This window comes from Kogia breviceps, chromosome 3 (assembly GCF_026419965.1).
Source record: "Kogia breviceps isolate mKogBre1 chromosome 3, mKogBre1 haplotype 1, whole genome shotgun sequence".
In the NCBI taxonomy this organism is placed as follows: domain Eukaryota; kingdom Metazoa; phylum Chordata; class Mammalia; order Artiodactyla; family Physeteridae; genus Kogia; species Kogia breviceps.
This window is the reverse complement of record NC_081312.1, coordinates 63,029,785-63,173,963: the sequence shown is the minus strand read 5'-3', so window position 1 is coordinate 63,173,963 and position 144,179 is coordinate 63,029,785. Positions and strand designations below refer to the sequence as shown.

At 38.0% G+C, this 144,179-nt stretch overlaps 1 protein-coding gene across 9 annotated transcripts; it reads right to left on the bottom strand.

Annotated features, from left to right (window-relative positions):
• Positions 1–64,065: 64,065 nt before the first annotated feature.
• On the bottom strand, positions 64,066–130,969 carry MBIP (MAP3K12 binding inhibitory protein 1). 9 transcript variants are annotated; one of them, XM_059055653.2, is made up of 9 exons: positions 130,716–130,969; positions 126,951–127,070; positions 124,978–125,202; positions 124,786–124,882; positions 122,232–122,297; positions 121,843–121,995; positions 118,197–118,294; positions 111,801–111,839; positions 92,316–95,290 (listed from the first exon to the last, which is right to left on the bottom strand). In XM_059055653.2, the coding sequence occupies exons 1-9, from the start codon at positions 130,842–130,844 to the stop codon at positions 95,183–95,185; spliced, it is 1,035 nt and encodes a 344-aa protein (XP_058911636.1). In that variant the 5' UTR covers positions 130,845–130,969; the 3' UTR covers positions 92,316–95,182. The 9 variants fall into 9 exon arrangements, with proteins under 9 accessions (XP_066884676.1, XP_066884675.1, XP_058911636.1 ...); XM_059055656.2 differs by having other exon boundaries at positions 124,978–125,076; positions 130,716–130,921; XM_059055654.2 differs by having other exon boundaries at positions 93,568–95,287.
• Between the last annotated feature and the right edge of the window lie 13,210 nt (positions 130,970–144,179).

Sequence of the window (144,179 nt, the reverse complement as noted above, 5' to 3'; positions counted from 1 at the left end):
CCATGGGAGAAAAAGAGGAATGAGATTTTAAAAGGGAAAAAACACCTGCTGATGAAACATGATCTCAAAGACTGGGAGGAAATTAACTCCAAAATGCTAACAGAAGTTACCTCTGGGTAATAGGAATATGGGTGATTTTTATTTTATTTGTTATACTTTCTTCTATTCTCCAAGTTTAACAATATGCCTTATTACTTATGTAGCCAGAGGAAATAAAAATAATAATGTCAGGGACTTTAAGATAAACTAGTTGCTAACTCATAATGATGTACATTTTTTAAGTGTCAGATATACTTGTTGGCCAAGCTTATTGAGAAGCCATTAGTTGGAACTTTTTGTACACTACTTTTATGGCAACCATCATTTCTTTCCTATACTGATTTACTCCTTACGTTTCATAAAATATGCTTATTAAGACCATGTTATAATAAATTTCATTTTTATTTGAAAATGTTATTTGGTTGATGTCCAAAAGAACTTCACATCAATATATTTAAAAGCATTCTCCTTTGCTTTCTATCCTGTATAAAGAATAAAAATAGAGGTACTAGGTAACAGGTAATAGAAGGTACTAGTATTCAACTTAATAAAGATAGAATCAGTTGACACTCCCATTTATGTCAAAGGCATAACTTTGATATACAGACTGACTTCATTTGGCAGGGAAGTAATTATGCTTTTATTTCTAATCTCAGCTTTAGAATTAATGTTGTGAGCATGATATGTTGAACTAGATATTAAAGTTCTGATTAGTCTGTCATCAGAGAATCATAGATTTTAATATCAAAATTTTGTCATACACATTGCTCTATTTAAACTGTTTCCAGCAGATGAAAACTCACCCTGTTGAACACCAACAATGAAGGTTGTTCTACCTTCTTGGGTAATTTATTTCTATTCCAGTTATGAAAATTACTTCTTTAATTTCTTATTCCACTGTTTCAACTTATTTCATTTTGATCTAGCTTTAATATTGATGGAGAATAATGATCTAAATGTAGTTTTTAATATTTAAAATTTATGTTTCAATTACTCTTTGATCTTCCATACCCCAGGCTAGGAAACCTCAGTTTCTATCACTCTTTTTGTTACTGACTCTCTTGGATCCAGTGGACTCCAACTGGGTCCTTCCCTTGCCTGGTGCTGTTAAGGTCAATTGAATAAGACCAGGTTCAGCAAAGCAGAGGAGAAACTTTATTCGTTGATCAAGGAATGGAGAAGGGAGAGCTTGTGCTCTAAAGACAGCTTTTCCCCAAAGGAAGGAAAGTGGGGGACTCTTAAGGGGTAAGAGGCAGGTGCATCATCAGAAACTGGGGAAAGGTATGGAGATTTCCAAGAACAGCTGGGGCATGCGCAGTCCCTCAGGCTCCTTTGCACACGGTACTATTGTGCCTAGCAAGGTGCAAGTCCCCATTTCGGGTGGAGATCTTAGCATGGTAATGTAGAAAAGGCAACTTTTGGACACTTCTAGGTTTCCTCTTCCAGGCGCTGCTCTTGCAGTTAGGCTGGAACTGGTGCAGGGCGGTTGACTGTCGCATTTCCTTTGAGGTATAACTGAAAAACATCTTCAACAAACATCAAGTGTTTTGGAATAAGAATAGAAATAGGTTAAAGCAGAGATCTTACACCTCCTTGGGGTACTTATGGGTGATATTTTCACATTTTTTCCCCATTGTTTTCACAGTCTGTGGGGCATGCCCCTATTGTATCCAGTCCCCAACAGAAAAATACATGAAGGTATGAAGGACCAGGTTCCTTCTATCAGTCAGTGCTCTGCCAGGACATGACAAAATACCCTTGAACTCTTTGTGGATCAGAAGAGGAGGAATAGGTGCTGGAGCCCTTTCTTTGTTTCCTCCTTGGATGTGAAATGGGGGAGGGATATGATAAGGGAGAAAGTAAGATTTCCAAGTAGACCAGAAAAAGAGCTATCTTTGACAGGCTAGAAGAGAGGAAAAGAAACCAAGTCAGCTATGTAGATCCATAGCTAAACCATGGTTATTGTGGGTTCAGAAATGTGTGCCTTGTGAATATGCCCAGTACCACAGTTTTCTGTTCTCCATAGTGGAGGCTTGACTCCTAGGATTTAAAATGATGGCATATTTTGAGGCAGTTTTGCTGAGAGTGGGGACCTCGCTGCTGCCATCTTTCTCCCTGGAAAGATTCCTCACAGATTCTTGGATGTTGGTCTCCTGCAGGCCTTTACCAAGTCTGGGAACACTTTGCTAATAGGTGCCAATAAATCTGACTACAAAGGAGGGAGAAGGCATGTTGCTTGGGATAATCAAGGGAGGTTTCATGGAAAAGAAGGGTTTGAGTTGGGCTCCAAGCAAATGGGTATGATTTGACCGTTGAATACTGGGGAAGATGGTGACTTGCATGAGCAAGTCAGTTATATTCTCCACACTGGCAATGATCTGCTAATGATCAGCTAATAACGATAGAGACAGACTCTAGGTCATGTCTTCCTAAACAGGTGAAGGAAGGCCCCTTCTATGTGAAGGTCCCACCAGTTTATTGGTGAAGGGTCTTAATCATATCTTTAATAGGTTAATTAAATTGTCAACTTCTTTTAATTTTCAAATATAAATTTTAGAAAATCTCATTTTGTTAATACAAAGAGAATAACACTTTTAAACTGTAGAAATTCAGTTCTATAATTTTATTGGCTTATCTCTAAAATCCTACTGTTCTCCTATACTCTTTTCTCAAAACAAGATAGTCTGCTATGAATCATGATCTGACTAAATGCCTTAGTGTTGTTAATAAAGAAATGAGCAAACTGAGATGGTGAAATGAAGGTGAAATCCATCCCTTAAAGAATAATGAGACAAGAGGAACAAATACAGCTGAAGCTGCCATGTGTCAAGCAATGGTTCTGCAACACACCACATGGTGATGAGAGTAAGCACTGGCTGCCAGTTTTTACAGGAGAAAGCATGAAATGGATGTCAGATAAAGACTAATCTATGAATTTGGAAGGGGTAAAAAAACCATGAGCTTAATTCAAAGCTCATGGTCTGGATTATAAATACCCCCTCACAGAATTATGTGGTAACTAAATACGGAGACTGGCTTTTCTTACATAATCTTTAACCCTCTTATTTCCAACAAGAGTTAGTGTAGCATACCCTTCTGGAATTTTGCTATTAATTTCAGAGCAAATTTGTCAGAAGAGTTCAGAAATTGAGACAGGAGGGAAATGTCACCTCTCCAATGTGTTTTCTGAAATTCATGAACCTTAAGTTATCTGGACTGTGGTTTCTGTTTTTTATGGGAAGGCACATCAGTGTTTTGGGCAACACTGGTGATTTGCGGTGACAGCTAAAAATACAGCTGAAAAAAGTAGATAGGAAAAGTACTTAATGTTTGTGGTAAATGGAATCTAAATCATCCTTTCAATGAAACCACCACAGTTTCGTGTTTTTGAAGGAACAAAGACAATGTACTCTAAGCTTAGACAAATGAGTTTACCTAGGGAAAATCACAAGCAAGCAGTCAAAGCCTGATATTGTTTGTTTCTTGTAGACTGAGCAAACTATTCTCTAAAAACAAGTTAAACTTGCCCTTAACAAGAACGTAGAGTACTTGGGGTCTATACCAGGTCAATATCAGGTGTCCCTCCAAACATCCCTTGGTGCCACTGTCAGAGTCAGAATTGGGGGCTGGATAGACTATTATTTCTGACTAACAAGAATGGTCTCATGAGTCCTTGTTTGAATGAGGGAAATCCAGCAGGAGAATCTGGTCAAAATGTGGAAAGGACAGACATGATACACATCACTGTTGGAGTTCTGTCATCATTCCTGCCCGAGGATGCTAGCAGCAGAATCCCACTATATCCTCTCTGAAGTTGCAGGTATGTGCCCTCCATGTAGCACCAGGTATCTCTGTTCTCTTTCTTTCACAGTTAAGGAGAAAGGATGAGAACCCACCAGAGAGTACATGTTATTGCAACAGATCTGGATTTCAGTTCTGCAAATGCTTTCTTTTATAATATTCTATCTACTGTTCTACTCACCGCCTCCCTACGCCCCCAAACTTCTCATATAGAACTGAAGTTGCATTTACAAACATGGTGACAGAAGGGCTGGACCAAAAAACTTAGGAATCCACCATCTGTAAGACTAGTACCTCACATATAGGTGATGCTCAAGAAACAGTTATTCAATGAATGAACGAATGGACCCTATTTGCAAGATACATGAAATGTGCCCCTGAGGAGCCAGAGACCAGGCTTCTGAGTTTCTGTAGTTCATGTAACTCTGTTACTTTCTGGTGGGGACTGGCAGCGTCACATTCCTTAGAGTAGCTTTGCTACTTTGCAGGCAGCACACAACTACTTTGAGGAAGAATTTCATTTGGGGCAGTAAACACCAACTATTAATATAGCCCGGTGCAGAACTCCACAGAAACAGATTTATCTGATTTTTTTTTAACCAGTCTATCATCTAAATATTGGCCAGCCAGGGCACCATTTTTTAGGTTTGGGTACACTACATATATTCTTTGGCAAGGATGGTTTATTTACATTTTGTCTTCTTATCATTATGCTTTATGGTTTGTGAGACAGTGAATTAAAATTATAAATGAGCAAAATAAGCGAAACATGTATAAGTGAATAACATTCTGGTTCTCCAACTCCTGAGTGAAATGTTAAATGCAGTGTCCAGGGCCCTATATCTCCTTGCCCCCGACCCAAGATTCTTATTCAGCCTGGGGTTAAGGCCCAGGAATCTGTGTTTTAATGAATGCAAGTGCTTGATGCAAAAGGTCCATTGATCTTACTTTTAGAAGCATTGGGTGCTTGAGTCTTGTAAAACATGTGAAAAAGAAAATTTTAATTGTTAGTAAAGTTTGCATAGTAATAGCTGACAGTTATTGAGCAGCTTCTGCTCCAGACTCATGATTTAGGTCACCTTATTACCCCACTTTCCAGATGAGGAAACTGAGACATGGAGAGATGAGTTGATAGCAGAGCCAGGACTCAGCACATAGTGGTCTGATCCACTGTCCACTCTCTTGACCATACGTTATCCTGCCTCTCCCGTTTCTACACAGCTTTCAGTAGATACTCACGAAGTGATAACTTGATGCTTCCAGGAATTCTACCTAGCACTGTCGTCTCTGTTATTGTTCAGGTTTAAATACAGATGGAAAGTCCTCAAAGAATGTGAAATGGAGTTGTGGTGTTAGAGCCCTGTGGGGCACCAACAGGCAGGTCCGTAACATAGCACACACTTCTAGATTATAAGTTGACCCCCAGCAGGTGGAAACATGGGTATGATCCAGTCTACTGCTTTTCCATTTTTTGATTTATACATTGATTAAAGTTTTAGCCAATTCAGGAGGAAAAAAATCACTTGGCTGGGGTGTTATCCTTCAAACTGTTTGGAATTAGTTGGCTTTGAACATTAGTGCTGCTGAAACAAATATAGATGAAACTTTGGTTGATTGGCAGAATTCTGACTACATTAATCAGACATTTGAGCATTATGAAAACAGTCATTTTCCTTTAACAGTTACTTATTGCCCTTCAAATGGGTAAACTAATATGAAAGTAACAACTGAGACTTCACAAGAGGCTGTGATAGGTAACATAAATACATATGCTATTATGGTATAGACAAAAAGAATGACCGATTCACACATTAAAAAGGATTTTACCAATTTATTTATAGTTCACTTTTTAAAAATTAAAGCATGTGGATTACTTTAAAAAACTCTCAGACTTTTCCCTTATTTCCTGATGTGGTTTTTTTTCCCCCTCTTTCTCCCTTCTCTCTTTTCTTTCTGTGTAACTGCTGGCATTTTAATGTAGAAAATAGACTCATTCATCTTATCTTCTAACGAGCTTTGATTGTACAGTGTAAGAAAACCTATAGTCTGGAGAGGGGTGTTAATGTTGAATTCTAAGAGCCCCAGCATTTGTACTTTTGACTCTATCATCTTTTATCATGTAACAAAAGAGATAAAAACCAACGGAACGCACTATCTACAGAAAATACCTATAATTGTTTTTTTAACCCAAGAGTTGACCCCTTTACATGTAATTTCAGGCTTAAAATAAGATCAAAGGCCACAGTTTGGATTGTGTCTGCACAGTGACCTCCCCCACCGTCTGAGTTCCCTAAGGAAAGCACCAGTGTTTTTCATTACCATCTCCTCATGCCCAGAAAGCTGCTGGCACAGAGTATCTGAGGATGAATTGTTTGTACTATGAGGAACTTGGGAGATTTGGGCAGTAATGTCTTAAGTTGTTGAAATGGCACTTTTGCACCTGTGATGTGCTATCTTTTTAGAGTCAGTGTGGTTTGCTGAAAGGATACTGGATGGGGAGTCAGGAGATAGGAGTTTTTCCATTGCTTCTGGGATCTTATGTTCTCCTCAGCACTTTAGGCTACAATTCCCTAATAGATAAAGTAAAATGCTTGGGCTAAATGGTTTTCTTCAGTCTCTTCAGGCTTTAAATTTTATGCTTTAAAATGTACCTGGCATTATTTCTTTTTTTACTTTTTAATTTTGAAATAATTTAAAATTTACAGAAAAGTTGCAAGAATAGTACCAGATGACTCCTGTTTACCCTTCACTCAGATTCTCCAATTGTTAACATTTTGCCTCATTTGCTTCACCATTCATACATCTATATATATATATAGATATGTGTATATATTTATAATTGTTTTGAAATATTTGCATTAGTTGAGAATTTCCTTCAGAAATAATTTCCAAGTACAATGATGTTTTCTTACATAACCACAATAGAGTTATCAAATTCAAGAGAGTTAGCTTTTATTCAATACTATGATCTAATAAATAGCCCATATTTAAATTTTACCGATTGTCCAATAATATTTTCTATGTTGATTTTTCCCCTCCTCCAGGACCTAATCCAGGATCACACATTGCACTTAGTTATCATGTCCTTTAGACTCTTTGAACCTAGAACAGTCCTTTCTTTGCCTTGTATGGCTTTGACATTTTCAAAAATTACAGGACAAATTTTTTTGTATGAAGTCTTTTAATCTATTTTTTCTGATGTTTCCTCATGATTAGATTCAGGCTATGCCTCTTTGGGAGGAATACTACACTCAGTAATATTGTGTTCTTCTCAGTGCATCACACCAGGAGGTACATGATGCCATGAAGTTCAAAAAATTTTTAAGATGTAAATTTAATAGAATGGAGTAGTTTGTCCATTCTCATTGGGTTTGGGATCTATCTACAGGACTATAAACAAATAGAAATATTTACTAAATTACCCAGATACTGGAGTTCTCTAGATTAAATAAGTTGGTTGCCTTTATATTTTAGTTTTCATCAAAATAATTTTATTTGCATGTTAGAGAGCCTTAAAATAACCATTTCTATTCTCAAGTAAAGAAATCTCAGTAAGTTTGAAAAGTATTTGGAAAGTGTTTTGAAGAAGATTCAGATGCCTTCATGCAGGAGCCCACATGATGTATTTATTTTCCTGAAGGAAAGGAATCCTCAAGATCACCTCGCTAACATTATTCCAGGCAGGATTGTGAAGGCTAACCAGAAAATAAAGTCATACAATGGTGGAACAAGAAGAAGAACAAGAACTGAGCTCTCCTGACCTTTACTGTAATATTTTTTTCACTACACTGTTGTTCCCATTAATCACTATTTGGAAGCACATCTAGCTTTAAAAGAAGGAAAGAAAGAGCTTCCCAGGTGGCACAGTGGTTGAGAGTCCGCCTGCCGAAGCAGGGGACACGGGTTCATGCCCCAGTCCAGGAGGATCCCACATGCCGCGGAGCAGCTGGGCCCATCGGCCACGGCCGCTGAGCCTGCGCATCCGGAGCCTGTGCTTCGTAACGGGAGAGGCCACAACAGTGAGAGGCCCGCGTACCTCAAAAAAAAAAAAAAAAGAAGAAGAAAAGAAAGAAAGAAAGTGGTTAGTCAATGACTATATAACATATTACATAGTGCACTCAGAATATCACCACGAACCAGTTCCAATTATGATGTCCTTGATGAAAATTAAAATAACTACCTTGGATTCATTGGGTCACTTTGGGGCACTGTAGTGTTACTGCCAAGCAGTAGATGGCACTGTTAATATACATTGATTTCATTATAAAATCTGGAAAAGGGAAGTAGTATTCCAGAGATTTACTATGTGGTTGTTCCAACTAAAGTTAGTGACACTTCACTTACTTGGTAAAGTTCCAGCAATTCTATGATCTCTCTAATGTTTATTTTATTCTTCTCTAACATGATCTAACTGTGGAGGTTTTGATTTTTTTTGTTTGTTTTTTGTCTCATTTTGTTTTGGCACCACAAATAATGTAATTTTTAAACTTTGCTCCAAGAGTTTAGTAATCCATTTGGCATTGGGGAGGCTTTTACTATTTACCTCACACTTGATACTGGCGACTTGGGAATATATATATCTCTGTAATAACCTTTATATATTTCTTAGCTAAAGAAATATACTTTAGAGCATTTCATACCTTTGACCTGTTTATATGATGCTTACATAGAAAAACATTTAAATGTATTCAGTTTTCCTGATGTTTTATTTAGTTTAAATATTTGATTTTTAGTTTAAGATAACTAGATAGTTGGTAGTTTTCATTTAGATAAAAAATATCATGAAGATATGTGTTTTATATTTCATGACACCATTTTTTGTTTTTTTTAGAGTGAGTGGGTAAGATAATTTATAAATCACACACCTAAGAAACCTCAGAAAAATCTGGAAATAACATCATCTCCATAATCCTTGATGAATTCGGGCCTTGATTATTTGCATTGAATGCAAACTTTACTGGCTCATCATAATACCTTTTAAACACCTCACTTAAATTATGCAGATAAAAATTATATTCTCTCCCTTTATAAAAAAGCCTTAAAGAAATAATTAAAACTATGTTTAACCAAATGCTACAGATGAGGAAAATCATAAATAGGAAATGGAATTCATCTTTGCTTCTTTTAAAAAATAAAATAATTTAAGTTTCCATCTCGGGACAGGAGAAGTTTATACCTTGTAGAACCATGACATCACATGAAATGTTGACATCTGTTATCAACCTAATTAACTATTTGCTGTTCGAATTGTGGTGAAAGTACATTGAGACTCCTTTTGTACTCTTATCGCTTGTTTAATACCAAATTGCTTGGCATCTGTGTATCAGGGCTTTGATCTACTACTCTATCAGTTGTTGGCTCAGGCACAAGAGACTACAGAGTACACAAAGCTGTCGCTGCAGACTCCAGGGAAAAAAGAGGCTGTGGATATACAGCCCTGATTAGCTAAGTCAGTCAATATTTGCATGATGCAATGATAATGCCTTCTTTATGTTAGATTGTTATTTCACTGAAGCAAGTAGGAAACTTCCTTTTTAAGAACTTAGTGTAGTTTTTAGAAATTCTCCACTCCCCCCTTCAGGTACATATATGGCATATTTTCTTTCATCTCTCTCCATTTTTCCTTCCTGCCTTCAACATTTCACCATACACAAATGCAACATGATACATATTCTTGAGGAGTCCACATTATTTTTCAAGATTTATATGTAAAGGAATTTTGATGAAGTTGGGATCTTGCCTGCAATATGTCAAAATCTTTGAATCAGATTTATTTTTATACCTTAAATACAGAAGCTGCTTGTTTTATTCCTCTTTTCTGTTCTCTAATCTTCAATTAGTTGATTTGTAAACTCAAAACACTGGTGTCTTGATTCTACTTTCTAGTATGGGCCTCAAGCTCATACATATTTTAACATTACTCAAAGGATATGAGAAATAAATCTTATAAAATTAATATTTGAATGAAGGCAAGAGAAAGTTATGTTGAGCTCCCAGCAAAAGTTGAAAATTTCTGTATCATCTCCTTTGTTTCACATTGTTTTAGAATTCTTGGCCTTTGCAAGGAGGTTTTGATATTATAAGATTCTGTTTATACCTAGCAAATTTTTCCAGTCACATTCTACTGATTTTATCTGAGATGTTCTTTCTCTTTCCATCCCTCTTTCCATTTTTTTTAATATACATGAAAGGGCGTCAATGGTGATAAAACATCCAGACTGGTATTCCCTTTAAAGTCATTCAATTAACAGTTATGGAGTAGCCTGAGGGGCCAAGCACTGTGCCATTTGCTGGAAGAGACCAAAACAAGATGCTGTCCCTGCCCTCAGAGAATACACAGTTCAGAACATGAGTTGACCTGTAAACTCAAATAAGTAGCATGAAGGAATATAGGGATTATGATAAAGTTCTGTATAATGTACTATGGTTGTTGAGGAAGAAGTGATCAATTCTCCCTGGGCTGGATGGTCTAATGGGCTTGGAGGCAAAGGGAACACACAGGAAAGGCTTTGTGAAGAAGAGCATCCAGGCAAAGAAAGCAATATGATCAAAGGTAAAGAAATAGAACAACAGGACATTAGGGACAATATAAGTATTAAAATTTTATCATGAGTTGGAGTTGGGATGTAAGGAGGAAAGAAAATTGGTATACAAAAGGCTGCAGAAGTCAGCAGGAACCAGATCATGAAAGGTCTTGCAAATTAGTTTGTGTTTTATCTTAAAATGGTAAGATATTATAATATTTGTATAACAGGGCCATTATTGGATTTATACACTGGAAAGACATTATGGAAGCAGGATGGAGGATAGGCCAGAAGGGTGAGACTAGAAGCAGGAAGAATAACTAGGAGATTATAACAGCAACTAGACTGAGCTTATTGTTCTTAACCTTTCTGGGGCCTGAGACCCCTTTTTAGAATCATATATGTATACACACACCTACACTTTACATACAACATCAGTGGCTCACAGATCTCTTGAAATCCATCCATGGATTCATGTGAGTCCGTGAATTCCATGTTAGGAACTTCTTGAATAGATAATGAAGGAATAAACTAATGCAGTAGCATGAAGATAGAGAGAAGCAAGTGGATGGGAGAGGTATAACTATGAATTTATAGAACTTGTTTGACAGATTGAATATGAGAGTAAGAGACAGCAAAGAGTTTCACATGACTCCCAGGATTCTAGCTGTGGTGACTTGATGGACAGTAGAGCTTTGATGGAAACAAATAATATACAGCAGAGAGAGGAGTATGTTTTTGAGATTATTGAAATACTTGTGGAATATCCTGGTGGAGATGTTAGAAGATGGGTATAAATAAGGAGCTAGAGTTTAGTAAGGGGTTTAGACTAAAGATACTGATTATTTTAGAATCTCAGATCTGTAAATAGAAATTAAACCCATAAGTTGAGCTCAACCAAGGAGATCACGTAGCATAAGGAAGAGGAGGCCGGGTAATAATCCTTGGGGAATACCAACTTTGAAGGATCAGTCAAAGAAAGAGGAGTGAGTAAAGGAGATTGAGAGGTAGAAGGAGAAGTGAAAGTGAAGAGTCTTAGAAGCCAAAGGAATAAATAATATAAAGGAAAGAATGGTCCACATCATCAAATATTTCAAGGACAAAGAGGACAAGTGTTTAAAAGATTTCATTGTAGATGACAATTAGGTATTTATGACTCCCGCTAGAAGAGTTCCAATAGAACTGGGGGTGGGTGAAGGTAATAAGCCACACTACTGAAAGACAGAGTGGATGGGAATGAGAAAGTGGCTATGGACTGTTCCTCCAAGGACATTGACTGTGACGGTAAGATGAGTGATAGAGAATATATGGTTTAGCTGGGTCAAAACACATGTCTATTTTTGGTATAGAAAGATATAGCTGATTGCCTCCCCCCAAAAGGTTACATCATTCACTTCTACAATTGTGTATGAGAGTAAGCAATTTTCTAACCCTTCACAACTATATATTAGCATGCTTTCTAACTTTTGCTCATCTGGTGGCAAAAACTAACTCTTTTAATTTGCAATTTCCTGTTTATTAATGAAGTTAAACATCTCTCCATATATAAATTTTAGCCATTTGTATTTCTTCATTCTTGTTTATAATCTTTTTCCATTCTATTGAGTTTGTCACTTCATTAATTTGTAAGAATTTTTTATGCTTATTCATATTGATCCTTTTTCTGCCATATATGTTGAAAACACTTTCTTCCTGGCTGTATGTGTTTTAACTTTGTTTATGGTGCCTTTATGACTATTGTATGTGTCAATCTTTTTTTTTTTTAAATGTTTATTTATTTATTTACTTAGGTTGCACTGGGTCTTAGTGGCGGCGCGAGGGATATTTGTTGTGGAATGAGGGATCTTTAGTTGCGGCATATGAACTTCTTAGTCACAGCATGTGAACTCTTAGTTGCGGCATGCATGCAGGATTTAGTTCCCCGACCAAGAATCGAACCCAGACCTCCTGCATTGGGAGCACAGAGTCTTACCCACTGTTCCACCAGGGAAGTCCCTCAGTCTTTACCTTTACAGAATTTTTTAAATGTTCTCATTTATTTTGATCCAATATTTTAAAGATTTTATTTATTACATATGGTCTTTATTCCATCTGGAATTTATTTATATATGTGACATAATATAGTGCACAAGCTTTATTCTTGTAAAATGGATACTAAAGTATCCAGTATCATTATTAAATGTTCCTTCTTTTTCTAATGGTTTGAAACGCCAACTTTTTTATATACCAAATTACATATATACAAGAGTCTGTTTTCAGGTTTTTTTGTTTCATTACTATATTTGCCTGTTCCTGCACTAAGTTTACACTTTTAAATAACAGAACATCATAGTATGCTTGATATCTGATAGAATAAATATTCATTTTTACTTTGCTTTTCAAAATTGTTAAAGGTCTATTTTTTGCTCATTTTCTCCTTCACATGAGTTTTAGAATTAGCTGGTCAAGTTCCATTAAAGATCCTACTGGAATTTCAACTGATAGTACATTAGCTCATAGATTAAAATCTTTATCCTAGGAAGTCTTTCCAATCAGAAACTGTTCTATCCATTTTCTTGAAGCTTTTTAAAAAATAGTTTTCTTCATATGGGTCTTGGAAATTTCTTGTATTTATTTCTGTATAAAACTATATAGTTTTTTATTTCTATATAAAGCTATATATTATAGTTTTTGCTTCTTCTGTGTATGAAAATCTTTTTTCATTGCACTGATTGTTATGAATGTACCAGTTAGGAATACGTTTGGCCACAAACAACAGAAAACCAGCTACGGCTTAAAGAAACAGGAATTTATTTTAGTCACATAACAAAAAGGCCAAAGGTAAGCAGTCGCCAGTGTTGGTTTAGCAGCTTGATGATAGCAGGGGATCTGTCTCTTTTGCATCTTGTGCCCTTATCTTCAAAAGATGCCCATTGCAGCGCTAGCCCCCTGTCAGCATTCTGACAAGAAGGAGAAGGGAGGGAAAGTTGTGACGTCTGTATCAGGAATGCATAAGCTCCTCTAGAGACACGGCTCAGCTCTCACTGGCCAGGTGTGTCACTCCACCACCTCCAGGTGGCAAGGGAGGCTATAGGGGCCAAGGGGGGTAAGAATGAGGGTTAGGTTGGCCAAACAACAGTGTCTCCACACCTGGCTTGTACTATAGCTATTGATTTGTGTTTGTTGATCTTATATCAGCAGCTGTACTAAACATTATTGTTAATTTTAAGAACATTTCAATTGACTCCCTTGCATTGTCTAGGTAGAAGATTGTATGTCTACTGACAGTCTGTCACTTCCTTTCAGGAGCTGTACCTCATTTTTAAAAATACTTTTCTTTTTTTTGTATTAAAAAAATTTGTTTTATTGGAGTGTAGTTGATTTACAATGTTGTGTTAAAAATATTTTTCTTTTTGCTCTAATTGTTCTGGGTGGTATCCGATTTTTGTCTTATGGGTGCAGTCGCCTTTTAAATCTTTTTGAAGATTTTCATCAGAATGATTTTTTTTCTGTTTTTTTTTCATTCCTTTAATTGTCTTTAATCCTCAGGGACTCTCTTCATCATTGTTTCTGTTGTTAAATGCTATTAGTTTTCCTTCAGTATCTGGTAAATCTCAGTTGTTTATTTAACATAAATAATGATGGAAAGACTAGGTTCATTAATATAGGCAGCTAATACAGGTCTCCTCTGAAGAAGTATCCACCTGTTTCCCCTGCTTGGGGGGGCTGACCAAGACTGGCAAGCTTTGTTTGAAGTGCACAGGCTTGGAGCAGCACGCTATGGGCGGCCCCTTCAACCACTCCCCGTGGCCAAAATGAGGAGGGCCAAGTTCTGATGCTGAGGCAAGTGATGCATTTACCTCCCCATCACACCTTCCCCTTCCCTTTCCCCTTCCCCGCCTGTTCTAAAGGTCTGGAGGTACTTACATTCCACCTTCCTCCTTTTTCAGTGCCTTGCACCCACACAGGAAGCCCACAGTCAGGATATTTCTTAAGAGAGATGTTTGGAGGGTTTAGCCAGGGGTTAAAAGCAGCTCCTGCCAACCGCTCTGCATAAACAAGGAGAAAAGGGACACCTGCCAGCCTCTGCTGTTCCAAGGGCAGTTCTTCAGTGAACCCTCAAGTCCCCTCCAGGGCCTCCTCTTAAGAGTGAGACTTCTCTGAATTTGTACTTCTCTCCTACTCCTGGTTTGGGCTGTGGTTCTTTCCCTCAGATCCTGTTCTTAGTCAATACCATCCATCTCCTTTGCTTTTCTATTTTCTAGGATTCTTCAGAATTTCTTGTCTGCTGACAAAAATTTCTTTTATATTTTAGAATGCTAATGAATGTATTCTGTTAAAATATCTGTTTTTTAGATATTTCAGGGTTTGTGGCCAGGAGTAGATGCATGTATTTGGTCTGCCATCTTGAGCCACACTTCTCTGGAGAGATCCTTAGGAAATCATTTACATGTGGCAAATTGGCTCTCCTTCACAAAGCAAACAAAATACAGCTGTGTGGTGATTAATTGTTAAGTAACCGTTCTGTACTTTGTAAATCTTTCAATAATAAAACAATGTCATTTGGGATTAACATATACATAGTACTATACATAAAATAGATAACCAACAAGGACCTACTGTATAGCACAGGGAACTATACTCAATATTTTGTAATAACCTATAAGGGAAGAGAATCTGAAAAAAATAGATATACATGTATGTATAGCTGAATTGCTTTGCTGTACACCTGAAACTAACACAGCATTGTAAGTCAACTGTACTTCAATTTTAAAAAATAATCTAACTTCATCTTCAATATTCTATATCTAGATCTCACGCACCTCTAAAATTCAGCTTTTAGCCAATTTTCTTAAAAAACAACACAAAGAAACAAAAACAACCCCCAAACCACTGTCAGCTTGATGTATAATGATGCATTTTTAAGCTTTATTTTGAAGAAATAAATGTTGATACTTTAAAGCACCAATTCAATATTTCTCAGTGTTTTCCCCCACCCCAAATTGGTGTTTGTCTGCATTTTGTGTGCTTGTCCCCCCTTGGGGACAATTTCTTTAAAAAAATTTTTTTAAATAGGCATTTTCTGACAATACAAAATTTCCTAAACGTGATGTTTAAATAACATTGATGCCCAGGAATCATCAAAAGAAGTTCAAGTTACTGTATTTTGTTGTTCTTTATTTTCTTTTCTTTCGGATGGGGGTAGAAGAATTTTTTCTGTTTTCTTCAGCAATGAAATTGTCCATTAAAGGAAGCTATTATATTATCATGGCAATGTATTTTATTTTATGTTCAGCTTACTTCCAGAGGTGACTGCCTGTCCAGCAAGAAAGCCCTGGAAGCTCATCTAATCACTAGATTGATAAATTTCACTGCAAAATGAGGACTAACTTCCTTGTTGACTATGGAATGTTGGATCAAGTTGTCATCACCATAAACTCATGGCAGAATGTGTAGAGTTATATTTGAAAATAAAAATGGATGAAACATGCTTGTTTCAATGGTGGGCTCTGGTTTCTCATCCTCAAAAACTTGATGCTCATCATATTAAAATGCTAAAAAATTGTGCCACATGAAACAAGCATCCAAAGGTTCTAAGCAAAACACCATGCCCCGAAATTAGTGAAGTTAAATGGCATCTATAATTCAAAGCTTTTCTAATATAGTATTGCCAAAGATTCCACAAATGAGAACACCTTCTTAATTCTCTCTACTTATTTTATTCATCTACTTATTTTGTTTGGAAGGGACAGTAGTATTATAACCTATGGTGCAGATGAGAATGAGAAAATAGGCTAGAAATGATTGAATAACTCAGTACAACAGACTTAAAAATAATTGCAAATATCCCTTAGCTTTTAGTTCCAGGACCTATTAGTTTACTATTACTGACCTAAAAATATATTTCTAGCACTTTCCTTAGAGGAAAGGAAGTTATTAAATACATGAATATGACTCAGTCCACATTGGCCTAGACTGTAAGATAGAGTTTGGAGGGAGAATAAGTTGAATTATTTGCTAAATGGGGTTTTAGGATTATGCTTGAGGAAATAACACTTTCACATATGGATTTCACTCTGGTTAGTTTTTGATTATGGTTTCTACATTTATTACCAAGTGTTCAGTATACTTAGAACTGGGCATCCCAATGACCAAGAGAAAATGTAAGAGTCTTTGGACAAACACTCTTGTTGGGCCACAAATGCTGTCAGAATTTCCTCAAAAAAGCAATCTGAATGTTTGTCTTTATTCTAATTTAAACCACATGGTGATTTGCTAAGGCTTTAAAAATGCAGTTTAATCCTGTTCAGTTTCCAAAGAGGGGTGAACATACAATGGTATGAATTAACTAGGCCAGTCATAATCAAACACTGCAGAAAACTAGGCAGACTCACCATACGCCAAGGGTTTTGCAAACAGATCTCGTCCTGCCTGACACTGTGTGTGTGTGTGTGTGTGTGTGTGTGTGTGTGTGTGTGTGTGTATGTGTGTGTGTGTGGAAACTGAGGGCGGTAAGATATCCCTTAAGGAAGGATCATTACTCCTTTCAGAAGATCTGTTCATATGACTTTCAACAAAGCATCACCAAAGTTGTCATTGTATTGTGTGAGTAGCTAAATTCTTCTGGGAGCTGAGGACAAAGTTTGAAGCTAAAATGAAGACAGCCTCTTCTCGTCTCATACTTGACTAAAGATGACACTCTTATTCTCTCTGAGGAGAATTTGTTCATCTGAAAAAATGTCCTTGTATCTGGAACAATCACTGAGTATTCTCTAAACTCAAGCTAAGAAATGCTGCTTTGAAGCAGGGCAGTAGGATAGCAACAAGAAGAGAAGATCCAGAGTAAGACAATATAGGCCTAAAGGCTGGCTTTGCTACTAATTACCTGTGTGACCTTGGGCTTAAGTGAAGTTATGAGTGACTCAAAGAGCTTTGGTTTTTCTCATCTGTAAAATGGGGATAATAACCTCATGATGTTGATGTTAGGATTAAGTGAGATCATATAAGTGCTTAGCACACTGCATGACACATTGTAAATGCTCGATGAACATTAATAATCGTTAGTACTATTATTATTAAAACAGTCAAAAACACTAAAACTTTTCTTCATGCAACAAATACTAATTGTGCATTTACTAAATGTGAAACCTTACTAGAAACTGGGAATCAAGACTGCATCTCTGTTGGCCACAGATGTCAATTTCTGCTTCCTGATCTTACTTTAAAGGCAATACTTTATGGTGCACCATCCACTTTTACAGATCAACCCATTGCCACATTAAAAAATGTTGAGACTCGTGTATTTTAGTTATGCTTAATGAACAGCTACAGCAACAACAAAGAAATTCAAGTACACTTCAACTGACTTGTCTCAAATAAAACATGGGTAGTAGTGTTGCAATCAGGATTATAGAAGAAAGAAAGGGGCCGGTATCACATGCCTCTGTGATGCTTTTGCACAGATTATGATTTTTATTTTTTGTTCCCCTCTGTCTTTTAAATCTGACACACGCTAAGATTTTCACATCCGTAGCTACCACCTTTTAAGATGCGGGCTTGCGTCTGTATGAGCATGGAATCCCCTTGACAGTTATGTTTGCTTATGCATCTCTAGCAAGTGGAGAAAGAATCACATCAGGCTGTGGGGTGTGAGCCGCGTCTCACTCATGCCCCCCCCACCCCGAGTGAGTGCACTTTGAGGTCCACCTTTCCGGATAATGTGCTTTGCAGCACAGTGACTGTGGGCTGGGGACTTGTCTGGGCTTCCCATTAATCTCTGAAGATGGAAGGGTAATCCCTTCACAAATATAGGAATGGGGGCTGCTCTGAGGCTGGCAAATAATAAACAATGAAGGTTTTTTTTTTTTTTTTTTGTCCTGGATTCCTCCAGCCCTCTTCTCTGCAGTCCTCAGCAATAACTTAGCCCTTGTCTTCCTCTCTGAAGGATTTAAATGGAATGACCTTAATTCTCGCTTTGTTTGCACTCTATCTTTTAAGGAGCTGCAATGAAGACCAAGACAAACAGTAGATTAACAGTGGTACCTTTTATAAAGCTGATTAGTTCCTGAAATATGCTGAAAGGAAACAAAACCAAAAAGAAAAAAAAAAAGAGTGGAATGGGGGCTGAGACAGAAGCCTTTGTCGGTGAGTTTGAAATAGCTCCGTTCCTTTCAGTGGTTGCAGATATTGACCTTCCAGTGAAATATTTCCTTTGTGTGTGAAGGCTTTGACAGGATAGCATTTATAGTATTAAGCAGGTGCCTGGTAAGTGTTTCTAAACAAATATTACTTCACTGCCTAATTTTGATTTAAGGGGAGAGTTGTACTAAGGATGAATTCAGAAAACATTTGATGATGGCTCATCTCCTGCTCCTTGTAGCACGGCCTATCAAGTGGCTGACGATGTCAAAATCAGAATTCCAAAGATGCTGTTCCATGTGGAGTCATTAAGAGGAGTACAGCCTCCTAAAATCTCCTTTAGCTTCTCCGGATTTGAAGGAATTTACAGAGAAACTTCCAGACACCTCAGCTATATCCAAATGAAAGCCAAAGCATTAGAGCGTGGCACTGAAAGTGTGTCTCTGGAAAGAAAAAATATATAAAGCTACACAGAAAATATTTGGGGGCATCAGCTTTTGTTTCCTTTAAGAGATGGGAGAATGTTACTGAAATCATTCAATTTAATTTAAAGTTAAATAAAACTGTGAAAGGCGAGGGTGCATTAATAAGATGATCTGTCTGCTAATAATAATAGGATAATTCACATCTTCACTGTCAGAGCAGAAAGCCTCTGATAAGGTCAATCATTAAACTCAATATGTTTCATTCTTTGGTGCCGTCTCACTTAGATTCTCAGCACCACTTGTCTGCCCTTCTTTTCCAGTATGCACCTATATTGCAAATTTAGTTCCTTTAGGTAGTTGCCTGCACCATTATGAAGCCTGATTCCATCATTTTCAAAGTGCCAAGCCATTTAAATACAGTTCAGTCTTTGGTCATATTTAATCCAAACATTTACACACATCCAGCTCCTTCTTATCTTTTAAAATAGAATGCAGGGCTTATTTTTAAATTACATCCTCATTCATGCTCTATGAAAGCATCAAGAGAAACCATCCGTGGGATTTAAATTCTGGTCCACAGGTGCTGCTTCCAATTCCTGGCATGACCATTAAATCCTGGCCCCAGCATAACTCTCAGCATATGACCCTCTTGTGATGAAGCAGAAAAGATACAATAGAAACAGCTGTTTATTTTTTCTCTACCAGAAATTATACTACACTTAAGTATAATGTAGCTTTTGTTTTCTTCTGTATTTATACCTAATTTGAAGAGCGTTTTAAAATAAGGGTCCCCAGAGAAAGGATATCATTGGGAAGTTAAGATGCTTGAAATGGGGCAAGCGCTTACCCAAAACTGAGGTGTGCCTGATTTCTTTCACCACGTGGGGTCACTGAGATGTGCATCTATCTGCAGGAGGTTTCTGTTACTACGCTGAGTCTATGACTTGGGTGCTGTGACTAATAACCAGACTGTCCAACAGTCCTGAATCATCCAGGGTTCTCTTAAACCCTTGAGATTATCTTTTCCACCAATTTCCTCTCCTGTTGGTTTCCAGCATCCGCTATTCAGTTCAGCCCTGTAACCAATGCACAGATGCCCTGAATGTCTAGACACTCTAGCTTTTTTCATCTATTGCTCTGCAGCTACTGGTTCAGTAGGAGATCTCTCTTGCCAATTTGGAAAACAGTTGGACCGAACAACTTTTTGCTTAAACAAACAAACAAATAACTTGGTCTCAACCTACTCTCTCGTTCTGTACTTAAAAAAAAAAAAAAAAAAAAAAAAAAAAAAAAAAATCCCTAACAGTGCAGTGAGATCCTGAAATGATCAAAATGGTGTGATTGTCCTGGGTGCATGTCTTGGATAGGCTGCCGTTTGTTCCTAGAGAGCTCCTGGATAGCCTGAGAGGTTGGTGTGTGTGTGTGCACATTTTAACAAATTTTCAAAAGTTGCCATGAGGAGAGAATAGAAAGAAAGCCCTTCAAAAAGAAGGTTATTTCCACAGCATCATCACCAGGAAAACACCCCCACAATGGATATCTTTGAAGGTCAGTCACCATCTGAACTAACTGGGGAGGAGACAGGGAGTGCTTTGAGATCTGCTCACCTTTTATAGTGGGCCTCGGAGAAGTGACCGGTAGCCAAACGCTTCCTGCCATGAGTGTGGTTTGGGCACCTTCTAAGAAAAGGAAAAGGCCCCTCCAGTTTCTTCTTGTTCATGTCACTGAGAGAGGTCACCACCTCCCCTCTTTCACTTGCCACTTCTGATTATTGGGTAGGTTCTGCTCCAAAAGTCATCTTTTGTTGTGAAGACATTAATCTTCTCCCCAGTGGTGAAATGCTCGGTAAGAAGGAGGGGTGGAAGCAGGAAAACTGATCTCAAAAGGCTCAAGATCACAGCCAAAGAGCATTATTTATAGACCTTTACTGAAAATCAACTTCAGTCTGCTGTGTGAATGCACTACATTAAACCAATAACAGACAACAAGCTTGTGAATATTTGGCACGATGATGAAATCGGCTGCAGCCCTCATGCTGTGGCGGGCGGAGAAGCACAGTCTGGGAAGGGCTGGTACTCCTCCTTGGAGTGTGTCTGTTGTGATTGCTAGCTGGTTTCCACAGATCCTTGCTGAATGTTATATCATTAAACAGTATGAAAGAAAATCAAAATATATGTTTACAGGGTACTAAATAGTAAGTGCCCTTTCAAATGCTCTTTAATGGCTAGGCTTTAAAGTCGTCATGGAGCACCCTTAGAAAGCAAGAGCAGCATGTTTTGCAGATTTCTGTGGCTGTAAACCACCATGAGGTGCTGAATGAAAGTGCGCTGAGATTTATGAACACCCCGCACTCTACAGAATATGCCTTAAAGGCATATTAACAAAGGGAAAACAGCCCTCTGCTACATCTATACTTTTTTTTATTATTATTATTGAAATATAGTTGATTTACAATGTTGTGTTAGTGTCAGGTGTACAGCAAAGTGATTCAGTTATACACAAACATATTTTTTTCCAGATTCTTTTCCCTTATAGGTTATTACAAATATTGAGTAGACTTCCCTGTGCTCTACAGTAGGTCCTTGTTGGTTATCCATTCTATATACAGTAGTGTGTTTGCCACACATCTATTCTTGAATTTTAGTTTTTGTTGAAAAACTGATGATGTTTCAGCTGTATTTTCCCAGAACATGAGCGACAATCAAAGTTTGGTACAACATAGTAATGGATTTACTTCCTGGTGCAATCAAGGAAGGAATTTATGTTTAAATAGTGAGTTTGAGCAGTTTCTAAATACAGAAATACATTTTGCAGTGTAAAAATACAGATATAATTAAAAGCATTTACAGACTAAGTACAGTTCTTGTAGTATATTTTTGACTATATATTTGGTATGTTAAATGTGCTAGGGCTCCGTGTATGAACAGACACATAGACCAAGGTAACAGAAAAGGAAGTCCAGAAATAAACCAAAAACCCAATATACTTAAACATCTGGTAAAGGAAGCATCTCAAATCAGTGTGTGTTGGCGGGCGGGGGGAGGAGATTTATTGTTGATAACTGGATAGCCATCTGAAAAAAATCTAAAGTTGGATGTGTCTCTCATACCATGATCAAGGATAAAGTTAGAAAGGGTGAAGATTTAAAAAAAAAAAAGAAAAGAAAAAAGGAAAGAGACCAGACAAGTACTACAAAAATACATGGGAAGGTTTCTTTACAGCCTTGACGTGGGAATGGGAGAGAAAGACAAGCAGAAGCCATAAAAGATTTGTATGACCACATATAAACCAGAACTTCTGCATGGAAGAAACATCATATGCAGAGTCAAAAGACAACAAGTTGGGGAAAATGTTTGTAACTCATAACACAATAGAGCATAAATTTCACAAAAACATAAAGAGCTCCTAGAAATCAATAAGAAAAATATCAATACCCTAATATAAATATGGGCAAAGTATCTCAAGAGAGGATTAACAGGAAAATAAATACATTTGGTTCTGAAACATATGAAAAGATATTTGACCTCACTAATAACAGAAATTTAAATTACAACTGTAGAGTGGCACTATTTTTTGCCTGTCAGATTGGCAGAATTTCAAAAGGTAAACATTACCTTTTGTTGGGAAGCTATGAGTAAACAGGTACGTTTGTACACTGCTGTTGGGAGTGTACATTGGAACAATTCCTACAGTGGCAATTTGACAATATTCATCAAAGTTACAAATGGAAATATACTTTTTAACCTAGAAATTTCACGTCTGGGATTCTATCTTTCACATATATTTGCATACATAAAAAATACATAAGGTTATTTATTATAAAAGCAAAATATTGAGAATAACGTAAATGTCCATCAATAGAGACTGATTAAATGAATTATAGAACACCCATACAATGGAATACTATGCTCTTGTAAAAAGAAGAAAAAGAAGAAGGGGGAAGATCTCTTATGTTTTGATACAGAAAGACAGTCAGATATAGTGTTAAGTGTAAAGTGCAGAACAGAGTGAATAACAAGCTACATTTGTGTATGCAAGAGGTAAAATAAGAATCTCTGTCAGTATTTTCTAATATTTGCATAAAGAATTCTGGAAAACTACAAAAGAATCTAACAACAATAGCTGTGGAGGATTAAGAGAGAACTAGATAGATTTCAGGGGTGGGAGGGAGATTTTTCATATTAAACCTTTTAATCTTTTTTTTTTTTTTTTTTGTGGTATGCGGGCCTCTCACTGTTGTGGCCTTTCCCGTTGCGGAGCACAGGCTCCGGACGCGCAGGCCTAGCGGCCACGGCTCACGGGCTTAGGTGCTCCGCGGCATGTGGGATCTTCCCGGACCAGGGCACGAACCCGTGTCTCCTGCATCGGCAGGCGGATTCTCAACCACTGCGCCACCAGGGAAGCCCAAACCTTTTAATCTTTTTAAAATTATATTTCACAAAACATTACCTACTTAAAACTTTGTATCATTAAAAATTAAATGAAATAAATAAAAATTAAATTAGATCATTTCAAAATCAAATAAAACAAATGAAAAAGTTCACAGTGAAAAAAATTATACCAATACTAATGAAAATAGTTGCTGATTAGGGCAGATATATGTCTACCAATGCAATGATGAAAGAAGATTAAGAGCAGTTTTTTATAGGAACTATTATTAATTTGGTCATTGTCTATGATATATCCTTTCATCTATGCTATATCTCTCCATTTTCTGGTTGAAAAATCTGGAAAATTAAAAATTAAATTGAGGAACACTTATATTCATTTTGGTTAATTTCAAAAACATTTTTTACCATTTGAATTAAAAGTTCTCCTTTGTAGTCAGCTCTAATCTTTAAAAAATTATTTCCACATTCCCAAAGCAGAAATTGACCCTAACGCTATCTTACCACCAAAAGAAAATTTGCCCAACTCTTCATTTGGCTTCAGTCCTAACTTCCAACATGCTATCTTTGGGTAAAACAGAACATAAGGTTAAAGTAGCAGAGGCTTGAGAATCAAAGAGTTGATGCTACAATTGTATAGCTAAAAACTATATTTACTCTAAATTGCAAAATGGTAAGTATTGTATGTGATGTTTAAGTTGCAGCGATTGTTCTAGTAATAAATGTAATATTCAGCAGCATTTTTCACAGATTACTCAGTTCATCATTAGTGCCATTTTGCCTCTTTATAATGATGTGCACTTTCCTTTTGAAGGAGCTTGGTTATTTCTTTGGTTGGGCCTATTTGCTCCTTTTTTATGTGAGATTTTTTCAATACTATGAAATGATGCAGAGCAAAAAAGGTCCATCCACTTCACTTGTGTTGCCTCCTGTGTTACCTAAACCACAACAGAACAATGACAGACAACAGAGCCTTTCTCCTCGCTAACAATTCAGTCACCATGACAACCAGCAGAAGAACATTGGGCCAGAAAAAAGCATTGAGCTTGAGGGACTAGACTAATCAAAAAATGGAATAACATGGCAACAATTACACTGATGAGCGAGAGGGAAGCTACAGATGCATTCAGACACCTATGGCACTGCAGACTCAACGCATTCAGCATTTTGTGTTTAGTGTCTTGTGTTTCTGAGAGCAGGTAAATAGACAAGATCGAATTGTGTAACAGAATGTCAGTGCTCTAGTTAAATAGAAAATTCCTTTCCTTTGGCTGTGCTACTTCAAGCGCATTGAAGAGGGTTTAGGGGAGATGGGGTTTTGAAGTGAAATGTGTAATGGATACAATATGAGTGCCACAAGGCAATGTTATTTAGTTTTAAAAAAGTAAACTGGGGTATGTCCCCCCCCACCCCTTTTTTCAAATATGCAGCCACAAATAAAGGGAGAATGCTGCTGGGTTGGTGGAGACACTGCCTTAAATCCCGCTCTACGTCAGGAACATACATGGTTCACCTCCCCTAACGTGGTTCTGGGCTATATTGATTCCTATTGACAAAATCAAACACCATGACTTTTAAAAATTGTATTACTGAAGTATCATTGATTTACAATGTTGTGCTAATTTCTGCTGTACAGAAAAGTGATTCAGTTATACATATATATACATTCTTTTTCATGTTCTTTTCCATTACAGTTTATCACAGGAAATTGAACATAGTTCCCTGTGCTATACAGTAGACCCTTATTGTTTATCCATTCTATGTATAATAGTTTGCACCTGCTAATCCCAAACTCCCAGTCCATCCCTCCCCCACACCTTGGCAACCACAAGTCTGTTCTCCCTGTCTGTGAGTTCAAGCACCATGATTTTAACTTTGTCAGTTCTAATGTCTGGAGGAAGTTAAGCTGAAAGGGGCAGGATGGTTCTGTGGGTCAGATAACAGGAGTAGAAGAGTGTATCCTACTCATCTACTGCCTCCAAAACTGCCTCAGTTTACCTACTTCAGAACTCCCCCCATCCCTGAGGAGGTTAGTATAATGTATATGTGTATTTCTTTTAAATGGTATTTACACTGGCAACACTTATGGATTGCAGATGCAGTCATTGGGTTGTAAATTGATTTTGCATATGCTGACCTCTGCCCTGATTTCTCTGATTAAACTTTTTCACACTGTTTGTACTTCTTTATGTGTTGAACTTAATTAATTTGCTGGATATTTTTAGTGAATCACATTATCTGGTTTTGATTTATCAAAAGCAAATTTTCTTCCCCTCCCCTAAGCAGAAAAGTTCTAATTAGGATTATTGTATTAAATCATAAACAAGAACATATATCCTCCTCTCCCAAAAAATGTAAAAGATTTGAAAATTTTTTTTTTTCTTTTTTTTTGCTACACACGGGCCTCCCACTGCTGTGGCCCCTCCTGTTGCGGAGCACAGGCTCCGGACGCGCAGACCCAGCGGCCATGGCTCACGGGCCCAGCTGCTCCGCGGCGTGTGGGACCCTCCCGGACCGGGGCATGAACCCGCATCCCCTGCATCGGCAGGCGGACCCTCAACCGCTGCGCCACCAGGGAAGCCCAGAAATATTGTCATTTTTATAGAGAAATCCCTATAGAGGAGGAATGAGACCTAACTTTGTAAGTCGTCCAGTTTAAATTATTTGTGTTGGGTGTGGTTGTAAGGCTCCAGGCTGCAGACTTTGAGCTAGTTTTGTCTCCACAGATTTCATAGACTATAGCATCTCCGGTTGTTACCTGTCCTATAACTTAGTATATTTTCTTAGTCTGATTATTTTGACTTCTGTGACTCTGTTTACCCATCTGAAATGGGCTGCTTTTTTACTCTCCACTATTTTTTTAAATGGGAGGGGGCAGGGAAGGAGAGGAGGCAGCGTAATGAATTTTTTTTGAGCCTATAAATAAATGGGTATTAATGATGAGAACTTTTCTATATGAATGGATGAGTTATCCTCTTTATTTTGGTCTCGGTGAGGCCAAAAGTTCTAGGTAGAAATCGCTCATTGGGAAGATGATTCTAAATTATTTTTCCTGGGTTACTTTTCCTGTTGCTCAGGTGAGGGGACCAGCATGATTAGAATGATGACAGCCACTTTTAAAATGTTCATTTATTCATAGTTCACCTGCTTCTCGAAAAGAAATGAGGCAAGTTACACTAGAAATGGAGTTCTAATAAAGCAGAGACTCATTAATAGAATCTAGAAGACAACAAACAAACATGAAGTGGTAGTTGAAGAAAAATTTATATCAAGAAATCCTGGCCAAAAACAAGTACAATTTCCAGCTCTGAGCTTTCCAGCAGCCAGACAAAGAGAGAAACCCTATGAAGTACACAGCCCTCCTTGGCTAATCATAAACATTGTTTTGGTTCTTTAAGAGAAATAACCTTTTTGTCCCTAAGTCCTCCAGGTGGAATTTGTCCTGGGGAGTGGCGTGTGGAAACAGCCAATGAATTGCCACAAGAAGTGGGCTTTCCGCAGAGTTGGGGACAGCCCCTCTGGAGGAGGATTTGGCCTTCTGACTTTGGCTGATGGGCATTCTGAGTGAGGAGTAGAGGGGGGCCATTCTTTTCCTCTATGTGATCAGGCAGGGATGAGGAAAGAGGAAGGAGAAAAGAACAAACTCTCCTGGGCATAAAGAAGAGATTCAGGTCCTCTGAAAGTGACTTAACAGCAGCTTACTTGGAAACCACCATGTAGAGGAGGACTTGAATTTGGCTACAGTGGTACTTGTTTATACCAATGACCTTGTTTTAAAGGTAAAGCAGCCGATGACTGGATATCAGAAGGGGCTCATAGGCCAGGGAGGGCCTCCGCCCTGAAGTCCAGTTGAGCTGCTGCCAGATTTCATGCCAAATTCGAATGAAAAATGAGGGTTTTCTATGAGATTATTGTGAAAAGGTGAGAAAACCACTAAGTCAGCCTTGTAGGAGATAAACAGTGATATCTTGAGTAGACCACACTTTACAAAAGCCAGATCTTATTTTAGACAACATAAGTGTGCTCATTCTTTCTATACAGTCTCTGATATTTTATTGAACTGCAAAGAAATCTGTTTATCAGCGTTAACACCCTTCTCTGAGTTGCCAGATAAAAGACCACAGCAATCAGAAGAAATTTATCTTTAAAATGTTTCTATTATGCTTGGTGAAAATGCGGTTTTCACTGAGGATTTCTCTAGCATGTATTTTTTTTTCCTTTCCTATGAATGAAGCAAGAATCAAAAAGGTCGTTCTCTCTGCCTCAGGAGAACAAAACGGGCAAGCAAACACTGAGCCTGGCATTGCATGAAGCTCTGAAAATGCTTTAGGGAACTAGTGACACTGTGCACGTGCATCAAAGCAAGAGTCTTTATAGTCTAGGAAATTCATCACAGCATGATAATTTATCAGGCTCCCAAACGGAGTTTGTTCCTATCTAGTTCTTTTTCTTTTATTTCTGTCAGTGGCTTACACATTCGGGAATATGTCTTAAAGGGAGGAATTCACTGAGGTTTCAGATTAAGGGGAGAAGCAGCCCACTGGTTCCGTTCTCCCTCCCCCAAGCCAAGCCTTCATTGTAGGATAACAAGGCCAACACTGATAGGGTATTTACACTGAGCAGGCGCCAGGTGAGTTCCTTCATACGCATCATGCACTCCTCACTGCAGCCCTATGAAAATAAGTATTCTTGTCCTGCCTGAGTTCCTGCGTTAACCTGGCATTCATTCAACACGGTTTTGGAGGACATATGCTACAGGGCAGCTAACATAGTGCTAGATATTGAGGTCCCATGATAAATAAGATATGGCCCTCTGCACAGAAATGGGAAAACTAACCCACAAAGAGGCTAGGGGATCACCCCAAGGAAGGAGCAGAATCTGAATGTGAAGTCGTTTGTATAATTCTGTAGCTCCTGCTGTTTCCTCCACACTGTGCTGCTTCCCTTGAGTGGCTTCCGGCTTCAGATTTGTGAGTTTCCTGAGGTTAAGAGCACTGATTTGGGACTCAAGGCAAAGTTTGCCAAATCTTAGCTGGATGATCTTGGGAAAATTATTTAACCTCTCTAGCCTCAGCAATTTTATCTAAGCAAGAATTCTAATAACAACCCCATCCTTACCTTCTGAAGCTTAAATGAGATTTTGTGTCAAAAGCCTTTAGCACTGCACCCAGCACATAGTAAATGCTCAGTAGGTGTAAAATTTGATTATCATCTTCTCTAAGGCTTTCTTTTACACTGAAGGACCTCTGGGGCTGTTTGCTTTCACCTAAAATTAAAGTCTCTTCCCCTCCTTCCCTGGCTGGCTTTGACCCATGGCTCGTCAGGGTTTTTGCTCTGCCTTAAGCTAACATTTGTCATAATTTAGCTGTTCACACTAGGAGTGTGCAGGAACAGAGGTGGAGTAATGTCCTGTGCTCAGGAGCATGGGTATGACCTCATAGAATGTTATCAGGAAAAGAGGACCCTAGAAAAGAACTCTGAAGACTTGAGTTTTAGCATCTCTGATTCCTGAGACTCACATAGGAGTCCATCACCCTCTGTCCATGTCCGTCTTGCTCTTTATTATTTTTTTTAATTTATTTTATTTATTTATTTTTGGCTGCATTGGGTCTTTGTTGCTGCACACGGGCTTTCTCTAGTTGCGGCGAGTGGGAGCTACTCTTCATTGCGGTGCGTGGGCTTCTCATCGCAGTGGCTTCTCTTGTTGCGGAGCGTGGGCTCTAGGCATGCGGGCTTCAGTAGTTGTGGCTCACGGGCTCTAGAGAGCAGGCTCAGTAGTTGTGGCACATGGGCTTAGTTGCTCTGCGGCATGGGGGATCTTCCGGACCAGGGATCGAACCCGTGTCCCCTGCATTAGCAGGCGGATTCTTAACCACTGCACCACCAAGGAAGCCCCCATCTTTCTCTTTAGACTGGGGAATACATCAAGGAAATGACACGGTTTTACTCATTTTTGTCGTCTTAGTGTCTTTTATGGTTAGCATACAGTAAGTGCTCATTAAGCATCGTGAAATGAATGAAAGAATGAAAAGTGACCCCAAATTTCCATTTATTTGTTTGTTGCTTTGAAATGGATACATTTCTGCTTTTCAAAGGAGCAGAAAAACATCTGCCAAAACGTAATGTGGAACAATGGTTTTCTCTGGGTGCTGGGATTTGGAGGTGATATTTTTTTCTTTGTGTTTTTAGAATTTTGTGGATTAATACCATTAACAGCAATTAATGGAAGAGCTTGGTATTCCTTGACCAAAGAGTGACATGATCAGAGCTGGAGTCCCCGGAAATTCAACACGATGGTGGAGTGCAGCATCGTCCCTGCCCTACACTCTCCAGGCACTAAGCAGACCGCAGTTAATATGCCTTTGTAGTTCAAAATATGTCAGTCTTTCATGGAGCTCTCAGCTCATTGAAGCCATTATTGCATTCAGCCTTCCATTTAGGGGGATGGCATGACCAGTCCCATTGGACTGAGATCAAAAAGATTATGCTCTTGACCCACGTTTAAGGTCCCACACTCTGCTCTCCTGTAATCTAACCTTCTGTACCATCACTCAGAGTGGTGACTTATTTCCCTTGCCCCCCACCCCTGGTGCAAATGCTTACTGGTATGCACAATCTACAGGAGCCAAGACACCTAATTATACTTAGTTTACAAGCAATGTCATTCATAAAGGTTTGAAAGTTTCATTCTTTCTCCTTTCCTCTGTGGCAACTAACTGTCCCATAACTGGTGTTTTCAGCAATGATCTGCATACTCTTATCTCTTCTTCACAATTAGATGTGGCATGGAGGTGTGTTTTGTAGACCTGAACTTTGTTGCTTCCAGACTGGGCTGTGATGTTGCCGTAAAGGTTATGAGTCACTGAAGAACAAGTTCAGGCCAATTCTTCTCCCTCTGACCCCACAGGTTATTTTGAAAGCTGCCTGCTAAGTCATCATGCTGTCAGTTGGGTCTACACAGGATGACAGGTGTGCCCCGAGTGCAGGTTCAATGGCAGGCCAGTAGGTAATTTGGCTTCTCAGGGATCACAGGCATAGGCTCACCCTATGAGCCTATGCTCATAGCGGGGATCATAGGCCCACCCCTTCAGGCCACCACAAGGCTCTTTCTCTGGCCAGAACTAATTGTTGGGGAGACAGCACTGTAGGAAGAAGTGAGTGGGTCTCAAAGGCATGAGAAATTTATAAATGGAGTTAGTCTTGACTAGATTTTATATCTCATTAAAAAATTATTAGTGATAGCATGAACTAGATTGTCCCAAATGTATAGTTTATTATTTGGTAGTAAGTTAACTGATTTGGGGAGATAAATTAATCAATTAAATTAATCTCCACTAATGCATTAGCCAACTAAAGTATCATCTTTCACAAGCATGTATTTTTGCAGGCTTAGTTAGTCTGTGCCTGTTTCTAAGGAGACGCTCAAGGGGTGATGCTAATGGTGGGCTTCCAAGTCCCTGAAGATATCTTTGATCAGAAGGCCCCTTGGGAGGCACCAGATCCCACTCTTGAAGGGAATTCCTACGATAGCTCCTTACCTGACATCAGAAAATTATCTTTTCAGGTAGGTCTTTCAGAAAGTCCAGAGTCAAGCTCCCTGTTAATTTAGATAATTTTTTTCTTGTCCTTTATGGTTTATTACAGGATATTGAATATAGTTCCCTGTGCTATGCAGTAGCACCTTGTTGTTTATCCATTCTCTGTATAATAGTTTGCATCTGCTAATCCGAAACTCCCAATCCATTCCTCTCCCACCTCCCTCCCCCTTGGCAGCCTCAAGTCTGTTCTCTATATCTATGAGTCTGTTTCTGTTTCATAGATAAGTTCATTTGTGTCATATTTTAGATTCCACATATAAGTGATATCATGTGGTATTTGTCTCTCTCTCTCTGACTTTCTTCACTTAGTATGATAATCTCTAGGTCCATCCATGTTGCTGAAAATGGCATTATTTCATTCTTTTTTAAGGGCTGAATAGTATTCTATTGTGTATCTATACCACATCTTCTTTATCCAGTCATCTGTTGTTGGACATTTAGGTTGTTTCCATGTCTTGTCTTGGCTATTGCGAACAGTACTTCTATTAACATATGGGTGCATGTATCTTTTCAAATTATAGTTTTGTCCGGATATGTGCCCAGGAGTGGGATGGCTGGATTATTACTCTAGATAATTTTAAACTACATTCTGGAAAGCCTGTTTTTTTTCCTTCAATATGCAAATAACTGAGCTTGCTTACTTCATGGGCTCTTAGGAAGTTTTAGTGGTGTCGTGAGTTGAATGGTAAACCCTCCCCCCCAGAACCTCAGAATGTGATCTTACTTGGCATAAAGGTCTTCACAGATGGGATCTCCAGATGAGATCATCATGGATTATCCAGGCAGGCCCTAAACCCAGTGACAAGTGACCTTATAAAAAACAGAAAAGAAGACACAGAGGAGAATGCCATGTGAAGACAGAGACAGAGATCAGAATTTTGCTGCCACAAGCCAAAGAACACCTGGAGCCACTAGAAGCTGGAAGAGGCAGGGAAGGATTCTCCCCTAGATCCTTCAGAGGAAGCTCAGTCCTCTTCATACTCATCAAGCTCAGTTCTTGATTTCAGATTTCTGGACTCCGCAATTGTTGAGTAAATACATTTCTGTTGTGTTAAGCCACACAGTGTGTGGTAATTGATTACAGCAGCCCTAGGAAACTAATGGAAGCACATTCTTTGAGGTCCATGACCACAAGTGCTCTAAAGGGTGGCATAATGATTTGGGAGCGTGTGTTACCTAGGGTTGTTTTCTGAGGTGTCTGGATTTAGTTGGTTTGTTAGGATTATATCATTCAGTTGGCATCTGATGAGGCATCAGTATATTTTAACCCAAAATCCAGTACGCAGCTGGTAGTTTTTGGTAAAGAACCGATTAGGAATGCAGTACGTTCTTTATGCATTTTTTGAATAAGTAAACAAATAGTCCCTGACATCTTTTCCACTGGGAGTTCACCTTTTGAAAAACCTGAGCCTAGGAGCACCAAAGCCATGGACAATAATTAACTCCTGATTGCAATGTACTGCCAAAAACTCCCGTTTTGTTATCAGTTCTCAAATCTCCAAGAGATTAAACATTTGATTAAACATATTTCAGCAACAGAAACTACTGAAATGGCTTTTGAACTATTTTAGTCACGTAGCTGTATGTTTACTTTCTAAGAAATGAAACAGTATCCTGTACTCTGCTCATTTGTTTATGTGTTTGAAGGAACTGGGTTCATCTATTCATTCCACCCTTTCATGAACAAGGTAATAATTCAATTCGGGAAATATTTGGCCAGCGCCTACTATGTGCCCTGGACACTATTAGAACTGGGTGGGTTACAACAAAAATGAAAGACGAAGACTACAAGTGCTTCCAGGTTAATCAAGGAGGGAGAATGGATAAGTAGTCTTCTTGGTTTATTTACCAGGTCTCTCCATCAGTTTATTAACTGGAGGAGTCCCTCCAGGTTTGAGTAGAGGCCCCTTTTCTTCTTCCTTTATCTCTCTCCCTGGGCAAGAAAGTTCATATCCACTAATGCGTTAGTTACTAAGGAGATCCCCAATATGTCTCTTCTGGCCAGATCTTTTCTCTGAGCTCTGAACTACTACATACAACCACTTGATATCTTTTTTATGTCTCAGACTCAACATACCCAAACAAAAATCATGATCTTTGACCCCAAATTTCAGATCTGACCATCTTGCAATGTTACCCATGTGCTCAAGAATGACCAACACAAAAACCAAAGAATTATTTTGGCTGCTTCCCTCTTCCATACCCTCCTCTCTAAACCTTCACATAGTCCTATCAGTTTTGCCTTCTGAATGTTTTTCAGATTCATGTTTCTCTTTATTTTCACTGCTACCTCTCTAATATATGCTTCAACTTAATCACAGGACTAACTTCCCATCACCTTTGCCATATTCCATTGGTTATAAGCGAGTCATAGGTACTGCCCACTCTGAAGGGGAGGAGTTTATGAAAGCACAACACCAGGGAGCCAAGGTCCTGGACCCATCTTTGAATCCTGACTATCCTAGATCTCAACTCTAACTCACTTCCTCAGGAAAACCTTCCCCATCCCAAGAATTGGGTCTAATCCCAATTACAGGCTCTCATAATACCATACATCTCTTCTTCACAGAATTTATCACAGTTCTAATTTTAACCTAGTTATATGACTATTTGATTAATGTCTCTCTCCCCCTCTTGTCAGTCTCATGAGGGGCTGTTTTGTTCACCATAGCACCAGGCCTGGAACATTGTAGAAGCTCGAAACTATTTGCTGAATAAATGGACCAAGAAGCCACAGAAGCTGTCTATACTTTGTTGCCTTGATCCCTCATGCAGAAACCAGAGGAACCAGGGTTGCCTTCAACTCTTCCTGCAGGAATTCTGTCCACAATGGACTAAAGAAAGTTTTATTGAAAAAAAAAAAAAAGAGAGAGAGAGAGAAGCTAAGCTTTTACCCACCATCATGGAAACAGGCAAATCAAGGTTTCTCAAAGTCCTAACCATAATAAGCAACCCAAATTGACAATAGATGTTAGAGGAGGTCAAGGATAGAGTGGTGACCTGGAATCACTAGTGAAAGGCAGTGTAACTGATTTATTTTAATTTTGTTTTCTGGAATTTCGAATTAGCTTGTGTTCAGAGAACATGCTAAACCATCAACAGACATAAGTTGATATGACTGTGTCTCATACAGAAGTTATGGCCAGATTCATGTTTGAGTAATTTTAGAAAACAATCAAGCATTTGCTTGGTTACCTGTGAGGTGCCTGGATAAGTGTTCCCTTTTCCGAGAACAGTGTTCCCACTGGTGGCCCAGCGTCAAAGGACCTTCTTAACCTGCATTGTGAAGGTGGTTACCACTACCACCTCCGTGATCATCTCTGGCAATGATGGAGTACTTAATCTATGCCAAGCCTGCATCAAACACTTTAGGTGTGTTACCGTGTTTACTTATTACAACCGCTTTAAGTATGTAATGACTACCCTATCATAGTTCTCAATTTTTCACTAGCAGCAGAATCACCTGGAGGGCTATTAAAATACAGATTGCTGGACCCTGCCTGCAGGGGTTCTGATTTGGTAAATTTGGTGTGTGGCCTGAGAGTCTGCATTTCTAACAAGTTCCCAGGTGTAGATATACTGCTGCTGGCCTGGGGACCACCCTTGAAGAACTACTGCCCCATTAGGTGAATATTATTATTCTCTATTTTACTGACCAAGAAACTGAGGCTTAGAGAGGTGAGTAAGGTCACAGGGCCAGTAGGTGGTGCAGCCAGGATTCAAGTCCAAGTTCGTTGACCTCAAACTACTAAGTAACACTGCCAGAATCAAACATTATTACAAGCCCATAATCAAAGATAACTTCAAACATTTCTGATCACACTGGTTTGGTTTAAGTAACTACTCATACAGTCTTGTTCTAAATGGTTATTTCAGTAAGTTTCAGTTAAAATCTAAAATTATCTGAGTTTATTAAAATGACAGTTTGAAAATCTTGATCAAGAAACAGAAAGAAAAAAAAGAAAAAGAAGGGATTCCAAAAAGAATTTGTATAGGTTGACTCCAAAAGGAAACTTCTCATGCAAGATGAAAGTGGATTGGTTAAAATCAGACACAAGTCTATGCAAGTCCTTTTCTTGACGGGTTGAGAAAAGTCTGTCAAGCAGAGAGAAAAACTCCACATCGCTGTGTCTATTCTCCTGGAAGCTTCAAGTTTTAAAGTGATGGAAACTAGAGGTCAGAGGTAATTTTCAGGCCTGGTTTAAATAAACCCCAGCCCGTGCTGTCTGTCTTCAGTGATTAGAAGTGGAACCTCCTTTCCATTCTCAGCTCCGTTTCTTTCCTTTGGACCCTCCCCCCCTGCTGCTCACCTTATCCCAGAGGCTGCCAGCTGGTTTTCCAGCCCTGGGCTTGCCTCTTTACTGTAAACCAACACAATAGCAACTTTTTCTTTCCTCAGACAATGTTTTCACAAGATTCTCCCCAACTTATGAGCTGTCAGAGGCATATTCAAGATTTTTCATGATATACATCATTTTTCCTTCTGTCACTCATCTTGCCACCCTCACTTTTCATTATTCCTTAATGAAATTTTTGCTCCGGTAAGCAAATCTGTTCTTCCTAAGCCTTTGAACATTTTACTCCTGCTTTCTTTTATTCCTCTTTTTCTGCTCACCAATGATTATAACTCTCCACCTTCAAACCCAACTCAAAATCCCCTTCCCCTAGGCCATCTTTCATGACTGAATTCATCTAACTCTGGTATTGCTCACTGGCCTTACTGGACCAAGTTGTTACTAAATTAGTTTATATGTGTTGGAAAGAAAGTTATTCTGTATAAGTATTCTTCAGCCATTCAGTTAGTGTTTTCTATCGCCCCAAACAGACCATAAGCCCTTTGATAGCAGACAGAGATCGTCTATGTTTCTTTTTTAAGTGCCCAGTGGCTCTCATTTATTCATTCATTCATTCCTCATATTCTCATTGAGCTCTTCATCTATTCCAGGCAGTGAGCCCATCCTGCTGCTTTCAGTAGAAGCTTGGTTGCTTTTATAAGCCCTGCACTGCCCAGGAACCTTCTAGAGCTTTGGGCTTGGGTGTGGGGAGGTGTGAGTTCCTTCCAATGACTTGTCAGGAAGTCTGAAATAGAGGGCAGAAAAGGAGATAGGAGAAGGCTTGCTGGGAAGGCAAGGTGTTTTTGCAGCGGGGACTGGGTTGGAGATGGTGAGCTAAGGCGAGCCTTGTTGAGCTCTGTGTAACATTTCCTATCATGGATCATTTTGGCAAATATCAAAGGAAAGTGTTCATTTTCAATGGTTGTGCCTCAGGCAGGGGCAGATGCATTGTATTTTCAATAGGCAGAGGCTGAGTAAGTGGTGGAAATCCAAGAGAGTGGGTTTCTGAATTTGTCTGGCTTGGGAGTTTCATGACTTCGAGTAACATCTCTGTTCCTGAGTCTCTCTCATCTTTGAAAAAGTAGAAATTAGAATTGGCACATGAATGAGCCTAAGCAATTTATAAATAAAGAATAAGTTCCTTGAAGAGTTATACCATTGTATATTCAGATGTTGACATGTTCTATGAGCATCTGTATTCATGGTGTTGTCTATACAGAATGGTTACAAAGGCAAACAATTCAAATCTCAGTTAGAAATTGCTTATCTACATTAGAACTTGTATACGTGTTACAGCTAAGTTATAGAAAATGGGGGTATAAGAGAATTCTATATTTTTGCTCATTCTAAGCAACTTTTCCTGCAACCATAAAGGCAAGCCATTCTAGTATTAGAGTGCCAAGCACTGGTAGGAAGTTTCAGCTCCTTTGTTTATCTGTCCTGCTCTGTGTCTCAGTCAGTCAGGTCACCCCATCTCCCTGAGGGTGTCAGGAGGAGCCAAAGTTCCCAGGGTCAGTGGGTTTGTCCTGTACAAAGGGGACTAACACAGAGATCACTGGGAGGCATCTTAGGAGTCAGAGCCAAGCAGTTAGCAGTCCTCAGGGCTGAACATCATCTACTGAAAGATAACTTTGTAAAGAGAGAACTAGGAATTCTCGCCAAACGTTTTCTCAGTGTTCATCTTTTTCTTTCCCTTTTCTGCTCCTTTGCTGTGGCCAACTTCACCTTCCTCACCTTTGTTTCACCTGCCCCAAATCACGCCAAGGCACACGCTCACCTCTCCTTCCCTCATTCCATTTCAGCTAGCGAAGCTTTCTTGATGTTAGCCCTTCCCTTTCCTAGAACCCTTCATATAACCCAACCAAGAGGCAATTCTCCTTGGGTTGTCCTCTCCTTCCCTTCCAAGAATGAGGGAAGAAGGCAAAAATCCTGGTGCTGACTGAGGCACTATGGGCCATCCCAAGGAAGAACGGGATAAGGGATATGATAGCTTCACTTTCCCCTCGTGGCCCCCAAGCAATGGGAAGGTAACTATGGGAGGCCCCCAAGCAGATACACCACAAAGATCCAGGGTCAATCTTTTTTTTTTTTTTTTTTGGCTGCGCTATGCGGCTTATGGGATCTTAGATCCCGGACCAGGGATCAAACCCAGGCCCTCAGCATTGAAAGCACAAAGTCCTAACCACTGGACCACCAGGGAATTCCCTCAATCATTTTTACAAATAGTCAATAGACATGGCGCAGTATGGGGACAGTATATTCTACTTGGTAGATAATCTTGCAAAGAAAATGACAGAAAACCACTAAGCTAATCTTGTTCTTCCTTGACAAACACCACCAAAAATACCAAGTGAAACTTTAAAGTCTCTTACTTTAATAAATTCCAAGCAAGACCCATCATGTTTGATGTAAATATTTTAGGAACCTTATTATTAAGAGGAGAGGCATATATTGCTATTAAAATTACATTGAATTTCTTTTTAAACTTCATGTTGAAAACTAATCTTTAGGGATGCAGGCAGAGGTTAAGGAGGAAGGAACATGAGGGAACTTTCTGCAGGAAGGATCAGTATTTTATATCTTGATAGGGGTTTGGGTTACACAGGTGTCTGCATTTGTCAAAATTCAGTGCATGTACATTTAAGATTTGTGCATTTGATCATGTATAAATTTTAATTCAAAAGAAAAAAACATAAATATTGAACTTCAGTTAATGATATGCATGCTGAAGTATTTAGAGGCAAGTGTACTAATGCCTGCAATTTACTTTGAAATGCTTCAAAAAAGTAAAATGGATTGAGGAATGGGTAATAAATTGATATGTGATAAGGAAAGTATAGAAATATGTTAATGGTAAAATCCGGATGGTGGGTAAATGGGTGTTCATTGTAAAAATGTTAAAACTTTGTTTTATGTTTGAAAATTTTAGTAATCAAATGTTGGAAAAATTATTGTTGAGATAAATTTACACCGTCCATCAGCCAACTGCTGTCATTTTGGAATATCCCACTTATTCTGGCTAATGAACAAAACCAAAGTTATTATACAGCTCATTACTGTTTTATTTAAGAAACATTTTAAATGTTATATTTCAGAAACATCACCTGGCCCTGTAGCCTCTGGATAAAATAATTCTTTATGGAAATAATGTCTTTCTTCCACTGTACATACATTGATAGAGAACACTAGTTTTGAGGTGGGGTCGGGGGGAAGCAACATTTAATCATCCACAGTACTAATTATTTTCCTATAATCACTGTGACATTAATCATATATTAATTTTATCCTTTTAAGATATTTCTGTAATTTTCTCCTGTGTAGTATGAAAAAATTGAAAGGAGGTGACATTTGAACTGAATCCCAAAGGATGAATAGCAGTTTGCCCAGCATCAAAAAGAAGGAAGGAGAATGGCCACTTTCATTTATATGTCTCTCATAATACCGGGCAGAGTAAATGCTAGATGAATGTTCAGTTCAAGTTGCAAAAGTTCAATGGTCAAGTTCCTGAACAAATTAAAAAATGAACCAACCTGATAAGAAATAAACTTCCATTTTACTTGGTGATCAAATTTCAGTGTAAGGAATTCTGAGACAATGAAAAAACTGGGAGGTTTTTCCAAGATGTGTGACACTCCTTGGAGGAAAGAGACTCTCTACCAGGAAACCAAATATTGCGTATTGCGGTTTGCTTGATTTTCTTAAAATAAATATTCCAGACTTAACCCAGCCAAATGATTTAAAGCGGTATCCCTGGAGACCCAGGTACTGTAAATGTCGGCAAACTTTTGGAACCCCTTTCTTGAAATTGTATTCAAAGCCTATAGCACTTCCTTTTGAGTATCTTCAGAGAAATTAGAATTTATTTATAAAATAAGAAATTCATGCAGAGGCCAGCTCAGTTGAGTAAGACTAGCTTTGAAAAGGGGTACAAGCTGTAAACTGATCATGATTTTCTTGATATAAATTCATTCTCCTAATTACCAAAGAGTTTCAAAAATATGCTTAGCATCATGAGAATACATGTATAATCTTCTGGAGTGACTACTTTGAAGGGCGAAGCTCAGATAAGAATATACAGACACACCTAGAAGCATAAAAAGCATAAGCACACCTTCCCACTGGCCAGTGTGGGCTCAGAGAGAAGCAGGGCAACTACACCTAGACCGCACTGGCCCCTGAGAAGCGAGCTTCTGAGGCAGTTTGCAGTGGGCTTCATGCCTTCCTCAGTGCTGGTTTCTAAAAAAGCAGTTCCTGAAATATGTCTGCTTAACATTTTACCCTGTGGCAAAACACTGAGAGGAGGCAAGCTGAGCCCTGTGGGAACATTAGAAATGCCCCAGAACTGAGCAAGAAAGAGAAGCAATCATTCACGCCGTGGCCCTGGTATTCACCCTGAGCCAGCGGCTACCAAGGAGCAGGCAGGCGAGGGTCCTCAGGTGGTGAAAGATAAACGTGGAAAATGGAAGCAGCCTGATTTATATGTGTTAAACTGAAGCCTGAAAGAGTGCCAAGAGTGCATTGTGCAGGGAGGCTTAAGAGCAAAATGAGGTGTAGGATGAGTCCGGGCCAGTACACTGAAATTACAAGGGGGCGTGAGGGAGAGCGTGGGTGGGGAGACACGAAACTCATGTTCTGTGGGGAATAAGTTGGACAACAAAAGGATAGGAGGAAACTGGGACCTTGAGGCTTCGTGAATTCTCCCCTGCTATCTAAGACACTCCACTGTTGCAAAATAACATTTTTCAAGGTCTAATCGCTTTGTGTTTGGACAGTTACCTTTATTCTAACTTTTGGTTTATCCAAGTTGATTCTTCTTTAGTGACTGTCCCCATCTGACTCCTAGACATAGCAATTTACTTAGTGCCTCATGTTTAAGTGACGTTTTATCACCTTCTATTTTCCAGACAAATATCATAGTGTCCTAGATACCTTGAAACACCACCACCACCTTCGGCCATACTCTCTTGTAACCAAAAATTTGCAGGAAAAAAAAAAAAAATAGTATACTGTAATTCATTGTCAGCATTGCGGGAAGTGAGTTGGGGGAAGGAGGATGGCCTGTGTAAATGGGGGTGCGTGTGCACGTGCACACGTGCACTACGCATTCCACCATTCACACATAAATATAACCATTCCTCACATTACTATGATATTTGACATAAATTCTTTAATAATCAGTGTTCATTACATAGCTCTAAAGCATCCACATTTCATGTGGCATTGAATGCTTTTTCATTCCTAAGTGTAATTGCAACTCATGGACGAGACGACGTCATAGACTGTTTTGTATAGGAAGTAGGGTGATTTGTAGTAGGGCCCCAAGTTATGCATAAGGAAACTCAGGCCTAGAAGAGTTTCATAGGCTCCCAAATCCACACAGGAGGCCAACGGCAAAGGAGAAACCAGTCTCCCAGGTTCCTGCATCCCAGTGCAGTCAGCTTTGAGCAGCTCACCCCTTATGGGGGATTGTCACAGTGCTGACAGCAGGTCAGGGTCTTGGGATGAGCTCCAAGAAACAAACGCCTTATGGATTATTTCCTTCCCACACAAGAGGCTTAGTGACTTAAGGGCTGAGAAAAAAATTAATAGAGAGATAAAAAGACAACTATCAGAAATATTCTTTCTTTTAAATTGTAAATGAAGAACATTTGCCATGAGCAATGTCTGTAAAGACTACACGTATCTAAACTGTTAGGTGGGGCTTGCTTTGGTTTTTAGATTAATTAATTCGGTATACTTTGGGGTTAATTAAGGCTTCCCTTTTACTTTTTTTAAATTTTACTTTTTTTTTAACATGTTTATTGGAGTATAATTGCTCTACAATGGTGTGTTAGTTTCTGCTTTATAACAAAGTGAATCAGCTATACATATACATATATCCCCATATCTCCTCCCTCTTGCGTCTCCCTCCCTCCCTATTCCACCCCTCTAGGTGGTCACAAAGCACTGAGCTGATCTCCCTGTGCTATGCGGCTGCTTCCCACTAGCTATCTATTTTACATTTGGTAGTGTGTATATGTCCATGCCACTCTCTCACTTCGTCCCAGTTTACCCTTACCCCTCCCCATGTCCTCAGGTCCATTCTCTACATCTGCGATCTTTATTCCAGTCCTGCCCCCTAGGTTCTTGAGAACCATTCCCTTTTAATATTAAATAATCTTGGGAAGTGTCCCTCAGTCACTAGCTCACACAGGGAACAAGAATGTGGATTTAATAAACATTGGAATTTGGAATATAACTTGCAAAGGAAAATAAGTTTTTAAAAATATATTCATCAGCATGAAGAAAAAAAGCAATTGATTTCACAATTATGAGTTTCAAAGAATAACTTATTTTTAAAAACCTGCTTCTATTTTTAGGTGTAGTTACTTTTTAATAAATTCTCCCATAGGTAAACAACATTATTTTCATTTCTATTGCTGTCATAAAATATTATAGCTGACCAGTTGGTGGAGCAATTACATTTCCATAGCTCTTAATGGCTATTTTGCTTAGGTACTAGTCACTAAATTAGAATCAAGAAAGAGACTATTAATATTCTCAGGACTAACTAAACTGATCGCAAACTTTCAGGAGAAGCAACAGACAGTTTCACTTTAACAACATCCAGCCCCTTGAAGACAACCTGTAATTCCACTCATGACAACTGGAGAGTCCCCTCTTAACTCACCTTCAAGAGGCAAGCCTGCGTCCCTGCAAAGTCATAGTTACAGGTAGGTATGGGTAAAGAGTGGGAAACCATCAGCCTTAGTGCTCCAACTCCCGGAAACATGAAGTTAATGTAATTATAATATTTAATGGCAAACAAGATACCCTTTTACAAGACCATCCAGTATGGCTTTCAATGTAATTATTAGCCTCTTTGGCTTAAGCAGCTGTCCTAGAGAGACAGCTTCTGGGAAAACACTTTGCTCAATCCAGATTTCCTCCGAAAGAATGGTTAGCTGAATGTTTGCCAATCTAGTGTTTAAGTTCCTCAAAATTGTTGTAGTTACTTCACAGTACTTAGAAAATGTAACCTTCACCTGTGATATATTCAAGTGACAAATGTAAGCATTAGTTATAGGTACGATTACGTGAAAAAAAATGCTTTGGGTAGATAAACGACTATAAGGAAATATAAAATGCTAACAATGGTTGTACTTGCATAGCGGGATTGAGTGATTTTTTTTCTTATATTTTCTTTGACTTCCAAAATTTTCTAAAATAAATGTTTATTAGTTTACCTTTTTAACAAATATTTTAAGGTGTTATTCGAAAAGTAGGAAATTAGTGCCAGTGAACTTAAAAAAAGGATTATATGTATAGATGTATATAAATACAAGCAAAATAGTATATCTTAAAGCTATCTAAATACATCCTCATAACAGGGACCAGGCAGTACAAAGGCTGGGCACCTGCTTTTTGCTAAAATCAAAGACTAAGCTGCACACATTAAATAAGTTATGTTGCCTGGCAAGCTGAAGAGAAAGGGGGCTGACTGACATGGGTTAGGGTGAGGTAGGAGGTGGTTTTATTTTCTAAACTCCAACTTTCTTACAGATATGTGCTTTTAAAACAGTTATTTATTAAGTACCTGTGATATTTACATGAGACTCTTCTAGACAGTAAAGCTAGTGCAGTAAACAAAATAGAGATCCTTGCTCTCTTGGAGCTTAAATTTTGGACTGGGGAGACTGAAAATAAACACAAAAATCTGTAGTATCTTAGATGGTGATAAGAACCACAAAGGAAAATAAAGAGGAGATGAAGGATGACGAGCACCTGGAAAGGGAAGAAGAAGGTCACTTTCTCAAAAGATGGCCAGGGAAAGCCTCACTGATAAGTTAATATTAAGCTAAGATCGGGAGTAGCCATGACGGTATCCAGGGCAACAGTTCCAGGCAGAGGAAACAGCAAGTTCAAGTCTGCCTGGGGTGTCCTGGGATCATCCAGGAGGTAGGTGTGGCTGGAGCAGAGTGTGAAAAGGGGGATTTGGGAAATGAGGTTAGCAGTGTAATGGAGTACTAGACCATGTAGACCTTGCAGATCATTCAAAGAATTTTGGCTTTTACTGAGAAGGATGGAAAACCATTGAGAGGTTTGGGACAGAGGAGTGCCTTGATATGATTTTTAAAGAGTTGCTCTGGCTGTTTTATTGAGAATAGATTTTGGAGGGAGAAAGCATGGGCAGAGCCAGGCAGATTAGGTAGGAGGCTGATGAAATAGTCAAGACAAAAGATAGTGGTGGCCTGGACCAGGGAAATAGCAATGGAGGTAGTGAAAACTACAGGATTCTGAATAAATCCTGAAGGTCAGGGTCAACTGATAGTTCACATATTGACTATGATGCAGGAGGAAGAAAGGAGCCAAGGATGATGTCAAATTTTTGGTCTGAGTAACTGGAAGAATAGAGTTGACATTCACTGAAATGGGGGAGCCTGGGTGAGAGGAGGGGAGAAGGGAGAGAGTTTAGTGTGAGTTGCTTATTAGTTACCCAGGTGGACATGTCATGTCAGGAATTAGATATACAAATGTTAAATGGAGGGTAGGAGTCTAGGCTAGAGATGTAAGTTGGGAAGTTGTCAGCATGGAGGTGATATGTGAAGCCATAAAAGTTGATGTCACTAACACAGTGAGTGTGGATAGAGAAGAAGTCCAAGGACTGAGCCCTCCCACCCTGCGGTATATAGAGGTTGGAGAGATGAAAAATAATCACCAAAAGCGACAGGAGTGGGAAAGTAGAAGAAAAAACACAATAACGAACAACAATAACAACCCAGAAGAATGTAAATAAAGCAAAAGCTGTAGATTTGTTTTTTCCAGACCCTTAAGGAAATCTCTGTCCAGTCATTAGCTTGACCAGTAAACAACTGAGCAGAGACTTCAGTGGCCACACGTGATAAAGAATACAGACTTTACAAAATTAGTTCAGAAAAATCACTAAAAAAATGTTACATAAATGAGCCAAAGACGGACTCTGTATATTGGCCCCTAGGTTGTTTATTTCAAATTTTTGACCTGTTAGCTCAAAAGCCTGCTGGCACCAAGCTCAGATTTTTAAACATCCAGTTATTTTATTTTATTTTATTTTATTTTATTTTATTTTATTTTATTTTATTTTATTTTATTTTTAAATTAAAGTATAGTAGATGTACAGTAATATTATACAAGCTACAGGTGTACAGTACAGCAATTCATAACTTTTAAAGGTTACGCACCATTTTTCTTATTACAAAATATTGGCCATACTCCCTGTGCTGTACAATACTTCCTTGTAGCTTATTTTATATGTAGTAGTTTGTACCTTTTAACTCCCTACTCCTATATTGCCCCTCCCTCCTTCCCTTTCCCCATTGGCAACCACTAGTCTGTTCTCTATATCTGTGAGTCTGCTTCTGTTTTGTTATATTCCCTAGTTTTTTGTATTTTTTAGATTCGCTATATAAGTGATAACATACAGTATTTGTCTTTCTCTGTCTGACTTGTTTTATTTAGCATAATGCTCTCCAGTTATTTTAAAAATTGCCCAAACAAGCAAAAGTTAAACCATTTAGAACCTTCCTGCATACCCTACAAAGCCTCACCTGACAGTTGTTACCCATTGATAAGATAAAGCTTTGTGTTATGGGCCCCAAGCTGTTATGGCCCTTCAGAGCTCACTGACCCAGAGACTCCTCTCCGTGCTGCCAAGCAATGTCTAGACATGAATCACCCTTTTCGAAAAGTTTGCTTGAAAATGAATTACAACTAACAAAATGTGAATCAAAAATAGCTTAAAAATAGGAGAAATTGTGCTATGAAATGACAAGCAGTAAAACATCTGGACCATTTAAACAGTTAAGTTTAAATGATCAATGAAAATGTGATTTTTGAAATGAACAAAATATAGAAAATATTTTAGGAAAGAAAAATATTTCAAAAATGATTTTTAACATAAATCTGGGCCTAAAGCCACAGAAAATATTAATAACTAAAACATATATTGTACTGACAGTATGACATATCAAATTTTAATTACATGCTGCTTAAAAGATATGTATGTAAAATAAAATAGGTGACCCTCCATATGGATTCACATATCAACGTCAAAGCAAAAATCCTGACTGAAATGCCAGCAAATCAAAGCCAGCAGTATGTTTAAGAATTGTTTAATCCGGTGCTGTTTATTTTGAAAATACATGAATGGTCTCACATTAGGAAACTGATCAGTGCTACTTGTCACCTGCACAGGTTAAAGAAGAAAGCAGCATGATTGTGTCAAAAAAGAACCTGATAAAATTATCCATTCAAAAAAGGAAAATATTAGAAATATGTGAATGGAAGATTTCATATTTAACATGATAGAGAATGTCTCCGTCAAACTACGGGACAGGACAAAAATTCTAGAAGTACTTTTATAAAAGATAGGAGTCAGAAAGAATGCTTACTATTAACACTATCCACCATTTTTAATGGTCTTCAATATGTCCATAAATTCTTTGAGACTCACCTTGGAAGCAGATTCTCCAGTCCAGTCAAGCCTTCAGATGACTTGCAGCCCTAGGTGACATCCCAACTGCAAGCTCATGAGACACCTGGGGTCACAACTATCCAACTATCTGCTCCTGGATTCCTGACCCTCAGAAACTGAGATAATAAATGTTTGTTGCTTTAAGTTGCTAAGTTCTGGGGTAATTTGTTACACAGCAGTGCTTGACTAATATGCCGTTGTTTAGATAGTTCTAGTCAATCAGTATCAAATCAATTAAATAATTCATAAAATGATCTGTGACTATGGAAATGGAGAAGACAAAAACAATAATTTTTGAAGATTGTATGAAGTGGGTTGATGAATTAAAATTTTTTAAGAAACCAAAAACTAGAAGAAGATATAAGTGAATATTTCATTGATCTTGGAATTGGTAAAACAAACAAAACAAAAATGCTAAAAACTACAAAAGCAACAGAAATCATCATAAAGATATGTAACATTTATTAAGCACATACTGTATTCTAGACATTGTGTCAAGCACTATAATTCTATAACTCATTTTATCTTTACAACAATCCCATGAAGATGAGGAAATTGAGGTTCAGGGAAGTTATTTTGCTCAAGTCTGTAGCTAATTTATTGCATTTAGACTTGTCTAAATGGAAAGCCTCTGCTCACGCATTTTTAGAGTTTAAAACTCTAAAATTATGGAAATACAGTTGGCAAATGACAGGAAAAGACTTTTAACAAATGTGACAAAGTGTTCATGTTTGAAATATATAAGGATGTACAAAATGCTTATCATAATATTATTTAAAAACAAAATGAAAAAAAAATTTAAGTATACAGCAGTAGAGAAATGGTGAAATGAATTATATAAATTCATAGAATTGAATCTTTTGCAACTATTAAACAATTGTGTTTTCAACTCCATTAAGAAAATGAAGTCAGACACCAGGAAAAAATATTCACAAAATATGTATCTGACAAAAGACTGCTAGCCAGGATATACAAAGAACTCCTACTAAACTCAGCAATAAAAAGATAATTCAATTAAAAATGGGTAAAAGATTTCAGAAGACACTTCACAAAAAGAAAAATATGAACAGCCAATAAGCATGTGAAAAAATGCTCATTATCATAAGTGATCAGAGCAATACAGATTAAAATTAAAAGCATGAGGAAACACCTTAAATGCTGACAGGATGTAGAACAATTGGAACTCTCACACATCGCTACTTGAAACATAAAATGGTACAACCAGCTGGGGCAAAGTTGGGCAGTTTCTTAAAAACTAAATATATCCCCACCCTAGATGGAGAACTTCCACTCATAGGTATTTACTCCTGAGAAATAAAAACTTTTTGCAAAATGAGTTGTATAAGAATGTTTATAGCAGATTTATTCATAGTGGTCAAAAACTGGTCTCAGCCCAGGTGTCACTCAATAGGAAAATGGATAAGTGGGTATATTTGTACAATGGAACAGTGACTAACAGTAAAAAGGTACAAACAACTGATTGTTTATTTGTGTGTGTATACTTGTAGCAAAACGGGTAAATTTCAAAAGAATTATGCTGAAAGAAATGAACCTTACACAGAAGAGCACATACTGTGTGATTCCAACGATATGAAGTTCAAGACAAGGCAATAAGACTCAGCAAAACAGGGTCGGGGAGGGGTGAGGGGAGGGGGTGATTGAAAGGAACATCAAAGAACTTTCTGGGGTATGGATGATGTTCTATACCTTGATAAGGGCTTGGGTTACACAGGTGTTGCTTTTGTCAAAACTCAATGCATGTGCACTTAAGGTTTGTGTATGTCATTGTATGTAAATTTTACCTTGAAATAAAGTATTAGCTAATATTGAACTTTAGCTTTAAATATGAAGGTTGAAGTATTTTGAAGGAAGTGTATTGATACCTGCAATGTTTGAAATGTATCAAAAAGATAAAATGGATTAATGGATGGATAGAGGTGTGAATAGGTGGCTAAATATGTGATAAAGCAAACATAGTAAAGTGTTAGTGGTGGAATCTTAGTGCTGTGTATATGGCTGTCCACCATAAAGTTCTTTCAACTTTCAAATTTCCAGTGAAAATTTTTGTAGTAACGTATGGAAAAAAAATCATGTTTTCAAAGAAATTACTTAAGATACCTTGTCAAAATTTTTGAAAAGCAGGATTGAATGTTGCATATGTGAGATGATGTCATTCAGAGAGGGTGTGAAAAAGAGCACTAAGACAGAGAAAAGAATAGTGGTTATCTTGGAGTGCTGGGATAATGGGTAGTTTTAATTTTCTTTTTAATATTTTCTTTACATTTTCTAAACTTTTAAGAAGTGTGAATTATCAGAAAAAATACATTTTATCACCTAACATTCTGTTTATTTTTTTAATAAATTTTATCTATTTATTTTTGGCTGCATCAGTGCTTCCTTGCTGCATGAGGGCTTCTCATTGTGGTAGCTTCTCTTGTTGCGGAGCACGGGCTCTAGGCACGCAGGCTTCAGTAGTTGTGACTCCTCGCAGGCTCTAGAGCACAGGCTCAGTAGTTGTGGTGCACGGGCTTAGCTGCTCCGTGGCATGTGGGATCTTCCCGGACCAGGCCCCAAACCCATGTCCCCTGCATCGGCAGGCAGATTCTTAACCACTACGCCACCAGGGAAGCCCCACCTAACATTCTTAAAAATAGTTTCAAGGAGACAGGTTTTAACTTAGAGCCCAGAGGAACAATTTCTGCCAGTCAGAACTACATTTAGATGGAATGGACCTCCCAGATGGTATGATTTCCCATATTCCAAGGACCACAATCCAGGCTGGAAGACCACAACTAAGAATATTTTAGAAAGGCTGTGAACAAGGTATGGGGGATTATAGGGCATCCTCAAATTCTGAGACCTATATGTGAAACTAAAAGTACTAGAGAAATGAAAAGATGTCTTGAGTTTTCCTAATCTATTGCAAACTCAGTACTACTCCATGAAAATAAAAGTGCTAATTCAAGACTTCCTGTACCAGCACACATATATCTCGTTCAGTATATAACAGGAAAGTCATTCTAGGCACCAAATCAGAGTTGTTTTAAGATCTCAGCTGTGCTATAGGTATGGTGGAGCCATAACAATACTTCGTATTTGCAAAGTGAGAGTGAGAAGACTGCTCCAGCATATATTATTTCATCCAAGTCCATGATAACCCCGAGACATGCTGGGGAGAGATGGACTTTCCAGAGCGGAAGGCAGCCAGATGGCTCAGGGGCACCTGGGCACGAACTCTGCTTTCTTCCCTCTTTTGTGAATGTGCTGCATTTGGTTTAAGAACTAAGAGAGCCTGGTATTTCTAAACATTTCTTTAAAGAGATGCACCAAATTAGTTCAAGCATATTTTTCCAGTTAAGTAGTGTAATCACAATGTGGTTTCCTCCTTAATCCCTTTGCATACTATCTGGAAGGAGTGTTGATGTCCGCTAAATGCCCCGGGAGGAATCCAGAAAAAGAGGAAAAGCTGAGCCGAGGTGCGCTGCCTTCACCCCTGTCTGGGTGAGTCTCTCCTCCGTGGCTGCATGAGAGCAGCTGGGCATGTTGGTGTGGAGAGGCTTTTCCTGTCGATTAGGAGTTTATCTTCAGTGATGCACATTATTACTATGGTCTCTGTTTTTCTGTCTTTATATTTTTGTAGACAAAGAAACTGAAGTTCAGAGAGATAAGGTAGAAGAAGTAGAATGTGTGACACCAGTGTTGTTGGGGGAGCCTAGATGAGATCTCCACTTTCTGAGCATTACTCAAACGCCTTCCCACTCAAACCTATAAAAGCCTTTAGGTTTACCAGCATAAATAAAAAATAAACCAAAAGATTACTAATTAGCACCTTGAATTTATTTAAAACTTAAAAATTTTCTGGGACTTCCCTGGTGGCACAGTGGTTAAGAATCTGCCTGCCCATGCACAGGACACAGGTTCAAGCCCTGGTCTGAGAAGATCCCACATGCCATGGAGCAGCTAAACCCATGTGCCACAACTACTGAATCTGCGCTCTAGAGCCCATGAGCCACATATACTGAGCCTGTGCACCACAAATACTGAAGCCCACGTGCCTAGAGCCCATGCTCCAAAACAAGAGACGCCACCATGATGAGAAGCCCACACACTGCAACAAAGAGCAGCCCCCACTCACCGCAACTAGAGAAAGCCCGCACGCAGCAGTGAAGACCCAACACAGCCAAAAATAAATAAATTAATTAATTAATTAAAAAAATTTTTTTTCTGAATGCTCTAAATGCTGTCCTGAGCATTCTGAAAGCTTTTCCCTGTGAGGGCAAGACCACATGCGTCCAAGGTGATACATTAGGTGTTCTCTTTCTCCCAAATGACAGTGGAGGACCGGAAGAAAGAGCTTTGGCTGTTGCACTTTTGATTGACGCTCTGTTTAAACTGGGACGTTTTTGTCTGAGACACTCTGGCTACCTGTCTTGTTCATGAAAAGGGGCAATTACATCCAAGATAGACCAAGCAAGAGAGTTTAAAGTGAGTGTGCAAATCCATTACCACAAATTAAATAACAATATAATAACCTATATAACATTTTTGGAAACATTTTCCCAATGAAGAACCAGAATGGGATGGGGGCAACAACGTGTTTCAGGAGTCTAAAGTCTCTACTTTGAAAAGATATTCTACACCAAATCTTGGAGAACCTTTGACAAAATCTTTTAGAGCCAAGACTAGCAGACATGACTTTTTCCAATTCATACCTTCCAAGTTGAAACGAGAAAAATGAATTGAAATGAGAAAAAGAAAGCATCTGAGAGCTCTTTCTTGTTACTACCAAGCCTGTATTTTCCATGAGGAAAGGGCCATGTTTGTTTCATTTACCTCTGTATGTTGAACATGAAGGATGATTTTCAAACTATGTCACCGCTGGGATGGCACAGCAAGTCCCTGCCAGTCAGAGCCCATGATTGTCAGGATGCAGTACCAGTGGGTTCCAACTGATGATCAGCCCTGCCCAAAGCCAAGAACAGTGCGTGATGTAGGCTAAATGCTCTATCAGCAATTTTTGAATGAATAAACTAATGGTAGTATGTTTTTCATAAACAAACAAAAAAGTCCAATATAGAATACTTCTGTGTTTGACTAAGTTCTATTAAGTGAAGTAAATCCTGTCTTTACTGAGCCAACGGTCCCTTGTGTTTCAGCCTTGGAACTAAGAGGCCAAGCCCACTGCCTGTTCTGGTGTCAACAGTGATTTAAGTATTAAGTGCTTTTCCAGCTTTTCAGGTTGCCACAGCCTTCACTAAATACTGACTAGAAAAAACTCCAGAGGAGCAATGTCATCCCGTTTTTCCAAATATTGAAGCCCATTAGGTCACCCCCAAATCTGCATTTCCAGATTATCTTGAAAACTCTGCATGCAACCCTTGGCCGACTTGAAGGAAAGCCTGACGGCTGAGGGCAGAGGTGACCGGGAAGCGGATGCCCATTCCAGCATCTCAGGGCCCTCAGAAGCCACCCTGCCTCTTTGCATTCACTTGCCCTAAATACTTCTCCAACTCCAGGGTTGCCTGAAATCATTCAATTAGAGGTTTATTTCTTGAACTTGGCTTCTGTTAAAATGCAATACCCCTAGCGGAGTTAATAGCAACTTTCAACTCAGTGTGAAGATGTTTATCAGATTCCCTTATGAAGAAGGTTGTGATTGAGCAGAACAAACCTCGGTGCCCCTCTGGGAAGGCAGGGAAGCAAAGAGGAAGAAAAAACATTTCCCCAAGGGGAGGCTGGGAGTATGGGCACCCTTAGATTACACTGTTTTCTCCAGCCAGCCTTGGTCTTAAGAGGTAAAATGCTCTCCATCCCTATCATGAAATCTTACCTACTTATCCGATAAAATATTCCAATCAAAAACCACATCAAATTTGTGTGTGCCCAATTTTTCTCTATCTTGACCAAATACAGGAAATGAATCACTTTGCAAAGCACATGGAGACCAGCCAAAGCAATCTGCAAATTGTGTAACTCTGTCCCAGCTCTTGGCACTATGTATTCAGCAAGAACTTCAAGAGAAACCTCATTCCTGTTCACCCTCTCAAATGCACACGCCCAGATTTTTTGGGTGGACTTGTCGGCTTTGATTTTGCAACCTCCAGTTTGGGGAACAAGTAGAAAATAGTAACACTCCATCTGTTTTGTGCTTTTTCACGGTGTTTTGTCCTCTACTGAGATACATTGGAATAGTATTTTAACTAGGAGAATATAAAGGGTACCTCCTTTCCTTGTGTACACACCCCCCCACACACAGGCTTATAAAAGCCATGTGACCATGAATTGGTGGCCCGTGAAACCCTATTTTTAGCATAGGATGAAAAACCTTGAAGGACAGGAGAGAGAACTAATTTTCCTGAATCACTCGGCCTAGCTGTTGGCAAAGCTTGGAACTAGACTCCGGTTTCAGATATTCTGTTTTATTCTTGTTTACTGAGTTGTACCAACTGCAGAGACTCACCATACTTTCTATTTGTGAAGCTGTTTTAAAAGCCACCAAAGTAAGCAGGGATATTATCTTTGCTAAGAGATGATGTGATGTTCTCTCTAACTATACTTATCGCTGAATTCAAGTACAGCCTCTTTATAAAGTCTCTGTGCCATTATTAATCTTTTAACTTCAAAAGCATATGAGGTAGACATGATAGTAAACTGTAAATGGAATTGAAAGGCAAATTGAATTTTCTTCTTAGAGCTGTCATGAACTTCATTTCTACTGGCCATATTTCATTTATCACAGGATCTGAAACGAGTACATATTTCATGCAATTGCATAATATAGTTGTCCTAAACTTTAATACATTTACTTTTGAGTACCGTTTACAGATTGTTACTCTAACATGCACAACCTGAGTTATTAAAGTTAAAAGTGCACAAGGCCCTTATGAAGACCCTGCGTATAGTTCAAGTACAGAGCACAGGAATTCTGGCTAAATTATCCCTTTTTGCTGTCAGTCTGTTCTCCTTCATTTCAGACAGGCTACAATATCCAGAGAACTGAATGTTCCTTTTCAATGAAAAGGAGATATTCTTAAACTCTAGTGTTTAGTGAATAACTGGTGGTGAAAAACTCCATTTTTAAAGTGCCTTTCTTCTTAGAAAACATAGATACATAGATAATGTCATAGGTAAGGTCAAGATCCAACGTAGGAAGACTAGGTATTGACAAAGGAAGATGAGTAAGAGCGATAAACCAGATAATTAGGAGGCTGACCATCCCGTAGGTCAGGGGTTCCCAACTCTCAGGCCTCTGGGCCTGTTAGGAATCCGGCCATGCAGCAGGAGGTGAGTGGCAGGCAAGCGAGCAAAGCTTCATCTGTATTTACAGCTGCTCCCCATAGCTCCCATTACTGCCTGAACCTTCCCCTATCCCCCCACCCCCAGTCCATGAAAAAACTGTCTTCCATAAAACCGGTCCCTGGTGCCAAAAAAGTTAGGGACCGCTGCCATAGATGAATGCCATTCAGCAGCTACCAACTTAGACGTTTACCATTTCTTCAAGGTCCATGCAAGTGTTCATGTTTCCTGCTCCTAGTTCACAAGGATGCAGCCCTTCCTTCTCTGCATTCCTAAAGCATCTTTAGAGTGAGCTTGAAGTCAGTGAGACCTCAGAGTTCACTGGCCAGTTCACTGAAGATTTGGACCTAGAACCCATGACTGTTCTCTTTCCTCCAGATCCTGCCCTAGTCCTGGGGTAGGGGGTAGTCACATTTGTAGCATGGAGGAAAAAACAGATCTGGGGGGTGAAAAAGGAAGATTCAAAGATGTCTAAGTCTTTGAACCTGGGTTTCTTAGAAAAGATGGGGAGCTTACTTTGAAGAAAAGGTAATGGGTGTCATTTTTAAACATGTTGAGTTTGAAATGATAGAACATCACATCAATTTGGTCTGGTTGGTTCAGGATTCTTAGAATGATAAAAGCCAGAAGCTTTGTGTAAAGGCCAGGAATCTCTGTAGAATGATGGATAAAAGTTTTAACCTTGGTAATGAAGGGAGCATAAAGCTTAATTCAGTGGCCTAGGCAGGTTTGGATGATGTTCCAAAGCCCTGTTAGAGTGATGGACAGGGCAGCTCCAATGACTGTTTCCTCAGTAGCAACTATGGCCTTTTCATTTGGAGCAAGTCTTTCATGGTCAGCCATGTTCCATTGGTCAGGTCAGAGGTCCACAAGCTACAGCCTATGGGCCAGTCTTGTCCCACTGCCTCTTTTTGTGTGGCCTGTTAGCTAAGAATGGTCCTGATATCTTTAAATAGTTGAAAAAAATCAAAAGTAATATTTCGTGACAAGTGAAAATTATATGAAATTCAAATTTCAGCGTTCAGTGGAATAGTCACACCATTCATTTACATATTGTCTATGGTAACTTTCATGCTATAGCAGCAGAGTTACATGATTGCAACAGAGACCATAGAGAAAACAAAGCCTAAAATATTTACTATGTGATTCAGGAAATTTTTGCTAACCCCTGTCTTAAGTCTTTAAGAGTTCAGGCCTCTGAAGATGGCTTCTGATCCTTATTACTCCCATCCATCCATCCATATATCCAGCCAGTGAGCCAGACTACCAGCCATCTAATATTTATCAAGTCTGTATTATATGAAGTTCTGAAGAATCCCAAGACCTAATACTTGCCCTCAATACCAGTGTTATATAGCAGTGCCACTACCTGTTGAAGGACTTGGCTTTCACTTGGAACATTAAAGTACTTCACAGGGTAGCTGAGGTCTGAGTTTTCAGTATCCTTAGGTTCTTCCTTATTAGGGTCCTATTCTCAGGGCCCAGCCCTTCCTGTGGCTGAAAGAGGAATTGGTCTTGAAATAGGAGTGGGACTGACACTGCAGCTCTCAACTCAGGGAAGAGGAGGATTGCTGAGGAGCTGCAGCTTTTGCCTGGCTGACCAGGGCTTATTTCTCTAGCTTTTTTTTTTTTTTTTTTTTTGTGCTACGCGGGCCTCTCACTGCTGTGGCCTCTCCCATTGCGGAGGACAGGCTCTGGACGCGCAGGCCCAGTGGCCATGGCTCTCGGGCCCAGCCGCTCCGCGGCACGTGGGATCCTCCCGGACCGGGGCACGAACCCGCGTCCCTGCATCGGCAGGCGGGCTCTCAACCACTGCGCCACCAGGGAAGCCCATTTCCCTAGCTTTATGATGACTGTCATGGGCTTTATACACTTGTACTTTTGTGAGTAGCTTTCTCCACTAAAAAAAGTAAAAATTAAAAATGTTATGACTCCATGGGTATAAATATGAATACAAACCTATTTGGGTTTATTTATTTTTTTCTAATTTTCAAAGAAATTAGTATTTTTGCAGGTCCCTAAAGTACAGGGGGCCCAAGGCCCTACTGTGCTGCCTACTGTGCTGACTGGGTAAATCAGCCTTGGCTAGGAGCTATACAACCTTCTGGTGGAAAGGGACCCCTGCCAACCAGGCGAGAGCTCAGAAACACGGATCCAGTGTCCTGGGGCTCAACCTAAACCCTTCCCATGAAGCTTTGATTTATAAAGAGAGTTAGACTGAGCCTCCAAAGAATCCAGCTCCAGCTCCCCCAGTGGCCCCCAGCACTGGTGAACTACAGTAATGTCTCTTGCTTTCAGGTATCATGTCTAGCTTGGTTCCTCAATAGACTTTTTTTAATTAGAATTTTACAATTTTATTGGTTTTTTTAAAAATCTGTTTAATTGTTTAAGAGGAATCATGATAGAGTTCATATAGAAAGTTCTCATTGATAAAGATGATTCTAGGCATATATTATAAAGTATAATGCATGCTCATAGAATTTGAGATGTATTACTACTAGAGCAGCACTGCATTATACCACATCATACTCTCTATCAGTTTCACATATGAACAACAACTTGGTTCTCACTGAGTATAACCTACTTGGACCATAACCTTGTCCCCTCTAACTGTGTATAATTTTGGCATTTACTTTGAAGAGCAGAAATCTGAGGTTGCTCTTAATTTTTCATCTCTGTAGAATATCCTGTCTTTTTTTAAATATGAGGATGCAGACGGTAGGAAGAATGTTTTGGATATCATTCTTCATTCAAAGTAGTGGCCCTATTTTGGCCATGATACACTTACATGGCATCTTCCACCACCCTGTAGCCTGATCTGCTGACACTTCAAACCTGTGAAACCTTCAGAAATCTACACTCTGCAGCAAGTTCTGATATACCCACTTCCCCAGCTGTGCCGTAGCTTAACTGCTTATAGGTAGGGAGTGCCCTTACCAGGACCCTGTGTACCACTGCTCATCCTTTTCAAAACCCTCACTTTGTTTCTTTCTTACTGGTTTCTTGCAAAGGCACTTTCTAAATGTAAATAGTTGAGGAAATATGGGCTCAGTGCAGGACAATATTTTGGCTTCTTCCAAACGCATTGTAGTTTCAGGGAAATGAATACTCTCTTATGCTGTTAGCAGGAGTACAAATTATTCCAATGGTTTTGGAAGACCATTTCAAAATACACATTAACAGCTTAAAAATGTAAATGGTCTTTTTTGACCCCAGTAATTCTACTTTCAGGAATGTACCTTAAGAAAATAATCTTGGACAAATAATTTTGTTTTGAGTTGATGATTGTTTCATAACAAAATTTGGAAATAGTCCACATGACTAATAGTAGGATGCTGATTAAATAAATGCTAATATCCCTAGATAGTAAAATATCATATAGCCATTAAAATAATGTAATAGGTAAATATTTAAATAAATAGGAAAATTAATTATATATAGAAAAGTAGAGAAAGGTATCAAACCTACATGCACATCATTATCCCAAATTTGTTTAAAAATTTAAAAAGATATATGTGTATTTATGCATAGAAAGGAACATATATTTATGTTTTTGTCCCAAGGAATATATATATAAGCAAATGTATATTTATAATATACATATATAATCAAATGTTAAAAGCTATTTTTTAATATCTGAAATTTCAAATGATAAGATAAATTTTGGTATCAGCATACAATGAAACTCTGTACAGCCAAATATATATCCACACAGATAGATGTTTATTAGCATGGAAATACATTCAACATATATTAAAAGAAAAAATGCAATTGTATGGATTATATTCTAATGATTCCATTTTGTAAAATAACCTGTGTACATATTTGTGTATGGTTTACAAACCTGTAAGTTCATAGAGGCAAGCTAGAAATATATACTTCTAATTTTTAACAATTAAAATTAACAATTAAAAAACAATTAACAATTAAAAAATAAATATATATACTAAAATATTAAAATAACTATATATTTTTAAAATTATATAAATATAATATATAAATAATTATAATTATATAAATATTTAAAAAATAATATTATCTATAAAAATTAAAATATTACTTATCTCTAAGTGGTGAGATTTTAGATGATTTCATCTTTCCTTTGTGTATTTCTTGACTTTATATATTTTCTACAATGCACACTAATTACTTTTGTCATCAGAGAATAAAAATGATTTATTTTAAAATGCAGCATCTAGACAGTAGTGGAAAGCTGCCCAGTTATGTCTTTGTCCCAAGCCAGAGAGGAGAGAGCCATGATGAGACCATGTACTTCCTCACCATTTTCTGTTTGGTATTTGAGTTAGGAATGCTTTCAGCTGCAAGTAACAGAAAATCTAACAGCTGAATAGACTATAACAACATGTATTTACCCATCATGTTCAGAGGTAGGCAGTTTCAGGATTGTCCTGGCAGTTCAACTGTTAACAACTTTCTAACTTTCTGCTGTGCCATCCTTTGAGTGTTGGCGTTTTATCCACATGCATGTCCCCACGTGGTGTTAAGATGGCAGCTCTCTCACCTACCCATTCAAGGCATGAGGCAGGAGGAGGGGGCTGCATTGGTGTGTCTGGAAAACAAGTCTTTCTGGGGCAAGGGAGAAGGAACTTGGAAATATAGCTGTCATACAAGCTGGTCAGAAAACTTGGCCCTAGGTAGGAAGGGGCTGTTCTCTTTGTTGAGACGTATCATATGCTGATTTTTTAATTATTATTATTACAACTTTCTCAGTCTTCTAGTTAGTAAAAAAAATTTCTCCAAGATGCTGGCAATGAGTTGTTAGTTTTTCAGTCAAGTGTGAGTTTTTCTTTCTCTGTCTTTCAGGGGGTTGGGAGTAAATACATCAGAGTGTACTATGCAGAAGACAATTGAAATGGAGCTTCTTGAGTTTTCAAACACTCACATCCTTTATTTCATATAAGCATGGGAGGTAAGTATGTATGGTTAAAAAGTAAGTATGAAACTATTCTGAAAATTTTACAGATGATGATATGTAAAGAGAGCTAGAGACTAAGTGATAAAAAAGACAGATGGTCCTAAGTGAGAACATATTTATGATGCTCAAGGATAACTAATGTTGAGTTAGACACAGCACAACAGCACCTTAGTCCAGGTAAGACAAATTCATTTTTATTCAGTTTGATTCTACTATGTAGTCTAATGGTAAAAGAGCATTTCAGAAATAAAAGACACATCATCCAGAACACATTTTGGGAATTGAAGAGTTTCTTTCATCTTATTATGACTATAAACACCTGAACCCTCACCTTTCTTTTGAGTGAATATTGCTTTGAGTTGAGTAATTGTATCTTGTTCTCCTATCTGTAAAATGGAAATTATTTTATATAGAACCTGCCTTGCTAAATGTTACTTGAATTAATTTAACGTGCATAAAAAAATTGTAAGGTGAAAAGTGCTGGGCATCAATATTAGTTCTTCTGATGCTATATTTAGTGCACAATGGTTAAATCTCAAAGACAGAAACAAAAACCAAACAAAAAAAAAACCCAAAACCAATGAAATTTTAAAAACCCTGGTAAAAGGTTGCAGTTCTCTGTAATAGGTAGCACTTAGCTTATGATGTTGCTAGCTGAGTGGTTGTGAGTCTATTTTAGTATTCTCCTAAATGAAATGGATCCAGAAAATAAAAGTTAAATGAGTTTCACTTAGAAGTGAACTGAATTTAGTGATAGAGTTTAATTGATCTGCAGGCTTTGAATCTTCAAGCAGCAAGATTTTGTGCTGTGTCAGTAACACTTTTGTCACACTATTTAATTCATTCTAGCTTAATACTCCTTGTTACTGTTTTCCCATTATTTCCTACAAATAACCATTATTGAATGAATGAATTGTACTCTGTCATAGGTATTGCTTGAATTTTCAGCTAAAATGCATCCTGAGCATTTATGAGCATCCTCTCTGCACAATATAAATTCCTTGTATTCTGCATTGAAAATTTCCCCAGTGGTTTCATATATGTGTATGTTTCCTCCCTAACTACAAGAATAGAAGTTATCGCCTTTACTCTCTTTGGAAATCCTAGTGAAAATGTTATTAATATAACAAACTTAATACAACCCTTCATGTTTATGTTTATATAATACTACTTAATATCATTTTCAAGGCATTTTTCATATCTCTTGGTTCATTTGATCTTCATTGGGGTGTGTGTGTGTGTGTGTATGTATTTTTTTGTATTAAAAATATCTGCATTACACATATTTATATCACTTTTCCTTGCCAAATGAAAAAGAAATCCTAGAATCAATTCATGATTTATGAAGTCTTTAGAAAAACATAAAATTAATATTTTTGTAATAGCTTTCTTATTTTTCTCCATGCTCAAAACTTCAAGATAGGAATATTAGGAGAATTCAGGCCAGACAGGTTAAAGGATCTGCCCAAAGCTGTTTGGTCAGTGGCAGGAGATGAGAACTTTGGGAAAATCATTCTGCATTGGTAGAAATGGTCTGAGGTTGACATTTTTCTTCAGTAGCAAAGAAGCCAGGAGGAGCTGGAAAACCACTTTTTTAAGTACAAGAGATCATTCTACCAGCAACTATTGAGCACCTCCCCAGTCAATCACTCTCTGGAAAAATAACCCAGGCCTACTCCCTACCCTTTAGCTGTCCCCCAAATCCATGGAGACTGTCCTTTGGGAAATCAGATCAAACCACATTTCACTGTGCCTGGCTCAGCCTGGAGGAAGGCAGGGGCCGGTGGAGAGCTGATGGTGGGAAGAAGTAAGGAACACTTTCTATTAGAGTGAACCCTTATCAGTGAATGGAAATTAAAAGATACCAATAACTTTACATAAAATGGATTAGCACTCATTTCACTGTCTCACAGTAATTTATTTGTGTGTTTATCACTGCCACTAAACTTTGAGCTCCTCATTGCCAGAGACCATTTTGTGACAGAGGCTGCTAGTTGAACACTAAAATTCATTCTCCTCTTCTTTCTTAGCATCAAAATCCTGACTGCTAAAGAACAAGTTTCAACTGAGTAAATTCTAAAGGTCTTAATGGCTTTATTCAGTGATTCATGAATTGGGCAGTGTGCAATCTAGCACATGGAAAGGAGCTTGGAGGAGCTGTGCAAATTGAAAGGCTTTTATAGGCAGAAGGGAGCAGGAACAGGGAAATCATAGGAGACAGAGCGGATTGGTTATTGCAAGGTTGGCGCCTTACATGGAGCAAAGGGAAGTCTTGGATCTGAGCCTGGTGACTTGTGCTGAGAGGTGAGCACTGATTAGTTGACCTGAGCCCTCCTTTTCTGAGAGAGCTGAGCAAAGAAACTTAGTTAAGTTTTGGTTTGCTGACGTGGGGCTTAGCACAAGTGACTTCATCTTGGGCCTAATCCGGTTACTTTAACATGAATTTTTGGCTGAATGAGTGACACCAGAATAAAGTCTACATCTCCCAGCCTCCATGCAGTTAGCTGTGTGACTAGATTCTGGCAAAAAGATGTGAGGAGGATTGTTAAGTGGGAGTTCTGGGAAGACTCCTTAAGGGGAAGGAGTCTTTGCTTCCATTTTTCATCCTACTGCCTGCGATATAGATGTAGTAGCTAATGTTTCAGCAACTATCTTGGACCATGAGATGACCTTTAGGGTGAAAACCAAAATAGGAGAGAAAGAAAGATTCTGGGTCCCGGATGATTTTTTGGAGTTCCCATTGTCTGGGCTGCCTAAATCCCACCTTATTTTGCACAAGAGAATACATTGGAGTGCTGAGCCATGTAATCAAGTTTCCGTTAATAGCAGCTGAAATAAATACTAACCAATACTCGTCATATTTCTGTATTCACAACAGAGAGCCTGGTGCCTAAATTGATATGTGCTCAAAACCTATGAACTTTAAATTGTATTTAATTACTTATACTTGCCTTATTCCAAAAACAAAGATGTGGTGCTAAATAAATGGCTGTAAAAATTGGAAGTTATACCAGTTTACCAAGGAAGAGCATAACAGCCAAATCAGAAAGACAAATACAAGAAGGTAGAGTCAGTCCTCAAATAATAAAATCATAGACGTTATCCAGAGCAATGTGAAGGCAAATGTCACTCCTTTGCTGGGAGGAAAAGCTGGCAACATAATTTGAAAATTATTTTAAAACACGGATAATAGAATAAAAATTAGGAGTAAATAACTGGCTCTAAAGATGAGTTGATAATATATTAAAAGACCAAAATCAAATTCAAAGTGATAGTGGAGATTTGATCCATATCAGAGTAGAGAAGGTTTGAATTGCATACCTGGTGAGCATTTGAGGCAATAAAATGGACAAGCAAAATTATGATAAAAATAAGCTCGGTCAGAGAATCATGTGCTAAAGTGCTGGTAACTGATTTATTTAACGATCACTAATTTATCAGTTCTTCTGTGCCAGGCACTAGTCTAGTCACTTTACAATTATTAGTTCATTAAATCTACAAAACAATCTTATGAGATAGTTATTGATTTATACCCACGTTTCAGATGGGGAAACTGAAACCCAAAGAATTCATGTGTCTTATCCAAGATCACATGGTAAATGGAGGAGCAAGATTTTACCCAGAGACCAACATTTTAAAGATGAAAAGTAGTAGGCATTATTACTAGTTCTTCTCAAGCATACTTTACTATACAGCGTACTGATGGACAGGCCAGCTCCTTAATGCCTTTAAAGCTAGTTCACATTTTGAAATTGTGGAGAAAGGGAGTCTGGAAAGGACTCAGAGAAGGGTTAAAAGGAAAAGTCATAGGATGAAAAACTGGAGCCCTGAGGAAAAGCCAAAGGGGTTAAGTGCATTTAGAGAAGAGAAGATACCAATGAATTTCCCAGCCTCCACTGAGGGAGTATGGTCAGATGAAAGAAAAAAAGAACTAATAGGTTGTGATCGCTTAAAGGATGGTGTTGGAATCTCTGATCCTGATAGTTCTTGACATGGGGAGAGCCAATGTAAAATATAAAGATTAATTATGAAGATTTTATAAGACATTTGTATCACTTCTTCTATATATATTCTTCCAAACTAATCCTTACAATTCACATAAGTATACATAATTCTGAATGCCTTCCCTGCCTTTCATTTTCCCTTGTCTGCCTGGAAATTCTTCCTCTTCCTCCAAGATTCTGCTTCAGTGTCACTCCCCGCTGAAGCTCCCAAACCCTCACTCTGCCCCTTCCTGAGCTCAGTTGACAGGAGAGAGTTTCAAAATTCTTAGCTCTTGTTGACCCTTCTATTCGAGCTCTTTTTCCGATGAGTTTGCAATTATTTTTTCACAAGCACACATCCCTCAGACAGGCAATGAGCTTTGTAGGTCAAGAACCATCTCTTATTTGTCTTTGGAACCTTGACACCCTGCACAGTAGTGGGTACATGCTTGGCACTGATAAAAACTTGAATGAAAAAATAAATGACCGATTGACAAACTGTATTATTCACTGGTATTTGTGTGAGGATTTCCGTCATCTAGAGAGAGCAATATGGTTTCACAAGTGCTTCTCAAAATTTGCCAGTGATGTGAAGACGCAGATTCTGCTGTCCAGGAACAATATCCGAAATAGAAGGCAAAGCAAGGGGCCAAGAAAATAGTAGGTGGGGTGTTACTAAAGTTTTATTCTTTAGAGAAGTCATCTGCTGACCTTGCCATCTATGGCCAGGAGACATCATTGTTGATTCTTTGACCTTTGTCCTTCAAAAGGTAAACATCCCTAGCACAGAACTCAAAACAATAGGAAGACAAAAAGGGGGAAATTTGACTCTGCCCTTCACAATTTCCTTGAGGAATTTTAGTCGTTCTACTATACCACCTTAGTACTTTGGCTATGACCTCTGTATACCCCAAGGTCAGGTCAGCTTTGCTCATAGCTTATGGATTAAACACTTCGAACCATCCTAGAGCCTGAGCTTTAGCTGCTCTCAAGGACATATAACCACACCTGCATATTCTTTTCTTTTGCTTCTTTTGCTTTTGCTTTACAGAGGATGGGGCTCCTTTTTAAACCTAAGGTTCAAAGGACAGTAGCTAGAATTTATGCTGAAGTGGAGTAACAGGGCTTTGAAGCTGAGCAGTGTCCTAATACAGGTGAAAAGCATGTATTGATTACTTAAAGAAAGTTAAAATAAAAGCAATTTTTCTCCCCATTTCGGCACATTGCAGCTTTTGGCCTATCCACTCAGAGCTAAAAAAGCATTCTTTCCTGATAATCAAGCTTCAGCTGTCTGAATTTCAGGCCGAGCCTCTCCTCCTGAGCTCTGCTGAAGAGCTGCTTTAATTAACCATTATACCACAGATGTTATTGATTTTTTTTCAAATCTGGTTGAAACATCATTGTGCTGGATCATGGCCAAGACTAAGGCCTGAGTCTGTGCGTGTGTGCTACTTTTTCTCCTTCTGCATACCTTATTAGTCTCCGTGTCTGTTAAGTGCAATCCTTCGCATTAACTCAGAAAATATAGAATTGATTTTTAGCCTAGCAGCCGTGATCTAAGAGCTCCTAATTTGAAATCTGAAAACCTCAGTTGCCGAGGAAGTCTTTCTGCTGTTACTCTATACTTCCTTGAAGTAAGCTTTTTATTCTTTAATTTGAATGAGAAATCTCCCCCTGCCTTTTACTCCTCTCTCTCTCTCTTTCACACACACAATTGGAGGTTTCAGAGGAACATGATCCATTCTTTGCATCTTGAACATGTTCATCATGAAAGGTCCCCAAAGGCTCATTCTTATCTGTATAGAATGTGTGACCTGCAATGTGGACCATAGGAAAATTTGAAATTGAATGGTCTCCACATTTTCCATATTTTGAGGGAAATAGGGAAGAACTTGAGCCACATTCACTTTGTGCAAATTGCAGGATATTACAAACAATGGGGCATCTGCATTCCTTTTACAATCCGCCTCCCAGTAATGATAAAACTCAAGGACCAAACAATCACAGTGGGTTCCCAAATTCGGATAAGTTTTCTGTGAGTTTAGTGATAGTTCTTTAAACATAATTTGAAGCTTTTAAAATACTGTAATGGCATCTCTTGACCTTTAAAAAAAAATCACATGGAGCAAGAGGTGGTGAAAAATGTTTATTTACTCTGCATTAGCGGCTAAACTCCTGTTCCTTTCTAGAACCGGAGTTCTTTTATACTTGGGAACTCACGCATGTCACCTCCATTCTTCCAACAAGAACCAGGCAGGCCCACTTGAGCTGGAGAAACAATGGCCCGCAGTCGGTCCTATGCCTCAGTGAGAAACAACAATGCAGGCCTCTTGACAAATTCTGGCGTCAGGAGTGGAATCTTGCAGTTCAACATGTCTGCTGAACAGAAGTTGGAAAAAGAAAAGATCATCTTGTAAACAATTAATTAATGTTTGTCATGAATTATCATTTTTACTTCCTTCTCAAGAGGCTCAAAGGGAATCAAAAGGCATTTTTGCAGGTGGTGGCATTCGAAGTGAGGGCAATCAAAGGTTTGAGAGCCAGGCACAGCACTCTGCGTCTCTAAGGGTGAATGGTGCTAGGATTAGAGCACAGCGGGGGGTTGAGGGCTTCAGGTGTGAAGCTTAATGTTTGTGATCAGCAAAAAAAGTCTTGAATTTATCTAAACTGCTCTTCTGCTAACAGTACTTCTAGCACATAAATGTTCTGAAACTGACAAGTGTTCTCACTGCTCTTCTAATGCAAACATGATCTGCATTTGAAAGATGCATCTCTTTTGCCTAATTTAGAATGTGCATCACAAAGAGCATTAGATGATGACCCCACAAAGAGATAACACACACACACACACACACACACACATTCCAGACGTGCACGCTGCATGCATATACACACATGCAAACCGTGTCTTTCTTGCCTGTATCTTCTATGGAACTCCCAGCAAGGATCCTGCAGGACTGTTTTTCTCTAGATTACTAAACCAGAGGTCAAAAACTAGGAGACTCAATAGCCATCTGACCAGTGAGTCCCTCTGAATTCGCTACATGAATAATTCCTTTTCATTTGGTTTGGATAACAGCCTAGAATGTATCATGCTGCAATTTAATTTGCAGTCCTTCTCCTGCCTCCCCCTACCCCTCTAGACATAGAAAGGTATCAACACATAAAATTTGAAAACATACACATATATACAACCAACGATATTAAAATTTACTGAAAAATTTTTAAGTGTTTGCAACCCCTAGAAAGAACCAAAGACCAAGGCAGGCATTGTTGATGGTGAGAAGGTTGCTAAAGTCCGTACAAATGCATCTGATGGCTTAACGAATCCTCTCCATACTCTACTGCTGAACTCTAAATACTCATTTTCTCACTATGTCATCGATACGTGTCACCTGCTAGAAGAGCTCTAAAAAGAAAGGCTAACCGAAAGTTTGGTAAGACAGGACTGGGTGAAAGCCAGTCATAGGCAAAATCTGGAAGGACTAAGATGAACCTAAGATTCTTGAGTTAATTTTAAATCTAACCTTCCAAAATTCTCCATCATCCCATGGAAACCACACATTTTCTTTCATGCATTTAGAGTTTGTTTTCCCTTTAGTACTCCTTTACCATAATCTAATAAACACAGGTTCTTGGCACATCAAGCCTCCTCTTTCCCGCTGGAGGCTGAGGGGCTGAGACGATAAAGGGAAATGAGGCTCACAGTTGCCTTCTTTTGCCTTGGCTCCCCTGGAGCTAGCTAACAACGTTTGGCGCTGCTCTCAGCCTTGTGGTCACCATCCTTGACGGTGTCTAATGGGGTTTTCCCTTGAATACAAGTTTGGAACACAAACCTGTGGGCTTAAACTTACGACCCCCAGAAACTAGAGAAGAGCTCGGGTAGAAAGGGCCAAATTGGAATATCATTGGATAAGGGGCATAAAAGGAGTTTCAGAAAGTTTAGGAGACAAAGGGACCCAGAAGGAAAGAAAACCAGCACAACCTCTGAGACAGAGTGGAGCTTAAGGAGCCCCTTTCCTGAAATTTCTGGGAACTCTGGTTTATGTTAACTTTGAAGAGTGGGTAAAATGGCTTACCAGGAAAAGTAAATTAATTTTTAATAATTATCAGAGTTCTTCAAACTCAGAAGTCTCCCAAAGTATTGTTTGGTTCCCCACTTTGTGTGAAGATGTTAAAATCCCATTCAAAACCTAATGCCAGCTGCTTTAGAATCACAGACGAAAAGCAGTGAAAAGAAAGTAGCAACGGTTGTGATTAAACTGAAAAGGAAGAGTTCCTGACACTCAGGACCCAGTACAGAAAGGAATATCTTAGACCAGTGTCAGGTACATTAGGGTTGCTTCTAGGTCCTAGGACCTGGACCTTCGTCAGAGTCTGTGGCTCTGTCTGGTGGCTCTGCCTGGTGGCCTGCCCCATGTCCACACTGTCTTCTGAACCTACCTGATGTCCCCCCAACACCTTGCTGAACCTTGTTCTCCACGTGGTGCTGTCTCCAGGACAGATCATTGGTTTAGGGGAAAGGAAGCCCACCTTTGTTCCATGCCTGCCCCGTACCAGGCTGGAAGCCATGTGCTGCCGTTTCTTCCCACTGCTTTGGGTGACTGAGATGGCACACACTAGTGGGTGTGGAGGTGTGGTTGTGCTGAAAAGTCTCCAAAAGAGTAAAACATGGAAAGTCTGGGTGGCTTTTATTGGTATTGGTTCAACTGACCTAGCTCTAACTGGAAAATGTTTTACCGGAGGATTTGCGAAGTCAAGAGCATTTAGCTTCAAAATAAACAACATTGACTAATCCACCCATTTAAAAAATGTACAAAAATGTATCAGCCTGATGTCTCTCCCTACCAGGAATGACATAGATTGAAAAATAGATGGCAATGATTTTTTCATATTCTTTTTTTTCCCGTGTAAACAAATACATTCCCCCAAGTATTTAGCTGCAACTTGCATTAACCCAAAGTGACCAAGAATAGTTTAGGAGTGTTACTAGGAATATACCTACTTCCTCCATAGCAGAAAACAGTGTTTTTGAAATAAAGTCCTCCTATAAATTACTAATAAACGCCCCCCCAAAAAACCACCCAAGAATGAGTTGATAATGAACAAATTAAAAATTGTCACCACCCTGAACGGTTCTCCTGGTTGGATCTGTCTTTCCCAAATGGATTGATTGACCTTTCTAGGACTTCTGTCTGCATGAGAGGTCCCACCCACCCTGTTACTATTTTAAGAAGATTGTAAAAGTCTGCTGCTTTGGCTTCCCTCCCCCCGACCTCCATTATGCCAGCACTGTGTGCTAGTGCTTGAAATTAATCAAGGGCCCCTTCTGGGAAAGGGATTCCTCTTCGAGAGAAATGGACCTGGAAACTTCTCTGCCTTCCCGCGTCCCTTCCAGGACCTGCTCCCCAAATCTCCCCAGACAAAGCCCCAGGACTCTCGGGGAAGCTGCTAGAAGCCGCAGACCTGTCTTTGCCAGACAGCTGCTGTTTGAACCCAGCTCTGACCGTAAAATCAAAAGTGGGTCCGAGGGAAGCAGTAAACACTGTGCAATGAGCCTTTTGAAGGCAGCTGATGCCTCATTTGGGGTGACATGTTGTGGCTGATGCGTGTGGATGATGTGGGGTTTTTGATAAGTGCCTCATCAGTATCCTCATCATGCTCGTGTTGCTCCGCCGCGGCGTGTGCCCTGACTTGATTGTAATTGCCTGAATCTGCTCCCGCCGTTCAGGCGCTCACAGTAATATGCAATAAAACAGCAAGAAGTGAATGTTAACCATCTGAGTTCTGACACGGCGGCTCTGCAGTTCAAGATCTCCATTAAGGACCAAGAAAAAAAAAAAAAAAAAAACCTGTAAGAAAAGAAGGAATGATTCCCAGTGTCTGCTTCCCTTTTCAAAGGGAAAGCCCAGAAATGAAGGCACTGTTTAGCCTTCCTAAGGTCCTCCCAGGTAGAAACGAACAGGTAGTTTGCTGGTATTTATTTATTTATAATTTAATTTTTTTCATCCCAGGTGTCCCTGCTTTTGCTCATTAGCTCTAACAGCAATGCTGCTGCTGCCTCTTCCCAGGTGTGGATGTTGGTCCAGTTTAGGCAGGGTAGGTGAGCCTCCAGTCTGTCCGTACCCTGGCTATGCAGCGGCTTGTTTCAGATACTGAATTTCTAAGATCCAATTTTTAGCAACTCAAAGAGGCAGACACCTGAAGCAGGGCTTAAGCAAGTCACAGATGGCTGCCTGGCTTGGTTGTCAACTTCACTAACAAGCAGAGTGACAGAAGTTGTCTCTTCTGTTCTTTTTACCATCGCTACACACATATGGAAGCCTCATTCAGTACTTTGAAATTAAACCTGATAGTATCCGGGACACCTGGAAACCGCCTTCCGGGGGCGAGATGGTCCCCAGAACTGGGTACCATCTTCAGTTGTAAGGAATCCTCTGTCTGGGTAAGGAGACCTCAGTCAAGTGTGCGTGGAGTGAGCGCTTTTCCTTTCTCAGGTGAAATATTCTGAACGACGGGGGACGGGAGGGATTGTGGTTTATTTTTAAAGAATTTTCTTAAGTTTGGACTTTGTACGAATGTATCATTTTCAGCCTGAATTTCAGTATAGGTCTAGTGATAAATATGCACCCTTGAACATCTAATTTCACATTACACTTTTCTTAGCATTACTCCCTATTCTTCTACCCTGGAAGGAACCATAATTGCTTATCATTTGGAGGTAAAAGCTACTATCCAACCTATTGTCTTCCTGTATTTCTTAAAGCATCTCAAAGAAATACCATATTCTTTGCAGCTTCCTGTTAATTGAGTCCTTTGGGAGCCAGTGGCAATGGTAACTTCAGAATGAGGTTTTAATTACATATGGAAACCTTTACCATTGTTTTTCATTTTAAAGAAAGTAGGCTTTGCTGGAAAGCATTTATTCCTTTTTCTCCCTCCTCATTTCCAGTAGCAGTGTCTTTTCAGAACTTTACAAATGCTGTTTGTTTGGACTGTGGGTTTTCTCCTGGCTTTACAAAAAAAAAAAAAAGCTTCCCGTCTGAAACTAATGAATTCAGCCTGCACTCCCACTTGGAAGCCCCTATACAGATGGAGTTTCATTAACTGTGTGAATATCTGTATCAGTAACTGCTCAAGAGAAACAATTCCTGCCCACATGGATAATTAATAGAGCAGTTCGTGGGAGAAGACCATCTCTTACTGTAACTACCTGGCCCTTGCTTCGCAAACCTGTCAGGGTTCACTCTTACTGCCTGTGCCAGTCCTTCCTGAAAGCAGCCAGAAAGCTTTTCTCCCTATGGGGTGACTGATCGCTTCCCCACAACTGCTGCAGCCCACGGGGTCTTGCCTATATTCCTGTAGGTTCAGCTTGGGTCTGCACAGATGAGAATGAAATTATCCTGTGCTTGGGACCCTCAGTAATGCTATAGGAGGAAGCATTTCTCTCCAGCCCAAAGACATGCCCTAACCTGGTGCTCGGCAGACCCTCTTTTTGATTATAATGACTTTATCCATCTTTTATTATGAGGTAAGATTTAACCCTGAGTTTGGACTCAAATTCCCATGAGGGGTCATTACACTTCAGCTTTTAAAATTCTCCCCCTCACCCCTGCAAATTCAGGTAGAAAGTCTTTCCAGTTCTTGCCTGACTTAACCAGGTGTGCAATGTTAGCAAGGCTATGCTCTCTCACAGCTGTTGCTTTTTATCCAAGAAGTGGCTGAATTTCAGAGGTGGGTGATTCCAGGATGGAGTTCTGGCTCTTCCCATTAACTTGGCCTTCTATTGCAGTTTATAATAGATGTTTCCTTAACATCTTTTATAAATGTTATAAAAGATGTGATTTACACATATGATTTACACATGAAGGAGTAATAGGATTTTTAATCTCTTAAAGGCTAGATACATTGAAAGAATATGATTTTAAAGCAGAATTTTTAAAAAGCTAAAAGAATAATGATAATTGTATCAGAGAAGCAAAAATGGATAAACTGAGTAAATGCACAGTTTCTGGTGGAAGTGAGAGTACCCTAAATCAGGAGAATACTCTGTGAAGGAGGAAGTTAAACCAGGAAATGGTATCACACGTTACCTGGACGCTAGCAAACTTCTACGTAGAAACTGATGTTTGTGTCATTTCTTTTCAAAAACTGATTTTAAAGAATTTGCAAATAAGCAAATTATAAGCAATTTTTAAAATATATTGCTGCAAAAGAGGCTTTTAGGGTTCTGTCCTTAACTAATATCAATCCAGTTAGTATGATAGCTCAGAGAACTAGTAAATTGAAGTTACATAGAACTTTCTAGATGTAGAATATGTATGAGCTTTTAAATGCATATTCCTTCATGTATCGCATGTACACACACACACACACACACCACTTACTATGTATGTGTGTGTTGACTTAAATTTAAAGTGTTTGCAAAAGAGTTTCCTCTCAAAAGTAGTTCTCTGCTATAGCAATTAAGAGAAAATGGTGAAAGGAGGAAAATGAATTCTGAAATGCAAAAGGCTTTTGTTAAATGGCAGGTTTTAGATAGTATGTCTTAGTGAACCTGACTGGACTCAGGCTGGGAAGTTCCGGCTGTGAATTCTGCACAAGTTGAAGGATGTGCAAAAACTGCAGCATCAACAGTTCATTTCAAAAAGGTTCCAGAAAAAAAAAAAAAACCTGCAGTCACATTTCAGCATTAATAGATGGGGTTGCCATGGGCACCAGAGAGAAGCTGGGGATAAGGACTGCTGCCTGAAGTTCCTTGTCGGGGATGGACAAAAGCGGGAGGCGAATATGTAGGGCTGGGTGTCAGCAGCTGAAGGGGAGCTTCGTCATTCCATGGGGCCTCAACAAATGTCGCGTACTGGTTGGTGGTCAGTGGAAGAGAATGGGTCTGTATAATAGTGACACGCCTGTTAAGTGAGAACTTGCTGATACCCTGGAATTTATAGACAGAGAAACTGAAGTTTCTTGCCCAGGGAATATGACTAGGGTTAGAGAAACAGTTGGTGACTTGTTGCAGTTGCCCAGGTGCTAGTCTTGCTCCCATGTGCTGTAGTTAGGGAAGTGACTGGCCAGGTATCCTTCTGGATAACTGATTTGCTCAGGTCAGAATTAACCCCAAGCTGCAAATACAGACAGGAATTTGGTAAGCTCACGTGGCTCTGGAACGAAACCAGCAGAAAGCGTCAGGGAAGGACTTAGTTCCTTCCAGTCAAATATAGAATTTGTATTTATTCAAGGAGAAGTTTAGGATAGTCCAAATAAGCCACCTCTCCTGATGGAGGTCCCAACCTCCTGCAGCAGCCTAGACAGACCCCAAAGGGCCAGAAATAAAATGTATCCTCAGCTGAGAACCACAATCCTGGAGTTGAAGAGTTCAACTTATTATATTCCATTCCATGAACATACAGAAGGAGCTTTATTGATTAACGGTAAATTCGTAGTGTAGAGTCTGTTAGTATTAGCATCGTAAGGAGACCCTCTTAAAGAAAATGAAAACAGTAGCTGTTATGGTACAGGAGAGAAAATGAGCAAATACCCAAACATCAATGAATAACACATTCCCATCTTTCCTAAACTTGGGACAAAGAGACTAGGCAGGGATCTGATTTTTATTCCTCTCTTTTAGCCAATAAGGAGACTTTAAAAAAAAAAAAGAAATCCATGGAATAAACTAGAAATGTGGCTCAAGACAGACAAAGGGAATGCAAAATTAAATTCTTGATGTGAAAAGGAAGGCACAATGAAGCCTTCTAGATGAGATACCTTTGGAGAAAATTTCAATTTCACTGTTTCTTTTCTTGCTTGCTTGCTTTTTTTTTTTTTTTTTTCACAGATATGCTCTGTGGAATGCCTGAAAGCCTTTGTATTATTTCTTATTTTCTTTCTCTTTTTACCATGTGGTATACATTCATTATTATTTTTTTTATCTTCCTTCCGAAGTGGTTCCCATTTTTCTAGTTTTGTTTCTGACACCTAGCTGTGCCCAACAATACCTTGCATTGAAACCTTTCTTTCATCTGCTCCATTTCTCTTATTTCCTCATCTCTCCTGTCGCTTCACTTTCCCTTTACCTCTTATTAACCCTTGACATTCCAGGTATATTGTGACTCTCATAATGATACACTTCTCTCTTTTTTTTTTTTTCCAAGCCTAACCTATTTGTCTACATAAACTCTAGTTTCTAGCCATGATTCTGTCTAACTAGGTCCATGAACTCAGTCTTAGCAGACAGGGAACTCATATTAATTTATTATATGTTATATAATTTTGCCTAATTTTTGAGGTGTTTATAAGATGCTATTCTCCTTAGGAGAATAAAGCATATTTTAGTCTGGGTGTAGAACAGCTCCACAAACAACTTTATATTGCATTAATTTGCTAAGTCACTGACTTACAAGGGTCTCTGACCCTAGATTTTGACATGTCTTGGACATGACATGATGTCTTTTGTCAGTTTTTCATATCATTTTTCTTATGGAAGGGTGGTGAGTATTCCATTGAATGACATTTATGTCAGGAAAACAGATCTTTAGGAAGCTAAACTTATGAGAGATCAACTAAAATTTTAAATTACCATATTAGTTCAGTATCTTGAGCTCTTCCAGACACATAAACGCCCATGACATTTGGGTGCATTCATAATTTTTCATCATGAAAATCCCAAATTTATAAATGAGAGTTATCTCATTACAGTACCCTCCCTATTCATGAATATTTGCATTTTGCTATATTCTTCCACATGTTTATTTTTTGATGTTATATTCCCCTACATAATGCTCTGAAACATAAGGGAAAAATAATATTTTCAAAAAACAGGGATTATGTTTGCTTGTGAATGTGGAAGATGTAGGCTTTTCTTTAAATACCATCATCTAATATAAAGTCAGAGAAGATATAAAATCCAAATGTGCTTATTTATCAGACATAAGTCTTCCTTTAAATCTACTCAGAGAGGGATTTTTTTTTTTTTTTTGATCTCTAACCTTTACACAGTCCTACCTTCAGAGAGGGATTTTTTTAAACTCACACTTTGATTAAATATTCTGAGTTTACACCTCACAAGAGTCTCTGTAAGTTAAGGAACTTATTGGAAAATTGATTAATGTGACAATATATTTTGCATGAATCAACAATGAAATTTTTACAAACTTAATCAACTTGGAATTTCTTTTTTCGTGGTCTTTTCTACTTTGGAAGTAAGGCTTAAGGAAAGTACTTTTACTTTTCTTCCTTTAAAAGGAAAAGTTCTTTTTTAATACAACATAGAAATAAATTTTCACTTTTTAAAACATTTTATAGAAGTCAAGCCTTGAGCAAATAGAAACTTTGAAAAACTTAGGGAAAGACGTTTTGGCTGTACCTCGGTGATAAAGACGTGTTATTTTTGTGACAATACACTCGTGCATTCCATGGAACTTACTCTAGGTCATTAAGTAGAGCAAATTTAAAATAAATGAAATAAATCATCTCAAGGAAAAGACTATAATCAGAATTAACCTGAAATGTGAAATATTTAGGAAATCTTAGAAACTTTTTAAAGTAGTATTTAAAAAAATTTTTTTTAATACTATGCTTTCCAAATTCAGAAAGTCCATTAACTCTAACAGGCTCCTGTACCATTAAAACTCATGGGACACAGAATTGCTCCTCACCACACTATTCTAAAGTAGCCACAAAACTGAAAATAGAGTCATGCGTCCAAAATATTTGTTCACACAACACAGATGTCTTTCAATACAAGCAGTCATGTTCAATGGCAAAATGTATATTTCCAAAAGGTTATTAGAAAGTTTGACAGGAAATGGTCTTTTTGTCTTAGGAAGAGGTTCTCTTTTCACTTTTGTATTCTCTTTCTGTATTTTCTTAGTTGTCACTTGCATCATAAACTTTCATTTTCATCAGTTGGACTTAGTAATATTTTTATTTCCACTGTGTTCTAGGAGGGAGTTTTAGTGGAAGTGAATTGCAAAGCCAGTGAGCTTGGGGCATGGCTATTCTTTTGTCTTTTATTTATTTATGTATCTATTATTAATTTTTATTGGAGTATAGTTGCTTTACAATGTTGTGTTAGTTTCTGCTGTACAGCAAAGTGAATCAGCTATACATATACATACATGGTTTTTCTTTTATTCATGAATTCGAAGGTATTGTTCTAGTAAAATATGCTTTCAGGATTGCTCAGGATATTATATTCTTTTAATAGGCAACAGTAATTTTCTCCAACTACGTTATGCCTCTCTGTGTCAGTCTAATAATTATATGCTATCAGTTTTGTGTCATTTCCTTGGGGATTCCCTGTCTGTCATCCACCACTTTTGACTGTTTCACTTCATTCAACCTACTCTCTAATTGCCATATCAAAGGTTTCCTTGAACTCATTTTTAAGGATAATGCATTTGACCATAAAATCAAGCATTTACGGTTGAGTATGCATTTACGTCAAACTTATAGCTTTAAATTTCACTTAGGGGAAAAGCCTCATATTTTAATGCAGGTTTTGAATGCAGATTTACTATAAAATAAGTGAATAATAATGCCGGGTTATTTTGGAAAGTGTTCTTTTATGCAATCGCTGCATTTAATACAGTCACAAAATGGCAGCCCAACAGGTGGTCTTTTCAGAGTGTTAAGCCATAACAATCAGAACAAAAAGGACACCAGAATCTAATGTTCTTCAGAATTTAAAAAGCTGTTCACTTTCTTTTGTTAATTTTCAGATTTAGCCATGTTCATTATTGTTGAGTCCCAAATGCAGGACATTCTTTTTTGACATTTTGCCCTAAATAGACACTGACCGAGGCTGACTCTCCAACTAGCTGTTTTGTCACATGCAAGCGGAAACTAGTCGTGAACAATGAGTGGGCATTCTTGGTACTTAAATGGCTAAGGAAAGGACCAGTTTTGACACACTGCAAATCTGGCAAAGTCTGGGTTAACAAAAGTGTGTTTGACAAAAGATGAAGTTTCTTTTCCTCTATTTTCCCCAAAAGTATTTAATTATGTCCTAACACATTTTCTTCTTCGCCTGGAGGATTATATGCCCTAGTGACAGGCTTATTCACTCTCTGAGGTTATCGGGTAGAATTATGGACCGACCATGCCATTCAAAAGCCTTCTGTAGGAAGAAACTATTCTTTAACTATTAATTATTCACTTAAGGGAGAAGGGTTACAAAAATATATAATTCCATTGTAACATTATTGTTACACTGTAATAGTAGCATTTTATAAGGTAAAGCTGTTTGAGAAACTTCTCAGAAAATTGATAAATGTGGCAATATATCTTTCTAAGCAAAAGAACAGGCTACATTAAATACAAGAAGAAAAACATTTCAAAGGATTTGAGTTTATAAATGTTCAAGTAAAGAAGATAACTTCTATACTTAAATGCAAGACATAAAGTACACTTTAGAGAAAACTGTTGAATACTTACCCTTCATTGTAAAATCTGTAGCCTTTTAAATTGAGGCTTTAAATATTAATATATGTAAAACATGGCATTATTTACATTTCCATAAAGCTAAATAATCCTCTACTTAGAGAAAGAGGCTAGTGATAGGTGCTTGTGAGAAGAACATACAGATCTTATGATACAAATAAGTTAATGTATATGTAATAAAATGCCATTCATTTGCAATGAATAAATAGGGAGGTTAAAATAACTAAAACTGTTTTGTCTGGATAGTGTCATAGAAAGAAAGAAGCAATAAAAACATCTTACATTTTAGGGTTTTATTTTAAAAATACAACCTAGGGAATATTGTGGGCTGTTCCAGATTCAGCCAAGTCACCCTTACCTTCTACATCAACCATACTATTCAAAGAGCACTGATGTTCAGAAGGGTGAAACTGAAGCATTTGGACTTCTGACTTGTCTGCACAATCATCTTTCATTACATCTGGTAGAGTTTTTTAAAACCTCTTTGCATTATTGTATCTTAATTCTTGGCACTCAGTACTGTGTGTATTATAAGTGGGACTTTCAGTTTCAGAGACACACAGTCTTTAAAAAATGGAGTTTATTGTGATGCCCATAGCTTTTGTTAGACTGGCCTAAACAGCTCTCATTCTTCAAGGATTCCAAGGCTTTCTGGTTTACAGAATTTCAGCCTAAATTCTATCTGATTTGTAAGGTAGACCTAAGTTTTTCCATGTAACAGTGGACTGACCTCAAAGAAGATCTGGCAAGAAGAGACCAGGTGGGTTAGGGCCAGGCCAGAAAATGGCTTACATCATGTCTTTGGCTTATATCACTTCCACCCACATTCCATTGGCCAGAATCGGTTGCATGACCCCTATCTAACTGCAAAGGAGTCTGAGAAGTGCAGTGTTCCTTTATGTCCAGAGAAAGAAAATGGTATTGGTGAATCTCTAATAGATCTCAGCCACAGTGATCTTTACCCTGGGTTAGAGATCATTTGCTTTTTCTCCCAGTCACTCAGGTATCCAGATTTCCCAAGCTTGGCCTTCTTGTGCACACATCTGAAGTGTCTTGACCTCTCTGGTCTGTACTGTAGACTGAGTTGATCATTAGCACGTAGGAGAAAAACTGAAATGCCCTTCCAGTCCTTCCAAAGCATTTTTAACTGATCTGGATTTTAGGGAAACAGCTTTAATTAGCTTCTGGTGGCATAAAGAAAAAAAGTGTTTTGGTATTTACCTACTAAACTCTGGCCCTTAAACTTGTTTAGGTTTATCCAAATGTCAAATCTAAATACAGAAAAAACTGTGTGTGTGTGTGTATATATATATATATATATATATATATATATATATATATATATATATACACACACACACACACACACACACACACACACATATTTGCATAGTAAAGTTCTAGAAAAGAAAACTGAAAGGTTCTGAATAGACATTGTGGTTTTTCAGTGGTACTAATTCTAATTCAAAGCAAGACAATAAAGGTGTGAGGTTCAACATAGTATATTACTAAAGTGGAAAAAAATCTATTCATTGAAAAAAATTAGAATCAGTGCTGTCCATGAACTATTTGAGTGGACTATGGCACTCTGGGTTATCAAACATATATCTATTTACTTATTTTTAACAGATGATTATAATTTTTCATCCTCTGACTCAAAGTGTGAGAAGTCTTCACTGAAATTTATCATCAAGTAGCATTGAAGATGACTGTCCTTTTATTATGCTCTTGGAGAGTGTGCAGTATATTGTGAAACTAGAACACTGTGCCATAATTAATTTGGGTAGCTAGTCCAGCCACATGGACAGAAGCAATTCACTTGCACTTATGAAACTGATTGGTAGGGAGACTCTATTTTACTGCTGAGACCAAATAGATTTTTCATGATATTGTTATGCTTAGTTGAACATCACACCTTTTATGTTCTCTCCATTTGGCCTTGAATAAACATCAGTACAATAATAATCTCAATGGTTCGCAAGTGGTCATGAGCAGTTGCCTATGTGCTTTGGACAGAATTATATAAATCAATTACATGGACATAAAAGCCAAACAAATGTGGGTGAATCAACAACAGAAATGAAATGGATGAACTCTTCAGTTTTGTTCATCATATATAACCCCTTTAGTAACCAAAGATGGATAAATTACACTCATTGACCTTGAAAAATTAGATGATTTGTACATAATAGGTTTGAAACAATACCCTTCTATTCCCGGTTGTGATGAGTATTTTGTCCCACACAGGCATAGTTTAATTGGAGGTCTGCAAAGGGGATTGTTTTGATATGGTTTGTTCCTTCCTAGAGAGATTATTCCATAAAATTAGCATGTACTTGTTTTTCACTCTCGAACTCAAACTAAAAATTCCAGTTGCTCACTTATGCTTAGGTAAAAGTGAACGTTGACTATCCTAGGAGCAAACTAAGTATGTGTTTAGTTTAAAGAAATCAGTACTGAACCTGTGGGCAGGGACTTACCTTGAGAGAGGCCAAAGGAACTGTTTAAGCTTTCTAATGGGTGTTTGTCAAGAGAGTCTTAAACTAGGCATCACTACCATGAAAAACCTATCAATGAAGAAAATGTGCATGTAGGGATAAAGTTAAGGCAATATCTGAAACATTTAGTTTTTCTGAGACTGTCCTTCTCCTATAAAAGGAAGACTCATTGAGATTACTTTTCCAGCCATGAGGCTGTTGGGGATATCATTACTGGTAAGCCCTGAGAGATGGGTTTCGGGTCCTGGTTCTGTTTCTTATAAGACACTTCAACATCACTACATGTGGGTTGTCCCCTCCCTTGTCAGGGAAGCCTCCAGTTTACAGGATCGGGGTTGAAAATCCCAGTGGCATCCTCTCAGAATGGCTTTGGAGAAAGCCATTGGCCCTGAATTCTCCAAAATGAGAAAAGCCTATGCATGAATAAACAGACTTGTGTTACAGAAAGGGAGCATTATCTTGCCATAGGAATGATTTGATGGCTTGATTAAAATGCAATGGGCTGTGTAAGTGGAGAGTTATAATATGATGGTTAATTTTATGTGTCAACTTGACGGGGCTAAAGGTATCTGGTAAAACATTATTTCTGGGCTTCCCTGGTGGCGCAGTGGTTGAGAATCCGCCTGCCGATGCAGGGGACATGGGTTCGTGCCCCGGTCCGGGAAGATCCCACATGCCGCAGAGCGGCTGGGCCCGTGAGCCATGGCCGCTGAGCCTGTGCGTCCGGAGCCTGCGCTCCGCAATGGGAGATGGGAGAGGCCACAACAGTGAGAGGCCCGCGTACCACAAAAAAACAAACAAACAAACAAACAAAAAAAAAAACATTATTTCTGGGTGTGTCTGTAAGGATGTTTCTGAAAGAGATTACCATTTGAATCATTGGACTGAGTAAAGAAGTTTGTCTTCACCGTTGCACGTGGGCATCATTTGATCTGTTGAGGACCTGAATAGAACAAAAGCTGTAGGAAGGGCAAATTTGTTCTCTGTTGAACTGGAACATTCATCTTCTCCTGCCCTTGGACATGAGACTCCTGGTTTTCAGTCCTTTGGGGTTGGACTGAAGCTATACCACCACACGTCCTAGGCCTCTAACTTGCAGATGGCAGATCACTGGACTTCGGTCTACATAATCATGTGAGCCAATCTCTCATATCTCTCTGCCTGCCTCTTTGCCTGCCTATCTCTCTGTCTGTCCTATTGGCTCTGTTTCTCTGGAGAACGCTGATTAATAAGAACCTCATCAGATGTTTCCAGCCTGGACAAAAGATACCTTGAATCTCCTTTCTGTGCTGCAAAACTACTTAAAATGACTGCAGAAAAAATATTTTCTTTCCATCCCTATCTTTTGTCAATGTTTTTTATTTATTTCAGGCAACATTTTTTTTGAGGACTTACTCTGTGCTAGGCCCTCTGCTAAAAGCTCTGCATCTTTCACGTCCTTCATACCTCCCTCCTTCCCACAGCGTCTTCTGAAGTGTGATGTGATATAAATCTAACATATTTGAAGCCGTAAATTTTTAGCTTGTTCTGACAGTATGTCTGGGCTATCTTTCTAATTTCCATTTGCTATCTTTTGACTTTTTTTTTTGTTTGTTTTTACCAGCACCTACACACATCTTGATTTCTTAATCACTCTGGGTTGTTGCTTAGCATTGCTGTTTTCAAAGCTCTTCGTGCATCAGGATTAATCCAGAGGACTTAAGCTTGGCACTGGAGGAGTTAAAACACTTGAGGAGTAGTGTACATTCTTAATTAATACAGAGAGAAGAATCACTTCTACTTTACTTAAAAAAAAAAAAAAATCCAGTGCTGGTCCAAATAACATTTTGGAGTAAATGGGTATGTGGTGAACAGTCTTCTATGGTTCCTCATTCACTGATTCTTCCTGCTGGTGTGAGGGCTGTTCAGAATAGCACTTCACTTTTTGGTTTATTTATTAAGATCCTGCACTCAACTCTAAGAAATTAGCCTCCTAGAGGTGAATCACTTTCTACAGTGCAAAGAAGAAATCTGTTCCTATAGCAAAGAAGAAAACCCTGCATACATTCCTGAGGCAGACAATAAAGAAAACGTCAGATAGGTTTATTGCATAGCCTATTCCCTGTGTAAAATAGGGCAGGTGGATGTTTAAGTAATGTGGACTGTAGTGTCTGAAAGAGTGATTTCCTTACTACCCATTAGACAAGGGGGAATGCCTGAGATGGGAACGTGATGGGTTTAGGGGTGAACTTTTAAACTCAAAGCTCTTTAATAATTGAAAAATGGAATAGCTCGAAGCAAAGTGTTTCTCCCCACGTAGGATATTCTGAAAGCTAATAGCATAACTGCACAGGAAGAGACATTGAGAGAGCTCTAGTCAAGCCCTGTGCCAGGTATGTTCAAATGCCCCTGCTGTGGGTCAGTCCTCACTTTAATTATCCACAAAACGCTCTGACAGTTGGAATGTTTCTCTTCCCTCCTGTCCTCATCCAGTGTACTGGTGGCTGCTTTACTGCATCGGAATTTTCAAAGACTCCCCCACTTCCATTTCCAGGGAGAGAACACCAGTTAGACTTTAAATGTCTCAACAAAAATAAACTCCTCGATAAAGGCCACCTCCAGGACACAGGTGTACTGATTTATGGTTGGCCTGCCTGCCTAAGTGATGCTGTCTGCAAGAGGCCAGATAGGGATGAAGAGAATTACTAAGTTTGGCCTTGCCTCTCTCCCTGCCCACTCCTTTTTTCATCTTTTTTCTTTGCTGCTTTACTAGTGAATAGAAAGGCACAAAAACATCCAACCATATTTAGAAAAGCTCACACATGGCTCACACTATGCCCCGTGGAAAGGGTGTACATATATGTGTGTGTGTGTGTATTATGTGTATGTATATGTGTGTGTATATATACATACACTATATCAATATATATGAAGGATATATAAATGTGAGTATATATATATATATATATATATATATATATATATATATATAAATAATCACTTTGTCCCACTGAGCAGTTTTTAGCCTGTTCAGATATAGCTAGTGGAAAACTTGTTCAATAAGCATTAGTTTGGGGCCTGACTCCTAATCCCTACTTTTCATAACACCTCAACAATTCTTCAAGAAACACTGAGCAGTGACTGTGGTCACAAGAGTCCATGGTCTGTTGGATATGCAGCCCTGTCCCCTTTACCTAAGTAGACTCACCTGCTTCCTGGCGAGCTGGCCTTCTCTTTGAGGCAGGTTACCCTGGGCCAGCATTTTCCCCTCGCACCCACCCTGTCGAAGTTCACCAAATCTGTGTTCCACTCCTTGGAGTTTTGGTAGCTGACTGGCCAGTTCAGGAGGTGAGTGGGTCATGACGCAACCATGCAGATTAACCAAGACCTCCACAAGGTAGTAGGGAGGCTGGTTTCAGGAAGGAGACATTTCCTGTGCTCCTGGAATCTCAATATGTATGTAACCATTGGTGGCCCCCTGGCCCTGGATTAGCCTGCGACTTTGAAAAGGCATGAAGTGATTTTTTCAGAGTGACAGGATCTCCCTCCAAAGAGAGTCTGTATTCTAGAATTTTTGTCACAGACCTGGAAAGCTCCTTTTGGAGACAGGAGACCCACTGTTCTTGTAGCAAGGCATATTACCTTGCCAGGCAGCCAAATACAATAAAGCAGCTGGCTTTCAGAGGATATGAATGCTGATCAAACCTCTTTGGCCAATGACAAATATCAGTCTATATGAGAGGGGTTGTGTTAAATGATTTACTAAGTGGATTTCTTCTCTGTAGCATTTTATCTTTAATATTAGTACCTCAGCAGGAAGACCATCTCTTGAATTCTGTAATTCAATAGAAACTATACTTATGATTATACTTGTCATATTCCCCCAAATTCAAAGTTGATACTCTCCATTACTCCATATCTCTCCATTTGAGAAGAAAATTTGCCTTTCTTTGCTCTTATCAAAAGGATAATTCCTCATATTTTATTTTTCCAATTAAATGTTTGCCACTGCTTTAGCTGACCATTTTCCCCCTTTTGTTCTGTTGTTATTCAAGGTTACCTCGGCCTTTCCCCGATCCACCTGCTGCCTAACTTAGCTGTACCATAAATGTATTTGCAGCTTTTTGCAGAGAAAAAACATGGGCTTAGAGAGGGTGAGGGCAGGTTAGCCAACCCTGCCCCTTGCAGAGGGCCGTCTTCACCTTTCTGAATCTCAGATCCATTATCTGCAAAGGAGGATAATAATACAGGAACCTCTCAGCCGACTGTAAGGGTTAAACGAGATAATGCGTGAGGTCTTCATCCTCCTCTGTCTGGCTTGAGCAAATCCTCCCAATTGTTAGCTCGTGTCAGGTCTTTCTTCCTTTTTCTCCATTTTAAACTCTTCTCCCTTAGTCAAAATTCACAGAATCGAATACAATTGCAGATGTTTCCTATTTATATAATAACTTTAAAAACTACGTTTAGACAGACCGTAATAAGATATTTAAAGTAGATCTACTGTGGTTTCTTCAAAGGGGCCCTTTTCTGAAATTTTTACTTAAGGCCCAGAGGTTTAAGGTTAAGACCCTGTTTATAATAATAACTTCTTAAGTGTAATGTAGCGAACAATAGTAATCCATTCCCCATGCTCTAGCCAGAAGCCAGACTAATTTTTCTAAGGAGCAAGTCTGACAGGGCCATTCCCCTGCTCCTTCCATTGGCTTCTTAAGCTGATTTACTGGGCCCTTTGGACTTGGGCTCTTCTTCCCTCTCAAGGGTCTTTCTCCCACTCCCCCCACCTCCCGCCCCCGCCTGACACAGTGCTCCACATACAGCAGCTGAACAACAGAACAGCTGTACGTTGAATGAATAAGTACATGAAGGAATCAGCAAAGAACAAAGTGGTTAAATATTTTATAGCTTTTATTAAGCTGTAGAATTCAACAGATGGCCGTCTAGTTGCAGAAAAAAAAGTTATTTATTGATTTAAAATATATATCTGTAATTGGTGGCTCTCAAAGAAAGGTGTAATTGGGAAATTCAATCACAGTGTTTGGATTTCCTTTTTAAGGTAATTTTCCCACATGGGAATTTTCTATTTTGTCAGCTGTGTATCTGGTGTACTTTTTGGAAGACAAACCTCTTTTCTACAGTTTACAGCATCCAGTTAGCTTTAAGTGGAAATCAATTACATTCACATATGTGCATATGTATTAAATTGTGCAGATAGCAAGGATGGAGAGATAGCAGTGCCCATGTTTTTCCAAGTGTTTTCATAAAAAAAAAAAAAAAAAAGCTTTCAACCCTTCAAAACAGTGGAAAAGAAATATGCTGAAAAATAAAATTCTTCGATCACAAATTAAATTTGCTTTTACGCTGGAACAGCTCACATGGAGATGACTTTCCAGAAGAGGGAGCAGACCATAAATGTGATATTTAAGTAATTATGTAGCTTGTTAGAAGAAACTGTTAGGAGGAAAGGAACAGAAATAGGGCAGGTGAGAGGAATCTGGAATGCGAGGGTAGAGGGAAGGCAGGATGTACTTTGGGTGGGGACAGAATCCACTGCAGGGTTGCCAGATTTAGAAGAAAACAAAAACAAAACAAAAGGGCACCCAGTTAAACGTGAATTTCAGATAAACACTGACTAATTTTTCTTTTAGTATCCATGTGTTCCATGCAGTATTTGTGGGATGTAGGTGGCTATTTATTGCTTATCTGAAATGAAAATTTAAATGGTGCCCAGTGTTTTTTTTCTGGCACGTCGATGTCATTGAGAGTGAGGTTTGAGCAAAGGAGGTACAGGGCATGTGGGACAATCTGAAGAAGGCATTCCCGGCCGAGAGGTGGGCATATGGTGAGCACACTGGGGCATCAAGGCAGCCAGTGTGTCTGAGGCCGAGGAGTGGAGAGGAGACTGTCACAGAAGGACAGGGGCAGGCAGATTCTGCAGGGCCCTGTAGGCTTCTGGAAGCATTTTGTTTTTTCTCCTGGGTGAACTAAGGATCCATTGTAGGGCTCTCAGCAAAGAAGTGATGTGAACTGACTCCCGACTTTAAGGGATCACTCTGGCTGCTGGGTTAAACACAGAGACGAAGGAGCCAGGGCGGAGGGAGGGAGACCCACAGGGGATTTCGCAGTTACCCAGGGGACTGGTGTGACGGTGGCTCAGACTGGGGTGGTAGCGGAGACGTGAACAGAAATGGTTGGATCTTGAATATATTTTGAAGAGACAACAGAATTTTCTGACATTAAATGTGGGAGATAAAAGAAAGGTAAGGGTTAAAGGTGGGTTTTGATCTGAGGGCCTAGAAAGAAGGGAGTGGCCATCTCTGAGATGGGAAAGATGTGACGGGAAGGGGTCAGAGGAAAAGATCAGGAGTCTAGTTTCGGAAGTGCTGAGTTTGCTGGGACTCAGGACGGCCCAGGGGTCATCCGAGTGCGCCATGGGGAGAGGAGTCTGGTCTGAGCAGGAGATGTCAGTTTTGTGCTCTCTGTAATCTCCATGTAAATCAACATTCGCAAGGAGAAACGGCTTGTCACCATCCTCTTAAGGAAATTGTTGCTCCTTCCTTCTAGTTTTACTTAGAAAATATTTCTGTCTTTGAACCCGTTGCTGTGTTTAGTTTCCTGTCAACTATCCTTCGCTTTTGAAAAAAAGAAGTGAAGTGTGACAGATTTAAAACATCTTCACTTTTAACCCTCCTGAAGTCCAGGAAAGTGGGAAGAGTCATTTTTCCTATACAATGCTCCTTTTAGTGAGATTCTTCTCAGATTTGTCCTTGAGGATCCCATTCTAGGTAATCTTGTTCTTTTTTTAAATTTGACTTTTGGCTCTTTCTGAATCAAGATGTAAATAGGATTTAAATTCACACAAGTGTCTAGGCCAAGGCTTGCCACATTCTGAGTTCACGTGGAATATGTCACAGTTTCTAATAAGGGGAAGGTGATAGCAACATTTGAAACAGAAATATTTTGAACCTAATATATCTAAAATTCCTAGATTTCAGGGACCTAAAAGCTGGGGCTACAATGGAAAGGATAAGGTCTAAAAGAAGACGTTATATTTGAATTTATTCAGAAGAGAGATTCTGAATTACTTTTTTACTCTTTTAAAAGGTTTTAGAGGGTCAAATAATTTTAAGTTACATGAAACTTTGTTAAACTGATCCAAAAGCTTTGGATTAGGAGAAGTAATTAGGTTTTAATCCTGATTCTGTAACTACTTAGCCATGAAGCCCTTGGGCAAAGCTTTTACCTTTCAACACGTCCCAGTTCTCACATCTAAAAAAATGAGGAATCAATGCATCAGGTTACCCCTTCCTAAAGTAAGAACGTGATACAATTCAGATTACTGTATGAGAAGGTAACTTGAAAACATAAACCAAAGGGATTACTTCCCTATTGTCAGCAGTATTATTTAATACAAGAAGAATTCCTTCTACTCTGTCACTGACATAAAATATAAAATTTGGCTTGTGGCACAATATAAAACAGAGTCAGAGACATATTTTTATTTCTTGAGGGAAGAAAATGTTCGTTCAGTAATGGTGTTTCATTGATGAAATGAACAAGAGTTTAAATATTGAGCGATGCCTAATTTCTATTATTTCCCACTTGAAGTTTCAGGTTTGTAATTATTTTTCTTGAGATTAAGAAATTATGAGAAAGACTTAATGGGGAAGTAGGCATCTCCCAACATTGACCTTCTTTCCCTGTTGCAAAACATAGTCACATGGAGACATTAAAAACAAATTAGTTGATCAATTTATTTAACACAGGGATTTTAATTTCTCATTTACATCACTGTCTGTATATCCCTGAGCTTTACACAATACCTGTCCTCTATTTGGTTTGTTCATTTACTTATTTTTTCAGTTAAAAGTAAAGGACATTTGGCATGTAGGTGCTCAGTAATTTAAGCTGAACTAAATTAGTCTAAGCCAGTCATGGAAATGTAATTCCTCTGGACAGTCATTGGTTTGGGAAGGCACATGGGGTGCAGTTCTGGCCAATGAGATGTAAAAAGAGGAAGTCTCATAAAAAAGGAGACATTTGAGAAGAAGTATCAGAAGACAGCTTCTTCTGCTGTCCTACCTACATTGTTTTATCTGGATGTGATGCCTGGAAGTGTGGCAGCCATCTTGCCACCATGAAGGCTTATAAGTGAGAGCAGAAAGATGGGAAGAACCTGGGTCTTTAATGAAACTAGTGGATTAACCTATTTTGGACTTCTCTTTATGTGTAATAACAAACTTCTCATTGTTTAAGCCAGTTGAGTAAGAGTTTTCTGTAATTTGCATACAAAAGCAGCATAATATTACAGATATACAAATCCTAATGGTGAGCTTTTCTGGTTATTTTCATTCATACATTCTCTTGGTCATGTTAGTTATGCTTCTTGGCATTTCCAGATCCCCCTAGTTTTCTTGAAAAGAAGTAACTAGGGCTGTTGTCAATGCTGTGGATAAGGACATATACCCCTTAAGGCTTCTGAGGGAAGCAATTGCATCTGTTTTGCATATCATTGTATACCCAGCCCCTTTATTGTGCTTGTTATTTAATATAAGTTGAGTGAATAAATGAATTTTCCATAATTCCTTTTTTACCATAGTGTTACATTAGGATGATAGCCTTGGGCAGAAGACTAAGGTTAACAGAATGCCTTTTCAATTCCATTCTTTTTTTTCCCCAATTTTGTTTATAAAGGCAAATAAAGGTCAGAGGCCATGACTTTTCAAGCATCAGTCACATTTTTTTCTCCAGATTTGTTAACTGGCATGAGAGGTCATCTATGATTGTCTATCTATTGAGACAGAAAAATGAGATTACAGTTCCAAGAACAAGGGGGAATAAAGGATGGTGAATAGCGGCTATTTAATAGGCTGCCACGTGAAGGCTGAAGTTCTTTAGCAACAGTGAATTTTAAAGCATACTTCCCATGCTATTAAGCCTTAAATGTTTTTTTTTTTTTTCGGTATGCGGGCCTCTCACTGTTGTGGCCTCTCCCGTTGCGGAGCACAGGCTCCGGACGCACAGGCTCAGCGGCCATGGCTCACGGGCCCAGCCGCTCCGCGGCATGTGGGATCCTCCCGTACCGGGGCACGAACCCGTGTCTCCTGCATCGGCAGGCGGACTCTCAACCACTGCGCCACCAGGGAAGCCCGCCTTAAATGTTTAAATCAACTGAGATGATACAGGAAAGAAACAGAATTTTCACAGTTAAAAATTGAGCATACATTTTATGCTTGGTTAAACTTTCCGATCTACCGTTTGAAATATCTGGTTCTATCTGTATTAAATGACTGGTTAATTTGCATCCCTGTTTTAAAATTACATTCCAGAAAATCTCTAGGGTAGCTTGTTTTCCAGGGTTGGAAGCTATGTGTTTTGGAAATCTACCCACTCCAGAGGCTACCACTCGTGCTTCAGGGTACCAGCCAGCCAAGAAGTAAAAAGAGTGGAAACAACTTAGATGTCCCTCGTTTGGGAAATGAACATAGAAACTCTAGTTTATTCATACATTTGAAATACTAAGTAACAGTTAAAATAGGTAAAGTAGATATACATAAATCAATACGGTTAAAACTCAAAAACTGTGTTCAGTGAAAAGTAGCAAGTTTTAAGTAGGATACAATTAAAATAACATGTTAAGAATAAAACATGGGCTTCCCTGGTGGCGCAGTGGTTGAGAGTCCGCCTGCTGATGCAGGGGACGCGGGTTTGTGCCCCAGTCCAGGAAGATCCCACATGCCGGAGCAGCTAGGCCCGTGAGCCATGGCCGCTGAGCCTGTGCGTCCGGAGCCTGTGCTCCGCAACGGGAGAGGCCACAGCAGGGAGAGGCCCGTGCACCACAAAAAAAAAAAAAAAAAAAAGAAGAAAAAAAAAAAACAGTACTAAAAAAATGCATGAAAATGATGCATACCAACTTCAGGATTGTGGTTCCCTCTGAGAGAGGGAGATTGATTTTCACTGTGTCTTCATGGTATTCACTGTATCTCCACTTGGCCTATTTCTTTAAAAGTAAAAACTTGAAAGTAAGAATGACAAATGTTAACACCTGTTAATGCAGGATGATGGGAAATGATTGTTTGATATATTATTGTCTGTACTTTTCTGTATGTTTGAAAAAGTTCATATTTTTTAAAAAGGGGGGCTAATTTCACAGTTCTGGAATGGCAAAGATCTATTATTAACTCCTGTATGATAGTCTAAACTTATATCAATATTCAAGCTTTTAATTTTAATTGGAAAATTTTTCTATTTCCTAGTGATTTATAGCAGTGTAGATTAAGGTCATCCCAGGAAGGCCATTTAAAGACAAGAAAATAGTACTTATAATAAAATAAATTTCTCAGACAGTTCTGTGTTTACCAAGAACTATAAGTTATAAAAAATGAGTAAAGAACATTTGAAGCATTTTGTCCTACAAGGATGGGTTGTTTTTGAAAGTATACCAACTTTTTATGTAGGTAAAGCAACTTAAATGTTTACTTTTTTAAAAATCATAAGCATGTGAATATTTTGCAACCCAAGGATTTTTCTCACAATTTTATTCATTCCTCTTGACTAAAGTTTCCTAGAGAAACTGCATGGAGGAGTGACCTCATGTCTTTAAATTTCTTGAAACCATTAAAAAAAATCTTGGAAAGTGATTTTATCTTGCCTAAATACATGATAATTTTTTTTACTTTGCTACTATTATAAAATTAATATTGGCATATGCATTTTATAAAGCTCTTCATATTTTAAAAATATATCTTAATTCTCAATATACCAGGAAAAATACCATTACCATCTGTGTCCATTAATCTTAAAATTTAAAACTATATATTTTAAGTCATATTATGAATAATTTATAGAAGTATAAAGCGATAGCCTAATTTAAAACTTTAAAAAGAATTTAAACATAGTAAACACAATTTTTATTTCATTTTTTTTTGGCTTTGAAGCTATATATACTTGCAATGGGTAATGTCAGTTGAAGGTAACTAACGGCTCATTACCTGCCATGCATGAACCTGGAATATATCCATCTTGTTAACTGTGACTATATTTCAAATACATTTCTGTTAGGTTCTGGCTTATCATTACTCTGGTTCTTCTTGCATGTGCATTACCAAAATGCAATACTTTAAAAAAACTTTGACATAATTTTTTGAAGAAGGGTGGCAATGATTGGAAAACATTTTAACTTTTTTATTTAAAAGTACAAATTAGAATAAGTCCAGCAATTTTTTCATTTCTACATCATTTATTTACTTTCAATCACATTTGTGTACATACCTGTCTTCAGCATATTTCACTTAGGAACTATATCAAGTAAATTTTGGTGGCTAAACATCATAAAAGGTGAAAGAATACTGCCAAACTACCTACTTAGCAAAATTAGATGGTCCAGGTCCTTGTCGTAAAATATTGCATGATGAAGCACTTCCTGTTGAGTAAGTGGATGAGAATACCATATTTGCTTGTTGTCCTTAGAAATGTATGGTTCACTCATCCATTCTTGAGTTTGAGAAAACTCATTTAGAATATGCACCTGAAGACTCATGCTCTGAGGTTTTGCCTACATGATCAGTTTCATCAACATCATTAGGATCTAGACTGTCCTCTCTTTGCATTCACCTTCTGATTCTCTTAATAATTGTGAAAATTCCTCTGTTAATGTTCTCCTACTTGCCATTATGGTCAAAATGAAAAATTCTAAACTCTCAGCTATACTACTCATTGAAAACCTTTGAGAAAAAAAGACTCAAAAGCTGGTGTCTTTCCAGAATTTTATACCTTCTCAAAAGATGGTTAATAGTGGGGGCAATGTGATATGAAAACTAAGGATGAAGTAATAGTGATCATTTATTGTAAAATAATTACATGGGTATAATTAATTAGTAATGATTAAATAATTCCTGAGCTAATGAAATAGTAAAATATCTCAAAAGATGTAGGAAAAATTGAATAAAATTAAGTCACTGAGATCCCATAATGTATCTTAGAGTTAATGGACACGCATAGGGATTGAAAGATATAATGAATTTTATTATATTTTTTAAAAGTAGATTTTCTCTTTATCCCTGGGAGAATATTAAGAAAAAGTAAAAGTCATGAAATATCAATTCTTATAAATAGTTGCTCAAAACCAAACAAAAACTAAAATTTTGTCCAGTAGACCCAGATGGTATCTCTAGGGTTAACAATCATAAAACGTTTCCAGTTAAAGTAACAGGCAAAAAAGTACTTTTTTTTTTTTTTTTTTTTTTTTGCGTTACGCGGGCCTCTGACTGCTGTGGCCTCTCCCGTTGCGGAGCACAGGCTCCGGACACGCAGGCTCTGCAGCCATGGCTCATGGGCCCAGCCGCTCCGCGGCATGTGGGATCTTCCCGAACCAGGGCACGAACTCGTGTCCCCTGCATCGGCAGGCGGGCTCTCAACCACTGCACCGCCAGGGAAGCCCAAAAAAGTACTTCTTAAAGAACTAAAAACTTTATAAAGCGGCAGAGATCACAGGGGCAGTGTTCCCAGCCCATGCTTTCTTTCCCCATAGGGCTGGGCAAGTGTGGCTATTTTTGTTCTTCTAGATCCTAACACTCAAGCCAAAGATAACTGGCCCAAGTGTGGACAGCTGACCCAAGTTGAGAATATGAGTTCCTCTTTTTCCAGATTTTGAATCATAAGAAACAAACACGGGACACCGGAACCAAAGGGCTATGTCTAAGCTCACAACGCCATGGAGCCCAAAGTCTCGAGCAAAATCAAACTGCAAAGAGGCAGGAAAGAAGACATGTTTCAGAGAGGCCAAGCTACAAACAGAGTGAAGCAGGTATGCAGAATCCAGACAACATGCTCCAGTGGTGGCAAGAGGGTAACCAATCCTGGCTGAACTTCCTGCAATTTGAATTATTCACGTTCTTTATAACAACACCCCTTTTCTTAAGTCAGAATTGGTTTTCTGTTTCTTCGAAACAAGAAATCCCTAAAACAGAAATCAGTGCCAAGAATAGGATTGTAATAGGCTCTACGTAGAACTAGCTGTGGAGTCCAGGCAGCAGGATGGGATAAAGGCAGGGGTGAGAGAGAGAATTCCCAATTCCCTAGAAAACGGGTGGCATAGAGGTAAGAGGTGGCAAAATACCTAAACTGCCCAAAATCTCTTGGGGCCAAGCCACATGTCACTAAAGCCAAAGCTTCAGATTTAAGTAATCAAATGTTGAAATGTAGGAATGTGTTAATTCCCTTTGGACATAATTAAAAGTCAGTGGCAACGAGTTTTCTGTACCAGGTTGTCTGGCTAAAAGTAGATAGGAAAAAGGAAATTACATATCTATGTTTCATAAAGGGAATTCTTTTCTGCTGAGATTGTTGAAGGTAAGATCTGGATATTATTCATGAATTTGGAAAAGCTCAGGGCTCAGGAGCCTAGCAGTTGAAAGGATGATAGCTAGACTAGTTGGGGAAGCTCAGCCCTTTTCCACAGGATGAACATGCCTATCACCCCCAGCCCCCAATTTCCAAACCCTAGTAAAACACGTCCCTAGATTGGAATGTAACCTGTGGAGGGGAGGGATTTTTAAGGGCAGACTAGGGAAGAAGTGCTTCCTGTCTTACAATCCTCTTTCAAGTCACTTTTCCTCCTTTATTCTCTTGAGGACAGAGCCATTAAGAATAGTGGAGTCTAAGAAGAGCTGAACAACAAAAATCCTGAAGGAATGGTCATTAGGTGGCCTGGTGATTAAGGGAGCAAGCTTACTCGCTGCCCCCATCCATGCCAGAAATTCTTGGCATCAATTTTAGTCAGTGACGCACTCAAGAAAGACAATGATTGAAAGCCCACTGAAATACTGGGTAATTATCACCAGAACCTGTCTTAAACAAGCAACTATACCAACTCACGCCAATGGCCTCTTCTGGAGGCTCCGACTGAAGCAGAAAAGGATGCTGGCACCAGACGTTACTTACTGTAGAGAGGAGGACTCTCTAATGTCCTTCAGAAGAGTAAGTCTGAAGGATAACAGAAAAAGGAAATCCTTCTAATGGCCAGATCCTAGGATTGTCAGACATGACTTAGGAACATATTCTACTGCTAAGAGCCAAGAAACAGATTTGTGGTATTTATTTAGGGGCAGACTAGTGACCAGTATATGATCCTGTTTTCTAGGTTTCTTCCCCACCTCTAAGTCATCGTCCTTTTCTAATCGATAATTTCTGTTGAGGTTTTTCCTACTGTATTGCTGATGTGATCGTAGTACAATGTGCCAATAAACCCAGAGGAGGTCATTCTGTCAGGATGATGATTACAAGCACTGGATAGAGACCGAAAGGCAGACATTTGTTGCTGTACCTATAATACTGGATGACATTAGGCAAGATTATCTTGAAGGATAAGTTTGTTCTGCAGAGAAGAAACATAGTGGTAAGACATTAGTGGAAACAACTTGTCCACATGCAGTTCTTGGGAATGATTTTAAAGCCCCATTTTTTTAAATTTTTACCAGTTGACCCCATTTTCAAGGCTTCCACAAACATGGTACAAGACTGTGTGTGCAGTGCATATTCTTATGAAGAGGTCCTGCCCCATCCTCCTGGCCACAACTGACTGAGACCCCTGATGATGCTGAGATTCAGTCTCTGAAGGACTTGAACTAAGATACAAAGACAGGTAAGCAAGCAGGGGTCAATGGAGTTGCGAGGCTCTATAGAGCTGGGTTCAGAGTGTGCACCATGGAAGTTCAAAGGCATGAACAAGCCAAGGTGATGGAGACAGGGCTAACATGTAACCCATGTGAGGAAGCAGAAATGAAGAGGCCTTCAGAGAAACCTGTTCACAGAGAGAATAAAGCAGATGCATAGATGCTTATGTGTAAGAGAAAAAGAATGAGGAAGACAGATGGAAAGAAACAAAGAGGGAGAAGGAGAGCAGAAAACGAGGGTAGGGGACAGAGACAGAATTAGACAGAGCCAGAGGCAGCTAGAGACACAGAAAAAGAGATGAACTGAACCACTGGTAACTTTCTGGATGCCACACTGTCAAGCTATACTTCCTGCAATTAAATTCCAGATTTCTGATGCTTTTTAACAATTCTGCTTTACAAGCTATTTCAGGTAGATTTCTGATTCTTGCAACCAATTATTGAGCTAAACATCTGCTCCTTGATTATACCTGCTTTAAAAAAAACATTTTTTTTTACTGCAGTATAGTGGATTTACAATATTGTTCCAGGTGTACAGAATAGTGATTATTTTTGCAGATTATATTCCAATATAGATTATTAGAAGATAATGGGTATAATTCCCTGTGCTATACAGTAAATCCTTGTTGTTTATCTATTTTACATATAGTTCCTGTTAATGCCATACGCCTAATTTGTCCCTCCTCACTGCCCCCTCACCTTTGATGACGGCAGGTTTGTTTTCTAGGTCTGTGAGTCTGTTTCTGTTTTGCATATTACATTCATTTGTATTTTTTTAGATTCCACATGTAAGTGATGTCATGAGTATTTGTCTTCCTCTGTTCGACTTCACTAAGCATGATAATCTCTAGGTCCACCCATGTTGCTGCAAATGGCAGTTATTTCATTTTTATGGCCAGGTAATATTCCACTGTGTATATATACCACATCTTCTTAAGCCAGTCATCCGTTGATGGGCACTTAGGTTGGTTCCATTTTTGGCTATTGTAAATAGTGCTGCTATAAACATTAGGGCGCATGAATCTTTTTAAATTAGTGTTTTTGTTTCCTCTGGATATATACCCAGGAGAGGAATTACTGGATCATATGGCAGTTCTACTTTTAATTTTTTAAGGAACCTCCCCAGTGCCGCACCAATTTACATCCCAACCAACTGGTGTATGAGGGTTCCCTTTTCTCCACACCCTCTCCATCATTTATTGTTTGTAGATTTTTTGATGATGGCCATTCTGACTGGTGTGAGGTGATATCTCATTGTAGTTTTGATTTGCATTTCTCTGGTAGTTAGTTGAGAAATGATGTTGAGTATCTTTTCATGTGCCTGTTACCCATCTCTGTCTTCAGAAAAATGTCTATTCAAGTCTTCTGCCCATTTTTTGATTGGATTGGGTTTTTTTTCATAGAGTTCTATGAGCTGTTTAAATAGTTTGAATATTAACCCCTTGTCAGTCACTTCGTTTGCAAATATCTTCTCCCATTCTGTATGTTGTCTTTTTGTCAATGGCTTTCTTTGCTATGCAAAACTTACAAGTTTAGTTAGGTCCCATGTGTTTATTTTCGCTTTTATTTCTTCTGTATTGGGAGACTGATCCAAGAAAAATATTGCTACAATTTATGTCAAAGACTGTTTCACCTATGTTCTCTTCTCAGATTTTTATGGTTTCATGTCTTATATTTAGGCCTTTTAACCATTTTGAGTTTACTTTTGTATATTGTGTGAGGGAATGTTCTAATTTCATTCTTTTCCATGTAGCTGTCCAGTTTTCCCAGCACCACTTGTTGAAAAGTCTTTTCTCCATTGTATATTCTTGCCTCCTATGTCACAGATTAATTGATCATAAGTGTGTGAGTAGTAGCTGCATCTTTTAAATGTTTAGTTTGCAACTATGGAAATATATGTACTGCCTAATATAAAACTGGGGCACTCCAAAAAGGTGAGGTTCTCAAGGGAGAGGGACTATATAAGTTGTAACATCTTAACTACTTTCCATTTAGTCAATAGTAATAACTAATGTTTACTAAGCACTTCTTTTAGGCCAGTTTCAAAAGCTGTACATGCATGATTTCAACTACTGTTCATAACAAATGTAGGATATATTATCTACATTTTACAGATAAGGAAATTAAGGCACAAAGATTAGGTAACTTGTTAAGGTCACACAGTCAATAGGGATAAAAGGTATGATCTACTATTAGATTAAATTGACACTTGGAAAAGAATATATGCATTCATTTAAAACTCACTTCAAATTTTAATTGAATGCCTATTATGTACAAAGTACTGGTTTAAACTAAAACTGGTTAATATCAATGTAACAAATATAGTCTTCTTAAATATCACTATTCAAAATAAACCTTTCTGTGGTAAACACACACATACATATGAAGATGTACTTTCAAATTAAGTCTTTCAACTTCCAAAATACCTCCTTTAAAACAGAAGGGAATAAATTCCAACAATGCTATTTTCAATGCATTAACTATTTTAAAAGTACACTGGAATATTTGAAGATTGCTTGCTGCAAAGTGGACTCACATGAAAATAAACCTTGATTTCAGAGGGAAGTCTACATTAATAAATACACTGTAGTTAATTAAATGGATATGTAAGTAAGTTATACACACATATCTAAAAAAGTAAAATGACAATGAGAGGAGTTTTTCATGGAAGGTGATGCGTCACCATGGATTCTGCTTCTCTTGATTTTCTGAGCAGAGCTTGCTTGAGGGCACTAATTTTCTCATCAAGTTCAGCCAGTGAATAGTTCTGCTGTAAACAATAACACAAATTGCTGAAGTATCTTAATGCAGATAAAGTTCTAAATGTACTATAAATATATAAAATATCCAAAAGCATAGTAAATACTGTTTTCTCATGAGAATTTAAAAACTGAACTATATATATTAATGTTGACTATACTATAAATTTAAGGGCATAAAACAACAAGGCTTAAATATTTTACTTTCGCTTTTCTAATGACTAAGCTCTCCTGGAACATTTATACTTTTTGGAAGGATTGTAGAAACATTTTTTTCAACTGACTATTCTCATAATCAATAGTAAAAGAGAAAGTATTTAGGACTAGTTTAACTGCTTAAAATAACTAGAAATTCTCTTGATAGATTAACTGCAATCAACTACCTCTCCTGGAAAAAATGGATACTCTCAAATTTACTCAAAATTTTACAATCAAAAAAATAAGTAGAAGGGGATCAAGATGGCAGAGTAGAAGGATGTGGAGCTCACCTCCCCACACAAACACATCAAAAATATATCTACATGTGGAACAATTCTCATGGAAAACTAACTGGAACCTGGCAGAAGAACTGTACAACCAAAGCTGCAAGGAAGATCTCTACGAAACCAGGTAGGACAGAAAAAAAACCACATCAGGTCAGGACCTGTGCCCCTGGGAGGAATATGTAAGGAAGAGAAGGTTTGCGTGGGTGGACCCTGGCACTGGGGAGCGAGCAGTTAGGCCACAATCCTGAATTCCAGTCCTGGGGTCCTGCACAGGGGTAAGAAGCGCCCTTGCCTGCTGGGAAATCCACTGGGACAGAGAGAAGGGCTGGAGAAACCTAGACTCTACTCAGAAGGAGTATGTGTGCTGGCTTCCCAATAATCAGGGTGGAGAGAGCCTTGCACTGGTGGATGCTAACTCATTACACTTCCCAATCCAAAGGGGTGAACACCCCCAGCCCTGTTCACTCCACACCAGAGCCTGCGAGATCTGGGCCAACTGAACACTGGGAAAAGACCTGGTCTAGCGATGCAGAGACAGAACAGAGTGCCTAGAGTATGATCTGGGTGCGGCAGGGGCAGCCAATGTCAGAGCACTCAGGAACACAGTGGTTTGTCTCCCAGCCAGAGTGCCCTGGAATGTCCAGTCCACACTAAAGCTTAGTGTTAGATTCTAAGAGAAGACTGCCACAGAGGCAGCCCAGATCTCAGGCAGCAGTGCAGCCACCTCAATTCCTGCAGTCTCAACACTCCTCCATGCCATACCTTTGCACTAGCTCTAGGACAAATACAGTAGAGGAAAACATGCAGCCTTGGGCTGCTTCTAAGCAGAACCACAAACACCTACACAAGCAGTGCATAGGTTCTCTCTGACTGCACGGGCCTCACTTGCTTCAGCAATCAACCTCCTTGGGGCAGGGCACACACTCAAGGGCAAAGGAGGCTGATTCTAACCCAACCCTCTGGGCTTCTACAACAACTGTGAAATAGACCCCACCCTTGACAGCGCAGTGACAGCAACAGCAGAGAGAAAGCCCTGCCTCACATCCTGCACAGGCTTTAGATACTCCAACACCAACCACATCCCCTATTAAGGGGATAATGGCCAGCACACCCAGAGGAAAGACATGGCTGTCATCCATACTAAAACCATCCCTTGCACCAAAGACACTGGATACAGTTTACACAGGAATGTCCCCACATAGAAACAATCCTTCAAGAAGACCACAGTAGATAACTTTCTGCCTCTATGAATTTAGGAGAAACAGTTAAGTAAAATATATAAAACAAATACTAACAGACATAAAAGGACAAGTTGACTATAATGCTAGGAGACTTTAACAGCCCACTGACATCAATGGACAGCTCATCCAGACCAGAAATCAGTAAGGCAACACAGGTACTAAATGACACAATATGCCCGTTGGACTTAATTGATTTCTACAGGATGCTACATCCAAAAAAGCCAGAATACACATTCTTTTCAAGCCCGCATGGAATGTTCTCTAGGATAGACCATATACTAGGTCACAAAACAAACCTCAACAAATTTAAGAGGACAGAAATTATTTCAAGTATCTTTTCTACTGAAAATGGTATGAAACTAGAAATCAACCACAGAGACAAAAACAGGAAAAGGAGAGTAAAGAACATGCACTAAAAAACCAATGGGTGAATGATGAAATCAAAGAAGAAATAAGAAAATACAAAGACAAATGGAAATGAAAACCACAACTTTATAAGATCTATGGGATGCAACAAAAGCAGTTCTAAGAGGAAAGTTCATAGGGATATAGGCCTTCCTCAAGAAAGAAGAAAAACCCTAAACAACCTAGCCTACCAGCTAAAATAATTAGGAAAAGAACAAACAAAACCCAAAGTCAACCGAAGGCAGGAAATAATCAAGATAAAAGAGGTCAAACAGGGCTTCCCTGGTGGCGCAGTGGTTGAGAGTCCGCCTGCCGATGCAGGGGACGTGGGTTCGTGCCCCGGTCCGGGAAGATCCCACGTGCCGCGGAGCGGCTGGGCCCGTGAGCCACGGCCGCTGAGCCTGCGCGTCCCGAGCCTGTGCTCCGCAATGGGAGAGGCCACAACAGTGAGAGGCCCGCGTACCACAAAAAAAAAAAAAAAAAAAAAAAAAAAAAAAAAAAGAGGTCAAACAAAAATACAAAAGATCAATAAAACCAAGAGGTGTTTTTTTTTTTAAAGACAAACAAAATCAACAAACCTCAACCCAGGTTCCCCAAGAAAAAAAGAGGACCCAAACAAAATAAGAAATATAAGAGATATAACAGCTGACATCACAGAAATACAAAAAATAATAAAAGAATACTATGAACAGTTTTATATGCCAACAGATTGGACAAACTAGAAGAAATGGACAAGGTTCTAGAAACACAGCCTGCCAAAACTGAGTCAAGAGGAAACAGATAATTTGAACAGACCAATCACTAAAAGTGAAATTGAATATCTAAAAAACAAAACAAAACAAAAAAACTCCCTGCAAACCAAACTGATTCACCAGGGAATTCTACCAAACATACAAAGAAGAACTCATACCTATACTTCTCAAAGAGGAGGGAACTCTCCCAAATTCATTCTATGAGGCCACCATCACCCTGACACCAAAACCAGAAAAAGACACTATAAAATAAGAAAATTACTGGCCAATATTTCTAACAAATATAGATGCAAAATCCTCAACAAAATATTAGCAAACCGAAACCAACAATACCTTCAAAGGATCACACACCATGATCAAGTGGGATTCATACCACAGTCACAAGGATTGTTCAACATATGCAAATCAATGTGATACACCACATTAACAAAAGACAAAAACCACATGACATCTCAATAGATGCAAAAAAACATTTGAAAAAATTCAACATCTATTCATGATAAAAACTCACGAAGTGAAAATATCTCACCATAATACAGGCCATTTATGACAAACCCACAGACAACAGAATATTCAAGGATGAAAAGCTCAAAGCCTTCCAGCTAAATTCAGGAACAAGCCAAGGATGCCTACTCTTACTTCCATTCAACATAGTATTAGAAGTCCTACCACAGCAATCAGACGAGAAAAAGAAATAAAAGGTATCCAAATTGGAAGCGAAGAATTAGAACTGTCACTATTTGCAGATGATATGGTACTCTACATAAAGAACCCTGAAGTCTCCACAAAAAAACTATTAGAACTGATAATGAATTCAGTAAGGTAACAGGATACTAGATTAACATAAAATCTATTGCATGTCTTTGTCTTTACAATAATGAAATATCAGAAAGAGAAAATTTTTTCAAAGGCCCATATAAAACCGTTTCAAAACCAAAAAAACAAAACAAAAAAAACCCTAGGAATAACTTAACCAAAGAGGTGAAAGACCTATATGCTGATAAAATGGCCATACTTCCCAAAGCAATCTACTGATTTAATGTAATCACTATCAAAATACCTATGACACTTTTCACAGACCTAAAACAAATAAACCTAAAAGTTACATGGAAACACAAAAGACCCAGAATTGCCAAAGCTATCCTGAAGGAAAAGAACAAAGTTGGAGGTACAACACTTCCAGACTTCAAACTACACTAAAAAGCTACAATAACCAAAACAGCACTGTATTGGCAAGAAAACAGACATATAGATCAATGGAACAGAACACAGAGCTCAGAAATAAACCAATGCACCTATGGTCAATTATTCTACAGGCCAGGAAGGCAAGAATACACAATGGAAAAAAGACAATTTTTTTTGGTGGGGCAAATGACAGACTCCAATAGGGCTAAAGCCAAGGACTACTTCCCAGTACTTCTGCTGCCAGTGTCTGTGTCCCTGTAGTGAGCCACAACTGCCCCCCCACCTATGCAGGAGAACCTCCAACACTAGCAGCCATGAGGCTGACAGGGTCTTGGTGCTCTGGGCGGGTGTCAGTCCTGTGCCTCTGAGGTGGGAGAGACGAGTTCAGGACATAGGTCCACCAGAGACATCCCGGTCCCACATAATATCAATCAGCGAGAGCTCTCCCAGAGATCTCCATCTCAACACTAAGACCCAGCTCCACTCAATGACCAGCAAGCTCCAGTGCTGGACAACCCATGCCAAACAACTAGCAAGACAGGAACACAACCCCACCCATTAGCAGAGAGGCTGCCTAAAATCATAATAAAGCCGCAGACATCCCAAAACAGATCATCGGATGCAGTTCTGCCCACCAGAAAGACAAAATCCAGCCTAATCCAACAGAACACAGGCACCAGTCCCCTCCACCAGGAAGCCTACACAACCCACTGAACCAACCTTAGCCACTGGGGGCAGACACCAAAAACAACGGAAACTACAAACCGGCAGCCTGTGAAAAGGAGACCCCAAACAGTAAATTAAGCAAAATGAGAAGACAGAGAAACACACAGCAGATAAAGGAGCAAGGTAAAAACCCACCAGACCAAACAAATGAAGAGGAAATACGCAGTCTACCTGAAAAAGAATTCAGCATAATGATAGTAAAGATGATTCAAAATCTTGGAAACAGAATGGAGAAAATACGACGAACGTTTAACAAGGACCTAGAAGAACTAAAGAGCAAACAAACAGTGATGAACAGCACAATAAACGAAATTAAAAATTCCCTAGAAGGAATCAATAGCAGATTAACTAAGGCAGAACAGATAATTGACCTGGAAGATAAAAGAGTGGCGATAACTAGCGCAGAGCAGAATAAAGAAAAAAGAATGAAAAGAATTGAGGACAGACTCAGAGACCTCTGGGACAACATTAAATGCACCAACATTTGAATTATAGGGGTCCCAGAAGAAGAAGAGAAAAAGAAAGGGACTGAGAAAATATGTGAAGACATTATAGTTGAAAACTTCCCTAATATGGGAAAGGAAATAGTTAATCAAGTCCAGGAAGCACAGAGTCCCATACAGAGACATATTAATCAAACTATCAAAAATTAAATACAAGGAAAAAATATTAAAAGCAGAAAGGGGAAAACAACAAATAACATACAAGGGAATCCCCATAAGGTTAACAACTGATCTTTCACCAGAAACTCTGCAAGCCAAAAGGGTGAGGCAGGACATATTTAAAGTAATGAAAGGGAAAAAACCTACAACCAAGATTGCTCTACCCAACAAGGATCTCATTCAGATTTGAAGGAGAAATCGAAAGCTTTACAGACAAGCAAAAGTTAAGAGAATTCAGCACAACCAAACCACCTCTACAACAAATGCTAAAGGAACTTCTTTAGGCAGGAAACACAAGAGAAGGAAAAGACCTACAATAATAAACCCAAAACAATTAAGAAAATGGTCATAGGAACATACATATTGATAATTACCTTAAATGTAAATGGATTAAGTACTCCAACCAAAAGACACAGACTGGCTAAATGGATACAAAAACAAGACCTGTACATATGCTGTCTACCAGAGACCCACTTCAGACCTCTAGGGACACATGCAGACTGAAAGTGAGGGGATGGAAAAAGATATTCCATGCAAATGGAAATCAATAAAAGCTGGAGTAGCAATTCTCATATCAGACAAAATAGACTTTAAAATAAAGAGTATTACAAGAGACAAAGAAGGACACTACATAATGATCAAGGGATCAATCCAAGAAGAAGATATAACAATTGTACTTATTTATGCACCCAACATAAGAGCACCTCAATACATAAGACAAATGCTAACAGCCAAAAAGGGGAAATCGACAGTAACAAAATAATAATAGTAGGGGACTTTAACACCCCATTTTTACCAATGGACAATTCATCCAAAATGAAAATAAGGAAACACAAGCTTTAAATGATACATTACACAAGATGTACTTAATTGATATTTATAGGACATTCCACTCAAAAACAACAGAATACACTTTCTTCTGAAGTGCTCATGGAACACTCTCCAGGATAGATCATATCTTGGGTCACAAATCAAGCCTTGGTAAATTTAAGAAAACTGAAATCGCATCAAGTATCGTTTCTGACAACCACACTATAAGACTAGATATCAATTACAGTAAAAAAATCTGTAGAAAATACAAACACATGGAGGCTAAACAATACACTACTAAATAACCAAGAGATCACTGAAGAAATCAAAGAGGAAATCAAAAAATACCCAGAAACAAATGACAATGAAAACATGACAACCCAAAACCTATGGGATGCAGCAAAAGCAGTTCTAAGAGGGGAGTTTATAGCAATACAATCCTACCTTAACAAACAAGAAACATCTCAAATAAACAACCTAACCTTACACATAAAGCAATTAGAGAAAGAAGAACAAAAAAACCCCCAAAGTTAGCAGAAGGAGAGAAATCATAGAGATCAGATCACAAATAAATGAAAAAGAAATGAAGGAAACGAGAGCAAAGATCAATAAAACTAAAAGCTGGTTCTTTGAGAAGATAAACAAAATTGATAAACCATTAGCCAGACTCATCAAGAAAAAAGGGAGAAGACTCAAACCAATAGAATAAGAAATGAAAAAGAAGTAACAACTGAAACTGCAGAAATATAAAGGATCATGAGTGATTACTACAAGCAACTATATGCCAATAAAATGGACAACCTGGAAGAAATGGAAAAATTCTTAGAAAAGCACAACCTTATGAGACTGAACCAGGAAGAAATAGAAAATATGAACAGACCAATCACAAGCACTGAAATTGAAACTGTGATTAAAAATCTTCCAAGAAACAAAAGACCAAGACCACATGGCTTCACAGGCAAATTCTATCAAACATTTAGAGAAGAGCTATCACCTATCCTTCTCAAACTCTTCCAAAATATAGCAGAGGGAGGAATACTCGCATACTCATATTACGAGGCCACCATCACCCTGATACCAAAACCAGACAAAGATGTCACAAGAAAAGAAAACTACAGACCAATATCACTGATGAACATAGATGCAAAAATCCTCAACAAAATACTAGCAAACAGAATCCAACAGCACATTAAAAGGATCATACACCATGATCAAGTAGTGTTTATCCCAGGAAGGCAATGATTCTTCAATATACGCATATCAATGTGATACACCATATTAACAAATTGAAGGAGAAAAAACATATGATCATCTCAATAGATGCAGAGAAAGCTTTTGACAAAATTCAACACCCATTTATGATAAAAACCTTGCAGAAAGTAGGCACAGAGGGGACTTTCCTCTACATAATAAAGGCCATATATGACAAACCCACAGCCAATATCGTCCTCAATGGTGAAAAACTGAAACCATTTCCACTAAGATCAGGAACAAGACAAGGTTGCCCACTCTCACCACTATTATTCAACACAGTTTTGGAAGTTCTAGCCACAGCAATCAGAGAAGAACGAGAAATAAAAGGAATCCAAATCAGAAAAGAAGAAGCAAAGCTGTCACTGTTTGCAGATGACATGATACTATACATAGAGAATCCTAAAGATGCTACCAGAAAACTACTAGAGCTAATCAATGAATTTGGTAAAGTAGCAGGATACAAAATTAACGCACAGAAATCTCTGGCATTCTTATACACTAATGATGAAAAATCAGAGAGTGAAATTAAGAAAACACTCCCATTTACCACTGCAACAAAAAGAATAAAATATCTAGGAATAAACCTACCTAAGGAAACAAAAGACTTGTATGCAGAAAATTATAAGACACTGATGACATAAATTAAAGATGATACAAATAGATGGAGAGATATACCATGTTCTTGAATTGGAAGAATCAACACTGTGAAAATGACTCTACTACCCAAAGCAATCTACAGATTCAATGCAATCCCTATCAAACTACCACTGGCATTTTTTACAGAACTAGAACAAAAAATTTCACAATGTGTATGGAAACACAAAAGACCCCGAATAGCCAAAGCAATCTTGAGAACAAAAAATGGAGCTGGAGGAATCAGGCTCCCTGACTTCAGACTATACTACAAAGCTACAGCAATGAAGACAGTATGGTACTGGCACAAAAACAGAAATATAGATCAATGGAACAGGATAGAAAGCCCAGAGATAAATCCACACACATATGGTCACCTTATCTTTGATAAAGGAGGCAAGAATATACAGTGGAGAAAAGACAGCCTCTTCAATAAGCGGTGCTGGGAAAACCGGATAGGCACATGTAAAAGTATGAAATTAGAAGACTCCCTAACACCATACACAAAAATAAACTCAGAATGGGTTAAAGACCTAAATGTAAAGCCAGCCACTATCAAACTCTTAGAGGAAAACATAGGCAGAACACTCTATGACATAAATCACAGCAAGATCCTTTTTGACCAACCTCCTAGAGAAATGGAAATATAAACAAAAATAAACAAATGGGACCTAATGAAACTTAAAAGCTTTTGCACAGCAAAGGAAACCATAAACAAGAGGAAAAGACAACTCTCAGAATGGGAGAAAATATTTGCAAATGTAGCAACTGACAAAGGATTAATCTCCAATATTTACAAGCAGCTCATGCAGCTCAATATCAAAAGAACAAACAACCCAATCCAAAAATGGGCAGAAGACCTAAACAGACATTTCTCCAAAGAAGATACACAGATAGCCAACAAACACATGAAAGAATGCTCAACATCACTAATCATTAGAGAAATGCAAATGAAAACTACAATGAGGTATCACCTCACACCAGTCAGAATGGCCATCATCAAAAAATCTTCAAACAATAAATGCTGGAAGGGGTATGGAGAAAAGGGTACCCTCTTGCACTGTTGGTGGGAATGTAAATTGATACAGTTACTATGGACAACAGTACGGAGGTTCCTTAGAAAACTAAAAATAGGACTACCATAGGACCCAGCAATCCCACTACTGGGCATATACCCTGAGAAAACCATAATTCAAAAGGAGTCACGTACCACAATATTCATGGCAGCTCTACTTACAATAGCCAGGACATGGAAGCAACCTAAGTGTCTATCGACAGATGAATGGATAAAGAAAATGTGGCACATATATACAATGGAATATTACTCAGCCATAAAAAGAAATGAAATTGAGTTATTTGTAGTGAGGTGGATGGATATAGTCTGTCATACAGAGTGAAGTAAGTCAGAGAAAAATACCATATGCTAACACATATATATGGAATCTAAAAAACAACAACAACAAAAATATATATATATAATTATGAAGAACCTAGGGGCAGGACAGGAATAAAGACACAGATGTAGTGAATGGACTTGCGGACACAGGGAGGCAGAAGTTTAAGCTGAGACGAAGTGAGAGAGTGGCATGGACTTATATACACTACCAAATGTGAAATAGATAGCTAGTGGGAAGCAGTCACATAGCATAGGGAGATCAACTCGGTGCTTTGTGACCACCTAGAGAGGTGGGATAGGGCTGGTGGGAGGGAGACGCAAGATGGAGGAGATATGGGGATATATGTATATGTATAGCTGATCCACTTTGTTATAAAGCAGAAACACACCATTGTAAAGCACTTATACTCCAATAAAGATGTTAAGATAAAAGAAAAAGAAAAAAGACAGTCTCTTCAGCATGTGGTGCTGGGAAAGCTGGACAGCTATATGTGTATCAAGTCACTCCCCCACACCATATAGAAAAGTAAACCAAAAATGGTTTAAAGACCTAAATATAGGACATGACACCAATAAAACTCCTGGAAGAAAAACACAGGCAAACATTTTTCAGCCATAAATCACAGCAATTTCTTAGATCAGTCTCCCAAAGCAAAAGAATAGTGAAAATAAACAAGACCTAACCAAACTTAAAAGCTTTTACATAGCAAAGGAAATCAACAAATTAAAAAAGACTACCAACATATATAGTGCAGAGAGAAGACCAGCCTAGAGAATTTGGCTTTGAAGACCATCAGGGATGGCTTTTGGGAATCCCACAGGGTTGCGGAAATAAAGACTTCACTCTTAAAGAGCACACAAAAAATTTCACATGCTCTAGGACCGCGAGCAGAATCAGTAATTTGATAGGAGCCTGGGTCAGACCAACCTTCTGATCTTGCAGAGTTGTCCAGAGAGACAGAAAGAGTTGCAGCTCAACCTAGTTACACAGCCACTGGCTGGTGGGCCAGCCATTTTTAGAAGCCTGTTCTAACATGTGGACAACACTGGTGCTAGCAAGTGGCATTGTGGAATCCTCCCTCTAGATTATTAGCCCCAGGACCCAGCCCCATCCTGGCTCAGCAGCCTGTAGGCACCAGTGCTGGGATGCCTCAGGCCAAAGTAACTAAATGGGCCAGGACACAGCCCCACTCACCAGCAGACAGGCTGCCTTAAGACCTCCTCAGCCCATGGCTACCTCTGGACACAGCCCTGGCAACCAGAGGACCCAGGACCCAGCTCCACCCACAAGTGGGCAGGCACCAGTCCCAGAATCCCCTGGGCCCCAGCTCTGCCCTGGAAGCCCACTGTAACCTCTGAACCAGTCTCACCCACCAAGGGACAGGCACCAACCACAAGAAAACCACAGCTGCACAGCCTGCACACCCAGACTGCCTACCAGTAGGCCACACCTTAAACTGGGACCAGCTTGGCCATGCCCACTAGCAGGCCAATACAAGCTTCAAGGATGTCCTGGATGCCACACTCAACTGTGTCAGGAACCAGCCCCACCCACCAGTGATCCAACACTAGCTCTGGGGTCGCCTTGGCTATAGAATTAAGACTCCAGGACCTGGCTCTGCCTGCCAGTAGGCCAGCACTAGCTGCAGGACCTGGATTCACCCACCATGTGCAGGCAACAGCCCTGGAGTGTCCTGGACCTAGACTCCAGCCACTAGTGGGGCAAAATTAGCTCCCAGGCTATTTGGGGTTCTGCAGTCAGCCACCTTGTGACCCAGTCCCACCAACCTGTGGTTGGCAGCCTCCACACAAGGCAGGGCCTGGCAGCCAACCAGACACCCACAGAGCCAGCCGCAACAGAACGACTCATGCAGCCCTCATAGGGGGAACCCCTAGAGCATACAGCTCAGGTAACAAAAGGCCAATTCTCCATTGTTGGGAAATATAACCAACCACCAGATACATAAAAGTAAAAACAGCACCTCAGGCACAATGAGACAACAAAGGAACATGTTCCAGACAAAAGAACAAGATAAAACCCTGGAAGAAGAACTAAGTGAAGTGGAGACAGGAAATCTACCTGAGAAAGAGTTCAGGTAGTGATGTAAATATGACCAAAGAGCTCAGGAGAAGAATGGATGCACAGAGGGAGAAGTTAGAAGTTATTAACAAAGAGTTAGAAAATATAAAAAAACAACCAAACAGAGATGAAGAATACAATATCTGAAGTGAAAAATACACTAGAAGGAATCAACAGTAGACTAAATGAAAGAGAGGAATGGATCAGTGAGCTGGAATACAGAGTAGTGGAAATCATTGATGCTGAATAAACAAAAGAAAAATGAATGAAAAGAAATGAGGACAGCTCAGGAGACCTCTGGGACAATACTGAGCACACTAATGTTTGCATTATAGGGGTCCTAGAAGAAAAGAGAGAAAAGGGCTGAGAACATATTTGAAGACATAACAGCTGAAAACTTCCCTAATCTGGGAAAGGAAACAGACATCCAAGTCTAGGAAGCACAGAGAATCCCAGTCAGGATTAACCCAAAGAGGAACACACCAAAACACACTGTAATTAAAATGGCAAAAATTAAAGTTAAAAGTAGCAAGGAAAAAGCAACAAGCTACATACAAGGGAATTCCCATTCGGCTATCAGCTGATTTTTCAGCAGAAAGTCTGCAGATCAGAAAGGAGTTGCATGATGTATTTAAAGAGATAAAAGGGAAAAACCTACAACCAAGAATACTCTACACAGAAATGCTCTTGTTCAGATTTGATGGAGAGATCAAAAGCTTTACAGACAAGCAAAAGCTAAGAGTTCAGCAGCACCAAATAAGCTTTACAAGAAATGTTAAGGGAGTGTCTAGAAGCAAAAACAAAATGCCACAACTAGAAATGCGAAAATTACAAAAGGAAAAGGCTCATCAATAAAGGATAACATACAGTAAAGGTAGTGAAGCAAAAACAAAATGCCACAACTAGAATGTGAAAATTACAAAAGGAAAAGGCTCATCAATAAAGGATAACATACAGTAAAGGTAGTAAATCGTCCATGCACAAAGATAGTAAGAAGGTTAAAAGACAAAAGTAGTAAAATCATCTAACAATTAAGGGATACACAAAAAAATTAGATGTAACAATATGACATTAAAAACAGTAGTCATGAGGGAAAGAGAGGACAAATGCAGGGTTGTTAAAATGCATTTGAAATAAGAGATCAACAACTTAAAACAATCATGTATATATATGTGTGTGAGAGTGTGTGTGTGTGTGTATATATATATATATATACACACACACACACATATATATACATATCTATCTATCTATCTATCTATCTATCTATATATATATATATATAGAGAGAGAGAGTCTGCTACATAAAAACCTCATGGTAACCACAAACCAAAAATCTGTAATAGATATATACAGAGAAGAAAGACAAATCCAAATATAACACTAAAGATAGTCATCAAGTCACAAAAAAAAAGCAAACAAATTACCTTCAAAAAACAACCCCAAAACAATTAACAAAATGTCAACAAGAACATACATATCAATAATTACTTTAAATGTAAATGGACTAAATGCTACAATCAAAGACAGTGGCTAAATGGATAAAAAGCAAGACCTCTATATATGCTGCCTACAAGAGACTCACTTCAGATCTAAAGACTCACACAGACTGAAAGTAAAAGGATGGGAAAAGGTAGTCCATGCACATGGAAATCAAAAGAAAGCTGGAGTAGCAATATTTATATCATACAAAATAGACTTTAAAATAAAGACTGTTCCAAGAGACAACGAAGGACATTACATAATGATCAAGGGATAGATCCAAGAAAATGATGTAACAATTATAAATACATATGCAACCCAACATAGGAGCACCTAAATACATAAAGCAAATATTAACAGACATAAAGGGAGAAATTGACAGTAACACAATAATAGTAGGGGACTTTAACACCCCACTTACATCAATGGACAGATCACCCAGACAGAAAATCAATAAGGAATCACTGGCCTTAAATGACACATTGGACCAGAAGAACTTATTCATATACAGAGAACATTCCTTCTGAAAGCAGCAGAACACACAATCTTTTTAAGTGCACATGAACAGTCTCCAGGACAGATCACAGCTAAGCTACAAAACAAGCCTTGGTAAATTTAAGAAAATTGAAATCATATCAAGTACCTTTTCCAACCACAACACTATGAGACTAGAAATCAACCACCAACCAACCAAACAAACAAAAAAATCACCTGCAAAAGACACAAACACATGGAGGCTACTAAAAAAACAATGCTACTAAATAACCAATGGATCACTGAAGAAATCAAAGAGGAAATTAAAAAAAAAATACCTGCTGACAAATGATAATGAAAATACAACATTCCAAAATCTGTGGAATGCAGCAAAATCAGTTCTAAGAGGGAAATCTATAGCAATAAAAGGTTATCTCAGGAAACAACAAACACCTCAAATAAACAACCTAAACCTTACACCTAAAGCAACTAGAAAAAGAACAAAGAAAACCCAAAGTTAGTAGAAGGAAATAAATCATAAAGATCAGAGCAGAAATAAATAAAATAGAAACAAACAAACAAAAATCAATAAAAAGTCATTTCCTTAAAAGAAATCAACAAATAGGTAAACCTTTAGCTAGACTCGTCAAGAGAAAAGAGGGCCCAATCAATAAAATAATAAATGAAAAAGGAGAAGTTACAGCCAACACCACAGAAATACAAAGAGTCATAAGAGACTACTATGAAAAACTATATGCCAAAATGGACAAATTCCTAGAAATGTACAATTTCCCAATACTGAACCCAGAAGAAATAGAAAATACCAATATGAACACACCAATTACCAGTAATGAAATTGAATCAGTAATTTTTAAAATCCCCAACAACAAAAATCCAGGACAAGATTGCCTCAGAGGTGAATTTTACTAAACATTTAGAGAATTAACACCTATCCTTCTTAAACTATTCCAAAAAACTGCAGAGCTTCCGAACTCATTCTACAAGGCCATCATCACCCTGATACCAAAACCAAAGATACTACAAAAAAAGAAAATTACAGGCTAATATCACTGATGAACACAGAAACAAAAATCCTGAACAAAATACTGGCAAACCAAATTCAACAATACATTAAAAGGATCATATACCATGATCAAGTGGGATTTACCCCAGAGATGTAAGGATTTGTCAATATCTTCAAATCAATCAATGTGATACACATTAACTGAATAAAAACCATATGAACATCTCAACAGATGCAGAAAAACCTTTTGACAAAATTCAACATCTATTTATGATAAAAACTCTCCAGAAAGTGGGCATAAAGGGAACATACCTCAACATAATAAAGGTCATATATGACAAGCTTGCAACTAACATCATACTCAATGGTGAAAAGCTGAAAGCATTTCCTCTAAGATAAAAGGATGTCCACTCTCACCACTTTTATTCAACATAGTATTGTAACTCCTAGTCACAGCAATCAAAAAAAAAAAAAAAAAGAAAGAAAAGAAAAGGAATCCAAACTGGAAAGGAAGAAGTAAAATTGTCACTGTTTGCAGATGACATGACACTATACACAGAAAATCCTATGGATGCCACCAAAAAACTACTAGAGCTAATCAATGAATTCGGTAAAGTTGCAGGATACAAAACTAATATATGTAAGTCTGTTGAATTCTACACATTAACAATGAATTATTAGAAAGAAATTAAGCAAACAATTCCATCAAAAAGAATAAAATACCTAGGAATAAACCTACCTAAGGAGGTAAAAGACTTGTACTTAGAAAACTATAAGACACTGATGAAAGGAACTGAAGACAACACAGATGGAAAGATATACCGTGTTCATGGATTGAAAGAAGTAACATTGTTAAAAGGACCATATTACAAGGCAATCTACAGATTCAATGCAATCCCTATCAAAATACCAATGGCATTTTTCACAGAACTAAAATGAATAATCTTAAAATTTGTATGAAACCACAAAAGACTGAACAGCCAAACAACAGAGCTGGAAAAATCAGGCTCTATGACTTCAGACTGTACTACAAAGCTACAGTAATCAAAACAGTATAGTACTGGTGCAAAAAATAGACACGTAGCTCAATGGAACAGAATAGAAAACCCAGAAATAAATCCACACACCTATGGTCAATTAATCTACAACAAAGGAGGCAAGATTATACACTGGAGAAAAGACAGCCTCTTTGATAAGTAGTGCTGGGAAAATTGGACAGATACATGTAAAAGAATGAAATTAGGACATTCTCTAACACCATATACAAAAATAAACTCCAAATGTATTAAAGACCTAAATGTAAGACTGGAAACCATACAACTTTTAGAGGAAAACGTAGGCAGAACATTCTGATATAAATCATAGCAATAATTTTTTGGATCTGTCTCCTAAAACAAAGGAAATAAAAGCAAAAATAAACAAATAAGGCCTTACTAAACTTAAAAGCTTTTGCACAGTAAGGGAAGCCATCAACTAAATGAAAAGACCTACTGAATGGGAGAAAATATTTGCAAATGATATGACTGATAAGGGGTTAATAATCAAAATATATAAACAGCTCTCACAACTCAACAGCAAAAAACAAACATCCCAATCAAAAAATGGGGCAGAAGGAAAGGAATGAGATTTAAATTACTTGAGCATTTATTATTTTTCAGCATTTTGTAACTGATACTTTCTTCTACAGTTAACATCTGGATAGATTTTAATACTTATTTGGCCCATCTGAGTCATTCCACACCCTTAAAATAAAATTATTTCTCTAATTCAACACTTTAATTTATGTTGTTCTTTTTTTTTCAGTCCTTAAATCCCAAGATATGATAAAAGCAACCACAGTAGAAACTTTTATTAATAAGAAAGGTATAAAACCAAACTATTTCAGAAACAAAATAAAAATGTAGTAACTTACTTGAGGTGGTTGAACTTTTCTTCTTTTTCCAGAAAAGTTCTAGATTAAAAGTAAAAAAATAATAAGTAATCAATGCTTAGAAAATCTAAACAATTTTCCTTTATAGAATAGTGAACAACATAAGGAGAACCCTGGCAGAAATAAAGCCTACAAACTCACCTAGCACTATCTGTAACTAATATCTGCCTTTTTCTACTTTGGAAGTTGCCCTCCAGAGATGATATTAAAAGTATATAATAGTTACATCACAGCAACATGCTTGTCCCTGACTACACACACTTTCCCATTAATTCCCAGCTTCGAATGAAGCTGAGTGATTGTGGAAAGAGGTGCTCTGTGGGTTTCCTACTTAGTTTCCTTTCTTTAACATTTCTATCCCAGGATATTGAACAAGTGGAGCAGCAACAGACAGAGGGAAACAGAATTTGGAATACCAGGCAAAGGGGTGAAAACACACACATACACACACATCCTTGATTGACTATAATTGACACTGTGGTTGTCTAAGTGAGCAGCTGTCTACTGCTCCTCTATGTGACTCAGAGGAATACTGATTCCACCCCACTGGTCTTGTCAGTGACCAAAATGGGCATGGGCCCAATTCTGGCCAATAATGAAGGAGAGTCAGCTGGGGATTAGGGGGAGAACTTCTGGAAAAAATTTCCTCACTTCTAAGAGAAAGCCCTCAAAGGAGGCAGTTCTTCTGGACACTGCTGTTATCTGGTTAGGACACCAGAAAGCACTGTAGCTATCTTGCCATCTGCCTGGGGAAAGAGCCAACACCAAGCAGAGCTGAGAGGGGAAAGAGCTCAGTTCTTTTTTTGTTTTTTGTTTTTTTGTGGTATGCAGGCCTCTCACTGCTGTGGCCTCTCCCGTTGCGGAGCACAGGCTCCGGACGCGCAGGCTCAGCGGCCATGGCTCACGGGCCCAGCCGCTCCGTGGCACGTGGTATCCTCCCGGACCAGTGCACGAACCCATGTCCCCTGCACCGGCAGGCGGACTCTCAACGACTGCGCCACCAGGGAAGCCCCTAGAGCTCAGTTCTTTGACAATCATGATTTAGCCCAGTAAATCAGTTTACCCTGAAGATTGCATTCTGCTGAACTTCACATTTTATAAGATTATTTCCATACTGTTAGAACCAGTTTGAGTATAAACTTCTATTACTTGAAGCTGATAACATTCTCAACAACACACTGCTGTGTGTTTTTTAAACCCTGACCTAATGAATTATTTCTAGACTTTGTTCTTAGTTTCATAGAACCACAAGCTCTTGAATGGCAAATTAGTATATCAGTACATCTGACAAAGAAACTGTCAACATAGGTGGCAAAATTTTCTCTTGAACATTTGTGACCACTGAGATTTAGAAGAGAAAGTAAAAATTCTGATTTTCCTTTGTGTCAAAAGCTATTTTCAAAGAATACTGAGGTATGCCTCTTATCAGTAGTTTATAATAAGTGGGAAATCAGTTGAGTGTTGGAATTATTAAATATGGGGAAGAAAGTGCCTATATAAACATGCTCCTTCCTGTGCCAAACTGAGCTGGATACCTGTGGTGGGGCCTCTGGGCAGGTAAGGGCTTAATGTTTAATTTGGTCACTACTCAGTCGCCTACCTTCCCACAAGGTGGTTTTTTACACCCTGATGAAAAAATATACTTCCCCTTGTTTTCCTAACAGTTTAATCTGTAAAATATGGACAGTTTCCATGTCATTGAGCAATCAGATTATTAATATATCATGAAACCAAAGTGAGAAGTATCAGAACAAGGACATAAGTGGTTCAATGACTTAAAAACAGTAAAATGCGGCCTTTGGGGGCTTATTTTAGGTCTGAGCAGAATATTTCAACACGCGAAACACTTAGAAACATATCTGTTGTGGATACACTGGACCAGCTTTAACATTTATTCTGTTTGGGTACAAGGAAATCTCAATGTAAAAGGCAGAAATTTTAACAAGTCTTGGTACCTGAGAGAAAATATTTGAGAGCCCAACACACTAAACAGCTGGACAGAGATAATTAAAAATTGTCTCTACTCTCCCACTATTTTAAGTTAGCAGGTAATTTATAGCTACATTTATAATGCCTGTGTCCCAAAGAGAAGGTGATTAAACACATACATGAGGTTCGGAAAAACCCATGCTCTAAAACTCTGGTAAGGAGGCCTTTTTCATGACCAACCCCCTTCCTTACTTCTAATCAGTTTTAAAGGGTAATCAATTGCTAAGGGTTACAGGTGGAGTGCCTTAAATGTTTCTTCCCATCTAGTCCCACTGCCCTGATTCAGACATTCACTTCTCCCTGGTATAGACAATGACATGTTTCCTAAACTACTTTCTTTGACTCCAAACTCTCTCCAACTCACAACTTCACAATGTCACCAGACAGAAACCCATTCTAGGTTTCTTTCGCAAAGACTTAACTGTGCCCCAATAACACTGGAATTACAAACAGGTTAATGTGACCTTCAAGGCCCTCCAAAATGGGTTTGCAATTTAATTTTCCAGCCAGACCCACTTGTTCACCTCATGCTACAGGCCCACCATTACCTTCACGTGTAAACGGCCTGCATGCATGAAGTTGACGTGGCCTTCAGGGCTCCTTTCTCCCCACGCTTCCCTTTAGAACCGGGACTTAACCATTACAGACTAGAGTTAAGATTCCACCTAGTCAGTGCTTTCGAACAAAGTTAACATACTTGAAAAGTCCAATAATTAACTATCAGCCAGGTCCTATCCATTCATTCGAACATTTATTCCATGCCTACTACACTCTGTGTTCAAAGATGAACAAGACACAGTTCCTGCCCTTCAGAGGCTGAAAATATAGTGTGAAAAATAGATGTGTAAACATATAAGCAGTAAGTGCTATAAAATTAACAAAGTGCTGTGGAAATATACCTGTGAAGAACATTACACTTACTGTTTTCAAGGGTCATAATTTAAAATCAGTAAGTAATTCTCTGGAAATACTCATAAAATTGTATCTTTTAAATGGTCTGTTAAGCAATGCCCTTAAAATTTTTAAAACATTACCACATTCAAATTATTCCATGTTGAATGTGATGGGTAAAGATCTTTAGAACTACTACATTAAAACGTGCAATAAATACTAACTTTGTTGTAATTCATGCTTTACATACATTAACTTTTTTTGGAGTTTTATGTCTGTTTCATAAATGAAAAGAACTTTACATAATCTAGTTTTTTTTTAGGAACCAAATACAATTTATATCTTTTCTCTGTTAGTGTTTCCCTTTTCACATGCTGTGCTTCAAGGTTACCCAAGATAATCTCTATCCAACTGTGTTTAGAATTCATCTACATGTGAACCTGGATTAGACACATTTCAGTTAAAAACTTTTCATAAATTCAATTTCTAACAAAAGTTCAATCCTTAGGAAATTTAATGGGCTCAATTTTCCCTTACTTTCTAACTTTAGAAGCTACATATCTAGTCTTTTCCGTAGACTTCTAAGGAACAGACACATAAAACTATGTAATTGCCATACATGTACTCCCAGCAAGAGGAAGGTAAGAGCGGTGAATAATGTGCTATGTTGCCTGCAGGGTGTGTGTTCATCTCCTCTCAGGCGCAAGGACAACCCTAGAGCTGGCTCCATTCTGAGAGAGAAGCACAGCTCCTAGAGATGACACATTAATCTGTTATGGAAGGGTGGGTATGAAATCTTTGCCTTTGGGTCTGTACCATACATATTCATAAGCCTTAGGACAGAGTCAATCTGAATGTTTAAACCATGTCAGTGTTTTGTGCTTGTTGCTCAGTATTAATTTGGGTATGTCATTTCCAACACTAATCCAGAAGTGATCCTTCTAATCAAATATAGGTTGTTTAATATATTTGGAACTATTCTTTTAAAGCACTAGTTTTGTTACAAATATGAAAACCCAACACATCCATGCCAATCCTGTTTACATTTATCACGCTTCCTGCCCCTGAAGTTAGTTTCAGACCTTAGGCCTCTGACAGTCTCATGTTCTCACCTCTACACTGTTTCTCCCAATTATCTCAAGTGTTAAGTCCTACATTTTGAAAAGCTTACCTGATATTTCTATCTGCATATCCTGCTATGACTCTAAGTTCACATTTCACCCAAAAATCTCTCTCCAGATTTTATTTCTGCCAATGATGGTATCATTTTTCCAACCAGAAACTGGACTCATTCTTGCTCCATATCTCTTTACATATCCAATCAATTATCAATATTTGCCAACTTTTCTTTCCTACTGTCTATGGCACTAATCTTTTCTATTCTCACTCTCATGTCCTTGTTTCAGGATCTCAGTTCACATCTAAACTAGTATAATACTGTCTCCTTATTTTCAATCTCTTCCTTTTCATATATTTCCCAGAACAGTAATAGATAAATCTAGATATCACTTGCACAAGTCACTTCCCTGCTCAAATGATTTCAATAGCATTTAAACTTTAAACTTCTGGGGACAGCATTTAAGGCCCTCTACAATCTATTTCTCCCTCCTTAGTGAAACATTCTAAACAGTCTATCCTGTGTAAAATGGATCCCCCAAAATAAGATTATGATTTAAAGGGCTTGTTCTTTTGTTAACTAAATTTAGTAATAGGTGTATGTTAAGCTCTTAAAATCAAATCAGAGAGAAAAGATAAATGATGGGGCAAGATCTCACTTGAGGCATCTAATACTACAATACTCTCTTGTAAGATCAGTTCTATTGTTAACAAGAATTATATTAACAGGGTATGAAATTGAACTAAAAAAAATAACCTGCCTAGGGATTTCTTTTCTTTTTTTTTTTTTTTTTTAGCGGTATGCAGGCCTCTCACTGTTGTGGCCTCTCCCGTTGCAGAGCACAGGCTCCAGACGCGCAGGCTGAGCGACCATGGCTCATGGGCCCAGCCGCTCCGCAGCATGTGGGATCTTCCCAGACTGGCGCACAACCCGTGTTCCCTGCATCGGCAGGTGGACTCTCAACCACTGCGCCACCAGGGAAGGCCTGCCTAGGAATTTCTTAGTGAAGGCAGCTTGAATGGGAAAAACTTATGGTACATTGTTGTAGGAAAAGGCATACAACCTCTATGACGTTTTCTAGGAAGATACAAAGAATAATCCTAAAAGTGGAAAGACCTTTGTAATTATGTAAAACCAACAAATCTTCTAAAATTAAAGAAGGCACATTGTAATTGTATGACTTATCCATGTTCGTACAGCTACTTCATAGATGGTTTCTGAAATTAAATAAATGCTAATATTTACGAAGGTTTTACCATGTGCTAGACAGCAGGCTAGGTGCTTGACTGGTATTATCTCATTTAATCCTTGCTTCAGCCCTCAGTACTTTAATAGACATCATTTTATATTTGAGGGAAATAAATCACTAAAAGTCTCTAAATTATTGAGCTTTAAGATTCACTGCTCACTTTGGTTATTCAACTTGCCTTCTTCATCTGGAAATATTCCTTCTTTTGTACCTTACTCTAATACCAATTTGAAACTGGAAAGATTGCTGTTATTCCTAAAATAATTCTAAGCGCATTTTCACCAGTGACTTATAATGATCCATGCTAACTGAGCTATCTTACATAATATTTCAGAAACAGGAGTTTCAGTAAATTTTATTAAAAATTAAATTTAAAAATTTCATTCACTTTTACTTTAGTTCTTTCTAATATGGCGTTGCTTTAAAACAAATAAACAAACACTAAGCCCCAGCAAAGGCAGGTGTTATGTATAATCACCCCAGAAGACTGAGGAAATTAACACAAGGAGCTCAGGATGGCTTGTCTGAAACATGCTGATATGACAAGATGCTTATCTGCACAAATTGTTTTTTACTCTCCTTGGTAAAAGGGATAAGAATGAATGAATAAATAAATGCTAGAATTGAGAAATTAAATATAGACTAGTCTTTCAGAAAGTCTAGTGGTTAGGGTAAAGAAAAAGGTAAGGTGGCCGACTGAGGTGTGTGTTTCATATGGGGGAGAAATGTAAATGTGTATGAGCTGAGGGAAGGAGTCTGTGGAGAGTGAGAGATTAAAGAGACAGAAGGGACAACAGAGAACAATGTCCCAGAGGGAGTCTTTGTTTTACAAGATAGCAAGTTCAGAGTGACAGGACTCACCACTATTCAGGCTGATTAATTATGCCACAAAAATGGCTTAAGTTTGAGAATTTGGGTAATGTACCATAAAAGTAACCCTTTAAAAAAATGAGTCTATAATACAATATTCAAAATCACAATCTTTAAAGAACTAGGTAACTCTTTACTCAGAACTATGTTCATTCATCACTGAACTATTAAAACAGTGTTTTGCACACAGCATATCGATGAGTGAATTATGTGATAATGAATCCTAAAATAACATTTATTTCTTACAGACACTTATACTTACTACAGATTGAAAATATTCAGGAGAGATGCCTTCCAATTCAAGGATTCTGTCCTCAAGTTTTTTAATTCTCTGATAAATGTCTCTTGGCACCGGACCACCTAAATACATTAAAAAAATTCTGAGATACTATGGATAAGTCTTTCTTCTTACAATTTTTATTCTTAAAATGCCATGCAAAGACACTTATGCAAAAGAACGGGAATTATTTAAACTTAAGAAAATAAGTTAACAAGAGTAAGACAGAATGAAATCTTTAGCAAACATTTTCATAATACACTCTATGGGATATATTATTATACTACACTTCTCCCCAAGCCCCATTTATGCTTCCTATGTTGCTAGGCATTTTGTTTTATGTTAAGTTCATTTTACAAGACATTGAATAGTTCCTATATAGAACAACTTGTATCTCTGACAGACTGTGACAGTTATTTAGGTGGAGGAAAATGCATAGTGACAACTGACAATTCAATTCAGTGGTTGTAATATGTCATATCATTTTCTTCAATTTATACTTCTCCTTACATGCCATATTTTCTCCTTAAACCCAGAAGAACATTTAAAAGGAGCTTTACCATAATTTTTTTAACATCTTTATTGGAGTATAATTGCCTTACAATGTTGTGTTAGTTTCTGCTGTATAACAAAATGAATCTGCTATACGTATACATATATCCCCATATCCCCTCCCTCTTGTGTCTCCCTCCCACTCTCCTTATCCCACCCCTCCAGGTGGACACAAAGCACTGAGCTGATCTCCCTGTGCTCTGTGGCTGCTTCCCACTAGCTATCTATTTCACATTTGGTAGTGTATATAAGTCCATGCCACTCTCTCACTTTGTCCCAGCTTACCCTTCCCCATCCCCGTGTCCTCAAGTCCATTCTCTATGTCTGCGTCTTTATTCCTGTCCTGCCCCTAGTTTCATCAGAACTTTTTTTTTTTTTTAGATTCCATATATATGTGTTAGCATACGGTATTTGTATTTCTCTGTATGACAGACTCTAGGTCCATCCACCTCACTACAAATAACTAAATTTCATTTCTTTTTATGGCTAATATTCCACTGTATATATGTGCCACATCTTCTTTATCCATTCATCTGTCGATGGACACTTAGGTTGCTTCTATGTCCTGGCTATTGTAAATAGTGCTGCCATGAACATTGTGGTACATGTCTCTTTTTGAATTATGGTATTCTCAGGGTATATGCCCAGTAGTGGGATTGCTGGGTCATATGGTAGAAAGGATGCTCAACATCACTAATCATTAGAGAAATGCAAATGAAAACTACAATGCCGTATCACCTCACACCTGTCAGAATGGTCATCATCAAAAAAATCTACAAACAATAAATGCTGGAGAGGGTGTGGAGAAAAGGGAACCCTCTTGCACTGTTGGTGGGAATGTAAATTAATACAGCCACTGTGGAAAAGAGTATGGAGGTTCCTTTAAAATACCATAATTCTTAACTAACAAACTTTCTAGGCAGGGGTATGGTAAAATAAAGGTTACTCAAATTTCAAGATTATGATTATATCCCAAATCCTTCCATTTCTTAGCACCTCCAATGCAATCAGTCTGGCCTAGACCACCATCATCTCTCCCTGGATTATCACAACCTCCAAACTGGTCTTCTTGTTTCTGCCTTGCACACATAAAAAGTCTGTTCACAACACAGCTGCCAGCAATCCTTTTAAAATGTGATTCATATAGTGTTAGTTCTCTGCTCAAAACCTTCCAACACCTTCGCATTTCACTCAGATTAAAAACCAAAGCCTTTACAATAGTCTACAAGATCCTATACAATTTGGACATTCTCCCCACATTCATACCATTTCAGCCATTTTTCTGTTATTCAACTAGGCCAAGTAGAACTTTAGCACTTGTGATTCTCTCTACCTCTGTATTCACAAGGCTTGCACTTGCCAACTTCAGGTCTTGGCTCAAAAGTTAACCGTATCAGTAAGGCCTTCTCTGACCACACTTTAAAAAATACCAGTACTACCACCTCCCCCTACCTAGCACTCCCTCCCTATCTTTTTCCCCTTATTTTTCTCCAAACCATTACTACCCCCTGACATTCTGTATATTTTGCTTATTTATTGCCTGTTTCTCCACTCTAATGTAAGTTCTTAGGGGGCAGAATTTTATGTTTTGTTCATTGGGTATGGCTGTGCAGATTGTACACTGCACAAACCTAGGAAGCATCAGCGCATAGACTGAACAGGTGCTCAATATTTACTGAGTGAACAAATACATGATTAAACAATCGTTATGCAATTAAAGAATATGGGTAAATTTTCATATCAAAAGTATCAACTTGTTAAATATAAAAACTCTAGAAATATGGGGGGATTTTTTTGAGAATTTTTAAATTTTAGGATCTTGGTTGTTCTTGCTTTCAAATAAAGTAAAATGAATAACTTACTCATCTGACTTTGCTCTTGCTGCTCCCTTTACCTAGAACATCCTCTGACTCACCTCCCTACCTTTCAAGAACCATTTCAAGCTTCACTGGGTCAACAAAGCACTGCCTGAATCTCTTCACATGGAGGCTCCTTGTACCCCACCACACCCTTCCCTCACAGCCCGTTTAACATCCCCCTTTGCTATTAATCTTTCTCCCAAACAAATTATAGTCCTTGATGCCAGGAACTGTGACTACATCTCAGTATCCCTCCTGTCTAAAACAGTGCTTGGTGTATAGTAGGCATTCAACAGATACTTTTCAAAATTAACTACTTCATACTATTAGATTTAATAAACCATTCAATCCTGTTATACAGTTTGTATTGTAAATGCATCTAGTTCTGAGAAAGGGAATTAATTTTAATGCTAATCTCTTACTATCCTCAAAGATTTACTCATTCTCTTATCTTCTCCCTCCATCCACAAATATACCAGATAGACTGGACTCAGATATTCCCTGAACCATATTTTATGCCTCTGTGCCTTTTGCAGATATTTAGAAGATAGAATCAACAGGATCTGGTGACTAAATCAGGAGGGAGACTGAGGCTTTGCAGCCAGTTAAGATCTAAGTTTGCTTTCTAGTTGCCACTCACTACCTTGGGCATGCTGCTCTCAAAACTTCAGTTTCTTTATCTGACAATGATTACAGCACCAACGTCTCACAAGGGTGCTGTTAAATAGTGAGTTGATATATGTATAATATTTTCAGAGTGACTGGCACTTAGTGTTTAGTCAGTCACTTAATAAATGTTAGTCCCCAATGGCACTTATTTATTTATATGATTATCCTCACTGGAAGATCTTAAAGGGCTAGGGTTACACTTATTAATACTTTTTACCAGCACAGTGGGGGATACGAATGAGAGATGGTCATGGTTACGTTATGAAACTGATGGCAGGAAAAAAACTACATTAGTTTTCAGCTATGACTTTAATAAACTGAGAGCGTCAGGATATCGCTGAGAAGTGTAAGAGGAGGAAGAAGAGCGTAAACACGTGAACTGTAAATTCCTTGAGAGCAGGGACTATGCTTTCTTCATTTTTGTACCAATCAGAGCAATGTTTTTTGTACATGACAGCTGCTCAATGAAAACTTGGTGACTAAGTGAATCGGAATTTCTTTAACCACTTGCAAAGATACATTACAGGACACTTGCCCAGCACTCTGCTTACCTGTCTGCAATCGCAAGTGAGCCTCAATGTTTTGTAGTCGTTCTTCTACAGCCTGATTACCACAATCGCGGAGCATGCTGTTAGGTTTATGCCCCGACCCTTGAATTCCTTCAGGTTTAGTCTGTGGTCCATATGTATTCACAACTCTAGAAACTAAATTAAGAAACTCTTGAGCCTATTAAATTTACATTTCAAAAATCAGAAAGTCTCTCTCCTTAACAGTACTTTATGTTTTTTCCATAACCACAAACCCAAGTACAAAGAAAGCCAAGAGTTTTTTGTTTTAAAATAAATAAAATTTAGATAGGAAAATGATTTCTATTCCATTTTGCTTATAATCTAGAATAAGCTTCTGCCAGTGATGAAGGTATTATATAATGGATACTTACCTTTTACATGACTTTTAAACCCAGGGTAAGGAGTAAAAACGGCATCAGTTCTCGCACAACTATTTTCTAAGGAGAATTTAGATGAGTATAAGTTTAAATATATTCTTAACTTCAAATGTATATTTTGATAACCCTTCAGTAATGCATATTAACATAATACTCATAATCAGAGAATATCATTTTAAATAACAGTAATTAAATTACTATCACGCACAGGATAAAATTTAGTGATCTTTACTCTCTAAAACTTATATCGAATGTTATCTAATTTCCAGATTTATATATAGAAAAGTCCTCAACATTTGGTGGCATAATTTAATTTTTAATGAATACCAATATCCCTAAAAACCATCTGGGCCTCTGGAGAAAATACTTTATATATTATAGAGAGTTAAAATTTCTAAGCTAAAGAGACATTATTCACTTGATTTCAACATAGAAATCAATAAAACTCAGTATTTTTACTAAAATATCTTTTTAAAAAATACAGCATTTTTGATATTACTTACTGATCCAATTAGTGAACATCTAATGTAAAGTATTATGCATTTAACACATTTTTATTTCCGAACGCTATACAAAAAAGACCTTGAAACCTACAACACATACTTTTATACTTTTCCTAGATTTCCAGTGCTCATCTAAAAAAAAAATCACTAATCACAAAAGCTATCTATCTCTTTCCAGACTGCCCCTTTCAAAAAACGCAATTTTAAGAATGATACCATGTGAAATTTTGTTCTGAATTTTTTCTAAGCTGAAAAGTATAGTTTCTTTCAAGTTATATATCAACAAATAAATCATAAATCAAGGGAGAAAGTTGGAATGATATTAACATAATATATAAACAATTCAAATCTTATAAAATAATCTTTAAAATGACATTAAGTAAAACCATGCATTGCAGTAAATTTCCTAAAAAACTCCCCTTAATTATTTTGTAATAAAAATGGATGGTAAAAGAGATAATGAAGGAAAATTATTTTTTTCCCTAGGGAACTTTTTAAAAACCCACTGTTTATATTTTGGTCAATTGAGAGATATTAAAAGGAACACACTAACACATTACAATACATCTGAATTTTTTCAGTCTAAGTTTCCTTAAGATAGTTCTGCTGACACATCAAACTGTGTGAATAAAATTCCAAACCCACTTATCTTTTATATATAGATACTAGACAGAGTCATTCTCTTTTTCTTTTCTTTTTGAAACACATGAAAATATGTTTAAAGGGCCATCACCTCTCCATTCTCTTTCTACCATTTCATGGGGCTAAGGGTTAAAAAAAGAAGCTATCATCCATTCCAGAGCTATATTCCAAATATATAGATTAACTGACCCCTTAGAGAAAAATTCAGCATGGTGTAAAGATAGTGAATGTATGAGTGCTAGTCACTCTCCACAGCAATTCTTCCCAACACTGTTTGGAGCCAGCAAGGGATTGAATGGGCTAAGGAATCCTGCTGAGCATTTCAATTCTTGTCAATTTCTATCCCCTGGTGGTTTATAATAAGAGAGTTAGCAGGGAGAACAGAGGAATAACATTAGTGATACATGTGCTTGCTCCTTCAACAAACGCTTTCTCATGGGTAGCTTGCAGTTGGATTGTAGTACCTGAGGTTTCACCACTGCTGCACCTGTTCTGAAAAGCTAACAGTAAAATATACCAAATCTAGAGATACATATGTATAATGTTAATAGTAGAAAAGGCTGCATTTAGGACCCATCTTGAGCCTGTATTATTTCATTATTAAGAGAATCAGTGTACCAATGTGATACGAGTCAATTCTAGGTTCATCTGACAATTGTGTTCATAATAATTAGCCACGAGATATTAGAGGCAACAAGAAAAATGTTCATTCCAATTAGGAACTCTTCTCCGTAATTTTTTCTAAGAACTACTTGTTCTGATTATTACTATGATGCCTGACTATGATCTATGCTAGTGCTTTGCAATTTTGTATTCTGCAGCATACTTGCAGATCTGTAAATATACTATAACATCATGTGGAGAGGAAAGGAGAATCTGATGAAAAACAGCAAATGTATGCACTCTGAGAAAGCAAAAAAGCATAAGACAGCATAGTCTTGATGACAAATTGGTTTTATCGTGACATAAATTTCAAACAGCTAAAGAGTAGTGAGAAAACTGCTCCCTCTTGAGGAGTATTAACTTTACTAAGTTCACTTCATGTATTAATATCATAATTTCATAAATACCTTTAGAGACTTGAAATTTATATAGCTTAGACCTTCTTACTAGTGAGACTGAGACACCCTGCCACCCACACTTTATCTTCATTTCCTGAAGGAACTTTAAAACAGTCTTTACACCTGTGGTAAACATTTGCCTTTTTACGTTAGCATTTATTTGACTTTTGGATAACCAAGATGAAAACCATTTTGTATTATTAAACAGAAGGAAATACTGCTGTTTTAGTTTCCAAATAAACCTGTGAAATAATTAAACTGTGTTCTTAATGTTATTCATTTTAAAAAACAAATGAAAGATCATTAAAATCCTACAAAAATTAACTTCTTCTAGGTAGTTACCTTGATTACAATCAATAACATTGCAAAATTCCCTGACGTTGTTTTCATTGATTTCAGCTTGCTTTCTTTCAATAAATGCAGATATTCGTCTGTCAATCTACAAACAATAAGCATGTGTGTCTTAATTCAAACATAGTAAGATTTTAAAAAATACTCCACCCACCCACTCACCCCCAAAACCCAACTTCTTACTTCTGCTTTTCCAGCCTTTATTTGAACTACTTCTGGATCAAAATGGATCTGTGTCTTTTTCACATCTCCCAAATCACAATCTTTGTGCTTTTCTTCCTCCTGTAGGTCGCCAATGGGAAATTTGGCATTTACTTCATTCTTGTTCCCTGTTTCTGTTTTTCCTATTTCTTCAACAATAGTTGTATTCTCCTCTTTAATCAGAGGCTGAAGTTTTGCTAAAAAAGGCTGAGAACACAATTCCATCTGCTGAGGTTCAAACTGATCAAAATTAATCACATATTTACCATATTTATATAAATTTCTGCTAAGTAAAGGCAATACTCAATATCAACTAAATTTAAAAGGTTGGCACATCATACATAGATCTGAGCACATGTAAGTGTTTGTGCTGTTCTCTGCTATTGTGACCAATATCATTTGCTATAAATCTGTTTAAAAAAAAAAAGGAAAGAAAAGAAGAAAAAGAAAACCTGAGGAAATTTAAAATTTTCTTTGAGGGAATCATTCTGTCACTCATCTTTTATTTTGTGCCAAATCAAAGCCTCAGCCTCTGGCACCAATGCCACTTAATTAACATGTCATTCAAATGCCTCCTCAGAATACTAAGGCTTAGTATTTTTCCTCCTTAACAGGAGAGCCAGTGCTCTCACTCAGCAAAGCCCTGTATTATCACTATATCACTGGAGATTCTCCACTTGAAACTGCAGTTGGCCGAAGTAAATGAGAGAGCATAGACATGAAATATATAGGTGTTAATGCTGAGTGAACACTCAAGCTTCTCTGACATGGCAAGATATCTTCTTGGGTCATGAAATTAAATTTTTAAAAAGAAAATGAACAAGAGCCATAGCTAAAAAGAGGTAGATGCCTATCACCATACTAGAGGGAGAAAAAACCCTGTTGTATAATGTAAATTATACTACCCATTCCCCCCGCCCAAATCCATCCACAATTAGGCCTCAATTGAGTCCTATAGCTCATTGCTTTCCGCCCTTTAAAACTAGGGTTAACTATTACTTTTAACATGAAACAGAGTTAAAATTTCCCATAAAGTCACTGAAGAGAGGACTGAAAATTAAATGTCTACCCCATTAATCAAAACACACCAACACTTGTCAGTGTTCCTATTATTTTTTCATACCTACAATTTTGCTTCCATTATTTGCTATACCAAATACTCTTCTGAATCCTTGTAACATCTTAATAGAAGTAAACTGACCAATCCAAACCTTTTTGACACTTCATATTTTATACTTTGATTAGAGATAAACTGCAAACTTGCATCAATTATAACTGCAAAGATGTTTAGCTGGAAACTAGCAAGGTAGTAATACTGTTCAGTTATTGAACTGAAATATTTAAAAATATAACAATACTATTATAACTTAACAATTCAGTGTTGACGTACTATAAATGATGAATTATTTCAAACTCAAGAAAAAGACGATAAAATAGTGACTGGCTACTTACTAATATGAAACATTAATGTCACAGAAATTACTTTCTTTTTAAAAACTATGCTGAAACTGTTTAATTGCAATAGACACTCCAGGATGTGTCATGCTGGGATAATGCCACTTCTTGAACCACTGAAAGCACTCCATGAGCCTCCAAACTCACCCAAGGCATGGAATCATTATCATAGCATGACACACACCTGCCGTGTCTTATTGCTTAATTATAACCTACCATAGATGCAACTGTATTGAATTTTCAGTGCAAGTCTAGAATTGAATAGAACTACATTCATTCAATCTTCATACCCACATCAACCTATTGGGCTATATTCCTGTAATTGTCCTGATCACTATGTAAATTAACAGATTGGGATCCAATCTGGCCAAAGTAACCTTTTATTAATACCACTATTAATATAGTGTTAAGATAGAACTGACAAATACTACAGCTTACAATTTAACTACAATTAATTTCTAGTCTCAATATCGAGTTAACATTTTTAACACGGAATTTACCTGTAAATATAAAACGTGTTGTTCAAGTGCACTAAAGAGCAAAGCAGGCTGGAACGCCGAGAGGCTCTGGAGCTTGTTCCAATCGATTGTAACTTTCACCACATCATCTCTGATGTTAAGCTTCAAAGGGGCAAACCATCAACATCACAAAAAATTACAAGATTAAGCTGTACACATGAGATTGTCCAAAAATAAGATTTCTATAGAATAACACACCATTTAGCTCAAAGTTCTCAAGTTTTCAATCATACATAAAAATGCTCTACACCTAGTTACCACTTTAAAAAGCCAAAAAATGTGAAATTTTCATAAAAAAATAGAATGACACCTCACTCTAATTCTATTCTTGGGTCTGTGTAATGGGACCATCTTTTTCGATAATACATTATCTAAAAACTTTGGACAGGGGTCAAAATAGTCTTGTCCTACTCAGAATCCTACTGCTTCTAGCTCAGAGCATTAAACAGAGGGGGCAGGTACCTTTATGAAAGTTTTGATATACACATTTCTTTTTGTTAAATATGCACATAAATACATAACTGAAATATATCATTCCTCTGATATATAATTCAGTCTTCTGAATCACATTTTTGTTTTCAATTTTAACCAATTTTTAAAATAACTTAAAAATCAATTCATACATTTATATTCATACATATTATAAAGTCTAGTGATACCTGGCAATGTGTTTATCTACTTCAAATAAAAATTAAACTATTATTTAGCTGTGGAAATCTGAAATTGAAAAACAAATACTTTTCCACAATAGTGAAATAAATGGCCAGAGACTGGGTGGAAAGGCCAGACTTACTGCTAAACAGTATTTTCTAGTAAGTATGAGGGCTCATTGTATGAAAATTTCTTATAAATTGGCTATCCGTGACCTATTACAATAAAATTATATACAGAAAACTACCAAGAGCCTGAATATAACATTAATATCAAAATGAGTGAAGATTTTAGAGGGAAAGCCTCCATCTCTAGTCTTTCAAGTGAATAAAAGTGAATCACTGTAAACTTTTCTAGGGACACGTGTTTATAAGGATATACTACATTGCAGAATCAAGTTAACTATTATTTTTTCAAAAATCATTTATTTAAAATTAGTCTTGTTTTCTACAAAATAAAGACAAGTGTTACATTAGTTCAAATACAGATCTCATAAATTGTGATTGTAATAAAATGAAAAGATAAACCAATGTACATAGAACTGAAAAGATCCAAAGTTCCCAAAAAAGGCACTATATGAATGAACACTCTATGACAGAAGTTTACCACCCTTTGACCAGAGATATTTTAAGTCCATAGTACACAAGTGTAAAGAAATAAGTTTTGTGTAGGCTGCACTGGCAAAAATTAGTTTACATTATTTTAACTAAGGTTTTATATTAAGATAACCACATTAATCTTAATTTACATTATTTAATGCCTATAAAGATTTCCTTAGACAACAACTTTCGCATGGAAGTAAACTATTACTATACTTTTACAATTCTCAAGGGATCTATAGTCTATTATAACAAATTTATGAATACAGTTTGGGAATAATGCAGGCAAATCCTCAACCAAGGCAAAGCATCAAATTTTCTAGAGAAAATAATAACTTACAGAAATTAAATTTAATGTTTGGATCATATTCTCATTTCAATTCAGCAGAATTATGTAAACTCTCAAATGCAGTTAAAGATACTCAGTCTTTTAAGAAAATCACATAATAATGTTACAAATTAACGTTAAAACTATCCCGATACATCCAACTATTAATCAACAAATTCCCCATTAGTAATATGAATTCTATGCATTTTTACACTATAGAACTTGTAAACCATTCACTCAAAAATGTATTAGTCTGCCATTAATATGGCCTATTTAAAATATGTATTTTAGTAAAAACTTCATTAAATTAATATGAAAATCCAAGCGAATAATAAATATTTCTTCAGCTTGGTAAAATGGACCAACCAGAGGTAAGTAATAAAAGTTAAAATTAGAAAATTGGAAATCTGGGATAAAAAATACTTTTTAAACATTCAACTTCATGTTTCCTATTGAGGAGAGCTAATAACACAATGATACTATACAGAATGAACTAGGCATTTTACAACATACATTTTAAAAAATTCCTTAAACTTGTTTTGAAAGGACATAGTGATTTCCACCAAGGGCAATTTTATAAGTATAGTACTCAGGCTTTAATTCTTTAAACAATACATCTCGAAATATAAAGAGTATTACCAAGTTGGCTAGCATTTAATTGATGAGATGATCTTATTTTTTGACACTTGTATAAATGGTCCTTTCACTCTGTCATGAAAACTCACCAAATATTTAAACATTTTTGACAGGTGACATAAGTAAATTTTAATTACATCTCTACTTTTACCTACAGAATATCTGAATGTTTAAAATATTTAAATGAGTTTTAAAAATTCAGTATACAAACTATTTCAAAAGAAATGTTTAAATTATTTCTTAATGTTATTTTTAAAAAGTATCTCATCAGTGGGGGGAAACAACTTGTGTAAACTATAGGTGAGTATAAACTTTTTTCATCTTGATATTAGGATATTAAAAAAAAAACTTAAAGTTCCAATATCCAGGCCATAGAAAGTTCTCAAACTTTTAAACCATTTACAGGTCTTGAGTCTTGAGACTGAAATAATGTCCCCAAGTCTTAAAAAAAAAAATGTTTAAGTCCTTGACAAACAAGTGAGTTTAAAACTTTTAGCCGATTCTATTAATAATCGTTCCATTACACCAAACTGAATGTTTAATTTGGAGTAATGCTCTTTTTAAGTTAGAACAAATATTAGGATTTTTAAAAATATTTAAATAACGTTTTAAGAGACTGATTCTCCATCCACCCAAGGCTTTTAAAAATAATTTTCACAAATCAAACGCTCTATTTTCATAAAGGAAGTTACCATTATCTTCAACATAAATGCCTAATTCCATCTAAGATTTTAAAAATTTGCTTTTTAAACGCAAACATATTTTCAAGTTGTTTCTCATTTAAAATTTGCTTTGCACTTTACATCCTGAAACGAAATAGTGACTCTGAATGTAAGGATCACCTTTTATTTAAACCCGATTTGATTATGACACTTCTACAAAAGCTATTTATCAGCCAGGTAAACTAGTTAATAGCTAAATTATTAAACAACAGTTGTGATACAAGCAGTATCGACCATGTATCCATTTTTTTTACGCTATGAGTAGTTTAGATTAATTCCTTTTCTCTTCCTCCCCGTTTTAAAGGGGAAGAGATGCAAGCAACGGCCAGAAAGAAAAAAGAAATAAACAAAAGCAAGTGACTCATAAGAGGAAATTACCCAAAAAAGGCGGAGAGAGAGCTTTTCCAGAAATCGCAGGCCGTACTAACCTATCAATTTCTATAACGAATGAACTGGAAGTAAAAGGAGCCTGAGCGCCAGGCGCCTCCCAAACCCTCAGAGAAGCTTCTCCGCATCCATTCTCTCCAAGCCTGTTCATCTCCGAGCCGGGTTTTCACTTACACTAGCCTCACTCACTCTTGGGGAGAAGAGTTGCAAGGAAATCTAGCCTGCAACCAGCCGTGAACTAACCCGCGCGGCCATCCTCACTCACACCGCAAACGGCGGGGCCCGGGCTCCTCCCCCGGCCTCGGCTACTCGCGCCGGGTCCCACACACAGCAGGCCTCCGCTGCCCCCTGCCTCCGCTCGAGGAAAAAAGGGGGGAGGGGCTAGACGGTTCCCAGACCCCTACTCCCACAGACCACCACTCACTTGTCCAGCCAGGGTATGCAAGGAGCGAAAGACTTCGCAGACCACCTCTTGGGAGAGGTTGGGGCTGCAGCTCCGCTCTAGGCTCCTGTCACCGATGGTCGGGCGACTAAGCTCAGCGGCAGTAGCCATGACACTTTCGTAGGCCGCCCCCGCCGTCACCGAAGAGCCCTCACAACCCACCCCACCCTCCCCTGCTTTGGTCGCTGCGCGATGATGTAAAAGCACTGCGTCTCTTTTAGAGCGGGGCTTTGAGCACCCGCCCCCTCTATGTGACTGACAAGTACGTGCACCAATCAGGTGCAGCTACAGGGTTCCGCAAAGGACCCTGAGCGGATGACTGCGAACTTGCGTGAGGCTAGCTACAGTATTTCAGATGTTTGGAATCGTTATCTAATGAGGGTTAGCTTCTTGAACCCTCATTAGTTAGTTAACATCACTAATTTAACATAAATTAGTTATCATCACTAATTTTTCATGCGAGGAAGAGGATATAAAACAAGAAAAAACTTTTATGCCTCATTTACCATCAAGGGAATGATATTAATTACTTTAAATCTGCAAAATAATTCTGTCACGTTTTAAAACTGATAAATCAGTTGCTATTCCCTGGGTACTACGGTAGAGACGCTCATCCTAAAACTGTTTCAAAGAAGAGAAACACTGTCAATATGATTCTAACAGGAATTTAACAAAGTAAGCAATCGCATGCAACACAATCTTTGAAATTAGAGATCAATCCGAATTGAAATTTGACAAAGTATTACTTATCAGATAACTTCAGTAAAAGATATTTGAAAGACTTTGTAGTATTACAGAGTCTAACATTAAAAGTTTTGTTGTGCAATTGAAAAGTTTAGAAAGTTTTTAGTGTCAAACTTTATTCCAAAACACTTGAAAAAAATAAACATCATCAGTTTAGAAATGAGGGATTTAAAATTCTTAATTCCAGCAGTCTAATGCGCTTACAGTAGAAGAAGCAGAGGTGGAAGCTTGCACAATGTGTATTCAGTTTTAGAGTACGCTGAATGAAAGGGGGAGGAATAAGGCATCAAGGAACTGGGATTAAGGGCAGTAGGGATAAAAGAACGCCTTTGACCTGCCTCTAGGGAGCCTGTTAATTAGGCTTTCATTTCCAAAGATCACCAGGCGACAGGATCTTGAGCAATCTTGTCTGCTCCCTTGTTCACAGCAGGATATACAGTTTATAATCCAGCCTATGTCTAGAGATGTCCATAAAAAGATTTCACAATATCTAATCCCAAATTGAGCAACCTTCTCCTTCAAGCCACTCATCCCCATATTTAACCTAAATTCATGATTCTTTGCAATGTTAGCAATTTTCTTTGCCTCTGGTTCTCTTGTTAGATAATAATTCTAATGGGGCAACTAAAAGTTTTTGTTTTGTAACATATTAGCAACTAGTTTCAGATTATTTTCATCTAGGTGTGAGGTTTTTTTTTTTTTCAAATATTCAGGACAGTGGTATGAGACACACTTGGGAATTTGCTCTGTATATTATAAGAATACCATCTTTAATAAAGTACTGCTCATTCTTTTCTTTGCCATCACTGATTTTGAAATTTCAAGTTTTACTTGTTCCCTTGAACATCTAATATAGAATTAACTGATGGCCATTTGATCTCTATATAAATTCTCTATGAGATTCTGTTTCAATATGCAGACTTCCACTTATATCATAGTATTGTTTACTTAGCTAATACTTGCAATTTAACTCTTTTGTGCATTATTTCTTCTTTCCAAGGACTTTTCTTACTCCTTCCTGATGCCTATTACCTTCATTTTGGAACTTTTCCTTATTTTCTTTAAATAGAAGAGTTTGTAGGCTGAAAAGATGTGGATTTCCTTGGGCTAACTTTAAATAGAAACATATGGAAAATAATGTGTAACAAAAATATGATGAAAGCTCTGAAATTTAGAGAGTAAAGGAAATAATTTAACCTTTATAGAAAACTAATTACAGTTTATAAAGTGGGTTGCTGAAAAATCTTCTGCCTGGTGGAAATAATTCAAACTGTTGGTCTTGGCATTAGCAACAGAATTAGAAATACTGTCCTGAAAGTTCATCCTAAGAATCACTTGGGAGGATAGAAACTATAAATGAAATCTAGGCCATCTACCTCATCAACAAAAATGTCCTTTATGAAGAGCGTTAAAGGTACAACCCTATTAAATAAACCAGTGCCCAGCAAAGTGCCTGAGATATACGTGCTCAATAGATCATATAATACACCTTTTTCCTAATGTAGAAAAGAAAAAGTTTAATTTGCCTTCTCTGGCTCCCCATCACCTGATGGATAAGCCCAAGTTCCTTAGAATGGCATCTAAGGCTCTTCTCATGATCTGGCCTTTGCCTAAATTTCCAGCCTCATTTTCTGCCATAAACCATCTGGTGCTTAATGCTCTCAAAACTGCTTTTACTTCTTCAAAGCTTTACTATTTTTTACCTCCATATTTTTATTTGTGCCCCTGCCTCCTATCCAATTGGAAAAGTCCTATTCCTCCTTCAAAAATTCCAGTTCAGAAATCTCTGGGAAGTCTTTCCTCATACTCCTTGTCATAAAGACCTTATCTTCTCCACTAAACAACTCCTACAACTCATATATGCTTCCATTATTGTACTTATTACATTGATACTGAAATTTACTTGACTACAAATCTGTCTCCCCACTGAGCTATGAGAATTTATATGTATCATGTTTGTATACTTAAGGCTTAGCATAGTTTCTGGCACAGAGTAATTGCTCAGTATATGCTTGTTGGGCTGAATTTATTTGCCTAAGTTGAACAGATTTGTAAAATGGAAAAAAAAAAGAAGTTCCTACACTTGAGGGGAAATTGTAACATGTAGTAAGAATGCTACAAACAATTCATTTCAAATAGTGAAGCATGTCCGTTTATTCTCCTCTGGAACCGCAAATTCAAAGTGCTCAAATTTTTCTTAATGAATAAATATAGCTAGTCTCCATAACCTTCTCACAAATGATACCCATACAAATTAATTATACCTACTATATGCCAGACACTCTGACCATGTTGAAGGTACAAAGATGAATCAGGCAAGGATATTTCTCAAAAAGCTCCAGTTCACATGGGTGAGGCACATATAAACAAACATCTATGATATAATGTGACAATGATCATATTAGAGATATGTATAAAGCAATACAACCTATTAGTTCCTTTGGGGAGGTGTTTGGATTCAGTGTCAGGAAAAGCTCTAAACACTTGATGTAAAACATTGATTTCGAGGCTCAAATGATGAGTACAAATTCTCCATTAAGGTAAAACAGGAGCAGCAACTTGAACATGCATTGATGTGTTTAGGGAGGATCATTGGATAGAGAAGTATAGTGAAGCCAGCATTTCCCAAAGTTTGCTCTGCTGAATACCAGTTCTTTAAGATGCTTCTTCCAACAGAAGTTTCCACGATCAAATAAGTTGGAGTAAAACTGACTAATTGTGTTGGCATGTCGTGCAACGGATCACAACATTCCACTTTCTATTAGCAAGGAGCTCAGTACTACAATCAAGTCCAAGGATGCAATAAACCAGTTTCAAAATCCCAGCTTTGAGGATTGGTTTATTGGGACTTCCCATACTGATTTGTGATTCATTCAAGGTTTAGAAAACATACCTGTTACTTGAACAGAGAAAAATTTAAAAAAAATTATTACTTATGATAAGTTGTTAATTAACTGAAAAGATAACAAGAAAACAATAATCTATCACAGTGTTAGCAAATTCAGGAAGCAGCTAACCCCTCTAGGGCTGTGGGAACAAAGGGAAGAGTTTGGAATTATTAAAATTCAGGAGCTTAGAGGAACATCCCTCTGGAGTCCCTCAGAGAAGGGCGCGCTACTCAGCTTGGATTGGTGTCTTAAGTGGAGGCATGATGAGGCTGATTTTGCAAGTTTTTAAAACCAAAAATAGAGCATCCAACCACTGTAGAACAATATAATATAGTCTAATATACATATAATTGGAACCTCTAAAGGAGAATAGAGAAAGATTGGGGCAGAAGAAACATTTCAAAAGATGATGACTGAGAAATTTCCAAATATAGTGAAAGCATCAAACCACAGATCCAGGAAACCCAGAGAACTCCAATATTATATACTGCTGTGTAACATATTACCATGAAATTTAGTGGCTTAAAGCAACAAATATTTCTTATCACCAAGTTTCTTTGGGTGAGAAATTGAGGAGTGACTTTGCGTGGTGGTTCTGTCACCCACTCTGGAGAAAAGCAGTGAGAGAGAAGCTACAGGGCTTTTTAGGACTAGTCTCTCAAGTCACATATTGTCATTTCCATCTGATTCTACTTGTTAGTAGCAAGTTACTATGTCTGGCCCACACCCAAGAGGAGTGAAATTAGGTTCCATATCTCCACTTCAAATGTGAAGGAGAAATAAAGATTTTTTAAAGGTAAACAAAAGGAAGATTATTCATTACCAGCAGACCTGCACTATAAGAAATGTTAAAGGAAGTTTTTCAGGCAAAAGGACTATGACATCAGAAAGAAATTGGTATCTACACAACAAAATGAAGATCTTAAAAAATGATTAAAATAAAGTGATATATGAGACATTCTTTTCTTATTTTTATTTGTTCTAAAGATAATTAACTGTCTAAAGTAGAAATAGTGGCAGATTGTTGTGGGTTTATAGCACATATAAGGGAATGTGTGACAAAAATTGTGAGGGAGGAATTGTAAGTATTCAGTTGTAAGGTTTTTACCTTGCACATGAAGCAGTGTAATATTTGAAGGTAGACTGTGATAAATTAAAGATGTAAATTATAAGCTCTAGGGTAACTACTAAAATATTTTAAAGTATAAATAATAAGCTAATAATGGAGATATGAAGGAATCATAAAAATATTTAATTCAAAGTCAGGAAAAGAAAAAGAAACAAAAAAGAGATGGGGCAAAGAGAAAATAACAAGGTAATAGATTTTAATCCAACCATATCAATAATTAAATTAAATGTGAATGATCTAAACACAGATTTAAAGATTGATTAAAAATTAATATCTAACTCTATGCTGACTAAAGGAAACCCACTTTAAATATAAAGCTTAAAAGTTAAAAGATGGAAAAAATATATACTATGCAAGTACCAGTAAAAATAAAGCCAGAATGACTATTTTAATAGCAGACAGTGTGGATATCACAAGAGCAGTATGTAACGTTAAAAGGGACAATTCAACAAAAAGACTTAACAACATTGTTTTTGCACCAAAAGCAGATTTTGAAAATATTTGAGGCCAAAACTGATAGAACTGAAAGGAGAAAGAAACAAATCCACAATTATGTTAGGAGACTTCAACACCATTCTCAGTAATTGGTAGAAAAATTAGAAAAACAGTACCTAAATTGCTAATTTTAGTAGAAAATAGACCAACTAAAAGAAAAATGGCTCATTCAAGGGTACAAAGGCATGTTTTACATTTCTTCTTCCATTTTATTATAGTTGTTAATCACCTCATTTATTTTTATAAATGCTCACCTTATATTAAAAATATTTTTCTTTGGAAAATCATGTAAATCAAGCTTTACAACATCAACCCCACTTTTCCCTTTTGATTTGTATTTTAATTTCAGAGGTAGTTAGTCTACATTTCTAATTCATTTTTACAAGTCAGTAGCTCCTAATATTTAAGATTTAGGTTTCCTAATAGAGGTACAAAATCTATCTAAAGAAAACTATAAGAGGACTTCCCTGGTGGTACAGTGGTTAAGAATCTTCCTGCCAATGCAGGGGACATGGGTTCGAGCCCTGGTCCGGGAAGATCCCACATGCCACGGAGCAACTAAGCTTGTATGCCACGACTACTAAGCCTGCGCTCTAGAGCCTGTGAGCCACAACTACTGAGCCCATGTGCCACAACTACTGAAGTCTGAGTGCCGTGCTCCGCAACAAGAGAAGCCACTGCAGTGAGAAGCCCATGCACTGCAACAAAAAGTAGTCCCCACTCAATGCAACTAGAGAAAGCAGCAGTGAAGACCCAATGCAACCAAAAATAAATAAATGTATAAAAAAGAAAACTATAAGACACTTCTGAGAAATACAAAGTAGACTTGAACAAATTGAAAGATCTCTCACATTCTTGGCTAAGAATTAAATATCATGAAGTTGATAGTTCTCCCCATATTAATGTATAAAGTTAATATAATTTGAATAAAAATATCAAAAAATATATTTTTCTGGATCTTGAAAGTTTATTTTAAAGTTAATATGGAAAAATAAACAAGAATAGTCAGGAAAATCTACATATGTTATATCTTCCCACAAATAATGATTATTATTTAGCCTTGAACCATCCATTATGTTTAAAATAAAAAAAAATGAAAAAATGTATTTTATATTAACCCATATATTCATCATTTCTGGTCCTTCATTCCTTTGGGTAGATCCAAATTTCCAGCTGGTCTCATTTCCCCTTTGCTTGAAGGGCTTCCTTTAACTCTTTTTGTAGTGAAGATCTGTTGGTAATGACTTCTCTTAGCTTTTACTTTTCTGAAAAATTATTTTGGTTTCAATTTTTAATATATTTGCTAGGTAAAGAAATCTGCTCTCTTTTTCTTTCAGCACTTTAAGGATGTGTCTCCATTATCTTTTAGCTTGCATAGTTTGAGAAGTCTGCTGTAATTCCTAGCCTTGTTCCTCTGTATTTATCTGTGTGTATGTGTTAACTCTGGCTGCTTTTAACATTCTTCTCTTTATTGTTGGTTTTCATCAACTTTGATTATACTGTGCCTTGGCATACTTTTCTTTATTTTTATTCCACTTGGGATTCATTGAGCTTCCTGGAACTGTGGTTTTGCCGTTTTCATCAGTTTTGGAAAATTTAAACTTTTATTTCTTCAAATATTTTTCTAGCACCTCCTCTCTCTCTCTTTTCCTCTCGGGACTCCAATTGTACATATGGTAGGCCACTTGATATCCCAGATGGCTATTCATTTCTTTCTAGTCTTTTTCTCATGGTGCTTTATTTTGGATAGTTTCTATTGCTATGTATTCAAGTTCATTGGTATTATCTTCTCAACTGTTTAATCTGTTCTAAATCCCATCCAGCACATTTTTCATTTCTTATATTGTACTCGTCTACTTTAGAAGTCCCACTTGACACTTCATTATATCTTCCATATACCTCCTCATCATGGTCATGTTTCCTCATATTTTCTGGAGCACAGAGAGAATATTTGTATTTGGTATTGTGAAAATGAATAAAGGAAAACCTTATTCAAAGGGAGTTGGGAAGTCCTGAAGGGGAAATTCTCACACACCACTTCTCACAGCTTACTTGACATACACTAGCAGAAAGAAGGAAGATTTTCTCCTTTCCCAGCAACAACCCAGCCAATAAGATGCTGCCGTAACCCCAAACTCTCACTCCCCTCCAATGAGCTTTTGTTCAAAACAGCCCCTCCCAAATTCCTCTTCCTCTATAAAAAATACTCCTCTCCTTTGTTCTCTATACTTGCCTATGGTTCACCACGGTTTTCATGTTCCAAATTGCAATTCCTCCATTTTTCACTAACAAACTCGATTTTGCTGGATAAACCACTTACCTATTTTGTTTAAAAGGTTGATGTTACTTAGTGTCAGAAGTGGGATCTGTAGGCAATGAATCCCTAAGGAACTAACAACATAGCAATAGAAACTGTCCAGAATCATATGCATTACCCACTTGAGCCCTTTGCACTCTTCATTTCATTAAGTCTTTTTATTTTTCTTCTGGTTCAGTAAGTAAGTCTCCTCTAATATTTGAGCTACCTCCTTTTGTTTAAGCGCCCCAACTTTAATTCAGTATCTGTTTTTGTTTTCATTAAGGCGTTGTCCTTTTGGTGAGTCCACGTTTGTTTTCTGAACCTCAGGTTCTAAAGTATGGGATCCCAATTCTCTAAATTCTCTCAGGAGGATCCTCCTTCTGGGATCCCAGCTAGTTTTATGTTCAAAACCTATAGTCCCTCTTCATGTACATTTTTAGCTAAATGGACCAACTTAACCAAAAGTAATTTACAACTCCAGTGGCCCTGATGGGGAACTTTCAACATCCCAAAACTTGTTTTTCTCAGAACTAAATTAGAAGACTGCAGCTTTAAAATTAAACAGATGGGAATAAAGACACAGACCTACTAGAGAATGGACTTGAGGATATGGGGAGGGGGAAAGGTAAGCTATGACAAAGTGAGAGAGTGGCATGGACATATATATACACTACCAAACGTAAAATCGATAGCTAGTGGGAAGCAGCTGCATAGTACAGGGAGATCAGCTCGGTGCTTTGTGACCACCTAGAGGGGTGGGATAGGGAGGGTGGGAGGGAGGGAGACGCAAGAGGGAAGAGATATGGGAACATATATATAACTGATTCACTTTGTTATAAAGTAGAAACTAACACACCATTGTAAAGCAATTATACTCCAATAAAGATGTTAAAAAAATTAAAAAGTCTGCGCTGTTTGGCCAGTCTTATAGCATTTTCACTGTGCTTATCATCATCCTCAAATTAACCTTTAGGACTAGTTGAAAGAACTAACGATGTCATCAAAACCCAATTGGCAAAATTTGTGGAAACCCTCCAAATACCTTGGCCAAAGGCATTGCTGTTGGTCCTTCTAAATCTCAAATCCACCCCCTTTGTAACTCATAAACTACCACCCTTTGAGATAATTGCTGGGTGCCCCATGAATCTAGCTCCTGTCTCTTTTGGTTCACAAATAATAAAAAGAGATATACTTCAATATTGCAAAGGTCTAATTACACCCAGTGAAAATAACCATGCTTTAGTATTACAGTCTTGTCACAGCATGCTCCCAAGAGATGAAGACCTCAAACACCAAACTTTGCAGCCTAGAGATTTCATCTATTGGAAAAGGTATCTCCAGAAAGGCTCTCTTCAACCCCATTGAAAAGACCCCTATCAGGTACTGTTAACCAATCCTTGTGCTGCCACACTCCTAGGAGTAGACTCTTGGATTCATGTGTCACATCTAAAGAAAGCACCAAACCCTGACTGAGCCTGTACACCAACTGCTGACCTGAAAATAAAGATTTCCAGAAATTAAAGCAGACAACAGCTGAAGGAGATGGCTTTTCCAAGATGACTAGGCCAGACCTGTATACCTTTTTCTCACGGTTGCTTCTTAGCTTATTTTCTCCCTTTCTTTCTTGGAAAGGCAATGGTCTTATCCGCATTTCCCAATCTACTGCAAAATGGGGAAAACTTTCTGAATGTTAGATCTGTCACCAGAAACTCCAATCTGTTCACTATGTCATAGACTGCTTGGTCTTACCTGTAGCCAATTTCTCTTTAGTCCCAAATGCCACTGCTGTGAGCCTATGAATGTTAGCTATTGGGTTAGATTGTTATGACCATACCTTGCTTCAATCTTTCCCCAGTCAAAACAGTACTAGTTCAACTAAGCACCTCCATCCTCATTAATTATATGACCGTCACTCCCCCACATTCTTTTCCTTATCTAAACATGATATGTCCCCTGCATCCAAGGGAAATACCAACAGGCTAACTCCTATTTGCAAGGCTTTCAGAAAGGACCCTTTTAGGATGGAATGACATGTTACAGAATGTCATCCCAATTCCTCTGATCTTTGGCTTAAAAAGGTCAATCAGGAAATTCCAGCTAATGGATCTGTCAATAACTAGATCTCAGCTAGATTTCTCTGCACTCCACCTGCTTTCATTTTTGTCTTCAGTGAACAGCATTTCCCATGGGGATATGAATGTTTAGATAGCTGGCGAATTGGAAGTCAATGCTTATTGGGACATTTAATTGTTCCTGTTAACATACATAACAAACCAGAAATCTCCCATTGGCCCACCCCATTAAGCTTCTGTGGCTGCCTTAAATGGAAACTTCTAGGAGGCATACATGACTCCAGGTTTGTCTCCATAGGGAGAGCATTTCTCCCTGGGTTGGAGTATGTGCCAGTGAATACATTATCAGAAACCTTTCCCTACCATTAGGAGGGCTATCCAATTCCCCAGTCAAGGCAGTAGTGACCCAACAAAAATTACTTGACTTGTTGGCGAAAGTAATTTTAGACAGTCACACAGCTCTGGATTACCTGCTTTGTGAATAAGGAAGCATTCGTGCAATAAAAAATACCACCTGTTGCAATGTGTAGATGCCCCTGGAGAGGCAGAAACTCAATTATGTAAGATCAGGGAACACTGCACTGGTTAACACAAATATAACCCGACTCTCCATGGTCCTTTGATTTTTTCAGTTGGCTACCTTCAAGTCTAGAGTCCTGGTTTAGAACCATCATACAATCTGGATTTGTCATATAACTTTAAATTTTGCTTTGCATAATTATTTTTAAGTTTTGTACCTATTGCCTGTCAAACCCTTGTAGAAACAATGTACTGATAAAGTGATGCTAGCTCAATGCCTCAAGATGATCTCCAACACTTATGACCTTGATAAGATATAGACTTTAAATGAGAAATGCCTGAGAGTTCTCTCTCCTACCCTTCTTTGTTACTCAAGTGTGGCTTCAATGGTTTCCAATCTGTATACTTTCTGTCCAGTGTGGGGCATGACAACCAGGAAAGCTTCTTCCTAGCATCAAAGGGATAAAACCACTAAATATGGGAAAACTGACTCTTGATCAGTGATGCTTTAGAGGAAAGATCTTGATCAAAAGGGTGAAATGTGAAAATGAATAAAGGGAAACCTCATTCAAAATTGAGTCAGGAAGTCTTGAAGGGGGAGCTCTCACAAACATACCACTCATTGCAGCATACCTCAACAGGAAGCTTACTTTACATACCCTAGCAGAAAGAAGGAAGATATTCTCCTTGCCCAGCAACAGCCAGCCAATAAAATCCCCTGCAACTCAACCAATAAGAAGCTGCCATAACCCTGAACCCTCATTCTCCTCCAATGAACTTTAACTCAAAACAGCCCCTCCCATCTTCCCCCTTTCCTATATAAAAGAGCACTCCTTTTCTTTGTTCTCTGGACTTGCCTATGAATTGGCATGGTTTGCAAGTCCCAAATAGTAATTCCTCTGTTACTCCCAAATAAAGTTGATTTTGCTAGCTAAACCACTTACCTTTTTGTTTTAAAGGTTGACATTATTTTAATATCTTTGTCTGTTAGTTACATCATCTCTTATTTCTGGGTCTGTTTCTACTGAATGATTTTTATTATGGTTATGGGTCATATTTTCCTGATTTTTTGATTGCCAGACACTGTAAATTTTACATTGCTGGTTTCTGGATTTTGAAGCGTTCATTAATTAGGGTTTTATTTTGATATGCAGTTAAGTTACATATAATAAGTTTTATGTTTTTGAGGCTTGTCTTTAAGCTCTGTCTTGGCATGTCCAGAGCAGCCATAGACCAGGGCTAATTTAGCCCCACAACTAAGGTGATACCCATTCTGAGTATTCTAATCAATGCCCCTTATATTGCAAGAGCTTTCCGCTTGTGTTGGTGAGAACATAAACTATTTACATTCCTGTGTGAGCACTGGTAATTGTACTGCCTGTTACTTTAGAAACTGCCTGTTACTTTAGAAACTGCCTGTTACTTTAGTTTTCTTTCACATGTACCTGGATCAATACTCAGCCAAAGATCTGCAGATCTCCAGAACTCTCCTTCTCTGCAGAACTCCCTTTTCTCTGGTTCTCTGTCCCACAAACTCTAGCTGCCTTGCCTCCCCAAACGCTGATCACTGTCTCTTCAACCCAGTGAGACAAACAGACTTTATTCACATTCCACCTCCCTGAGCTGCTAGTAAACTGGCACAGTTGTAGGGCTCAACTTGTTTGCTTCCTTTCAGGGATCACAGTCCTATGATTCCTATTGTCCAACGTCTGAAAGCATTTGCTTATTTTATCTGCTTTTTATTTTATTTTATTTTTCTAGTTGTTTACTTGGCAGGATAGATCTGAATCCTGTTACTCCATCTTGGTCAGAAGTAGAGATCTATCACTGCTTTTATTGACCTTTTGGTTCTCTTAGGGGTCATGCAGTGGTTGTGACACTCTCCAAAGTAACATTCTCCAGAACTGAGAAAGCTAAATTCCTGCTAAGCCAATAGTACCAGCCAGGCTACATTCTCATAAGGGCAGGAAGAGGGTGTTGGGCAAAGCACAGATGTCCCAGACAATGACTCTACCTCTAATTTTCTACTGTTCTGAAAAGTTCATTCCCTGACTTTGAAGCAAGTTTGCTTCAAGAACTACAATTGCAAATCCACTTCTCCAAACATCTTAAAGCAAGGATCTGTGGGTATTAAAGTTTCTATGTTCTTATGTATCTGAAAATGTGTTTGCCATCACTCTTCACTGATAGTTTGACTTGTTAGGTTTTTTCTTAGAACCTTATCAGGTTCTAAGGTTGTTTTTTGGTTTTTTTTTCCCACAGTACTTTGAAAGTATTTTTCTGACTTTTTTTCTAGAACTATTGTTACTGATGAGAAATCTAATGACAATATTTTCTCATTCCTTATAGTGTTCTGTGTCTTCTTTATGGAAGCTTAATGATTTATTTTACTTTTCACAAGTTTCATTATGGGTTTAGACATGAGTTTTAAAAAATTAATGTTGATTAGCATTTGATAAGCTTTTTTTTTAACATCTTTGAGTATAACTGTTTTACAATAGTGTGTTACATTCTCCTTTACAACAAAGTGAATCAGTTATACATATACATATGTTTCCATATCTCTTCCCTCTTGCGTCACCCTCCCTCCCACCCTCCCTATCCCACCCCTCTAGGTGGTCACAAAGCACAGAGGTGATCTCCCTGTGCTATGCGGCAGCTTCCCACTAGCTATCTAATTTACATTTGGTAGTGTATATATGTCCCTGCCACTCTCTCACTTCATCACAGCCCACCCTTCCCCCTCCCCATATCCTCAAGTCCATGCTCTAGTAGGTCTGTGTTTTATTTCCATCCTACCACTAATCTCTTCATGACATTTTTTTTCTTAGATTCCATATATATGTGTTATCATACAGTATTTGTTTTTCTCCTTCTGACTTACTTCACTCTGTATGACAGACTCCAGGTCTATCTACCTCATTACAAATAACTCAGTTTCATTTCTTTTTATGGCTGAGTAATATTCCATTGTATATATGTGCCACATCTTCTTTATCCATTCATCTGTTGATGGACACTTAGGTTGCTTCCATGTCCTGGCTATCGTAAATAGAGCTGCAATAAACATTTTGGTACATGACTCTTTTTGAATTATGGTTTTCTCAGGGTATAGGCCTAGTAGTGGGATTGTGGGGTCGTATGGTAGTTCTATTTGTAGTTTTTTAAGGAACCTCCATACTGTTCTCCATAGTGGCTGTATCAATTTACATTCCCACCAGCAGTGCAAGAGTGTGCCCTTTTCTCCACACCCTCTCCAGCATTTATTGTTTCTAGAGTTTTTGATGATGGCCAATCTGA

Excerpts from the sequence above, each read along its gene's own strand:
- MBIP (XM_059055653.2), bottom strand. The coding sequence starts at position 130,844 with ATGGCTACTGCCGCTGAGCTTAGTCGCCCGACCATCGGTGACAGGAGC. Across the intron at positions 122,298-124,785 it reads TGTTATTGATTGTAATCAAG|AAAATAGTTGTGCGAGAACT; the intron begins GTAACTACCTAG and ends AATTCTCCTTAG. Across the intron at positions 121,996-122,231 it reads GTTTAAAAGTCATGTAAAAG|TTTCTAGAGTTGTGAATACA; the intron begins GTAAGTATCCAT and ends TTCTTAATTTAG.